Source organism: Cryptomeria japonica, chromosome 10, assembly GCF_030272615.1.
Source record: "Cryptomeria japonica chromosome 10, Sugi_1.0, whole genome shotgun sequence".
Taxonomy (NCBI): Eukaryota; Viridiplantae; Streptophyta; class Pinopsida; order Cupressales; family Cupressaceae; genus Cryptomeria; species Cryptomeria japonica.
In genome coordinates this window covers 165775480-165919658 of record NC_081414.1, presented here as the reverse complement: position 1 = coordinate 165919658, position 144179 = coordinate 165775480, and the positions used below count along the sequence as shown (strand labels likewise).

The following is a 144179-nucleotide window of genomic DNA, read 5'->3' as shown; positions in this document are numbered from 1 at the left end:
AGGTTTATGAGTTTTTGGTAAAATGAAGGTTTGGCATCTTTAGGGCTCAAAAACTCATCTAAAGCTTCATCTAATTCATCTTGGCTATACTCATAATAATCATCATAAGCATGAACATTTTGCAAATAAAAATCTGACATTTTGAAATAAAGGTTGCATAAAATTTAAACACACAATGCAAAGAAACACACTCTCTTTTTTTTTCTTTTCTTTTTAATGAAAATGAAATGAAAACACACTAAATCTAGATCTAGATCTAACAAATGCAATGCAAGAGGAAGAAATGATAGATTTCACGTCGGGTTCACCAAAATGTGTAGGGGAAAAAGCGAGACTAGGTTAACATGCCCTAATCCTACCTTTTGACACACATTACGGAATACGAAAGAGCCTAGAGGTATCACACAATTGGCTACTTCTTTTTGTGAAAGAGAGAGCCACGGGCTACCTATTAGGATTTCTATTCCTTTGTTGAAATTGAAATATAAAATGATACAAGTTCAAGTCCTAATCCCAAAATGCATGTACGAACTAATAACAAGATTGCAAAATTGAGATTAAACAATGAACAGCTGTAAATACAAGGATGAAATAAGAATGCAGATGCGTACCCGGAGTTAAAATCTGATTGAAAATGTTCGGGATGAGGGCGCGGGCACCACTATCCTGATACTGTGTCAGAAATTGCACTTGAAATTGCTGTCTTGCACTCTGGAAACTGTCGAAAATGCTGTCTGTCAGGAGGACCAGGGTGCCCAGCGCCTATGTCCCAGGGACCAGGGTGCCCAGCGCCCCTGTCCTGGTAGGACCAGGGCACCCCATGCCCCTGTCCAGGTCTTTTGCTCTGCAATTTGGTGTGGAGTGTTGTCTCAACCTGCTTTTCCCGGATCTGTAACCTGCGGCGTCATCCGAGTCCCGAAACCTGCACTTATATCTGAAAAGGGGGTGGGCAGCTATATAGGGTTTTGCCTTAGTCAAACCCCCACTTCGGTGATTTCCACCTCCACGAATAGCCAAGTTGTATTGTAAAATGTATTGTGTGTGCAGACCTTGTATGTGTGCAAGATCTTAAAATGCAAGCAAGCAAACTAGAGCAACCTAGAAAGTAAACCCTAATTGCTTGTAAATGACGATGTAATTTCTCTAAATCAAGATACAAAGTGATCTAAATCCTGAATAAATCATATATTGAAGCTTATGCAAAGACATGAAAACAACATGAAATCATACCCAACCCCCAAGGGAGGGGTACAAGCCAATCTTCAGTCGGTAATCTCCTATTGTTCTTCAATGTCTTCCAAGCCCTAAATGGATGAATGAAATTGATAAATGCTTGATAGAGGGATGTTGAATGTTGTTGAAGTCTTCAAAGATCTGCTCTTTCACTGCATATGAGGTTCCTGAAAACAAAAATCGGATCCCTTCAAATGAAGAAAGAGAGCTCTTATGTATGAAACCCTAGGTCGTAATTTCGTCTTTTGGCCGACCTAGAGATTGAATTTCCCACCAATTTCTTGGGGTTAAGCTTTTTTTTATGATTGGATTGTGCTCCTAAAATTTTGGGAAAAATGTCCAGGACCATGTGCACTCCGGGCGCCACGGTCCTGACAACTTTTCACCAAATTTTCAGGGTCGTCGGATATGATGATTTTAGAGAGAATCTCGAAGTTACAGGTGATTTCAAGATGTTTTGACCCCCGAAACCAAGCCCCCAAGTTCAAAATAGGACTTAATTAGGGTTTTTGATTGAATGATGTATTGGAGGAATAAAATGAAAAGGGCACACTTTAACGAAAGGGCCCAACTTTATGATGTGGAGAATGGTGAAATAGGACCTTAGACCTAATTAATTTGATTAATTAAGTGCTAAAGGAGAAATGCAATGCAAATGTAAAATGCACCAAGGCGAGTGCTAAACTAGGTGTGAAATTGTACCACCCTAGCAAGTGCGTACAATTTACGACGCTACACTGAGGTGGAGGATTTTGTCCTGCAAATCGAACCACGAGTTGTGCATTTTGGATAGTCCAAGCATCCACAACCCCATCGTTAATGATATTCTTGTTTTTGTTCCAGAAGCTTGGTTTATCACTATTGAAGCGTGGGCGAGGACCATCCTTTGGTTCATTAAAGATTTTGATGAGTCCTTTCTTGATGAGTGCCCATTCACATTTCAAACCCTTGGTGATCATATCATTAAAAGAGTCTGTGTCTTTGACATCCAGGTGAAATTCCATTTCTTCGTTTAAGTTGGAAATGAATATTTCCACTAGTTCTTGTTCAGGTAACTGAAGAGAACGTCTACTAGACATTTGACGCTATTGTTGCAGGAATACTGAGAATATTTCATCTGGTTTTTGTTTAGTGTTGCATAGATCAGCCATGGTGATGTCACGTTCAATGTTATGAGAGTAATGAGCTAGGAACTTCTGGATGAGTTCCTCAAATGTTCTAATGCCACCTGATAGCCGGGAAAACCATGATGTGGTTGTTCCTCCCAAGCTTTGGGGAAAAAGGCGCATTAGGTAGGTGTCTTTATATGCCACTTCAAGGCAAGCAGAATGAAATTCTCTGACATTATCACGGGGATCTCCCTTTCCTCTATATTTTTTGAATTTGGGTGTTTCGAATCCTCGTGGAAAGGGTGGCATATAAAGATTCGGATCAAAAGGATAGGGACAGATCTCATTGAGTGAGAATTGGTTAGTTTTGACACCACTATGAAGTTGTTGGGCGAGATTCTCTACTTGTTGCCACAACATCTCCATTTCATTTGGAGGAGGAGGTGGTGGGTTACCTCGAGGAATGTTATATCTGATGGGATCTCTACCTCTTTCCTCTTCATGGTGACTTTGTCTTTCTGATGCTTGTCTTAATTGGGCCAGATCAAAGTCAGAGGGGAGTTTTGCTCCTTCTTGAGCGAGCTTTAAAAAGTGAGCATCCGCATTGCTCCTGAGTATTTCGTCAAAAAGTCTGTTAAAGAGAGGGTTATGCTGAGCCCTTTCTATTGTTGCAGGGGTAGGAGTACTTGGATTTTCGTCATTCGCATTTCCTCCAAGTGCTTCTTGAAATTCATTGAGATTTTCCTCTTCTTCTTCTTCCATTTCTATTTCTCGTTGCCTTGACTGTGATCGGGTTTGGGCCATTTTGTTTACAAGCTTTTGTTGAAGTTGTGTGAAAATGATGATGATTTTTTGATGAAATGAGAGATTGATGGTTGGTGAATTGTGTTGCATGTGGATCTCTCACACTTTTAAGGTAGATGTAACCGAAATTATTTATTTGAATTGCTTGTTTGTTTGATAAGTTTTGATGTGATAAGGTGTAGAGAAATCTTAGATGTGTTACAGATTTAACTACCTAGTAATGAGAGGATTCACTCATGAACTAGTTTTAACCTGCGTAGATGTGTCTCTTAGGATGAGCTTATCCTAGATGTAGAAACAATCTAAAAAGTGATGTGATGTGTTTGATTCAAGCAATATCTAAAAGAGAACTTTGGGACAAGAACCTCTTAATGTTTTGAGAGTTGGAATGAATTGATGATGAAGTGATGATGGATGAATAAGATGATGGATGAAAAATGTTTTCAACTTCAATAAAAGCTTTGTGTTATAAATGGGACAAACTCTACCTCTTCCCTTTCGGGTGTTGGTGGTATTTCTCGAGCTGTGTTGTATGTGATACAGATGTTTGGGAAGAAGTTGGGATTAATCTTACCTCCTTGGTTTTTGTGATAACTCAGAGCTCTATATTGCATAAAAACTCTGCGGTTCAATGATTCTGAATCAAATTCATTTGTTTTGCCTTGAAGGTAGAGACGCATGTGATGCAAAAAGACTCTATGTGAGACAAAGATTTGTCTATTTATATAGAAGAACTTCCTCCTTTTGATCAAAGCCTTTGAGCTTAGTGGTCTTCTTTTCAAGTTGATATTTTGATGACGCTTCTTCTTTCGCAAGATGTGAAGAATGGTCATAAAATTTTAACTCTTTTGTTGTTTGCACTTCTTTTTTGATGTGTTTGGTTGGATGAATACTTTATTTTTGGAAGTGATTTTCTTTCGATGTTTCTTTGACAAGAAAACAAAGCAAGCACACAAACACAAGAATGTTGCCCCCAAAGGCACAAATGAGTATGGGTCTAGATCAACCCAATCCTTGGACTTGTATATGACCCTTCCTTTAGATGTATTTTTAAGGTGTATTTCCAAAGCCTGAAGTCGGCTCAATTTGCACTTGGTCTTTAAAATGAACACACTTCAAACACTTTTTATCCCTAAGGTCAAATGGCCAGTTGTGATAAATTTAGCCCACATCTTGATATTTCTTCGACTTTGGTACTACATACCTTATGAATCTCATCGTGGTAGGTAAGGATGTGATATACTAAGTTTTGCATGAGCATAACAAATAGATGATCCCTATGATGGGGGAGTCACCACTTTTATCAAGCCACAAGTGACTTTTCAAAAAGCTATGTTTCATCTCAAGGAAATATGTATGGTGAGTATCTTGGGAGCAAAACCATCTATGCTCTTGCACTAAATTATATCACAAATATCCTCAATCAATAGAACGGGTGGGCTACTACTTAAAGTTGTTTAGTCATGTTCGATGTTTTTGGACATAAGTTCATTCTGTAGTGACTCACTTAAGAGCCTTGTAACTGGTGGTGGGGCCCATTTGTCCTTTTGGCCAGTTACACTGTAGGAAAAACTATACCCAAGGCTACAGCTTTCGCTCTCACCTGATTTCTATAGCGGCTCGAAGGATTTACCGCTCGAGGTCATTCCCAAGAGTATTGATCCCTTGGCAGGCCTCTCTTAAAAAGATAAAATTTGAGTGTTACTCACACTTTTCTCTTGCACCTAGGACCACGAAAGCCAAGGGAGAGGATAGTGTGTGTTAGAGGTAGGACCACTCGACAGACTTTTTGCACAAGTGTGCCAAGCATGAAAGACACTTGTTCTTTTTAGCCCATCATCGCAATGTGATCTAACTATTTGGAGATGTTGCTCCAATAGCCATGGTGTTCTTTTTAACTTCAAAAGCAATGTGTTTTGTAATCTAGAAATTGGAAATCCTGGTCAACTTAATGAAAAACATGTTTGCTTGAAGTAAAATTTCCTTGCAAAAATCAAAACAAATGGATTGTGTATTTTATGTGCACCAAAATTTGAAGTGTGGATTGTAAATATTTTTAGTTTGATGCAAGGAAATCAAATTTGTTTGTTGATTTTAAGAACCAAAAGACAAGTAATCCTAACTAGAAAGCAATGAAATTTTGTTTTTTCAAGTTTTAAAAGCACCAAAAGACGAGTGATCCTAACTAGAAAGCAATGAAATTTTGTTTGTTTAAGCTTTAATGCAGCAAAGGAAAATTTGTGATTTTTAATGGTGAGTTTTAACCTACACAAACAACAAATTGTTAGTAAAATCTATGTCCAAGGGGGGGCTTCCACAAGCCTAAAATTTTCACTTTTTTGGTTACAAGGTGAGTTTTACGACATTCTGTTACAATAGAGCTAGTCTGTGTTTGAACAGAGGCACTCTTTAACACAAAAGCGTTGAAAGAATGGGAAAGACAGAGAGGCAAAAGCACTGAAATATTGTCAATAGCGCCAAAAGAACGACAAACGCGCCAAAACAGGTCCAAAAGCGCTGAAATTTGGACAATAGCGCTATTGTAAGAACAATAGCGCTAAAAACATAAGTGTCGATAGCGCTAAAACATGTTCAATAGCGCCAAAGCACAACCTGTGTGACACTTTCAACATTCAGACATGTTAGTTTGCTAAAAAAAAATGATATTTTTGGTGTTTCGATTCACGTCGGGTTCACCAAATGATGCCCTGCAAAATGGACAAGATTAGCAAATGACAAACAACACAAGAAACTAGAAAAATTGTTAGTGTTAGTCAATCAAAAACTAATCTAAACAAGCATATCAAGAGAGACACTAAAAACATGAAAGCATATTTAACTAACGAAGCAAATATGATGAGGCATCTCCAAATACCTCCTAACATGCTCTTAGCTCCTTCTCCCTTGTTCCTCTCCTCTCCAAGTTCCAAAATAGTGTAGCTCTCAGTAGCTTTTTGCACTATGGATGCTTATGGAGGATTGAGATTGAAATATTGCTCTAAATGGGCATAAAGAAGCTAATATTAAGCTATTGATACTAAAATTGATTTATTTTAACCAAAATGACAATACATGAGTTTGCTATGCTAAATGCTCTCTTAAAATGCCTATAGGTTAAATGCATACAAGTTTTCAGGACCTGGATTATGAAGAAATGGGCTCTATTTATAGAAAAAATGGAGCAATGGATGGTTGAGATTGAGAAATCTCAACAAGGGTCAAGATTGAATGATTTCAAATCCATGTGAGGGCTTTCAACCCAATCCCAGGATGACAAGTGTCAATGTGAGATAGGTTGAGAGGAGAGGGAATAAGCATTAAATGCTTGACATGACTTTGGGAGTTAAAGTCAATGTTAATTGAATGAATAAACTCTTTATTCAAAGAATAAAGCTTTTATCCAATGGATAAACTCTTGTGCAAATGTGAAATGGATGAATATGGTCAAAACAATAAATGTTTGAGGAGACAAGTTTGAAATAACCATAAATGGTTATGTAAGAGCCATAAATGGTCATGTAAGAGCCATTAGTGGTCTTGGAAGACTTTGGGGGTTAATTTGTTGAACACACAAAGCATTAAATGCTTTTCAAAGATTTTGGAGTCTTTGAGAAGTGACTCCATTTTGCTTACGAATGTGACAATAATTAAGGAATGGATTAGGCTAATTAGGAAGGGGTTAGAAGAATCTAGAAGGGGATTAGATTTGCAAGTGGATTTGGTGGGTGAGGGAAAATAGGATTTTATTAAAATAAAAATTCATTTATTTCAATAAATATGTGCAAGTTGCATTTGTAGGAAAATGCAAGTGGGGGGGGGCTAATGATTTAAATAAATGTTTTATTTAATTTATTTAAAAGAGGAATAGGGGATTTAATTAAATAAATAGATTTTATTTATTTAATTGATTTGAATTTGATTTAATGAATTAATTAAAATAAATTCAATAATTTATTTAATTAATAGAAGAATGTTTGAAGATGAATTAATTAAATATTAATTTAATTAACTGATGGCTAGTGGATTTTTAATCAAACAAATATCGAATATTTATTTAATTAAGTTGGACAGATTTGTGTGACTACAACCTCTATCATTGATTTGAGCAACACTCAAAAGATTGTGTTTCAATCTTTCAACCTAGTAGACATCATATGCATTGCTCTTACCGTTTAGAGATGGATCCCTTTCCTTTCACCATGTAGGGTGAGTCATTCCCGAATCTCAAAACACTTCCATCAAACTCCTTCAAAGTAAGAAACTTACTTCGGTCACCGATCATGTGGTGTGAACAACCACTGTCAATAATTCAGTCATCAAAACTATCCATGTGGGAGATTAAAACCTTCTGATCTGATATCTCTTCTTTAATAGCAACAAAGACAATATCCTCATTTACATCTTCCTCAGATTCTTCATCTGTAATTCCTCCATCTACTGCAATAAGACTATTTATTTTACCTTTACCTTTACACTTCATATGCTTCTCACATTTTTCCTCATTATCTCCATTTAGATAGTTACCAACAATATGTCCAATCCAGTTACATGCAAAACACTTCAACGGTAATTTACCTCTATACTTATCAGTACCTCTGGGTAATCGCTTGGCCAACAATGCTTCAAGCTCAATCAGACCATCTTTATCATCTACCTCTCTACTGGATCTAGATTTATGACTGTAGCTCACTTCTTTTCTTTTCCTTACCGGTGGGGTTGAGAATTAGGCTCTAAATCCATATTTTGATCTTTTAATACTTCCATCATAACCATTTAATTCAAAAGCAGTCAATTTACTAATGATAGAGTCAAGAGTTACCTTTGATTTATCAATAGATTTGAGTTCCTGAATGGCTGCCACATGGATAGCATAGACCGGTATAAGGGTTCTCAACACCTTAATAACCACAGTGGTATCCTCCACTGTACCTCTAGCACTCTTGATTTCACTGACTATCTCTTTGATTCTCTGACCATACTATTGAATGTTTTCACCTTCAATCATTCACATATCATCAAATTTTCCTCTCAAACTCTCTTCCTTGGCAATCTTAACATGCTCATCACTGCTATAGATCTCTTCTAGTTTCTTCCATACTTCATATGCAGTCTCCAATCCATGAAAAACAACATATTTTGAATCAGACAAGGAACTGATGATGGCCTCCAATGCTTCATTATTCTCCTATTTCTCCTTCTTTTGATCATCTGTCAAAATCCCACTAGGAAAGTTATATTTAGTAACAACATGTTCCCAATAATGGCTTCCTAAACTCTTGATATAGATTCTGATCCTATCACTCCAGATTATGTAGTTTTCTCTATTGAACTTCAGACCTTCTTTCTTCATCATGATCTCCTAGATCTTTTCCTCAAGCTATTAGGCTTAAAAATAAGAGGACCTGGACAACTCTGATACCAATTGATAATATGATGAAATAATAATGATCTAGTAAACTACTAAGAGGGGGGGTGAATCAGTAGTTAGGAAATATACTAAACTTTCACCAAACTTAAATTCAAACTCAGAAACAACTTGCAAAACTTAACCAGTTTAGTCTTTGTATCTAAAATTGCAACTGCACTGTCAAGCTTTACCGGTTGACCAAAATATCAATGATATAGTGTAACAAATTTGAAACTCAAATACCATTTAACCAAAACATCAAACAACTTTACTAACATTAGTAATATCTCTTTTCACATCACTTCCAGTCATCTAAACATGTCTAAGTGGAATTATCAATCATTCATATTAAGCATATCAAAAACATACTCACAAAATTATTCACCACTTGACACAATGATTTTTCACATGGAAACCCAAATGGGAAAAAACACGGTGGGGATGAATACCCACAAGTATTTTCAACTCTTTTGAAGTTCTCTATGTTAGGAGCCAAGCCTTGTTAGAAGCTTTACAAAACTGTCATGTTTGAACAAATCTGGTTAAGGACCACCTGGTTAAGGGATTGACTACAATACCCTGTTAAAGGCAATAACTTGCTAGAGGTAACCTTGATGGAGGATTTGAAATCCAAGCTAATGGATCACCTAGTTAGAGTATTTGAACAAGACGCCTTTTAAATCTTACCTGGTTAGGGGATTTAAAATTGTTGTAATGGTTAGAGAACAATGGGGTCTTTGTTGATTTGGTAATAGCACAGCTCTGATTAATCAGATCCTTTTATGCTCCTATCTGCCTTCACAACATTCTGTAGATACACCTTCTGGTTCAGCAATAACAACTCACACTTAACCAATTTTTCCAACACAATTTACAAACAACTCATCGACCTTAAATACAAATACAATAGGTCGGTAATACAACACAAAACCTAAGATCTCATAGTGATTACAAACATATCAATTCAATATTGATCGTTAGATTACATAGCAATTAGCTACACATGATTCAAGATACCTTTGACCGCTCCTACATCACTCCTTGATCACCGCACATTGGATCCTATAACTCATCACGCATTTGTCATGCCATACTAAGAAATTTATCATTCCCAAGATAAAAAGTTATCTCTACGTGCCAAATCTACTTTGAAACTCATCATGTGCATCATGCATACATGGAAACTTCATCCCCGCTCATCATTCGATCATAGATCAACACAACCAATTCTCCAAGCTCCATCGGATAGGGTTATTCATATCAACGGGTTAGGGTTACTACTTAATCACTTTGCTTCAATAGCAATACCGATTTCCATCACTGCTACACTACTGGTTGCTTTACTGCATCACTACCGGTTACAATACAACTTCATTACCAGTTGCAATTGACATCAATGACAACACTATACTTCATCAATGCAATCTTCATGCAATGCCAATAGGGAATTGATTTAGAAGAAGTTTGGATAAATGAGACACAAGGCTCCTTCAAGGATTAGGATCAATCTTGATTGTGTGAATTTCATTGTGATATATGAATTTGATTGTGTGATGAAGAGTAGAAGGGACTACTTTCATAACATGAACCCATGGTATACCTAGAAGAAGGTTATAATTAAGATGGTTGGGTATGACATGAATAGGAGTAGGTAAAGTCATGGGTCCTACTTTGATAGGTAATATGACTATACCAAGCAACTCTCTAGGAATATTAACAAAGCCACAAACATAAAGAGGGTTAGGTTGAATAGAAGAATGATCCCAATTTATCTTGTCTAATAAGTCAACACAACAAATGTTAAGTGTTGGCCCATTATCAATTAATTAGGTACCTCTTATGTTGTGTTAAAAAATACATGGAGTATTCGTAAGGGGATCATCTCTATTTCTAACCTCTATAGAAGGCAATTCATCTTGTGAGAATGTGATATCATTTGGTTTATAAGAAGGATGAGGAAGCACTTTATGAAAGGCTTCTTGGATCAACCTATGGTATGAAGGGGAAGTTTGAATCATGTCCCAAAGGGAGATCTTTGCTAAGATATCATGGAGTTTCTCAACAAGATCGTTATCAATGTGTTTCTTAGGGTGAGAGGAGGAAGAAAGAGAAGTGAGAAGAACATTGGGTTCTTTCTTTTTTACACAAGCATTAAATGTTTGATATATTTCAAAACTATATTTTTATTCTAATTGTCTTTCCATATTACTTCTTTCACATATGTATTTTGCAAATTTTAGGATATTATGAGGTTCCTTGGGTTTATGCTTCTCATAACTAGAAACATGAATGGTATTGACTTGATTAATCTCTTTGTTCTCTAAGGATACGTCTCTAGAAGGGAGAGCATTAAGTAAATAGCTAACGATTTCATCCTCTTGCACCAAATTATCCTCATAGGGGAGTTACATTATAGGATAAACATCATTCTTCAAAAATTCATCTTTAGGGGGGAGATCTTTGAAATAAGTGCTCATAACCTCTTCTTGCACCAATGTGCCCTCATTGGTAGAACCAAATTTGGGAGAGGGTAAATCAATGTATATAGAACACAAGATGTCACTGAGAGGTGGGGGGGGAATCAATGGTTTCCAAACTTAACCCTTTTAATCCTAAATGTGTGTACCAATTAGCAGATCTAACACAAAGAGAATATATCGATGAGATAAGGACAAGACCAAAATGCAAGCACACACAAAGGGCACATCACATAATACCAGATATACAAGGAAAACCCAACATGGGAAAAACCTTGGTGAGAAATGTTGTTGGAGTCTACTGCTCCAATCCAACCTCACAATAAACATTATATTACAAAGTTTAAGGCACCAACCCAAGGAACACCAACCCCTTATTTAGGGCACCAACCTAAGGAGCACCAACCCTTGTACTGAGAACTAACTTGGTGATTACAATGACTATAAACAATACAATAGTAATATCCTGGTTACAAATGAGTTTTGTAACCTTTGCAATCTCTCTTTTGGTTCAACTCTACTATATTCTCTGCTCAACTAGTTCTTTGCTCTTCTTTCCTCTTTGTTGCAACCTTACCAGTTCATATCTTCTCAATCTTGTTGCTTCTATTCTATGTCAGTTTTGTGCACTATGTTGGTTATGTTCACTCTGCTAGTTCTTATTCCTCCACTGCTCAGTCTCTGCCTCACCTGACCTCCCCTGATTCTCACTTTACACTGCTTCACACTATGTTGCCTCCTTACCGATTGGAACACTATTGGTTCACTTGACTGCTACAATATTTAGCAGCTTATCGGTTACTTTGGCCTCACTGATTTAACCCTATGTTAAACCTTAATACTGGTGATGCCTCTTCAACACTCAATCACTATGATCTTCTATAGATTACACTCAAACTAAATCACTGGCACACTCTTTTTCTCCTCTATCTGACTTACAACATCATATTCTATGATCTCTAGTCTACATATTTATACTTGATCTTTCCCACCAAGATGGACATTCAAACTTGGCATGCTAGGGTTCCTTCCACTGACTGTGGACAACATCAAATCATATCTGATCTGCATGGGGATTGATAACCTACAAGCAATCAGACATCACCACCAATCTCACTACTTCCAATACACATTTTCTATATTTAGCAAACATGACAAACTGATCATTGACCTACATTTGTCAATTACATTAAATGAACTCTCAGTTGCCTTCACCAGATTTGATTCGCACTTGGACACTCTATATCGATCATGATGCCAATGAATCAGATCTCTATCCTTTGATCTATCTTGATCCACAAACTTTTGTTCTCCACCCGTGATTTATGCAATCAACATTAATGTCAACCAATCACCAACTACCTCATCGACAATACACAATCCATTTGTAACTTCACATTTGACACCTGGAGTCCATGTGTCATCATCGTTGACATCCACCTCTACTCAGGCCACTATGTTGGTTTACGCTCAAACACCAACCAACACGTTCTACCAATATTCACCTACCGATTCAACTTCCATGCTGATTATACATTAACCGGTCAACCTTCATGCCATGTAGTCCTATGTTCTATCGGTGGGAGCACAACTACCTTATCACCAAACATACCAACCCACCGCATGTATCCATAGTGGGTTTCCATGCATATCTTCATCAGGTGAGAGCCTTTCACCTTTACCTCTTTGGTCACTTACTGGTTGACATAACACATCAAGAATCTCCAATGCAGATCTTCTAGTGTACCAATATATGTGTTTACTAGTTGACATTGCTCCTGACTGCACACCGATGACACCTATAGAATCACCATGTCAACAAACTTCAATTGTGTACAACTATGGCAACATCAATCTCCATTTGTATCCCGATAGCACATTCTTGCCTTCCGATGTAACTCCATGTTTGCAGATGCAAGACCTTTCCTTCTCCTTCATTGGTCATACATCATCTTGATCGGTTTGCCAAAGTGACAAACTCATCGCAATGGATTCTTCCTATTCTGTCTCAGCAGCTCATCATACTTTCCCTTGTCGAACCAATGCATATCTCTGATTTCATGCACTTGAGGCATATTCCATGCATGTTGAGAGATAAGCTCAGTATGACCACTTACCGGTGGGAGTAGATGGACCAATGCACTAAACCTGACTTTACAAACATTGAGCAAACATATCTTCAATCAGACACATAACTTGGTAGACATCCCCTTTGTCTACCTTACTAACTTGCAGCAGCCCAAACTTTGTCGGTCATATCATCTTCATTTGGTGGGAGTCTTGTTGTATGGCATCCAATTACATACCGGTTGTCTGCACATTCTTTATGGATCATCTTTGATTTCTTACCGGTCGCATGCTTACCGATCGACAACAACACACTGCCAACTCATCACTCACCGGTTGGCATTACCATAATGCCAACTATCTCCACTGCCTTTTCACCAATCAACATCCCAACTTATGTCTCCAACACTAACTTGTGTACTGGTGACATAAATGACACTATTAACAGTTGACATCAATGACAACACAATGCCAACAATGTCAATCAACACTTCTTCTCTAGGAGAAATACCATTTATGGAAGGTAAAGTGACATCAATAAAAGTGTTTATGATATCATCCTCTTGGTCTCATATATTCTTATGGAAGAGACAAATTTTAGGAGAAAGATCAACATCAATTTTTAAAACTTCATCCTTAAGAGGAAGAGTTGTAAAATGAGTGTTAATAGTCTTTTCTTGCACCAAAATATCCTCATGAACATGAGAATATTTTGGAGAGGAATTATCAAAAATCATTAGAGTGTCATCTCTAAGAGGTAAATCTTGATAAAGAGGATTGTCAACCACATCAACTTCTATTATCACAAAAGCTTCTTCATAAATAGGATTGATAGAAGGTAAAGGTTCATAAAGTGGATTGACATGCATGATAATATCCTTGTGAGCATTTGTAGATTTAGAGGATGATGTAGAGGGAAGAATGAAGTCATCAAGAGTTTCATCCATCATCTCAAGCTCATCACTACTAAATGGCTTACACATTATGTAGATTAACCTTTGGCAAAAGGATCATTTGGAAGACTTAGGATAAAGGAAACCATCAAGAGCCTCGTCAATTTCTTCTCTACTATATATTTCTTCAAAAGAATAGTCATTATAAGCAAATGAATTGTCAAAGACACGATAATCTTGCAAAGAGTAATTTGACATTTTGAAAAGAAATGCTAAATATTGCAATGAAATTAACTAAATCATGCAAACACACAAAATGTATAAAACAAGATTTTTCTGTATTTTTTTAAAAAAAATTCTTTTAAACAAAACTATGAAATGAATGCCTCTAAATCTAAAAACACACTTGAAAAATTATGCAACCCATTGTAAGTTAATTTTATAATTATAAATTAGGGTTTTTTGTGAAATTAACCTCTAATTTCTTTAAAATTTAATTGGAAATTGAATTTGTAAATGAAAATTTAAATTTGAAATTTGAAAGCACCCAGATCTAAAATAATTAATCCAAATTTTAGCTACCCACAAGCTCAATTTTAAAATTAAAAATTACGGTTTTTTGTGAAATTAACCTCTAAATTTTTAAAATTGAACTTCAAATGAAAATTTGAATTTGACATTTGAAAACACCCAAATCTAAAATAATTAATCCAAATTTTAGCAAACCACAAGCTCGATTTTAAATTTAAAAATTAGGGGTTTTGTGAAATTAACCTCTAAAATTTTAAAATTTAATTGGAAATTGAAATTGTAAATGAAATTTTGAATTTAAAATTTGAAAACAGCCAAATCTAAAATAATTAATCTACATTTTAGCAACCCACTAGCTCAATTTTAAATTTAAAAATTAGGGGTTTTGTGAAATTGTAGCTAGGAATTCGGAAATCATCAAAGCATATCAAAACTAATCTAGCTCAATCACGAAAGCTTAAATGCAATGATCTATCCTAAACACACTCAATAAAGACATGAAAATAAAACATTCAAAACTAAAGACTAAGCAAACCAAATGTAGATCTGAATGCTTCCTTCATGCGCCTCCATTGTCCTTCTTTCTTCTTCAAATAGCCTTTGTTTATGGATCTCACCTTCAAGTGCATACACATGAGATGAAAGCAAGTAGACAAGATTGTGGCGCAAGAGTACTCGAAGCGTGATTGATTTGACAAAGTGATTAGAAATTCGATAACCTGATTGATTCGACAAAGTGCTTCATTCGATAATGTGATTAGTTGGGATTGAAGAAATTCATCCAATTTATAGACAAATTGGAGAAAAGATCAAATTAGCATGAAATGGATATTAGAAGCAATTGATTTCAAAAATGGCACAATTGAGTGGAAAGAAGAAGGTTATGACACCTTCTATGTCATGAATTATGACATATTGCCAATGCAAAGGTCAGAGAACTAGAACCTTATGACATCTTGCTATGTCAAAAGTATGATGCATGAGAAATTCATGCTTCCACCGAAGCACAAAAATAGGGAGAAACTAGAGAGAAACTAATTAGGTGGAAATTGAAATTAGGAAATTAGAAAATAGGTGGAAATTAAGAATTAGAAATGATGACAAATAGGAAATTAGGAAATTAGAAAATTAGAAATGATGGAAAATTAGAAAATTAGGTAAATTAATTAATAATTTGTCATTTATTAATTAATTCACAAAAAGAGGAATAATTAGCCAATTAAATGAACATTTAATTACGATGAGAAGACTTAGGATAAATAAATAATTTATTAATCCTAGAGGGAGAAATGACAAATTAGGTTAAATGAATAAATCATAAAACCTTAGAAGATGAATTAACAATGCAAGAATGACAATTAGGTCTTGACAAAAGATAATTAATGTTGATTCGATTTGATCATGATTTTGAATTGATAAATGATTTGATTGACAAATGCGCCAATTGATGAGGAACAATGACTAATTGATCCAAATTGACATGATTGAGAAGATGACGACGATCGATGATAAATTGATCGCAAGATGACAAAATTGACAAGAGGATAAGGATCGATGACAAAATAGATTGCAAAACGACAAGATTGAAAATAACCACGATCAATGACAAAATCGATCGCAAGATGACAAAATTGAAAAGAGGATAAAACCCTAATTAGGATTGGCGATGTCCAAAATGATGACAAATGAGTACGTACATTGATGCGACAAGATAAGTTTGACCAAAATCACGACTGAAGATTGTTGTCGACAAGACCAAATTCAAGAGCGAGACAACTGAAGAATGTAGAAGAAGGAATCGATGCTTGCAAATGATAAAAACCAAGTGCACAACATAGAAGAAATGTTAATGCGATGCAAAAACCTAAAATGAGGCAATGCGCAAATGTTAAAGTATGACTCCGCAAGCGTTGATCATTTTTAGACGTCTACATTTTGCCCCTCTTTGAGACAATGTGATTTTAAGCATTGTTTCAAAGAACAATACTGAAAATGCCCCAGACAACTGACAATGACATATGCATGCCCCCTCGAGGAATTAGCCCGAAACATGCAGAAAAGAGGCCAATTGATCGACAAAAATGATAGAATCGAACGGACTGAGAATCGAAGATCGGATGCACGAAGGACAAGCAATTTAAGGTGCACAAGACCGTGACCAACATAAGATGGAGAGGATGCACGTCCATCTATGCACTAGCAAAGATCTATAAATGAGACCAAGAGGGTGAAAAGAGCTCATTTGCACTAGCCAAAGAGGAGGATTTGTTGCTTTGAACAAGGACACCTGCAAAGAGATGGCGAACATTCCAATGGCAGATCACCTTGGAGAATGTGTACGTACTTACAGATGACCAGACGACGCAGGAGCAGTGGTATGTATCTCAAAAACCCATATTTTCAATTTCATGAATTTTGACCACTTGCGGGACATTGCGGGGCCCACAGGGAATGCAGAAACTAACTTCTGCTCTTGTGTAGGGAGAATCCTACACTTGTGTGAGGTCTTCTGTGCTTGTGTAGGGGTACACAGGTGCAATTTATGTGACACAGGCGTAGGAGTTAAGACACAAGCGCAGTTGTGCATTTGTGACTCAATTTTGGTTCGAAACAGCATGCAAATGATCCGAAAAGGGGGGGTAAGGGTAGGATAGGGCAAAATAGATAGAGAACACCCTGATTTGGCCATGAAATAAAGAAATGCAGCCCATAGGAACAAACTCTAATATTGACAAAATTTGTGCCCCAATTGTGATGTAGAGTCGACAGTATCCATTGATCACGTGAGAGAACCAACCAGACTATTTCATGCTACGACATAGACTCAGGAGCACGGACAGAGATATCCTAGCAGGACTTGGGATATATTACATCACATTCATGCCCGAGATTTGGGAAAACACAGGATTGCTTACCGCATTGGCAGAGCGATGGCATTCGGAGACCTCCTCATTCCATCTGGCGACTAGAGAGGCTATTGTGACATTAGAGGATGTATGGCGCATCCTCTGCATTCCGATACATGGGGAGATGGTAGAGTATGACCCAGTGATAGGGAGAGACGCATTGTGCATACTATTCAAGTGCGACATAGTTGATTTGGATATCGTCGAGAGGGAGATCAGGTGGGAGAGCATGGCATCAGAGTATGATCGGCGATATGTGGTGATAGCAGTGGTGATAGCATGTCTACTAGCAGGAGATAGATGAGGACATGGATTCCTTATTGGATGGGGAAGAGTGCTAGAGCGGATGGCGACAGAGGGGACGGTGTACGCATGGGGACCATGTGTGCTTGCTATGCTATATTTTCAGCTGCATCAGATAGCATATCAGGGAGTTCAGACTCTGAGCTGTGGAGTCACATTGCTACAGGTATGGGCATTTGAGCACATAGCCATATGTCGACCGATTACAAAGAGACAGGTAGTACCACACCAACCATATGTGTATTGCTATGGGGGAGCACTGAGACAGGGTCCATTTGGATACATATTGTATTGGCGACATGAGCTAAACAGACTGAGAGAGTTCACATGGAGGCCATATCTTGATTGCCCTGGATGGTCAGATGATCATGATGAGCTACCGTATTGTAGACAGGAGAGGTACCTGATTGGGCCACCAATGAATCGCCAGAGAGTGATTGAGATGTACCTGCCAGAGAGAGTCAAACGATAGTTTGGAGAGAGGCAGGATGTACCTAGGAGGACTGCACAGTTTGCCCGATCTCACAGAGAGACGAGTTAGTGGGGGAGTATGATTCAGCCACACATAGCATATGCTGACTTTGCACAGCTACAGTAGAGATAGTGGGATTGGAGGTCAGATGTGGTGGACGTCGGGATGATAGAGGAGTATGAGCGATGGTTTGCATGATGACGGCCAGTGCCATTGACTGATCTTGATATTCCAGTACTGAGGAGACAGGAGGACTTCCCACTCGCAAGAGAGGAGGAGGGAGATGATGAGGATGAGGAGGATGAGGGTGGCGATGAGGAGGATGGGGATGACGAGGATAGAGATGACGAGCCAGATTCAGGCGATCAGGAGGCATTGCAAGATATACCCATAGAGCCGAAGACAGCTAGCATAGAGGAGATGGAGATGTGCAGGGCTACCATAGCGAGTCAGCAGGATAACATTGCGACATTGGAGAGACAGTAGGATCAGTTCAGAGCGGAGATAGCCAGACTCACAGTGGCTCGAGATACAACCATAGCGCAGGCACAGCGAGAAGAACAGAGAGTCACTGAGTATATTGGGTCGATTAGGGATGCCAGTGCATGTGAGATGGCATAGATGCTGGTAGAGACCGGAGAGGAGATATGCCATTGGAGGACACTATATGAGAGTGCAGTTCCACCAGAGCAGAGAGAAACTTCATATCGGGCACAATCGAGGACAGAGAGCAGGGCATGCTCTCGGAGGTCATTGAGCAGCATGGGGGTGAGAGGACCTGTGAGACCACCACAGCCAGGACCTAGGACAGGAGGGACATCATCCATGAGACATGGCAGGGATGTGGAGGATAGAGGGAGCACCCAGTGACAGAGGTACATACTCCTTTATGACAGACAAATGACATATGTAGTTTGATATTATGTAGTCAGCCTGCGGGCTATACTTAGGACAGACAGTCTAGTTTTGTACTCTGATATTATCGTGATATGCATCGATATGATGGGATGCAATGTGTTATGATTTGTAGTTATTTTTCTATGTATGGATGACTTATGCACTGTTGATGAACATGTATGGATATAATTTTATGTATTTTTGATGCATTTATAATATGAAATGGATAAAATGCTTGATATGATGCTCGATGTAATGCAAATGCACTAACCAATGAATGTAGGATGCAGCATATGGAGATCAGAGCACTAGACCGAACTAACTAAATTGACGGAAGAAATGTTAGTAAGAAGAAATGAGACAGAGGACAATTAGAGATGAAGAAAATCTTGCTTTCAGTAATGCACTTTGTAGGTGAGAACCTTTATTTTTATGTAGCAAAATGGATGCATAGCATCATGGCATTGAAGGCCAGAGCTAAAATGCAACCCGTTTTGCAAACAGATAGACACATCGCAGACAAACAACAATCACAACAAAAAAAAGAAATAAAGAGACCATGAACCATCCCGATCACTCTAAATCACTCAATGACATCATCAAGCAACATAGGAACTTGATCGAAGATAAATCAATAAATGATAAGACTCACGAATTCCAACAAATCAAACAAACATCTTGATCTTCATTGTCAAAAGTTGAAAGTGTTGATAGGATGATCATGTTGTCTGGTTTCAGGGAATGCGGTACCTCGTCTAAGATAGGACACAGTCTGGTTTCGAGTATACCACACCCTGTATAAGACCCATGATAGCATGCCAAGGACGAGTGATATCGATTTTGATGTTCGATTGATAAGACAATTTTGATCAGTTTGAATGCTTGGTTTGATTGAAAAGTTCATCTGTTAATGTGTGATTTCAGGAAAGCACAGTGTTGGATTGCGAGTGTCATTGGAGGAATGCTCAGCGATTTGTCGATGCTCAAAGGGGATTTATTTTTGTATTTGCTTTGCTTTTCGAGTGTTTACAATTTTTTTTGTTCATTTTTTTAGGACTTTATTTGACTTTTTAGGGATTTTTTCTTTTCAGGACATTTTTCAATTTTTTTGGATTATTTCAGGACATTTTTCAATTTTTGTTTGGATTATTTCAGGACATTTTTCAATTTTTATGATTTTTTTCAGGACATTTTTCAATTTTTATGATTTTGCCCCCAATGTCTTGCAAGGCAAGGAATATGACAGGTGAATAAATAGACTTTCTGAAATGATGGTGGATAGAGGGAAGACAAAGGCCTTTTATTATGGAGACAATACAGATGCAATTTTCAAGGGCTATTGCGTGATGGGACAAGAGACTGGATATGACAATGTAAAGCAGGAACATGGCACGAGGGACATGTCAAGAGGTTTTTTTTAACCATGTTTAAATTTTGCATCCTTATGTCAGATCAAGATCAAGGAATGAAAAAGAGTGTATGAATAGTGATAGGATATGGATAGGATAAGCAAGACCAAGAATAGATAAGGGACATGGACTGAAGGTCGGGATAGGATACGGGATAGTGGCAGAAAGTCACAATATGCCAGGGAACATGGATGAAAGGTTATAATAAGCAAATGGATAAAGACCAACATCTATGATAGACTGAAAGCTGCAAACAAGATGCATGATGCTCATGAAGATCCTCAGCCTTGTCAAGATCAAATGTGGAAAGGGAAACTGGACATGAGGGACAATAGGATATGAAGGGTAATGACAGGGGTTCGATAGGATAATGGAACAATGAAGGACAAAAGGATATGAAGGAGGAAACCTGCCCCCAAGTGTGGTGTGCAAGAAGTTCATAAATTACGCATGACACCTGTTTGACAGGTTTTCATCACGGTACTTGCCCAAGGTGCCTGTTTGCCAGGTTTTCACCAGTGGACGAATTATTTTTCTTTATTTTCTTTTATTTTATTTTCTTTTTTTCTTTTTTCATTTTTTTTCATTTTTTTTTTTTTTGTATTTTGACTTTTTCAATAGAAGATGGACACATGATAGGGGATGGAAGAAGGACTCAAGCATCTTTTTTTTGTTTTTTTTTGGATAGTAGCCTTGAAAAAAAAAAATGGACCATGACCTTTAAAAGTATGCTCAAAGACGTTGGTAGGATAAGGACATAGAAAATGAGATAAAATTAAGGCAAGGAGTTATGCAAAGGATGGGATCAAAGCGATCGAAGGATGGAAAATATGCATTGGATAATGGATAGGGTATTGGAAGAATTGGGCTTCAGTGGATGGAAATGTTGGCAAGATCAACATTGGCACACACCTTGATGGGTGATGGACTGACGGAGAAAGAGTGGGTTTTGGATATGGAGATTTTGACGAAGGAACGACTTTAGATTTTGGGACATAAGGGCCCAAAATGGATGAAGAAGGTGGTGGAGAAATAGACTTGGAAGGTTTGGATGGAGGAACAACAATTTTAGATGCCAATCTGGGTTGTTCTATTTGTGCTTCAAGGAGCTTCTTGGGGATCCACATGGTTTTTGATTTTTCATGCTTTTGTGGTTCCTTGGAGTGCATTGCTTGCACAAGGGATTTAGGAACCCATATATATTTTGACTTTTGTTTTTTAGCAATGGGCCTTTGTGGCCTTTTGGATATTTCTTTTTCTTTATAGATCATATTGTTCTTTGTTTTGACATGTCGATTATATTGGACATGTTGATCCTTGAATACATGTGGATTGCTAGACTTATGATGCTTATACTTGGCATCCAAATTGCTTGGAGGGGGAAAGGAATGCATGGATGGATATGAATGAAATGGACTTCTTTTGGATGGATGAAATTTACTCAAGGATGTGTGCCTTTTCTGACCTTGCATAGAGGGTGAAGGGATATAAGGACCTAAGATGGATGGAAAGTGTGATGGGGAAGGGATATGTTTGGATTGCGATGGAGGGATACCAACGTCTTGAGAGTGAGTTGTGTAGACATGACCCTTAATATCTTCTTTGATATTGAGGAGTTCTTTCTTGTGAAGGTCTACTCCTTTGCCTTTATGAATATCTTGACTTGTAGGATACTCTTTTCTTTGGGAAGAAGACGCAAGTCCATTATGAGGTGGATATGATATGAGAGAAATAATTAGATCTTGAAGTGGATCAGATTGCACCAAAGTGGAAGAACCCATTATGCATGTCGAGGGTTCATGAACATCTTGCACTGACACGTCAGAATCATGAAGGGGATTAGGATCATGAGGGGGACTAGGATTGTGTAGTGGACATGGTTCAATGACAGGCTCTTCAAGAGATGGAATGGGAGAAATAATGGGATCATCAAAAGAAATGCGATCTTGGAGTGTATATGGAGCATTAAGACAAGGAGATGGAGGAACAAAAGGATCTTGTGGAGGATCTGAAGGAATAATTTGATCTTGACAAGGAGGAAGATCATTGGAATCCTCTTCAAAGGTGCTTTGCTCTTGACTTTTAATGGGATCATCAGAAAAGATGGAAGGGATATCTGGAATGTCAATGGGATTTGAAAGGACATCGTGTACTTGGATAGAATGGATAGGAATAATGGAATCATTGCGAGTGTCTGGGGAAATGGGATCCTAGTCAACAATTGGATGGGATGATAAGGTCTTAGGATCTTGATCTTGATTTGTTTTAACACGCATTTCTTTATGCTCTAAATTATCCTCTTGATAGGTTGGACTTTGGATATGCATGGAGGATTCTGACAATGAATCAATGTTTTGGCATGAAGGAAATGCACTTTGAACATTTGTGATGGGTTTTGGCAAGGAATCAATGCTTGAACATGAGGAAGAGGGACTTCGAATAGGGTCCTCTAAAACAAGTAATGGCAATAAAATGCATGGTGGCATTGGGTCTTGTATTTTTGAAACATGACAAGGATGTACATCATGTACTAGATTATCGTGGCAATCAATTATGGATAGCTCTTGGATAATTGCATCCTTGGGTGTATTGTATGACGAGGACAATATGGAAGGTTCTTGTGAAACTTCTAAAGGTGTAGGGATAGATGCCACTGGAGAGTCAATTTGTTTGTGAGGGGATGAGGCATTGCTAGACATAAGTGTATTATTTTGATCTTCCTCAATAAACTCACTTGGTAGTTTCCTTAAGATCATTGCAATAAAGCCACCTTTCTTTCGAGGTTTTGACATAGTTGTATCTGGAATTTGAACTTGTTTGGCAAGGAGTTGGTTCTGATCTAATGTCATGTTTTGATATTGGACTTGGTTCAATTGTTCTGACATGTTTGAAACTTGGGTTGGTGTGTGCTGCAACCTTTATTTTTGAATTTGTGATTGTGGTTGTTGACATTGATATTCCACCATTGGTTGAACCATTTGTGGACATTGTATAGTTAGTTGGACATATTGTTGAAATTGGACCATTGGTTGTATTGGTTGTATATGTTGAACCATTGGTTGTGTCTATTGGAAATGTTTAGATTGTTGAACAATTGGTTAAAAATCTGATTGATAGTAAACACCTTCTTGTTCTTGTTGTGGAGGCACATAATGTTGAAATTGATGTTGTCTCTTTTCTTGAAATTGTTTCATCATCTCTATTTGGGAGAGGAGAGCTGGTATGTCTAATCGTTCAAGAAGAGATCTTACATCAATTGGCTCAATCTTTGGATTTCGACCTGGAAATTTTTGAAACATTTTGGACATTTGTGATCTATTCTTCTCAATGTTTTTCACTCTTTCTTCCAATATCACCTTTTCTTGAGCTAGTTTCTCCTCTAGTTTTTGTATTTGGAGACTTGTTTCATCATAAAGAGTTTGATTGATATTGCCTTGTTGTTGGGATGGATATAATTGTGATTGCCTTGGATTAAAATTCAATTGCATTGTCGGTTGATACGTCAAACTTTGTTGCATCATTGGTGCTTGAAACCTTGTTTCAATAGACATGTCACTATGCAATGCAATATTTTTGGAATTTTTCAAGGATAATGTATGATATGCAATTAAATGCAAACTAAATAAATGAAGATGCAAATCTATGGCAAGAATGCAACCTATGTTTTTGTTGTTTTTCAAGATTTTGACAAACTCATGAATACAATTCTAAAAATGAGACCCTTAGGAAATTGAAATGATGTCTAGACCTCAAAGGACAAAAGGACCAAGTGACAAAAGGACAAAATGATAATGTCTCCCCTATATGCTTGGATACTAAGCTAGGTTTGACCAAATGACATTGATGACAAAAAGACAAAAGTTTGACAAGGTCTAGACTTCCTAACAATAACTTAGGGTTTATCAAAGATTTGCATTACTCAAGTATGACAAACCCAAGTTTTGACACTATATGCAAAGGGACAATTACTATGCAAATGACCCTAATATGATATGATAATTACCTAAGCTTAATGAAGAGACCTAGGGTATGCAAATGTAACCTAATGTTATGAGGACAAGGATGCAAATGCAAATGTATGACAATGTCAACCTAAGACGAAACCTAAGGTTGAATTATGAAATGATATTACTCTTATGCAAGAGGACACATGCAAATGGATGACCATTATTGATATGAAAAGGAGTATGACCTAGGTGAAACCTAACCTTGGTAGTTGACAATGAATTTGCAAAATGCAAACCTAGGATGAACCTAAATCTAAGTGACATGAATGTTGAGACAAGATTTTGAAAAATGTTTGACAACCATGTTTGGAGGTGTTTTTTTTTTTGAATTTTGCTGGATGAAATGTTCTTGTGTTTAACCTTGTTTTGAATCAATTTGTCTTGCTTTTGAAATGAGATGCAATTCAACTTTTGACAAGCAAAGAAGATAAGATATTTCAACTTAGACTCAAGACAATCATGCTCATTCACACATTTCTTATGGTAGGCAGGGACAATAGGTACTTGAGAGGTAGACTCGTTATGAGATTCAAGGAGAATACATAGATGCTTGACCCCATGGGCTCCCCTCCACGGCACTCACTTCTCAGGGCAGCCAAGCATCAGTCCCCATGGAAATCTCCCCATGGCGAACTTAGTATCTCTTCCAAGTATCTGAACTTGTCCTTCTCAAGCAACTAGAAGGGTTTTTGGCCTCTAAACAAGGTGTTTAGTAAGGATTTTTGTTAAGTGTTACTCCTTGATGTCACGCAAGCGTGATTGAGACATTAAGCCCATCAAGATACCAAACAAATGTAGTCGCGCAAGAATGATTGAGACTGTGAGGTCCTACTTAGATGTTGATATGAGAAAGAGTCCAAGGGTCATCACTTCCCAAGTAACTAAAATTCCCATGTAACCCTTCCTTCAAAGCTTTCGCTCATTAGGTATTTGTTTATAGTGAGTTAGAATGCCAAGGTATTCTAGCCGTACTCACTTTGGGTCGTTCCCTTCTCACGATTGTCACTTGCTTGCAAAAGCAAATGGTCGGGAAGGCAGGTCCTCTAAAGGTGACACACAATCAAAAACATGAGCATGGTATTGAAGATCTGGATTTCTGATCACCCTAAGAAGGATGAGAGCATACTCTCCTACTCCAATGTCAAACTCAACAATCAAAGCAAAAATACATTCATTCCAACCTATTTAGAAATCATACTAGGTGCCTATAACATTAATTGCAAACACAAAGTTTAGTTGTAATCCAAGGCAACCTGCAAAAACCCAAGTCAGGAGTTTGATATGCTTATTCTTTGGCTATCAATTCTGCATAAAACATGTTAGTAGTTTCATTTGTTGTCTTTGCCATGTGTAATGCCAAGGTGCTACACAGAGAATTAGTACCAAAAACCAAAAAAGCAGAAACAGTATGCAAAACAAACCAATTTTTAAGCAAAACACTGCCTTTTTACCTCTGTTTCTCGACTTTACACAAGCGCAAAACTCATGACACAGGCGCAAAATGTCTTTAACACAGGTGCAAAATGCATGACACAAGCGCAGGTTGTCTTACACAGGCGCAGAAGTTCCCAGAAAACCCTGCATTACCCTGTTTCTTGGGTTTTTGACCTGCACATCAACTCAAAAGCACTCAAAAGCATGGTTAAATGGTTAGTCCACGTCGGGTTCACCAATTAATGTAGCTAGGAATTCAGAAATCGTCAAAGAATATCAAAACTAATCTAGCTCAATCACAAAAGCTTAAATGCAATGATCTATCCTAAACACACTCAATAAAGACATGAAAATAAAACATTCAAAACTAAAGACTAAGCAAACCAAATGTAGATCTGAATGCTTCCTTCATGTGCCTCCATTGTCCTTCTTTCTTCTTCAAATAGCCTTTGTTTATGGATCTCACCTTCAAGTGCATACACATGAGATGAAAGCAAGTAGACAAGATTGTGGCGCAAGAGTACTCGAAGCGTGATTGATTTGACAAAGTGATTAGAAATTCGATAACCTGATTGATTCGACAAAGTGCTTCATTCGATAATGTGATTAGTTGGGATTGAAGAAATTCATCCAATTTATAAACAAATTGGAGAAAAGATCAAATTAGCATGAAATGGATATTAGAAGCAATTGATTTCAAAAATGGCACAATTGAGTGGAAAGAAGAAGGTTATGACACCTTCTATGTCATGAATTATGACATTTTGCCAATGCAAAGGTTAGAGAACTAGAACCTTATGACATCTTGCTATGTCAAAAGTATGACGCATGAGAAATTCATGCTTCCACCGAAGCACAAAAATAGGGAGAAACTAGAGAGAAACTAATTAGGTGGAAATTGAAATTAGGAAATTAGAAAATAGGTGGAAATTAAGAATTAGAAATGATGACAAATAGGAAATTAGGAAATTAGAAAATTAGAAATGATGGAAAATTAGAAAATTAGGTAAATTAATTAATAATTTGTCATTTATTAATTAATTCACAAAAAGAGGAATAATTAGCCAATTAAATGAACATTTAATTGCGATGAGAAGACTTAGGATAAATAAATAATTTATTAATCCTAGAGGGAGAAATGACAAATTAGGTTAAATGAATAAATCATAAAACCTTAGAAGATGAATTAACAATGCAAGAACGACAATTAGGTCTTGACAAAAGATAATTAATGTTGATTCGATTTGATCATGATTTTGAATTGATAAATGATTTGATTGACAAATGCACCAATTAACGAGGAACAATGACTAATTGATCCAAATTGACATGATTGAGAAGATGATGACAATCGATGATAAATTGATCGCAAGATGACAAAATTGACAAGAGGATAAGGATCAATGACAAAATAGATTGCAAAACGACAAGATTGAAAATAACCACGATCGATGACAAAATCGATCGCAAGATGACAAAATTGAAAAGAGGATAAAACCCTAATTAGGATTGACGATGTCCAAAATGATGACAAATGAGTATGCACATTGATGTGATAGGATAAGTTTGACCAAAATCACGACTGAAGATTGTTGTCGACAAGACCAAATTCAAGAGCGAGACAATTGAAGAATGCATAAGAAGGACTCGATGCTCGCAAATGATAAAAACCAAGTGCGCAACATAGAAGAAATGTTAATGCGATGCAAAAACCTAAAATGAGGCAATGCACAAATGTTAAAGTATGACTCCGCAAGCGTTGACCATTTTTAGACGTCTACAGAAATTATCGTCCAAATTTTTAAAATTTAATGGGAAATTGAACTTGTAATTGAAAATTTAAATTTTAAATGCCTATTGAATTCATATTTGAAAACATAAATCAGAAATTAAGGAGCAAGATGTTGGGTTCACCAAAATGTAAAGAGTGAAAAATTAGGGTTTCCACCACAAGATGTAGTAAAACCACTAATTTTTACTTGGGGACCTTTATATTCAAAAGAGGGATTGAATCCAATAAATTTAGTCATAAACCAACAAGGATAAGGACTAAAAATATTGATTGGATTCAAGGTGTGCATTTTCTTACCCTCTTTTGTAATTTGAATGGTTGAAATTAGGGTAAAGTGTTGAAAATGAAGAAAAAAACATAGAAACAACAAGGTACACATGCAGGACTGAGACACATACTTGGATCTAAGAAATATATTTAGGTTTGGATCTGATCCTCGAAGGAGCTCCTAAAATGTCAGGACCATGGCAAAATTCACCATGGTCCTTTGAAATTTCCGCACACCGAAGGGGGATTTGATTTGTCATTGTAAATAAAGCTTATCCTGAAGATCACATATCCGTACATGTTTCTTACACACAAAAAGAAGGGGAAATAGGTTGGGAATAGGGGTTTCCCTAAGTCAAAACTCCTTTTAGGAATTAACCTTGATTGAAATATTGCAAATAGTGAAATAAATAATGGAAGGATATACCTCAAATCTACAATGACTAATAATGATGCTTTTCTTCTTAAATGTAATCACATATGTTGTATGAAATGACATAAACATGACAAAACCTTAATTACACGCACATGCTTCAATATGAATGATGTAATGTTTCTCCACAATTGATGAATAAAGAATATGTAGCCTTGAAGATCTCTAGAAATGCTTGATGATGGATGCTTCAATTCTTGAATGATAGATTGCTTGAATGGATGCCTTATGATTATCCTATTATCCTCATGTATATTGAAATGAGAGGGGAAAGCCTCCTTATATACTTGCTTATTCAAAAACATGTTAATTTTTTGACATAGGTCGACACAGGGCTAGGTTTCCCACTTAAATTTGGAAATGCTCAAGGGGTTCAAAAGGGGGGCCAAATAGGGAGGACCAAGGTGTGGCGCCATAGTCCTAATGAGGACCAAGGTGCCACACCCTGTTCCTAGCCCATTTTAGGATCGAAACTAAAGGACCATGTGGTGTATGAAGTGAAAATAAGGCCATATTTGCATGATGTAAGCATAATTAGGTCTTAATTAAGAATTAGGTGACAAACACTAAGGTGAGGGCCCAAAATGTGGACTAAATTATAAGGGAGTACAATTTAGGATGCTACAGTGTCAATGCTTTAATGGTTGTGCCCAATTGGAGATGTGTGCCAAAGTGTTTTTGGTCTTGCCTATCTATTGCCTTGGTCTAAAATTACTTCGATTCAGCCATAGAAGTGTTTTGGGTAGACCTCCTTGGGGGTGCACATTTCATGCCTACATGTTTCATCTTGGTTGACATGGAGAAGAGTGTGTTGATACCTGTAGAGGATATAAATGAAAGATCACATTGTTATCAAGGTAGTGTGAGTGTGTGATCTGGCAAAGAAGTTCTTAATGCACATCAAAGGTAATTTCATTTGAATATGCCTAGAAGTTTGCTAGAAGCAGTGAGCTTAAAGTATCTAATATTGTTAGGTTGAATTTGTGTCGTGGAAGCTTATCAACTATTCATACTATTATGAGGTTGTAGCATCCTTTTGTATGTGTTGTCATTTTAAGGAGTAGTGAACTTCCTTTGGTGTAGCCATACAATTGTGATTTAGGGAGTTACAACTTCCTTTGGGTTGTATCCTATAAAACCTAATGTAATCTTGTTTTAATTTTTGAGGTTAGATTTGGATAGTAGCTCCAAGCAGCTTGATCACTGTGGTTTTTCCCTTGTCAGGTTTTCCAAGTAAATATGGTGTCTACTTGTGCAAGTGTAATATTCCATTTTATATTCTCTATGATGTATACTGATTCATCCCCCCTCTCATTATTTTGGTGTATTTAACAGTTCTAGCCTTTCCAATTTTAGCCTACAATCATCTCCTTAGACAATAACTTATCTATGGTACCACTATGTACGATGACTGTATAAGTTGCCTCCGAATTACATAATGTTTAAAATTTTGTGTTCCTTGTTTGCCTCGCCAATAGGAACAATAACTAGGTAAAATCTCAACCCAAAGATTGGTCATTCATTTTGTGTAGCTATTGTCTCCATGACTGAAGTTCATTTACTTGTCAACCCAAGGACGTATTACTTGAAATGGGTTTGCATTGTATATGCACTAAGTTCTTGTGATAGTCATTTTGCACTATTGCAACAACTAAATCTTTTCGAAATAAACAAGTGAAAACATAACAACTGAATGGATACAGGAAATCTTAACATTAATAACAAATTTTAATTAGATAATTGTTAACTAAGTTCAGAGCTGACAAACAAGAATTACTTTGTCTGCAGGACCAATCACAAGATCTGGTTCAAATGGCTGTAGAAACAATCAATCGCTAGAACATCTACTGCAGCAAAGGAAAAACTTAATCTAACAAATGCACAGGAATACTCACCAAGTGGGCCCCCTTGGATGAGTGTATCCAGATTTCAAAGATGATTTTATATACTCGGAATAACATATCTTTTATTCATTATTTTCAAAAGTCGATACAACACATGAAATGAAAAAAATGCTTTTAGTTCTAGAAAACGTTGTCTAGCCTTTGAGAAGAGGTGCAGGTTTTTATTTAAAAGAAAACTATAACAAACTTCCTACAATTTAGATCACGCCAATGAAATGAGGTAGAAAACATTTATGACTACTAAGAGAAGAAGTTAATCCACATAAAACGTGGAACTCAGCTAAACCACATCCAAGAATATAGCATGGCAATATTACTAGATTGATGTTTGTTGAAGACAAACATAAATGAATCTAGTATCACCTTGCTCTTCCTTTACCGATTCTTACGCACACCATCTTCTCAGCCGTTTTGAATGTTTAACCGCCCTTGAATGTCTCCAACTGCTTTTATGACGTGATTCTACATCTGACTAAAAATAATCGCTTTTGTAACAACTTATTCATGCATTTAAAAGTTAGAACATACAATATATCTATTTTCATTAATCATAACACTTATATATCCACACATGATATTACCTATAATAATTTGCATGGCAACATGAATAATAGGTCAAAACAATACATGGTTTAATGGGTTTAGTTATCATCCATAATGCACATAGTCAAACTTTAATAAATCACACGACTCAAACATTATCCCAATATTCAACTTAAAACATGATAAAAGCTTGCCATTTATAGGAATAAAAGAGCTATTATTTCAGCTCATCATTCCTCTATATTAGTTTCTTCTTATAATCATGTTTCAACAAAGCACTTCTTACAACAAAGAAATTGCCATTTTTTTCCCCATCTTCTATATTGTACAATCTCTTGGTCTCCATATTAGCATGTGCAACTCTTTCTCTTTATTATAGCCCCATGTTAAGGCTTCTTAAACCTTGGGGACATTCAAATTATTAATATCATCTACATATAAAACATGTTCCCTTGAAGGGTTTCTCATTGATCATCTCTACTATTGCTTCCTTTACTTCTCTAATATCAATTATTGTTATCATCATGATATAAATTTCTATCATCTTTATCTTTGAAATAAGAATTTTTGCTCCCTTCTTCCTTGTGGTAGGTGTTATCACTCTTAGGATCCTTCACATATTATTTGTTTTCGTGGTGTGGCCTATATTCCTAGTACCTCCTTAAATCTTCCTCTTTGTAAATTTTTATTTGTTTCCAAACCTTTTAGGTTAATTTTCTTTTTGTAGTCAAGGTCATTCAATATGATTCCTCTATTATGCAAATGTTTAACATACTTAAAAATATTCTTTAGTTGATTCTCTCATGCCATTCACGTATCTTGTCACTTTCTCTACTCCTTGATCATGGTGTCCTTAATGGAATGTTAACCTATGCTACTCCTCACTATAGTCATTTATAATCATACATCTTTTCTTTATATTGTGTTTCTTTTGGTAGGTCTAGTTGGTAATTTGTAGGAATTGACTTGCACTATAGTTTCTTTTCCATCATTTCCTATCTCCAAATACCAATTTTACCTTTCCTATTCATTTATAACTATAATTTCTTCCATCAAATGATAATTTGATCCTTCAAATAAGTCTTTACAAATATTACTCTATTTATATTATCAATATCTTCATACTCAAAGTGTTCTTCTAAATTTATTATCCTTCCTATTAATTATCTAGAATTTAGAATACAATAATAATTAGGAACATGTACTCTAACTTCAAGTACCAATATTTAGTATAACCTCTAACATTCTTTCTTCCTTGTCATTCTCTTTTCCTTCACTCTAGTCAATAAGGGTGACTGCTTTCTCTTCATTGGTTTGATGACTTTTAAGGTTAATACTTCTTCTTTGGTTCTCCTAAAATTTATCCATTCAAATATTTATATCCTTCACTATCTCAAGCATATCATCCATCCTCCTAATGACACTAACAATACCATGTCCTCTCTGTGAAAACATTTTGGGTTTGGTGTAAAATGTATTACGTTAGTAGTCGTCCATAATTTCACTCTTGCAAATCATGTCACTATTGACAATCTATTTACAGGCTTCATGTGGGTTCAATAATCTGTTTACAACCAACATCTTCCTACTAGAGACATATTATTTAATTCTAGTAAAGTATAAAAAAATTATACATATATTTTAGTGTGCATTGCCTCAAATATAATGGTCAATACACAACACACCTCTTAGTATGCTTTGATTAAAAATATGACATCATGACTTATGAATATATTCTAGGCCAACGCATGCTCTCCTTCTTTCTATCAAACTCATTCCATAAAATTGCATGAATCAACTTGATTTTGACATAAATTGATGCAATCATGGCCAAATGATCTTATGAAGGATTATCCAACCCTATAACCAAACATATATAAGTTCACAAAAAACTCAGTGGAATGAAAAATAATGGATCTTTATTTCCTTATAGTCACAACTTCATAATCTACTACAATGGTCTTCTAACATACCAAGCCCTAATTATTTAGTTACAATATGCATATTATGTAACTTAAAGGATCTTGCAATATAATGCTATGTAAAACTTTATCACACTTTTCTTAATTGCTATTTGATTTTCTTTGAGAGTGTATACATACCTACTTTTAGTCTTATGATTGATCTCAATTGGGCACAATATGACACACAACCAATACTACATGAAATATGTAGTTGGTTGGTTATATAATTGAATCTCCCAAATTAGATGTGATGATAACAGATCTTCATGTGATGCACACCATAACCACTCTTAGTTCTAATGTACCTTGGTAATTGATTCTTTAAGTTGGCATAAAATTTGAATATACATCACAAGTCATGGATAATTAATTGGGTATAAGCCTATCGCGCATACTAAAGTTCAATGATAAATTAACACCCATGTGATGATTAAAGAATTTCAAATCTAGTGAAGATGATATTGCTAAATCATATCGAGACACGTCTCCTAAAGAAATTGGTAGGATGTGCAAATGCAATGAAAAATAGTAGAGTTTTCAATAATTGATTGGTGATTCAAATGTAATAAAAAATTGCAAATAAAACAAATAAGTAAAATAAAATATTCTTAGTTGATGCAAGATTGTGAATATTATACTATTGGATGCTCTCACATTAACTATGAATCGTTTTTTAAAATAAAGAAAATTATTATATATAACAGCTTTAGAATTTGTCCCAAAATAGATCCTCCACAATATAACTAACTAAAAGTACTAGTCTAGAAGCTTCTTATAATACTTTTTATGTAGCAAATCCTTCAAAGAAATTTGAAATTGATGATTTACCGTGTCTTGAATCCACCAAGAATTAAAACCCTTAGGCATCATATATGAAAATATTTTTGTAATGATTAATAGTCATTGGAATTACCACGAAAGAGTTCTATACAATTATAATTTTCTCTAAGCCATTGTAAATGCAAATAATTAAAAAATAAACCTTAAGAAAGTGCTAAAATCTTGTTTTCAACCTTAACATGTTTGTTGAATAAGCTAAAACCTATTGACTATTATTGCCACACTTTTAAACTATTAGAAAATATGGAATCTACGTGCCTTCTGTGAGAATTTGCTATAGCTCTGATACCATGTGAGAATTTGTCTATAGCAACCCAAGATCTAAAGGCCAATGAAAAGCACAAGAATAAGAGAGAAATAATATGTGACAAGAATAAATTGTATACCTATCAACATGCAAAATACCCAACTAACCGAGTTGTTGGATTCCATACAATGTAAATGAGTTTGCTTATAAAGGCAAGGTATGAGAGCACACAATCATGACATGTGGCTCAATGAGATACACGGGTAGGTAGGGGTAGGTGGGAGAAATAATAAAATATTCCATAAGAGGTGGATCACCCACTGAAGGTGGAATGTGATAACAAGATAACACCACAAAAGGTGGAATTTCTTCTATAACCATCTTCCTTAGATACACAATTCCCCAAGTGTCTCATATGCAAACTACAATGAATGCATTATCCTAAGTCAACTTAAGTAAAGTGTAATTATGAGACATAATTTACACCAATACCCCCCCTTAAGTTCAACTTAGGGGAATTTACACTCAAGCTAACAATGAAAGATGGGTCCCAGCTACTAGGCCATGTACAAATACAATGCACAATCTCTCACAAACAAAGAAAGAGAGAAAAATCCAATGGGAAAAAACTCCACCCCGAAAGAGAGATAAAAGAACATAATGCTCTCAATGATGAATGAGAAGAACAAAACTTCATGTGAGGAAAAAGTCCCCCCATAAGGGAGAAGAGGAAAGACCGTGAAGCCCCACCCTCAATGTAGAATATCCTACAAAGATGGTCCTATGATGTTGATCAGAAGTCCTCTCCATTAGGAAGAAATAGAGCCAATGTTGCACCAAGAATGTCAAAGTGTGACAAAACCAGGTACCAATGTCGATGAAGAATGACTAATAAATCACTCACTACAACAAAATGAAGATCGGACATGGAGACAACCTGTTTTGAGTATCAACTGGATACTTGTCAATGATAGATTGGTACAATCAAAGTCTCACAGGACCCATGCACACATGTGTACAATCCAAGTCTCAATTAAAGCCATGCACCAAGTCTCACAATATATTCCCTAATCTATGCAGTACAAGAGGATTACATCAAATATGGCATCAATGACAAAGTACAAAGAGGCGTGGCACTTTATATATTAGTGCATTGCAACATGGCTCATGTAAGAGAATACAACACGACGATGCAAATCTGGAAACATGAAGATGATGCCACAAAAAAGATGCCTTGTAGAAAATTGTAGATGAAGATGCCTCCGATTGGGATGATGCCATGAAATATGTAGGAGCAAATTGAACCCTCACTTTGGCTGCTAGTTGGAGAACATTGCAACACAGGTATGTAGGTGGACAAAAATAAATTGTTCCCAATTTTGCTTATTTAATGATTTTTTTTTTAAAGATTTTAAAAATCTTATTAAAAATTAATAAAGAAAAATATTGTTTTTTCCTAAAAAAAAAAATATCGTTTTTTATTTTTGAATTTTTTTTAATTAAAAAAATGTAAAAAAAATACATCCATATTTTTTTTTCAAAAAATTTATTAAAAATTCTAATAAAGAAAAATATTTATTTATTTATTTTAAACATGAAAATTTAAGTTTTTATTAAAAAAAAAAATCATTAAAAAAATGATTTTCAAAGAAAATTATGAAAAAACTTTTAATTTTCACAGTCAAAGACCATGGTAGGATGCGTGCGACCTCAGATTTGACCCAACAACCTCCAATATTAACCTGTAATAGAAAGCTCCAAAATACAAAACCCAAAATTGCATCAAATTTCTCTCAAATGACTATCCATGGCACCCTATAGGCTTTGATACCATGTGAAAATTTGCTATAGCTCCGATACCATGTGAGAATTTGTCTATAGCAACCCAAGATATAGAGACCAATGAAAAACACAAGAATAAGAGAGAAATAATATGTGACAAGAATAAACTATATTCCTATCAAGATTCAAAATGCCCAACTAATTGAGTTGTTGGATTCCATACAATGTAAATGAGCTTGCTTATAAACGCTGGGTATGAGAACACACAAACATGACATGTGGCTCAATGAGATACAATGATAGGTAAGGGTAGGTGGGAGAAATGATAAAATATTGCACAAGAGGTGGATCACCCACTGAAGATAGAATGTGATAACAAGATAACACCACAAAAGGTGGAATTTCTCCTACATGCAACTTCCCTAGATTTGCACACTTCCCTAAGTGTCTCATATGCAAACTATAATGAATGCATTATCCTAAGTCAACTTAAGTAAAGTGTAATTATGAGACGTAATTTACACCAACACCTTCAAATACCTCACAACCTCTTGCTTGCACCTTGATGCTTTTAAAACAAAGTTGTAGAGAGGTACTAGATATGCACTTAGTGAGGTCTTGCCACGACAAAGAAAGTAGTGTGCATGGGAATACTACCTTGACAACGAAGAGATAAATACATGCTTTGAAAAACTTGACCACTCTTTTTAGGAAAAACGTGGACTTGTATGTATTTTTGGAGCCTTATCCCTCACTTTTACTCAAAATCAAAAGGTAACTTAGGACCTTCAATCATTTATACTCTACTAAAATTTGACAAAAGCACTCATTTGGAGGTGGCTTGTCAAGCAAAATCATGTGCTTGGAGGTCCATTGTCATTTAATTTTTTGTTATAACTGGAAAATTGTGTGTTTATGGTGAGCATTACTTTTCCATTCAATAATTAAAATTTATTCCTATTTACAAACACACATGAAGTGCATGCATGACATCACTCAACCATGATAAGACCCCCAACATTGTACACTTTAGACATAAATTTGACAATCTACCCTTCTATCAAATAAATTTCTCATGATGATTATCTATTTAAACTTACCATTCAAATACTAATACATTGTTATATACATAATTATATACATAATTATATATATATATATATATGTATATATGAAAATAATTTTATAAAAAAATAGAAAATCTATATAAAATATTATCATTTATATAATACAATCTTCATTAAAAATTAAATATATTTCATTAAAAAATACCTAAGTACAACCATACACCCATCAAATTTATGTATGGGCATTCGCCATATACCCAATATCATATGCATATAAAAATTATTATTGATTTGGCCCCACAAAGTTTAAAAAAAAATCTATATGGAAAAGTTTCAAAGATCACATTTTAAGAAATGTATGTAAATCACAAACATGCATTACGAGGGCCTTGGGACCTTTAAATCTATGGCAATAAACAAACATTTGACCTTTTGGATGAACGAATGGATGTAATATTTTAATAACGTTCACAAGGCCAAAGCAACATATGCGATCCATTAATAGCACACAACCCAAAAAGATAGAGCACCAAGACCTTAAATAGTATGAAACCTCTTCTCTTGATTTGTGCTTTTGTGGTGAATTTTGATCAATAGGTTTGTTGTTTTTTTAAGTTTTGTTTCTTCAAACAAAGTGTTTAAATTGTCCGTTTTCAAAATGTCTTCATTAATGTTATAGATTTCATTGTATGCTGGGCATTCGGTGACCAAGTGTCACCTTGTCTCTACTATTTACTCTTGTGTTGCAAAATAGGCATATTCCCTTTTCCCACTCTTCTTTAGGTATCATCCATCTACCTATTTCACACCTCAGTGATGTGAGTTGGTTCTTAATTGAGCCATCAACATTTTTTCTTTCCATTTAATATTCAGTCCTATGTAAGACTTTTCATCGTGGTCTCATGTGGGGTTGAATCCTTTGATATAAAAGGCTTTTTTAACATCCATTTTGTTTTGTCCATAAGCTACTCTTAAATTTTTCCTTCACAATTTTTTTTATTTCTTCATTAGTGTCTAAGCATTCCTGTATACTCACTTCCCATTTTCTCATCCATTTGTCATTTTGTTTCATCCATGTGTTCTTCCTTCTATTTAGTCTTTCCTCCATAATCATCTCAAGCCAACAATGTTTATTCATATTTTGAGCCTTCTTTAGATAACTTGCTAAATAAACCATCACTATAGCTTGCAAAAGATCTAGGTGCAAGTTTCTAGCAATATAATTTCATATGGGACAATAAATTTTAATTTTGAGATTGCTTATGATTAGATGTTTTTGAATTCTTTCAAATACCTCATTTCCAATCCGACATACTACTGGGGTGACTAGCAAACCAAAAAACATTCTCTTGGTTTTCCAATCCCATAGCTCTGCATTTCTACACCTATTTTGTGTCTTTTTTTTTTTTTTTTTTTCTCAAAGAGCAGATCATCACTTTGGTCTTGCTCAAGGAAGCCTTAAAAAAGAAAATTATTTTGTATCTTTTTTTTCTTCTCAAAGAGAAGATCATCACTTTGGTCTTGCTAATGTTCACTTGCATCCCTACTTCCCGACAAAAGGTTTCAAGCGTCTTCAAATGTTCCCTCAAACCATTTGTTGTTTTAATAATTAAGATGATGCCATCCGAATATAGAAGTAACTTTATTACATAATTAGCCAACTGGACCCCTTTTTTGCTAGTGTTGTTTAACCATTCTTCTAACTTATCATTATATAGCCCAAACAATGTTGGGGAAAGCGAGCAACCTTGTTTGACACCAATATATTGCCAAAACATTCTAACATTCCATTAGAGGTTTTGATTTTAACCTTGACTTGCTCACATAGCCTATGTACTGCAACTCTAAGCCCATTTGTAACTCCCAATTTCTCCATTCTATTCCATAATTTGTCACGTGGTACCGAATCAAAGACTTTTCTAAAGTATACAAAACAACAAAAAGTCTCACCCCCTTAGATATTCCACCTAAGAGTAACACCATGATCCATAGTGAAATGTTTTGGTCTAAAGCCAACCTATGCTTTGACTCTTTTTTCTTTTATTTATGCCCAACTACTAATCCTTCTTTCAATCCTAAGGGTATCACAATGATCAACAATGAAATGTTTTGATCTAAAACGAGCTTGTCCTTTTGCTCTTTTCCTTTTATAATCCTTCTTTCAATCCTAAAGGTATTACAATGATCAACAATGAAACTTTTTGATCTAAAACGAGCTTGTCCTTTTGCTCTTTTCCTTTTATTTTGACCATAATATTGTGATAATTTGATAGATTGTTTATGGCCTCCCATAAGCCGCTTTGAAACCCAAATGTGTCAAAAACTCAAATTAACGTGTCAAAAACATAAATTATAGAAGACTGCAATAACCCTCAGTGTTTGAGCAGGCTAACTGCAAAATTGCTGTCAATTAATGTAAACTTTTGTTGTAAAATAAACCGCGCTTTTTTCTATAAACGCAAACGGTAATTTATAAAAATGTGGATACAGTCCTTTTGACAGAGTACTGATTGTGAGAGACATGAAAAATTCACATACGTTTCCATTGATAAATCATCAAGCAATTCACAGCATTGTAAACCGTCAGGTAAAAAAATTTTCAAAATTTTATTTAGTTTTTATCTATCTTTACTTAAAGTTTACACGTAACTAGATTTGAGTTTTAAATCTGAGATTATTTTCTGTAGATGACCTAGATTCAGCAGCATTTAGAAGATTCTAATGAATATTTAACACACATTTGAGTTAAAGATCTTTTGAAAGTTGGTTAAATTTATGACCTCAAGTCACATTTAATTATTTTAGCTCTCGAGTTATATCTAAACTCGATAAATATTTGGAAGCCTCTGGCGATGCCATGCATCTAAATTACTCCAAGCTATATCTGCTATAATATTTTTGAGGTTTATATAATTTTTAAAGACATTTTTTTGTTTAGCTTTACAATTGACAGTCTCAAGGCAAATATGTTTATATTTCATTTTGTCAAACAATTGGAAACCTAGGGTTATTGATAGAATTTTTGAGGTTTATATGACTTTTTACGAACATTCAAAAACTTAGCTTTACAGAGTAGGTTAGCTTGACAGCCTCAAGGTACATTTATTCATTTATCTTGAGTAAGACCTACCTTTATTAAATAATCCGAAAGCTGTGTAGTGTTTCTGGCTAATATAAATTTTAACTGACATTTTTCAATTTAGCTTTACACAATAGGTTAAAATGACGGCCTCAGAGGACACATTATATATATTTTTTTTAATCTTGTGTGATATTCAAATTTAAATATTTTTAAGTTTTGATAAGCAGGTTTCTGGAATCAGATTGATCAAAAAACTCGCACACAATCTGATTCTAGAAACCTGCTTACCAAGATTTTTTTTTTTTTGATAGGTAATGGTCTGAAGCCGATAAGGTGTAATGCCCTACCCACTTTGTAGGATTTGAACTTGTGACCTCTATTTCAAGAGTACAAGTTATCCACCACTAGACCAACTCAAGTTGTACCTTACCAAGATTACTATGGATTGTGGAAATCTTATTTTATTAATATTTTTAAGTTTTTATATTTTATATTGAGTGAATATCATTTTGTTAAGCAATTGGAAACCTAGGGTTGTTTATAGAATCTTGAGGTTTAAATGGTTTTTACCAACATTTTTAAGCCCAGCATTACAGAATAGGCTAGATTGACGGCCTCAAGGTACATTTATGTATTTATATATTTACTTTGAGTAAGATTTATTCTTGTTAAATAATCCGAAGGCTATGTAGTGTTTCCAAGCTAATATAAATTTTTACCTACACTTTTCAATTTAGCTTTACTCAGCAGGTTAAACTGGCGGCCTCAAAGCACATGCATTATTTCTTTTTATCTTGAGTGATTTTCAAATTTTAATATTTTAAGTGTTTGCTATGTATAATAGACATTTTTCAGAATAGCTTTGCATGATAGGTTAAACTAATGACTTAAAGCCTTAGCTATATTTTGCATTTCTGGGGTTTGTATGAATTTTCCAGAGGCATTTTTCAGTTTAGCTTCATAGGAAGCATTTTAGATTGACTGTCATGCCCCCAAACTACATTCAACCAGAAAACTATAGTCATATAAATAATGCTGGGTGATTATCTTCTTAGAGGCCGATCCAAGGGCAAAGGAGATTATAATTAAAGAATAAAACAGTAATTATAAATAAAGAATAAAACAGTAATTACTCAAAAGTTAGATCTCAATTTCTCCCACCCGTCATTGTATCAAGTTTCTTATTGATAAGAGATGTCAATTAGTAGTGGGGGTCTCAGAGTGGAGATCCTAGCGGGGCTGAGGGCCCATGACCAAGCCCAAATTAAAGCCTTCCAAACCACACAAATCTTCATGATGCATGCCATTTTCACAGTTATATTTTGAGGACAAAATTAGGTATTTGGCACCTTTTTTATTTGTAAAAATAAAATATGTTTTAAAGAGATGATTTTTTTTTTCTTAGGCGGCCCTTGGATACCCTTGGGTTCACGTTGGAATTGGTACCTAGACTAGTTTGGTATAAGATCAGGCCCGGGTGGAGGGGGAGGGGTCATAGCAACATAGGTTTGGCTTTATGCAATGTTCCATTGAGTTTGGGGACGTGGAGATGGGGGGACGCATCTCGGGGACGGGGGGTTCTTGAGGCCTAGGTTTGGGAAGGGTGGGAAGACGGCAGGGGAGCGGTGCTGATATAATACATATTGTACTTGAAAAATTAGTTTTAAAAAGATAAAGATGTATAACATAATAATTGTTACACTGTATAAGCCTAAGGAATAGGTAAAGTTTAGTTTAAAAATTTAAACACATTGCAATGATTGCATTACACTAGTAATAATAAATTATAAATATAGACTTTGGAACGAGAATTCTCAAAATTTCTGTTTTCTTAATTATGATTCATCAAAATTACAATCAATTGATCAAGTTATCAAGATTCAATAGTGTTCAGAGTTCAAACTTCAAAAACAAAATATTAAATAGTAAATACTAGAAGTATAGACTCTAGAAGTAGAGTCTAATCATCTCTAAGCTCCTCGTCAAACTCCTCAATGTCCTCATCACTTGAACTGTTGGACCCCACATGCTCAAGCTCATCTATACCAATACCAACCAGCCCTATTTGTGAAGCATCATCATCAATGTGTGTTGGCTCTACATCCCATCTGGCTATTAGACTCTCCTTGTATGTAGATGTTTTGCGGTCAATGAGACGCAATGCACTATGTACCGCCACAAGCTTCTTTACCCTCCTAGAAGTAAGTCTATTCTTAACCAAGTGGATGAAGCTGTAAGTAGACTAGTTCTTGTTAGCAATAGAAGAACTAGAAACCCAAGACATCAAACAAATGGTTAGAGTAATTGTCAAAGATCTAGGCCCATGCATAGTCCACCACAACTTGGGTCCTCTCGTGACATAATCTCTAGATCTATCTTGGCTGCCTTTGAATATCCCCAAAGAGTGGCAAATTTGTCCACTCAATATGAATTTGGCTAGCATTTGTAGGAACATACGTTTTGTTGATTGCCTTCATGAGTCTTTCCTTCACGTCAGCGTCCTCTATAGGCGTAATTCTGTTGCGCCTTTGCACATACCATTTTGGGTTCAATGCATAGGCAACCATGTGTAAGGGAGCGTTGAGCTTCTCCCATCTATGATGAATGATTGGCTGAATATGCTCTGTGCAAAATTGCAATCTAGGGTTCTTCTCTTGCACAATAACCTTTATTTGACCAAGCATAGAATCAATGCACTCATACACCTTTCCAAGGGAAGGTGCATTAGAATTCCCAAATCTAATAACTATGAAGATTGGAGCAATGATGGAGCCAATAAGACATCTTTCTTCATCACCTCCTTCACCCTCAACCCTTGATGTGTCTTCGACTTAGGTCATCTGTTCCATTCTGCTATCATAACCATTAGTTGCGATGCCTCTTGCAACTCAAGCATCCTCTCCAAGAGAATAAAATATGATGTATACCGAGTCTCTATAGGTTTTAGGCATTCCTTATTGGAGAAGGTCCTGAAGAGTGCATGTGAAGTGTGATGGTTGTAGATAAACATTTGCACATCTCTAGCATCAGGAACAATTGTTTTGATCCAACTGATTTTACCTATGTCCTTGAGTGCATTAATTATGGTATGCACACAACAAGGAGTTCACCAAATATGTATATAGGCTGCCTTAATCAAATTCCTTGCTGCTCTGCACACATGGGCTGCATCTGTGACTACCTGTTGTGACCATTTCACACATCGCCCCATTGCAAATGGGGACCCCCTCTTTTTGCTTGTTTTTCGCTCGTTTTCGCTTTCGTTTTTAGGGTTTTGTTAGTTAGTTAGTTGTCTGGATTTAGGGCCAAGCCTTAAGGTTTTAAATTTTGCCTTTTCAAGCCAAAATCCAGTCGTTTTTTGAGAGCTTTTGAGCTTCCTTTTCTGGAATGCAAATTTTGAATGCAATAAATTCGCCAAAATGGTCTAATTCTCAATTGGAATGTTAATGCAGAGCTTAAATTTGTCTAAGTGTTGACCGTCAATGTGAATTTCTGTCCGATTGAATATTTTGACCAAATTTTGACTTTTTTGAATTTTGATCCTGGGCATTGGAATTGATTTGTTTTCGCCTCGTGAAGTGTTAAAATGTGAAAAATCTTGTTATTTTGGCCTGTAGGAGCAAAATCGCTCCTGTCCCTCAGTGAAGGACGGGAGCTCATTTTCAAATACCTCATCGTCCTTGCAGAGTCTAGACAAATTTCAAGTTGGACATGATGGAGAACGGCGAGATCTTTCCGTTGAATATAAATTGAAGATTTTTATGAGCACAGAAATGCCTCCAGGAGGAAAATCGCTCCTGTCCCTCAGTGAAGGACCGGAGCTACAATTCAAATTTCGCCTTGTCCTTGCAAGATTTCGAGAGCTTAATGATTTGAGGACGTCCAAGGGAGGATGCTTTGCCAAATGAATATAATTTGATATGCAAAAACGAAGGAAAATGACCTATATTGACTAAATCGCTCCTGTCCCTCTCCAAGGGACCAGGGCGAGGTACCTTGTAGCTCTCGTCCCTCTCCCAGGGACCAGAGCGATTTCCTTCATTATGCAAAATCCAGACAAAGGTCAAGGCAAGTTTACGTTCAAAAACAAGGGAAAACATGAGATGAATGCGTTGAATATAAATTGAAGATTTTTGGGACGTCCATAACAGTGTTAAATGCCTAGTTCGCTCCTGTCCCTCAGGAAGGGACCAGAGCGATTTTTGATATAATTGCTTTTCTTGCAAAGTTACAAATGATGTCAAGGCATGGACGAATAGAGTGAAGAAGGACGAGTCCGTTGAATATAAACTTGGAACCTGGCAAAGTGAGATAGTGGCCACAAGGGAAGGATCGCTCCTGTCCCTCTCCAAGGGACCAGGGCAATACAATGATGATAATACTCCCTACGCAAGTTCAAGGTCGTTCCTCCAAAGTTCAAGGTCGACACAAGTCAAGAGAAGGTGGCGAGGGACATTTCAAGGCATCTTCATCATGCGCAAACACTCAAGGGACGTTAAAATGAAGAAATTGACACCATATAACATAGATCGCTCCTGTCCCTCAGGAAGGGACCAGGGCGATGTTAGATGTATTGATCATTTTGAGCAAGATTTACGTAAGGACAAGATTTCGCAAGGTCTTAGAGGGTCCACGGAAAGGTAGAAAGGTGATGCATGAAGATTTCAAACATTAAATAATCACCAAAATGGACCTAGGGACCATATCGCTCCTGTCCCTCTCCAAGGGACCAGGGCAATTTGCTTTGGATTCCTTGTTTTGCTTCAAGATCAAGCTAAGTCAAGACGTCTTAAGATAGCATATGGTCCAAGGCATCGTTTGAAGATAATTTGCAAGAGTGTTGAACGTCCAAACATCGCCAAATAATGTAAAAGCCTCACGTCGCTCCTGTCCTTTGGACAAGGACCAAGGCGATACTATCAAAAACACTCACGTTCCTTCAAGATCAAAGCGAAGCGAGGTTAGGAAGTGCGAAGGACGACGTTTGAAGGACATCGCAAAGGAGATCAAAGTGTAAAGTTGCCAAGGTCAAGGAGAAAACGTGGATCGCTCCTGTCCCTCTCCAAGGGACAAGGGCGATGGTCCCTTTAATACATCCAAACACATAATGAAGACAAATGGAATAAGCGCGAAAGGAATGAGCATAGATGTTATTCGCCTTACAATGGAAGTTCGAAGGTCAAAGATACAAGATGAACGTGAAGACATGGAGATCGCTCCTGTCCCTCTCCAAGGGACAAGGGCGATGTTAGGCAAAACACATGATATTCTTTGAAAATCACGTTAAGACAAGGACGCACAAGGTTTTAAATGGCATTTGGAAGATGATACAAGGAAAAGATCGTACCAAAATGGAGAATTTCAAGCAAAAACCTTAGGATCGCTCCTGTCCCTCTCCAAGGGACCAGGGCGATAATGGTCATGAGATGCACTTGCTCGCACAAGAAAGAAATTCAAATTCGAAGGACCACCAGATGATCGATCTGGAACGTGGAAATGAAGGAGTTGAACGTTGAAAATGCAAGAATCAAGACCAAAATCATGGATCGCTCCTGTCCCTCTCCAAGGGACCAGAGCGATGAGGTACGTCCCTTTATTTTCATATTTTTGGCGCCAAATTAAACAATTCAAATTTCCTTAAATGCTAAATCGATTTAAAATTTGAAAATCTTATTTATTTAGCATTTAATATGGCGTTAAACATTTATTAATTATTTTGCCTTTATTAGAATCGAAATTTGCAAATTAAAAAACGCAAGGCATTAATAATTAATTATTTAATTAATAAAAAATCGATTTGAGCGCTCAATTAGGCAAGTCGGCCTTGTCATTTCATTGCAAATCATTTAAAAAATGGTTTTATTTTTATCAAGTTGGCCTAAGGGGTGAAGGATGAACGCGCTATATAAGGGGGGTAAAAACTATCATTTCTACATCATTTTTACCTTTCTTCATGCGAATCAAGGGGAAGCGAATATAGTGCGAAGTGTGTTCAAAGGTGGTGCGAGTTTCATTCATCCAAGGGTGGTGCGAATTTGAAGACCACACCAAGCGCGAACTTGAGGGTACATTGAGGCGAATTTGCTAAGGACTTGGAGACCACACCAAGGCGAATTTGAAGATCCATTTGAGACCACGTCCAAGGCGATAATTGAAGATCACGTTCTCTCCGGAGGTGGCGAAGTCAATTTTGAGGAGATCATATTGAAGATTATTTTATAACTCAATTTTGCCTAGGCAAATTTTGTTTTTGCATTCTAGAGTTAGCTCTCTATCGAGGTATGGCGATTTAATTGTTATTGCTTTATTCATTCATCGTCATATTTCAATTTTTTTTTGAATTTTTGATTCTTGAATTTCTCTTGGCTCAATCGTCGTATTTTAGGAAATGATGACTCTAGAGACTTATCATGAGGTTTCCTAAAATTTATCTCTCTTATTTACGTTATTTATTGCAAAATCTATTTCTTATAATGAAATGTTGTGTAGGTATGGCAACCCCAAAGGCGGGAGCATCCACTAGTCGCTCGGCTCTCATGAAAGAAGATCAGAAGACCGAAGAAGTGGAGACCAAGATCGTGTCTAAATGGAGCAACATTGGAGATACAAACTTGGGGAACTTTAGCACAAAGAAGTTCCGGGAGGTCCCTTACATCGGCAAGCCATCACCTGTTGCCCGGAGAATAATAGAGAGTGGCATCATTAAGGCGGCCGGTTTTCCTCCAGCCATTCAGTGCCACGAGTTGATGATCGAGTGTGCCCGTCACTACAATCCCCAGTCCAGGACAATTGTGTCCAATGAGGGAAGCACTTTGGCGTACCTTTCAGAGGAAGCCATAAGTGAAGCCTTCCATCTTCCAGAGCACAGGGACATGATATACAAGAGCATTGAAGGAGCCAGATCAGTGTACGATGATGATCCAGATGCTTGCCTAAGCATAATTAACAAGAACTGGCTACTTAAGAGTCGTCCCCGTCTGAGCAAAGTACCGAACACACCACACAGGATTGATTTCCAGGAGGAGTACAGAGATTTGATTACCATGCTCAACAGAGTTACAGGAGCACCTCATGCCTTCTATTTTGAGAAATGGATGTTTTACTTCATCCAGGTGATTGTTCAAGGAAAGGGTACAATACATTGGGCTAGGATAATTAGCCATTGCTTAGACGTACAGTTGAGAAGACTCAGGGCTACTAAGTCCTTCCACATGAGTTCATACGTCATCTATGCCTTAATCAGGAGCGTTGAGTACGCAGGACTACCTCACAGAGGAGTGATTGGAAGAGGACCCGGCGAGGTCAGAGTTTGTGAATCCTATACCTACTTGCATCATCCACCAGGGAAGAACTACAAGTTAATCAATGATACTTTCACGATGAACATCACAAGGACGTTGCAAGGAGGGATTCACAACAGATTATCTCAGGATGCCCAGGAATTCATCAAGAGGTACGGTGCTTGGTTCATTCAGTTTCCCAAGTTCACTTACATTAGAGTGTATGGATGTCCTTTACCTCCATACATGTTGCCGAGGTACCCGACAGACAGAATTGTGTTACTTGAAGTAACAAGGCAGTTGGCAGCATATGTGAAGGCATTCAGACACAGACATCAGAATGGAGTTCAGGTACCTATTATTTTGGGTAATTCAGTTGAGGTATGTCCTAATGTCTTAGCCATGGATGACGCAGAGAAGGAGTTAGCCTTGTATCCTTTTTCATCTTTTGCTTGGAGGAATAGTTTTGATCCACATGGACATTTAGAGGAGACGGTCGGTAGAAGATTTAGACATGAGTACCAAATTGAAGATTTTATGATGAATCTCCTAGACGATCTCGAAGTGAAACGAAAAATGCATTCTAGATTGCCTTTGGATTTCATCAGGAAATGTAAGATTTACAGAGTGGCCGACCAAGCTCAGGACAACGGCAGGCACATCCAATCTTCATATGATAGAGAAAGCAAAACAATAAGTTTGAATTGGAATGAGCCCGAGGCCGTGGATTTAGATGATTTGATGGCACCAGTCTTGTCTTGTACTCGCAGATGGGTAGACGTTCAGCATCAGAAGTTAAGAGAACAGGGCATAGCTATGTCTTTTACTTTGGAAGAAAAACCAGCTGAAGGGGGAGCCAGTGTTAGTGAAGGCAATCCTAATCCTAGGAATTCAGGTGAAGGTAACCTTCGATGTGCCAGTGAGGGCAATCTCCATTCGAGAGGTTCAAAAAGAAAGGAAAGATCGGAAAAGAAAGAGTCTTCCAAGAAAAAGCAAGGTGCTAACAAAGATCAAACACCAGGTACTTCTTCCAGACCAGAGGATAGAACAGTTCGAGTGGAAGAGTCCATGGAATCAATGGTACAAAATGATATACAGGAGGAAGGACAGGCACAACATGTTTCATCCGATGGATCTCTCCAAGACTATGATTTAGATAATGATAATGAAGTAACATCTCCTCCCAGACAAGAAGAAATAGTACATAAAGAAATTCAAGTTCAAGAGACAAGATCAAATATCCCAGATTGGTTGAAGGAAAGATTGACTAAGGTGATCGTAATTGAGGACGAGGACAGTGCAATTGATTTAGAGAGCCTCGTGGGACGTTCACATATGACAACAGAGAAGAAGAAGGCTACAAAGATGTCCAAGATGATTCGAGATGAGACTGGATCTAGAAAACTGCAGATAGCTACACCGGCAGCAGACAAATATGAGGGTGAGATCCTAGCAGAAGACTATCATATACAGACTATTGAGTTAGGACCATCCACAGCAGAGCAGACTTTAGATGATGCCACCGACACATTTGAGGCATTGAAGGACAAGTTTAGAGAAGAAGTAGAAAAGAATAGAAAGCTTGAGAAAGAGGTCGGTGCATGGAGGACATATTTCAGTCACATCAATGAACCTTTGGGACGTCAGGATCCAGTTAGATCACCATTGCAGGCATTGCCCCTTCAATCAATCAATGAAGCAGAAAGATTCAGGAACCTGGTCCAGCGTACATGTAGTTGGATGGATAGATCTCACACGGTGGCCATTGAGTTTGTTACAAGGATGTCGAAGATCACCCATCAGGCTATCCAAGTTCTTGAGATTATTCACAGATTGATGGCAACAGTAGCTGCATTTGCCCATACCAAGGACGTTGTCATCCCTGTCTTGAAAGTTATAAGACACACATCCAGAAGAATTTTAGCACAAGAGAGGATCTTAGAAGGTGATTCTCACAGTTTGTTTCAGTGGTCAACCTTACTCCATATAAAGAGTGTTCTCTTCGAGGACATCAGTGTTAGATGTGGTCAAGTTGAGGAGGTGATCAATCCGATCCAGGACAGAGTATTTGAGGTACTTCGTACCATTCTTGGCAGAAGGATCGAGGTCGAGACGGATGTGGATTTACAAGAATTTGAGGATAGAATCAAGATCATCTTTCGCAAGGACGCAGATGTTACAGATGAGCAGTATGATCAGATGTATGCCACCATGCTCCTGATTGATAGAACAAAGGAACTTGAACCTACTTGGGACACGGCTCTTCTAGATGCATTTGATCAGGTTATCCACTTAGAAGAGAGTATCAAGAATCTTCCCGAGATTCCAAGCACAGAAATCGAAGGAATCGTGACAAAATTCATTGCATATGCTAAGAAAGAGAATTGGAAAGGGAATAAGATTCTAGATGAAAGGTTGTTACAGATGACATGACATCTTATTTCTCATTGGTTGATACCTCCTAGATTTTTGTGCCAAATTTAATATTTGGCTATGTATTTAATATTGTTCAGTAAAAGGAGGTCATTTGTAACAAACCCTAATTAGGGTTTAGGTGTCATGATCTTGTCCATTGATTTACTTTCAATCTGGACCTTTCATTGTAACTGGGGATGCTATTTATACCCCCTATTTTTCATTTCATTTGATAATAGTTAATAGTGAATAAGTGTGAGAGATAATAGTTGATGTAATAGAGAGATTAGAGTTAGAAGCAATTTTTATTTTGTAGCAAGATTGAGTCTTGAAGAGAGAAATTCAAGCAATTGTTGTATATGATGACTTGGAAATCAATAAAATATTGAAGTTATGGTGTTTTGTTGCAAATTTCTTAAGTTATCTTCATGGTTGTTGGATGTACTTGAATCACGTTCAATCAAAGTAGTTTGTTAATTTGAAAGACTAAGTGTGAGTTTTGATATTTGGTAGGATTCGCAATCCAAACCACTAGCTTCTTGCTGATTGTAGGAACGCCTTGCGTGGTCGACTGGAAAACATTTTGAGTCCTTAACCTTCAAGCATTTTCGTATCTAGGATATGTACCTTCGTAGTAGTGTCCTTGGTCTTTGATGCATTGAACACCATTATTACCTTAGAAGATCGCACTAATTTCAATTGAGTTGTTATCTTATTGCAAAATTGAAGTTGGTTGAGTCTTGCCAAATCTCATTCATGCTAAGTCGTTCATAGGGCTAGGCTAGATTAGACTTCCTTAAACCCTGTCCTTTTGCCATTTTTTTGAAAGTTCCTTTTAGATTAGTAAAATCTTCGAGCCTTTGGAATCCGTAAGACGCCTTGGAGGAAACAGCAAATCACATCATACCACTAAAAAGCTTGTCCACACGTGGAGACCCCACTAAAAGAACCTTGGAGTCCGTCTAACTGATCCTTTTTGCAGATCTTCAGCAGTTAGAGACTATTTTCTCAAGAGAGGATAAGATACCTATTGGTATTTTATTCTGTGTATGACTGTGTACAAAATACATGTCAACACTACCTGCACCACATTTTGTGGCCCACCCTCCTCTATAGCATCCTTGAGGATTTGGATCTGAAAATGTTTAAATTAGCCTCACTCCCAACAAAACTTGTTTCAGTTTGACTATTAGCCTGACCCCCCACTCCTATGCTAGGTTCATAGATGATTCATTTTCACTATGAATTTCTACTTCAACCTCCTCATCCTCACTCATGCTGTAAGAGCTCATTGTGATAATGATGCTGCAAGAAACAATGTTGAAAAAAAACTCAGAAAAACTATACGCTGCTGTTTTAAACAATTTTGAAGTAAAAACTAAAAAATGAAGTTTTGAACAATGAATTTGAGCTGATTTTTTAAGCAAATAGTAATGAAAATGATGATTTCTAAGTTATCTAAATTTCTGACAGCTGCATTGTGCAATGAACAATTTGATTCTTGAATGATCTTCATCAATGAACAAAAATATGTTTTGAAAGAATGGCAAATGTCCATCTTTAATCTTGCTGTCCCGACTCCTCTTCCTCTTGTAAGAATGAAGAATCTTCCAACTTCCAAGCTTGCTGATGCAATCTCCACTTCTAGTTACAGTCCAACTATTGCAACCTGAGTTTCAAGTTCAAGCTGAGTTTCAAGTCTGTGTGTCTGCAAATGAGACCTAATGTCTCTTTATGAGTTTTCGATGAGTTAGGGTTACAATGGATTCGGTGAAATCACCTTTTGTTTTAAAAACAAAACTACTTTTTGGCTTCGATGCTGTGGGAAACTTCTTCGCATCCCCTAAGCTATCGAGGGATGTCCCAACATCCCGCATGGCATCCCTTGTAATGAAACATCTAGGAGACATGCGAATCTTAAGGAGACATTTTTGACGTTCATCATGCGCCCCGTTGTGCCAGGGATGCCCCTGTCTTGGAAACGGCATGATTTTCTAGGGGGATGCGTCCCCGTGGAATATTGGCTTTATGGTAAGCATAGTATGTTAAATTAACTATATTTCACCTTGACAAATATTTTCTTTTTTTTAATATATTGAAGTTTCAGTTAAGTATGTTAAATTGATAGCATTGGCGCTCCTGTATTTTCATTTTAAATGAAATTTAAAATTAATAAATATTTAAAATACCTAACCAACTATATTGTTTTTGAGGTTTACATGATTTAACCAAATACTCGTCGTTTAGCTTTACAAAAAGTAGGTTAAATGGATGGCCTCAAGATATGCATTTATTTATTTTACTATGCTAAATAATTTGAAGTGAAAGTGTGGCATTGCTTCGAGGCATATGTGGATTTATTTTCATGCTGGAGCGAAATTTAAATTCGAGTAGTGTGTGTAAAACAGCCACTTATTTTATATTTGGGATTTACATGGATTTTTATGGACAATTTTATGTTTACCTTTATAAAAAGTAGATTAAATTGTTGAAATTAAGGTACATGAATTATTCATTGCAAGTTTATTTAGATTTCTAAATAGTTTGAAGCCTTAGTTAAATCCATGATTTGAAGGTTTGCATAGATTTTTAATGGAGAATTTTGTGTAGTTTTATTGAAAGTAGATTATTTTTATGATTTCTAGGTATGCAAATTTCATCTAAACGTATATGTTTAAATTTCTTAAATTCATCCTCACCTAATTATAGCATTTTGAAAATTCACATGAATTTTTACTAACGATTTTTTAGTTTTCCAGAAAGTAGATTAATTTGACAACTTGTCAGCCTCAAGGCACACATTTTTTTTACTTTTATTGAATTATTAATTTGATAAATACTGAGAGTTAGAAGGTTAGCCAGATATAGAATATCTGAGGTCTACACAATTTTTTAGGCAATTCTTAGTTTACCTTTCCATAATGTTGATTAAATTGATGACCTATGTTACCCCAAGTTTTCAGGTTGAGAACAAGAGGGAGGCCATTTTATAGGGGATGGCAGGGGACATGTTGATGTGTTTTTATGCACGTCTAACACTTAATAAAATATCAAAAGTATTCTATCCTCTCTTGATCAAAATCTTCCTAGATGCTAAATTGAATCAACCAAGATGACTCCAAGGTTTCTTTAGTTAGGTCTTGATATGTAGATAGCTCAATTGGTTGATGTGATTGCTGGTAATCCAAAGGGACTTATGTTGAATACTTGAATGTAGAACATTTGGATGTTGCTGTAACTTAGATTCTAACTATTTGCTTGGAAAAAAAAATGGCAAAAGACAATGTTTGAGGAGTCTAATCTAATCCTAAGAATGCAAGAGACAATGAACAATCGAGTGAAATTCAACTAAGCTTTGCTTTGCCATCAAAGAACAACTCCACAAAGTTAGTACGATCTTCTAAGGAGAGTAAAATGATGTTCAAATCACCACCAACGGCATAGACAACATCAAGACGATGCATATCAATGAGGCAAGTGGCAATTGAAGTTAAGCTCATTTAAGGATTCTAGTTGACCACACAAGGCAAACTTACAATCAGCAAATTGCTAGTGGTATGGATAAACGAATTTTACCATCAATCATTCACAATTCCTTGTATTCATCTAATCAACATGGAAACAAATGAGAAGTAGAAATTATGCAACTTGTTGAAACAATAGATTTCACCATATCTTCAATGAAAAGAGTACTTCCATTTACAAGTCTTAGCAACAATTTCTTCTTCTCCTACTCTATTCTAACTTCTAACTTCTAATCTATCTATTTTTCTACTGTTGTTAACTTGCTAATAATTTTTACAAATGAGAAGATTTAAGCCTTTTATAGATAGCTCTTTACAATGAGCGGCTCAGATTGATTCACAATCAATGGCCGAGATTTCAAGATGAAAACCTTAATTAGAGTTTGTTACAACAACATCCTTTGGCCAATGAGAAAATTACATTTAGGTTCAATATTGAATGTGAACCAATAGAATATGAGGTTACGTATCTTGAAGTTTGTGTCTCCATGGATGAGTCATGTACATTGCATCTGGACGTGCTGATGTAGAACCTTTTGATTGGTTAGTGATGACAAGGATGCCACCTCAGTTTGCTTGATAGACTTGATACCTCATCACAAGCAAGTGTTGATTCCTCTAGCAATATCTCTTGATACTCAACATCTCAAAGCTTGGTCAAATTGCATTGTCCTCTAACTTTGATTAACTCTTCTGAAACTATCTTCTTGTCTTGATCACTTCGCCTTGGAGCTTCCGTCTGGCTATATTGGCAATGATTCTTGGATTTCCGAAGGAAATTCAAGATTGTGAAAATTTCTCTTTTATCACATGCATTTCTATGCTCACTCTTGTGAATATTGTGCTTCATTCTTCATCCCTTTAAACTCCTCTATGTTGATCCTTCGTGATGTTGACTTTCATTCCGTGAGGATGATCTTATCCTTAATGCTGATGATCTCCACTCTTGCCTTATAATGCCTTTCCTTTGATGTTTCCTTTGAATGACGAAGTCTTCCTTCCATGTTTTTGATGCATGCTGGATTTGCCTCCATCCCTCATGCTGATGATATTGATGCTGATGTAGCCAGTTGATTACCTGCAACAACAAGCATGCTAACATCAAACACTTATGGTATATGCATTCCCAAGTTTTCTAACCTTATATATCCTTCTAATGATGTTCTAATTTCTGTCCGTGTGTCTGATTTGTGATGATCAATCTAAGGTTTTGCTTTCTCAGGTCTGATTAAGGTCTGATTTTATTAAAAATGATCAAAATTTAATTTGTCTCAGACCTGCACCAAATCTTTCCACCAGGTTGAATACTAAAATTTGCTCTAAGTTTGACGATCTCAACCTTGTGTTAATCTGCTATCACTGTTAGTGACTGATGCAAAATAAATTTGCTGCCTTGCTGAAGATGAATTCGCTTTGCCTTGAAAATTTAAAATCAAACCTCATCTTTACTTGTATTGACAAACCTCTTCCTTAGGATGGGTGCCAATGATTCCCTCATCCTTATCGTGGATTTGAGTGAGCAAAGGAAATGAAATTTTGTGGATTTTGGTGAGCAAAGGAAGGATTTCATGGATCCAAGAGGGCAAAGGAAGAATTTCGGGGTTTGGAGAGAGCAAAGGAAGAATTTAGGGGATTTTGTTGAGCAAAGGAAGAATTTTGTGGATCCAAGAGGGCAAAGGAAGAATTTCGGGGTTTGGAGAGAGCAAAGGAAGAATTTCAGGGATTTTGGTGAGCAAAGGAAGGATTTCGTGGATCCAAGAGGGAAAAGGAAATCGATTTTGAATCGTTAGCTCAACCTTACTCTCATCGAGATTCCTTCTTACTGTTAATCCAAACCAAACCTTATGCTGATCCTTATGTTTATGAGCAAAGGAAGAGATCCAGCGAGATCGTGGATTTTGGGGTCAAAGGAAATGATCCTAAGCTAGATCATGGATCCAAGAGGGCAAAGGAAGTAACCTTTTCAAACCTCCTTGCCTACCATGCTCAGATTGACACCTCATCTCATACCTTTTTGTTGATGGTGTTTTTACGCACTATGCAATACAAAATAAAATACTTAGTATTCTATCCTCTATTGAATAAAGACTCACAAATGCTAAGCTACGTCATCAAGTGGTACGACTCCAAGGTTCTCTAATGTCAGGTCTTGACGTGCTCTTGGATAGACTCAGTTGTATATAATGTGATATTGTTGGTTTCACAAGGTGGACTTAGCGGAATGCTTGAATGCTCGAATGATGCTGTAATGTGGGATTTCACTTGATTTGAAAAAAAAGAAAAACACAAAAAGGATAAGGGTTGAGAGGGATCTAATCTAACTCTAGGAATGTAAGAGCAATGGACAATCTTTGGTGGAATCCAACTAAGTCTTGCTTCAACATGCAATGGACATCTCCACAAGGCTAGTGCAATCTCCTAAGGATAGTTTTATGATTTTGAAATCATCACCACAAGCATAGACACCATCAAGTTGACGCATATCAATGAAGGAGCGATAATTGAAGTTAAGCTTGGCTAATGTGGATTTAGTTGACTACGTGTTGATGTGTATTTTGTACACTATCAAACACAGAATAAAATACCTAAAGGTACCTTATCCTCTCTTGAATAAAGTCTCCGAATGCTGAAGATATCGCGAAAAGGATCAATCAGGATGACTTCAAGGTTCTTGTATGTAGGATCTCTACGTGTGGATAAGCTCTCTGTGGTATGATGTGATTTGCTGGAATCACAAGGGGACTTACATTTGATGACCGAACTTCTGATTTGCTTTGAATATTGCTGGAACACAGGCTCTTACTAGCTTTGATTTGAAAAAAAGGAAAAAAGACGAGGGCGAGGAGAGGATCTAATCCTAATACTAAGAATGTAGGAGCAATGAATGATCTTTGATGAAATTCTAACTAGGTCTTGTTTTGACATCGCAGGACCATCTCCACAAGTCTAGTGCGATCTTCGAAGGAAAGCTTTATGATGTTCAAATCATCACTGCAGGCATAGACACCATCAGGTTGATGCATATCAATGAAGAAGCGACAACTGAAGTTAAGCTTAAGCTGAATGATTCCAGTTGACTACACAAGGCAAGTCTGCAATCAACAAACTGCTAGTAGTATGGATATGCGAATTCCACCATCAATCAAGCACATTTCTTCCACTCATCTAATAACATGAAATCAAATATGAGAAGTATAAAGACCATGCAAATTGTCGAATCGACCCATAAATTTCACCATTTCTTCAATGAAGTTACAAGTCTTTTACAACAACATCTTGGCAACAATCTTTGCCTTCTCTCTTTACTCTACTCTAAATGCTTCACTTTTCACCATGAAATGTCTTGGCTAAGGAAGATATCATCTTGTTACATGCCATGAATAAGAGTTCGAGTCCAAACAAGGTCTAAAAATGTGTATATGAATAAAATCCCTCTGGTCCTTCAGAGAGGGACAGGAGCGCTTTTACCCTTCTAGACAAGAACTCCATCATTTCATCGTCTTTAATCAAGTCTGGATGCTCTATCACGTTCATTTTGTCCTCCATCATGCCTTTGATGCTTCAATTTGTCTAAACAAGGTCAGGAATGACTCCACTAAGCCTTTTGGCTTTGGACCCTTGGTGAGGGACAGGAGCGATTCGCCTTGGACCCTTGGAGAGGGACAGGAGCGCTTTTCGCTCTGGATCCTCAGTGAAGGACAGGAGTGGAATTTGACTTTTTGAACTCTCTATCTTTCTTCTTTCTTCTACTTTCCTTCTATCTTTCTTCTTTCTTATACTTTAAGTTATATTCCATATATACTTTCAGGATGTTTAAGAGTGGTTTCGGACCTCCAGGAGTTATATTGCAAAATCTAGTTTTTTGAGGTTTTTCAGTTTCCAGACTTAGTCAAATTTCAGGATCAGGACATTTAGACTTAGCCAAAATTTCAGGATTAGGACATCACTCAAGCCGGACTTGCTTATCCATGTGATCCCCTGGGCGACACTCAAAATGCAAAGGCTAACTAACAAAACCCTAAAAGACCAAAAAACAAACCCTAAAAAGCAAAAAAAGCAAGGGTCCCCATTTGCAATGGGGCGATGTGTGAAAACGTCACAACACTACGCAAGGCACTTTACCATCAACAAGTTGTTAGTTGTATGGATGTACAAATTTCACCATTGATCATACACAAAGTCTTCCATTTGTCTAAACAACATGAAAATCAAATTGAGAAGTAAAGACCATGCAAATTGTTGAATCAACACAAAAATTCACTATGTCTTCAATGAATTTTACATGCCTTTTGTAACAATGTCTTGGCAACAATTTTTACCTTCTTTTCCTACTCTAATTGTTGACTTATTGATCGACTCTCTATTAATTCTTCCCTATTCGCTATTCACTACTGCTATTATCTTTACAAATGAAGAAGTGAGGCCTTATATAGTGCTCTCATTACATTCAGTGGCTTTGATCAATTTGAGATCAATGGCCAAGATTGAAAGATAGAACCCTAAGTAGGGTTTTTTGAACCCATTACAAAGTATTTAATGCTTGATTGATGATAAATTTACAATCGATGGGACACATGTCCTTCCTAGAAAATTCAACCAATAGATAGCAACAGTAGGTGCATCAAACTCTGTGCCCATGTGAGAGTTATCTTCTTTTGATAGATGAGTCAGGTGCATTGAATCTGGATGCCTTATTCTGAAATGGCATGATTGGATAAATGATGATTGGGTGCCACCTCAGCTTGCTTGATTTTGGTAACTCATCACAAGTTGTGACTGTAGATGAATGAGGCATATCTCTTGATACTCAACATTATCAAGCACTTGATGTGTTGATGAATTTGCTGAAATTGATCTTCTAACTTTGATTAACTCTTCTGAAACTATCTCTTGTCTTGATCACTGGCATTCTGGAGCTTTCATCTGGCTATACTAGCAATGTTTCTTGGATTTCTGAAGGATTCGGAAATTCAAGATTGTGAAAATTTCATCCTTGAATGCTTGATGTTGATTGCTATCAGCTGCATTGTATGAGCTTGAGACTTGACGAGATGCAATGTCTTCCTCGGTCCTTGTCTCTGCTTAGGTGATGATCTTCTTGTTGTATATGAGCTGATAATTCTTCACCTTGAAGCTGATCCTTATCACATGTTGCCATTGGAGTGTGCTAATGTATCATCATGCTGATCATGTTCTTTGCATTCACTGCCATCCTTAACCTTGTATGGACAATCAAGAGGTGTGATGGTTTAGCCTTGAAAGGTGGTACATCATCATCTTCGTTCATCGCATCCATTGAATGACTTGCATTGTTCAAGGCGTAGCTCCTCTCTCATAATTGAACTTGATCATAGAACAAGGTGTGCGAGAGCAATCCACGATGTGTGCATGAGCAATGCATAAGGGGGGCGAGAGCAATGCAAGATGCGTGCATGAGCAATGCATAAGGGGGGCGAGAGCAATGCATGAAAGGTGCGAGAGCTACGCACAATAGGTGCGAAAGCTACGCATGAAAAGTGCGAAGGTAATGCATGAAAGGTGCGAGAGCTATGCATGATAGCTGCGAAAGCTACGGACAATAGGTGCAAGAGCAATGCACGATAGGTGTGAGAGCTACGCATGATAGGTGCGAGAGCTATTCACAGTGTAGCTCATTCCCATGCCTTAGCCAAATTTTTTGATTTTTCAATTTTGCTGTCCTTTGACCAAGGATCCCTGACTTCTCTTCTTGCCTTAGTCTTCATCAGAATCGTGTTTGCCTGCAAGTGAATTTGCTGTTTGACAGAGAGATCAATTTGCTGTGAATGATGATCAAACTTGATGCTTCAAATAACATTGCCTTAATCTCAATCAAAGCCACCTTCAATCAAAGGGAGAATTCGTTGTGTAAGAGATCAGTTCCCGGTAGATAGTGATTGAAAGTCCACACTGACCTTTGCTGATAAAGATTACTGCTTTGCGTGTTGATGCTAACAGTGAATTCGCTGTCTTCTTGAAGATGAATTTGCCTTGTCTTAAATCATCTTCAAATGATGAAGCTCTTCTTTTATATCTTATGATTGCCTGCATCCAGCTACTTTAGTCTCTTAATCAGCCACCTGCAACACAAACAGAGATACAATCAAACCTAGTCGACATACTGATTTTCCATTTTCAACTTTCTAATCAGATATAAATGCTAGAACAGTGTGAAATGATGTTCTAAGCACTGTTCCTATGTCTAACTTTATCATTTCAGTTCTGATTTTCATTACCACAGGTCTGATTTTCTTAGAAAATGATTAAATTAACCTGTCTCAGACCTGCAAATTACTTTCAAAACAGACTGGTAACCTTAATTAGATTACTCCTTTGATGAAATTATCCCTTTATATTGATGCACTTTTGATGTCAATTGCTGATGCTTCCAAGGTTATTGATCCGAATTTGATAATTTTGCTTCCAGATGTGGTTAATTCATGTTACAAGCGCGGTTGCCATTGTATCAAAAGATCAACCTGTTAATGCTCAGTACAACCACTAGACTTATAGAATCCATAGGAGGCGGTTAAGCCATGTCACAAACCCAAGTGCCACGCTGCATAGCACAAGGAGACGAAGGGAACACACCTTGCAACAAGGAGACATGGACCAGCTAGGACTCGAACCTAGGACCTTCCATACGCTGCTGGAGTGCTCTACCACTGAGCTACCGGCCCCTCTTGGACCAGTCCATCGTCGGTCTGGGTGTGGCTTATTTCCAACACCAACACCTTCCCTTAAGCCACACCTCTCGTGTGCTTGAGGCTCCTAGCCTGGACCTGGCTTTGATACCATGTTGAGACATGGACCAACTAGGACTCGAACCTAGGACCTTCCATACACTGCTGGAGTGCTCTACCACTGAGCTACTGGCCCCTCTTGGACCAGTCCATCGTCGGTTCGGGTGTGGCTTATTTCCAACACCAACAAAAAGACTTGGGTTGAAGTAAAGTTAGATAATGGAATCACCCTTTCTTGCATGCATAAGGTACCTAAATGGAGTTAGCTATGGAAGAGTATAAATTGAAGGATGACTTTTATGTAATTGACATGGACATGGAAGTGGTCCTAGGATTCCAATGGCTGCATTCAATTGACAAATATGAGACGAGCCACCGTAAGATGGAGATCTCCTTCCAACACAATGGAAAAAGGGTAGTATTGTATGGGTTAACCAGCAAAAGAACCATGGAAATATCAGCCAAAAGGATAGAAAGGATTTTTTAGAAAAAGCAAGTAGCATAAGCGGCAAAATGCCTCATCACCAATACAATTGCCACTAAGGAAGGGGGAGCTGCCAATAAATAGATTCAACCTATTTTAGACAAGCATAGCAAGGTGTTCAAGGATACACCCCTGGGTTTGCCTCCTAATAGAGGATTTCAACACATTATTGAACTTGAGGAGGGGCAAAACCAATGATGATTACTCCACATTGCCATCTGAAGGTATGTAAAGAGGAAATTGAGAAGGCCATCAAGGAATTGCTGAAAATGGGGCATATAAGATCTAGTTCCAGCCCATTTGCTTCTTCTGTGGTGTTGGTCAAGAAGAAAGACAAATCTTATGAGAATGTGTATTGATTATTGAGTTCTCAATAAGAGGACCATCAAGAACCATTATCCAATACCTTGATTGATGAGTTACATGGAGCTAAGTATTTTCCAAAATCAATTTACGCTCGGGTTACCATCAAATCAAGGTTCGAGAGGAAGATGTACACAAGACAACATTTCATTGTCATTATGGGCACTATGAATTCTTGGTGATGCCTTTTGGGTTAACTAATGCTCCAGCAACCTTCCATTCATGTATGAATAAGGTATTTATCCTTCAATTGAGGAAGTTTGTTTTGGTTTTCTTTGATGACATCTTGGTGTTTAGTAAAACTTGGGAGGAACACTTAAAACATTTGGATGAGGTGTTGAGTATTTTAGAATAGTAGTCTTTTTATGCTAAAGCATCCAAGTGTGAGTTTGAGTTGCAAGAAATCTTATACTTGGGCTTCAAAATCAGCAAACATGGAGTAAGTGTTGATGAAGAGAAAATCAAGGCCATTTAAGAGTGGGCAAGACCAAGTAATCTAACATAGTTAAGGGGGTTTGTTGGGTTATGCAGCTACTATAGGAGGTTTGTAAGTGGGTTTTACCAGCTTGCTGCACCGTTGACAAATCTAACCAAGAAAGGAGCATTTGTATGGACTCCATCCGCTCAACAAGCTTTTGATAAGCTCAAAGAGGTCATGAGTTCATATCCAGTCCTAGCTATTCCAGATTTTTCACTACTTTTTGTTGTGGAATGTGATGCATCCGATATAGGAGTTCTTTTGATGCAAAATAAACATCCTATAACATTTGAGAGTAGAAAGCTTAAGGAGGTTGAGTGTAAGTTTTCAATTTATGACAAAGAAATGTTGGCCATTATGCATGCCTTAACTAAATTCAGGCAATGCCTGGTTTGTAACAAGTTTTTGGTCAAGACCGATCATAATAGTCTGAAGTATCTTCCTAACCTAAGATATTTAAATGACAGGCAGCAAAAATGGGTGAGCAAAATTTTGGCCTTTGATTTTGACATTGAGTATATCAAAGGAAATAATAATGTAGTGGCTGATGCATTATCTAGAAAAGCTGATTTATTCTCTATTACTGAGATATCTGCTGATTGGAGGACAATGATTACAGCTGAATATGTCAAGGATCCATTTGCTAATGATATTTTGTATGGTAAACTGCAAGATGACAGGTTTAGGACAGTAAATGAGTTGATTCTCTATGAAGGAAGAGTATATATTACACCAAAATCTAAAATGAAGGATAATGTTTTGAAGGCTTGCCACGACACTCCATTAGCCAGACACCCTAGGTTTTACAAAACATATAAACAGGTGAGGGAGCATTTTACATGGAAAGGACTGAAGAATTATGTAATGCAACATGTAAGGTAAAGATTGTTTGTATGTAGTGGTTGATAGGCTTATAAAGTATGCTCATTTTTACACTATATCTTCAGAGTTTAAAGCACCTCAAGTGGCCGAAGTATTCTTGAAGGAGATTTTTAGGCTCCATGGGTTGCGTAAGAAAATTGTAAGTGACAGGGATAGTAGATTTCTCTGTTTGTTTTGGCAGGAATTATTTCGTTTGACAGGGACAAAATTGACACCCAGCACTAGCTATCATCCACAAACAGATGGGCAAACAAAGATTGTCAATAAATGGATAGAAGGTTATCTAAGGAACTATGTAACTGGTCAGCAGACAACTTGAGTTAGATGGTTACATTTGGGGAAATATTGTTACAATAAAACCTACAATATGTCTATTTGGATGTCTCCTTTCAAAGCACTATATGGCTATGATGCAACTTCTTTTGTGAACCTGATTTTCACTAACAGTAGAGTCCCTAGTGCTAAGGACATAGTGGAACAATGCAAAGATATTTTGGAAGCACTCAAGGAGAACTTGTATGAAGCCCAAAATCAGCTAAAGATGTATGCTGATAGACATCGGATTGAAAGGACATTCGAAGTGGGAGATATGGTGTATTTAAGGTTGCAGCCCTATAGACAGTCATCTCTTAAAGGTAGTGGGGCTGAAAAATTGAAACCTCTTCTTTATGGACCTTATTGAGTAATCAGAAAGGTGGGGCAGGTTGCATACGAGTTGGAGTTACTGTCAAACAACAAGATCCACAATACTTTTCATGTCTCTTGTCTGAAGAAGGCTCTTGGGCAACAAATTTCACCTTCCATGGAGCTACCACTGCTTTATTATGAGGGAAAATTGATTCTTGAACCTAAGGTTGTACTAAATGTAAGGGAGAAGAAATTATGTAATAAGGTTGTTCCAGAATATCTGATTAAGTGGAAGGGGCTGCTAACATAGGATGCCACGTGGGAAGGAATTGAGATCGTCAACCACCCTAACTTGCAATCGCTTGAGGTCAAGCAATTAGAGGACGGGAGGATTGTGACGAACCCAGAGAAATAAGGCCAGTGGGCCTACTTGGCAGTGTTGTTTAACACCCTTTTTATTTTGTGATTTTTAATTAGTATTTTAAATAAGTTAAATTTTTAATAAATAACTTTATTCTTAAATTTTACACTGGCGAGATCTGTGGCCGACTCTTTAATTTTGTTTCTAGCCGACTTCTGGTCGGTTACTCCTAAAATGACACAACTAGCTATTTATTTGGAGAAGGTTGTTTGTAGAAGCATGCTGAATTAAATCAAATTTTGCCTCTGTGCATGTATTGGTCTTGTACGATACTCCAAGCCAGTGGCAGGTTAGGATGTAGCCCCTAATCGTATTTTGCTTTGCTCAAGCATTATAGTTTATTGATTCCCCTAATTCATTGTTGAACTTCTTTGAATGTTTAGTGGTTGTAACAGAACGGGTTGGTGAGAAGGTCCATAATTACTCAGGACAGATTGCGTAAGAAGCAGATTTACTTGTGAATCAATATAAGCGGACTTAAGAGGAGAGTGCAAGTGTTTTCAATCACAACACTTAGAGATCTCTAAGCACCGCTTCTAGGCACCCAAAATCATTGTAGCCAGGCATTTTTAGAGGAGGTGGACTCACAGGAGATGACCGTATTACATCTCTGGAGCTGATCATAGTCTACCATTGTTTCCAATCTTGTCTCTGGTAGCAAAGACAATCTGTATAATAGGCGCTCACAGGGTGTGAGGATTTTGGTGACAGGATGCCTTATTTAGCAGTGTGTCTTTGACACTTGTAAATAAGGGATTTCAATTTAACAAGCTTACTCAGCCTACTTGTCTAGAATCAAACGGTAATTCTTTCTTTGTCAACTTTAATATTAGAGTTGGGTCTTGTACATGATGATGAAACAGACCCATCTTTGTAAGAAGGGACTTGCGATATCAAACTGTGACTGCATTTGTATCAGACAATCTAAGTAAAGGTGCATTTTGAAAGTATTTATGATGTTTTGATGAAACTGGTGTTATTTGCTATTATCAATATATCTGATAAACAGACTTGATCCAGAAAGCTATTTGCAATCTCTTTACATCTGTAAAGTGTTTTGAGCATTCGGGAGTCTGGTATCTTTCATTAATCTATTTTGAAAGGTTGCATTTCATTTCAGAATCAATACTTTATTTGTTTCATCTTCTAGAAAATGGAGCTCTCCTGCAATCAGGACCTAAGAAGAGGGAAGAATTTGCCAACCTTGGCTCTAAAACTAGGCTCTAGATGACTATGATAGAAAGATGACAGCAAAAAGAAGAGAAAGATGACTGTGATAGAAAGTGCTGCACATGAGATAAGGTGAAAGATTATAGAGAATATGGTGGATTTAAAGATTTTCAGACCTAGAAAGAATGTTTTGCCCAAGAATCATATCATAATCATATCATAAATGGTTGAACTTAAAAATCTATTCTTCTAATATTATAAATTTTATCTTTTACTTTCAGGTTTTTACCATAAGTAACAAGCACTATTCTGCTTCAAATGATAGTGTGGTAATGAGCAATAAGCTGGTAAAATGAAGCCTGTTTGTATTAAAAAAAAATCCTGAAAAGTGGTTGGGCTGTAGGGGACAGCTAGCCATCCTCAGGATGGTGGGGGACATCTAGATGTTCCCTGGCTGTCTTGGGGACATGGCTAGCATTTCCGATTTTTTGCTGCCCATACTGGGGATATTTCTGTTTTTTTGCAAATTTTGGGGAAGGCATAGGGATGTTTCCAACCCATCCCTGCATCTCCAAGTCATTTCCTGCTGGGGACACCCCTAATCTGGCTGGGGATGCATCCCCAAGTTACATAGTAAATGATGACCTCAAGGTACATGCATTTATCATCTTGAGAATTAGTTGGATTTGTCAAATGATTTGAAGTCTCTGCCTAATGTAGCACTTGGAAGGTTTGCATGAAATTCCACATGAATCTTAAGTTTTTGGTTGAACTTTCCAAAAAGTCAATTAAATGGGGTACCTCAGATACATGCATTTTTCAGCTATATTGATGTTTAAATTTGTTTGAGTGATTTTAAAATTTGAAGCGTTAACCATTCTATGACCTGATTATTATGTTAAGGAAAATTATGCTGCACTACTACCAGAGAAGAATACAGAGTCATTGACCTTTGAGGAAAGGCTTTCATCAATGAATTATTTTCCAGAACTACCTGTGGGAGGAAAATGCACAAGACACAGAGCGTTCAAGATTGATCTCAGGTTTTACTTGTATTTACTTTAAGTCTGTTAATTATGCTGTCAAATTTATCTATTATATCTATTTTTTGTAGGCAAATTGAGGGTTTTTTGAGGGTCCTTACCCATGAAATAACACAAATATTTTAGTTACGAAGACCCGGAGTCACTGGAAACCAAAGAAGCCATAAAAAATGGCTATCTACGTTCCAAGCAATATTCCTGAAACTGTAGATCACAACTACCCAGAAACTGTCCCCACAAAGGACAAAAATACAACTCCTTGCAAAATGAAAAACCATACATTTGAAAGATTCTGTACGCAGATGGAAAAAGCAAACATGATAAAGTCACTACAGTAAGAGAAGGCTAGTTATGCTGCTGCATCTGGAACACCACTGCTGCTAGCCACCTCGCCACCATTGTGCTTGGCCTTAGTGTTACAAGTCACTTGGACCCCCAAATCTTGAAAACCCCTCTTCATGGCACATGTAACACCACCTTTGGAGAGAGCTGGCATGTCGAAGAGGATTGACACCTCCAAGTGGCTGCCTCTCAAAATTACATGTAAGCAATCAATGTTCAACACTAAATCCTTAGAATAGAGGCTATCTATTTTTTGATGGTAAATGATCTAAATATCTTTACATAAAAGCAGCCACCTCTTCAGTTAGACCATGAACATGGCCTTCATTTGCGCCCATGAATCATTCTTCTCATCTTTTGCGACATGCTCCCTACCTGGCAGAATACTGCTTATAATCCATTCCTTAACTTTTGTATCAGGAACCTTGGGCTCTTGCTTGGCTAAAAACTTCCAAAATAGAAGCTCCGGTCCTAAGCCTGCTGGATTTTTCCAGTTTGCCTGAAGCTAGACTCAAACTAACACATTTAATGGTATCAAGTATCAACATCTGGAATAACAAAGGTCTTAAGCAGGTGGTGATCCAAAACAGTCCGTTTGTATGGCGAGTCTCAAGAGGAGAAAACACGTTCCATTCTGAAAAAATTACCTACACACTAGATGGAAATCCAACTTCATTTGCAACTCTTTGCAAGAAAGAAAGAGGCATGACAATCCTCCTTATCCAGCCAATCACATGCTCCAAACCAATTATGTACCATCCACATCAATTGCCCACTTAAGACCCCTAAACAACACTTCCACCTTTGCTTCATTGTTAGACCTGGAACCCATAAGGAAAGACCTGCCTGTAACGAACTGCCTTGAGAAAGCACATCACAACCCTTGCATCAACCAATCCAGAATTACCACTAGCTGTACCATCAAATTTCATTTGCACTTTATCTTTTGGAGGAGCTTACAAGAAGCATCTAAATGCTTAACTTGGCTATCAATTAACCCACTAATGGGGGAACTTACTATATATCTCATTAATGTGTATATTAGTTTTATTAGTGAATCAATCCAACGTTTTGCTATTTGAATTAGTTTATTGTAAATTGTGTAGCCAACATCTTATTGGAGTCAATTATACCATTGAGAACTAAAGGTGGAGTTTAGAATTTGCTCAACTCAAAGCTTATATGATTCAATTTTAAGATAAATGTGGAATATTGTTTGTGTTGATATTAAACAAAATTGAGTCCAAAGAGCTATATACCAATTCAATAAACTATGATATTTTCTTGAAGTTGCTGTTATCAAGTTTAATAAAATCATCTGGTCTTATTTTCCAACGGGATGTGTCTGCACCACTTATTTTCCCTTTCAAGTATTATCTTTATTGTTAATTGGGTACTTCTAGGTGCTTCCCTTTTTTGGTGTCTTGTGCTTCTATGCTTAGGCTTGCCATCATCATTAATAAATCAAACTTAAACAAAATAAAGTAAATATAGATATTTTGGATTAAAATGGAGATGTTTTTTCAAAATACGTACATGTTTTAGGAAAAAGCAAAAAAAATGTTCAAGCTTATTTGATTGAATACTTGAAAAGAAAGGATTCTTTAACCGAATGTTATGAGAAACAAGTTTTTTGTATTTTCACATTTGCTTTGGTGCATTTGTGTAGTGTCCCTTTTTTGCCCCTAGTCAGTTGACTTCCAATTCTGCTCTCAAAATCAGACACGAGAGGACTGAATGAACTTCAGTCATGAGGTATTTATTCATTGGACTGACTGAAACTATTGAATAATGAATTATGGTATTGTTTCTTTCAGTTGAAGTCTCAAATGATGCTTGGCAAGATAACAACTGTGTTTGAAATGTATTTAAATCAGATCAGATTAGGGGGAGCCTGTATGTCTCACCAAAATCAGGGGTACTTGAGGGTTTCAATCCTCAAGCCAAGATGTAGTATCAATAAACAAAACTGTTCATCACATAATGGTTTCAAAATGAGCCCTTAGGGGTGTTTTATAACAACATCTAAAAAGATGAATCAATCTCCACCCTTGATAGTCCACCTCTTAGTTCAAGGCTCCAAAATAAAAACCTAAAATGTGCAGTAATAAGAACTCCTAAAGCTGGGCACCCACCTTGGCTTTTGTCACATGTTTTAATTAAGTCACTAAGTGCATAAAAAAGGGGACAACTTAAGTCCCTTAGCCAGACATCACTTAAAATTGCCTAAAAAGACATGCCCAACTTAAAATAACTTAAGTTCACTTAAGTTGCATCAAAAGACGTCCACTCAACTTAAAATTAGAAATTAGAACAAGCCTAGGACTCCATATTTTACCCAATGATGCTCTACGTCCTCTTCCTCTTTGGTAATCCAAGGAAAGGACAGCCAAACTGTTGTTAAGCATCTTGATTTAAGATGGGGACATTACAGTCCTCCCCACCCAAAGAAGGCTTGTCCTCAAGCATTTGAAGACTAGTATGCTTAAGAATCTCCTCTCCTTGCCATGTTGCATCCTCTAAGGGCAAGTTTTTCCATTTGATAAGATATTCATAAATTACCTTATTCCTCAATCTTTTCTCCCTTGTAAAATTGTTTCTGGAATAATTATCAATTTACCCTCTTCATCCATGGGAGGTAATTCCATAGGTGTGACATGCTGTCCAAGTGCCTTCATGAGTCATGACACATGGAATACATTGTAAATCTTGCTGGTAGTTGGCAGCTCCAGCTCATACGCCACCTCACCAATTCTCTTAGTCGCCTTGAAAGGCGCATAAAATCTGGGTTGAAGATTTCCCGGCCCACTTATCTTCAATGAGGTGTTGGGGGGGTTTGTTGAGACATGGACCAGCTAGGACTTGAACCTAGGACCTTCCATACGTTGCTGGAGTGCTCTACCACTGAGCTACTGGCCCCTCTTGGACCAGTCCATCGTTGGTCCGGGTGTGGCTTATTTCCAACACCAATACCCCCCCTTAAGCCACACCTCTCATATGCTTGGGGTTCCTAGCCTGGACCTGGCTCTGATACCATGTTGAGACATGGACCAGCTAGGACTCAAACCTAGGACCTTCCATACGCTGCTAGAGTGCTCTGCCACTGTGCTATTGACCCCTCTTGGACCAGTCCATCGTCAGTCCGGGTGTGGCTTATTTCCAACACCAACAGGGTTGAATTAATATAACAACAATCTTTTACCAATTTAAACTTTTTCAAATTCAATCACAAGTATATAACTTATCTCATAAACATATTCATTGCATCCAAACATTCATATGTGATTTAACTAAAATGAACACAAGTAGAACACAAGATATATACGTGGAAACCCTTACGGGAGAAAACCCTGACAAAATAATGTTTTTATATTTTTTCTTTTACAATGTTTGTAGGCACCAACCTTCTAGAGGCATCAACCCCTTCGTTTGTGAGCACCAATGCACTGGAAGCACCAACTCCCAAATCTGATTTTGTGAGCACCAATCCACTGGAAGCACCAACTCCCAAATCTGAATTTTGTGAGCACCAACCCACTAGAAGCACCGACTCCCACTTCAGAATTTGTGAGCACCAACCCACTTCACATAAATCTGATTTTCTACCTTTACAATGTTGCTATACCAACGGATGATGGACAATTTGGTCTTCTCAAAATTGCATAGATTCCTTCCTCACATGTATATACTCTTCATAAATCTGCAACTATTCCTTTCACAGTAGTATCTCCTCTTAGTCACAAATCTGCATATCTTTCCATCCATCAATCTGCACTTACTTCTCTTTATAATTCTCCCATAGATTCTTGTAGATCAGCATAAAATCTGCTTGCAAATCTTTTAAAGATCTGCTTAAATTTACTTCATATGTCTGAACAAATCTGCCTCATATAAATTCAATCAATTCTGATTTATACAAATGTTTGGTGTACATACTTGATGTTTCTTCACACACATTACTCTCATGATAGATCTCTTTTATATATTCGTTACTACTCACTTGCTCCGTCTGAAGGAATAATTTTTAATTATATGCACAACATCTTATACCACAATTTTTTTCAACTTCTATATATATATAACTTCTCATCTTCTTCGAGTCATTTCGTTTCATCAAGTAGACATAACTCTTCACACAAGTCATATCTCTTCATATTAATAATCGTATTTCTTATTACTAATAGAACACACCATTCATAAAGTCGACCACAACACTTTATTAGTCAGCGTATCCTTATTAAATATGAATTGACTTGTATAAACTAATTGCAACATTTAATATTAATCATCGAATTTTGTACACTACAAACTACATGTCTTTTTTGTTACTTGCTGCTTCATTAATTAATTTGGTCATCTCTAAAGTTTTATATTACCATTATCAGATCGGCTACCTTTAACTCTATTGCTTCCTTCAAAATCGATAGTTGGATATGTCTTAGCAACTGATTTTATTATTTCTTGTCTTCAGCAATGTACTGCTACTGAGTGGTGTGATTGATATTATGATTTTTTTCAAACAAAAAACTTTTACCAACAAATGGTAATTACTTGACTGGTAGGCTGCAAACTTCCACGATCTTCTTTCTGACATGTATGCTGTTAAGTCTTTTTGTGTCAAATATGAATCCGTTGTTGTGTTTTTAATAATCATTACCTTTGTGTTTTATAATATGAATGATAGCTGAATAACCATCGCTGCATATTTTCTGGTTCAATCGTTGTTCTCTTTAATATTGACAACTCATATTCTCTATCACTTGTTAATTCTCATTCCCATCCGATGTGGCAACCTTCATGATCTCTGGAATTGCTTTCAAATCTACAATATATCATTTTGAACTTCACTGAGATTGTTCGCTGTAATAATCTTTGTCCAGGAAACATGGTCGCTGTATATTATCATTAGTCGCTGCTTTTAATTATCTTATTTCAACGACTCTGTTCTTCCGACATGCATATGAATTGTTGTTCTTGTCTTTGTTTGGAATCGCTGCACAATAATTACCAATGAAATCACGTAGATTACTGTCAGAGTATAATCGCTGTCTTCAAAATTGGAATCGCCATCAACAGAGGCTTATGCTGCGATAACAATGAGTGATACTTCTAATTAAATTGACCTCCAAGTTTTTCTTCCACTAGATTAATGAATCACCATCCATTTCAAACACACTGAATTACCAAAAGATTTGCACTAGTCTGTGACCGAACATGAAGTCTTCAAATCCCACACATAGGCAAAGCATGTCAAAAATGATCTTTTGGAACTCCATTGTCTTGGCAGATTATAACCTCGATTACCACTATGCCCATAATTTTCCAAGGTATCCAATTCCTACCTTTGGTTAAGAAAAAAAAAATTCAGAAAAATTGGCTAAGTGTTGATACCTTAGAGAATAAAATTTCAAAATTTGGTTAAGTGTCAAGGAAAATTCCCTAAACAAGAAACTTCAAAAATCTGCTTAAGGAAGAGCAAGGCAAGTATGGAAAGAGACTATCAAAGTCCGCCCTCTAGGAGAAAGACTAAAGCAAACACAAATTGGTTGATGCACTTCAAAGTCTGCCATGTCTAAGGTAAGTCCAAGTCCGCCCTTGGTCTAGCACTCCGCCCAAGGGGATGAAGGATAAAAAGCAAAACAAAGAAAAGTTTGGATGGCAAAGCCTTTGCCAAGTCCGCCAAGGCAATGTGTCCAAGCTTCTTCCAAGTCCGCCAAGGTTAGAATGTCAAAGACAGTGCAAAGTCCGACAAGAGGAACTCATCCAATGATGCACGAAGTTCGATCTGCCTAAGAAAAGAATGTCCAAGGCTGCTCCAAGTTCGCCCATGGCAAAGACTAAGCCAAGTCCACGTAGACATGGTGGAATAAAGCAAGATCAAGTTGGCTAAGGCATGAACTTCGCTAGGCATGAAGAGAAGAAAAAAAAAACACTTGGCAAAGAAACTTCAAAAGTCTATCAGGTAGAAGAGCAAACACAAGATGGCATAAAGCAAGTTTAGTGGAATCAAACTAGGCAAGGTCTCACAAACAGGTATTGACACAAGCTTAGTGCAATCGTCTAAGGTATACTCAAGGATTTTTAGACTATCACCATCAAACGTTGACACCATCCAAGTTGATGCTTGTCAAGGGATGCATAATAGTTGAAGTTAAGCTTACTCAAATTTCCAGTTGACCACACAAGGCAGACTTACCAGCGGCAAGAGGCTAGTGATATGGATTAAGGATTCCACACAAATATATTCAACAAATCTTTCACTCAATCTAATAAACATGAAAACAAAATCTAATCTAAAATTCTAATCTAACTTGGAGGAATTGAGAACCATGAATGCAAAGACAACATTTGAAGAGCAAAATCACCAACAATTGAACAATGATTTAGATTCAAATAGATGTAGCATATACCAACAATTCTACAAAAACTCTCTTACAAATGAGAGACAAGGAGGTATATATAGAGGCTCTTACAAAATGGATGGCCAAGATTGATTCAAGATCAACGACCAAGATCATGTAAGAACCCAACTTGGCTCTCCTCTGCTGACTGTTTCTTTTGAATGCAGTAGATTTGAATTTGTTTTGGTTTTTGAATGTTTATGGATTTTTTTTTGTTTTTTTGGTAATAATGAGCAATGATACAATACTGAAATAAACTCCTATGCTTAAATAATACTGAAACAATAATATTACTACTGGAATTAATTTACGAGACTATCAAGGGAATGTTTGTTCTGTTTTATGACCAATATGCCTGAAAAACAAATTCAGTACAATGTAAGATAAAAACCTGATTTTTGCTGTCCCAGTAGATGAAAAAATCTGCAAACTGCAAATTTTAATTTTAAATTTTTTTACTGTTCACGCGGTACTGTAGCAGTCCGTACGGCGGCACTGTTCATGCGGCACTGTAGCAATCCGTACTGTACTTGTTAATCACCAAATTTTTTTCAATAAATCTGCAATAATTTCTCATGAATTTATTCTTCAATTCTGCGCAATTAGATGCAAATAAGACCTCTGAATGAAGTCTTCCTGAAACCAAATATCACTGAATATTTCATCAGCTCAGATGGTGAACATTGAAGCAACTACGTCCTCCAATGGTGGCTGAAAACCCTAGTCTCCAGAGCAAAACCCTTTCAATTTCACAAATGCCAAAATAAAAATAGCAATCCTCCCCTTCTTTCCAAACTCAACGCTATATATCCTTTTTGCAAATCGTACCCTAATCCTCTTAATTACAATTTTGCTTGTAGTTTCATTTAATTTCACTTTGGGTGTCAAAACGATTTTAATCATTAAATGGGCATTTAATTTTAATATTTCAATAGTCTGGCTCAGATAATTTAATTAAAAACATGGCCCCGTCTAATGATGAGTTGACCCTCAAGTTAAGTGATTATAATATAAAGTCACTTTATAACTTTATTATTAAATCACTTAATAATAAATGCTAAGTTATTCAAACTTGTCTAACTCCATGAATATTTTGAATTTAGCTATGCCGTCTGAAACTGGAGCTCACCAGTTGACCACCCATCTGATCGTGATGTCTGCTAAAAATAGCAGGGGTCCATCTCCAACTGCTAAAAATAGCTTGGCCAAGCCAAACTCAAAGCAAAACTCATCATAAACAAACTCTGGCAACCCAGAAGTGTACTCTGCTCTGTCCCCGGAAGATCTCCACGCCAAGGTGACCCTCTATCCAATCCTACTAGCCTACGAGGGTCTTTGATAGGCTAATCACAAGCTAGAGTGATGTCTCTAGCTAGAAGGGGACATCACAAATCATGCCAACAAAACCCTAGCATTGCCCTAATTAGGGTTTACATAAAAAATGGTGCCACCAACATATGGCCCAATAAAAAGATACCTAGTCATCAAATAGGGGATCTTCTAGTAAATTCCTCCCTACATCTCTCTCTCTCTCTCCTAGCAAACTCCAAGAATCTAGTCAATACAGAATCTAAGTCCATGGAAATGCTAGGCAAGGTATCTTGCTGCAAATCAATCACGTCCAATGAATCCGAGCAAGCGTCCAAAGTGTTCTCCCAATCTGGCATGAGCTTCTGTGAACTATGAACATGAATCATCAAAGAGACCAAATCATCTATTTGACTCTTCTTCAAAGAGTCCAACTGATAGAAATACATAAGTTTCATCTTGTTTATTAATTTGGCTAAGTGTAAACCACTAGCATCACTAACATCAACACCCAATAACTCCTCAATTGAGGCAAGGATCTTCATTTGAATGTCTTGAATCAATCCTTCCATCTTTGTACAACTCAACTGGGAACTCTCATAAGTGGATTTCTTCACGGCCAATGAACAATACCAACTATGGAAATCGTATCTGTCTCCACTGTACACAATGCTTTCGCTGATCAACGTGGACTTAGGAATCTTCTTCAAAGCTCTGAGGCGTGGAATAGTCTTCTCCTTAGGCTGGAATTCTTCCCAAACTCCCTCCAAATACTGGATTCTAAACATAAGCCCTATTGTCCTTTCATATGCTTGGACAAATTGAGTAAGGAAATCATATGCCTATTTTCTTGCACTCTCAATCCACTTTTCCACCTCCAAGAGTGTATCTCTCACTGCCTCATAGTGTGAATGTAGTCCATGATCAAACGCAATAGGGGAAATAAGGGTGGGATTCTCACGCCTTATCCCTACAATATACTCTCTAAGTTTGATATTCTCTTCTCTGTACTTCTCCTTCTCTTCAATTTATCTATCTAACCTTGCACTAATCGCCTTAAGGTTATCACCAACCTCCTGAAAGTCTTGCTCTCTTGATGTACGGCCAAGGGCACCTGAAGTAATATGGAAATCCATAGGAGTAGCAATGCTCGCTGTCACACCTCCAATAGGAACAATCACTTGCGCAATCCACATTCCTGCTCATCTCTAGCTATGTGTGACAAATTTCAGCTCGCTTGGGTTCTTTCTCCTTATTGCTCTTAGCTAGGTAGTCATCAAAGTTATCAATAGGCTGTACCTCTATCATTTTCTTACTTTTCTCCATGCTTTTCATCAGCCAATCAGGAATAGTGGCCACCTCCATACCATCATCGAGACACATATCTCGATCAAGTCCTCTCAATGCCGAGATAACATCATCATCATCATGATCATCATCATCATCATCATCAGGATTACTCTTGGTCAAATCATATATCTCATTTCCCAAACTAACCTCCAAAAGGACAGTAGGGGATCTCGGCTAATCATCATTCTCATTTGGTGGAGCAGATGTTGCTGTGGCATGTAACTCTTGAATATTTTCTGGTAATATCACTGTGTTGGAACATTGCTGGGTCTCCTTGTTTTGTTTTGTTATTTCAATTTCCCTAATTGATGAGACACTGAGAGGTGGTGAAGGGATGATAGGTGAAGGAATGATAGTCTTTTGTTTCTTCTTCTTCACTTCCTCAATCTTCTTCCCTCTGGCCTTGACTCCTGGCGTGTTTTTCCTTCTCTTGGGAGCTTAACTCTCTTCATCTGCATAAATCCCGACATCACTGATAGTCCTCTGATCATCTTCAGAAGTAGACTCTTTCGACTTGATCTTTTCATAAGTGAAGGAAACACCCATACCAACTAACTTATTCATCGGAATATCTACCCATTTACGGGAGAAACTCAAGACCTCTCATCAATACATTCAAATCAATCCTCTTCTGATTCTGACCAATTAGGCAATAAGATTGCCTTCTTCATTTCATTCTCATATTGTGGATGTGTATGATCCCTGTCATCTAACACCTGATCAGGATTGAGGAAAAGTCCACACTTCCTCATGAAATCCATTGACATTCTGGACCACATACGTCTCTTCATTGCCTGCTCGTCCATCAAGTTGGCCCAATAATCTTCTATGTCTACCTTGTGGATGAACTTCTCTCCCTTGATCCTCCCATCTTTCTTATCTGGATCAAATCTTGCTCTTTTCTTGAAGGTTTGCAAATCGATAGAATGCAAGCTCCTCACTCGCAGTGCTGGCAGCTAAGGGAGACTGGAAAACCTCAACGTCTTCACAACTGAAATAGGGAATGCCATGCCTGTCGTATGCTTATCTCTCTGAATGGAATCAAACTCTAGAAGCTGTCTCACCACTTCCAACAAGATCATTCTGCTAGATGGATACCTAGGAATCCTGTAGGCTTCAGATTGAAACCCATGAATCCTAAGGTATGTGAAAGTGGGAAACTGAATATACCACGATCCATATTTTTCTATTAGCTCTGTTGCCTCCTTGGACAATCTTCTGTGGATTCCGCCTTGCAGCATCTGCATGATGTACATTGTGAATACATCATTCACTCTCTTATAGTCTTCAATTCTATACATGTTCAGCTGGGGATAGCGCTCATGACTCTTGAATTATCCTTGCTCATTCCCGACTTCACCTCTGCATATCAATCCTTTGTTTGAAACAAACCGTGCAAGTAGGTATACCAAGTAGGAAGTCATGGTGAATGACTTGGACCGCTCTACATGCCTCAACTGAAAGTCAGATTGTCACTTATGATTCTAGACCAATTTATCAATGCCCCTCTAAGACAATCCTGGATGAAGTAGATCATCCATCCATCGAATATTGCACCCTGCAGCGTCCCGATCACTCTGTTAAGCAGGAATACTAAGTCACTATATTCCTCTTTGAAGTTTGTGCACACGAGTGTCTTGGGAGCCTAGGCTTGATCATCCACTCTTTGTTTATTATACTCTTACACGCATCCATCTTCTTCGTGTACCACTCTTCATATTCATCCTTAGTTGCATTCTTCGTATCTGCTCCTTGTGGAATTCCAAACACCTCAACAATCGCATCCTCAACAATGTAGCCAATGACAACACCCTTAGGAGTCTTGATCATTCGTGCGCGAGGATCATAACATCGTGCACACTCCAAGATAAGTTCACTACACTGTATGTACTGTGGAAATCCAGCAGCTTGAAAAATACCACTTTTCATAATGTTTACATACATTGGGGAAGGAATTTGATTTCCGACTCCAAACATCCGCTGTCGCATCAGATTCAGGCTCAGGAAATGCATGTTTGCATCCGTAATCTCCTTCCATCTAGATGACATCTTAGACTTTGGATAGAATCCAGTCTCCAGTATCTTCTGCTGTTCTATTCTTTCCTTAAATCCGGACTTCGACATAGCACTTGTACGAAGCTTGAAGTTAGAACTTAGGAAAAATATAATATTCTTAATAGAATTCCTCACTTCCTAATGATTTAGGCTAATTAGAATATGAAGTCAGGAAAATAGTCTGCACTCTAGGTAGATCTTAACAATTTAAATGCAAAAATGTGACAAGACTAGGGTATGAAAACCCTCATGAAATCAACACCTCCTTAAACTTGGAAATTTCGTGCAAATCACAGTGCAAAGAAGTATAGCGGATTAAAAGTGACGAGGGAAAGGTGTGAAAGGTTGTGTTTTCACAAAATTTATGTTTGAAGACACCTTCCGCAGTCAACAATGGAGGCAACAAAACCTGAAGCAACCTGCAACTAAATAAATTAACTTCTCAAAACATGTTGCAATCATTAAAAAATATGCACAAACTTGATAAAAAATCAGTCTTGATGATGAAAATAATCAATCTTGGGAGCATAGGTATGGCTGGTAAAAGATAAGTTTTTGAGGACAAGCACCCAATAACATAGTTGTAGACCTGAGACAGCCCTCCAATGGTCTGAAAATGATCCCAAAATGCCTCCAAAATTTCTCCAAATGTAAATCGTTGTAGTTGCAGCTGTCTGGGCAATAAAATATAAGTCTGAAAAATGAATGTACAGCCAACAATGGAGGTCACCTCTGCTGCAATACTGGCGTCAAAATTCAGATCTGCAGCAATGGCAGCAAGTAGGGAGCAATGGCGGCATCAAACATCCACAAAATCCACCAAAACACTTGCCAAAATAAAAATCGTATTTTCCAGCTATGGCGCCACTTCACACAAGTCTGAAAAATGTCATCAATGCACACTCCAATCTGCCAACAATTGTTCGAAAACAGCAGATAAACCAGGCGATATCAAGGAAAAATGTTCAAAGCTTGAAACCTCAACACAAATCGCCCTTCACCAAAATCGCAATTTTTAAAAAATGGCGAACTTCACCAAAAATCGTGGCATTGGGGGGGGGGGGGGGTCTTCAATGCCAGCAAATCAGTCTGATAACAGCAGGTAGAATGGCGGACTTCACCCAAGGAAAAATTGCCAAAACTCAAAATCACCAAAGTTTGGAGGAAAATCGCCACTTAGGAAAAAATCGCTATCTCCCAAAATCGAAAATCTGAAGTCAATGGAGTCAATAAGCTTCAATGGCAGCAATGGAGTGAATCACCAAGCTGGAAAAAATGGAGGAAAATATAGAAGTCTTCAATCGAACACACTTCACTTGAACACTTGCTCCAAAATCGCCAACTATGGAGAAAATCACCCTTGCATGGAATCCACCTGGCAAAACTTAATAATAGAATAATGCTGGACTTCTCCCTTTAAACTTACTTTCATCACCAATTTTCACCACACAAGCAATGTGGGATAAAACACTTGCTCTTATACTTGCTTGGGTGAAACTAACTTGCTTCTAGAAGGTTGAAAACATTAAATGCTTATTGCAAATCATTCATTAATTGTTTTCATCTTTTAAATAATCATTGCCTTTTATTAAAAACAATTAAAAATGAGGCTCATTTATTAAAATATTTCAATTTAAATAAAAACTGGGTGAAATGGGGAAAATCAATCCTAGTAAGGATTAAAAAATCCTCACAAAATCTCTTTAAAAATCGTCAAATATACCCTTAGGGGAAAATCGATCCCAGTTTGGATGAAAATCCAAACTTAAAATTATCAAATGTGCACAAAAATGGGCTAGGGGAATATCGATATTGAGTGTGGAATGAAAAATTCCACTTAAAATCAAGTCATTGCACAAAAATACCTCTGGTGGAAAAACGACCTCAGTCTGGATGAAAATCCGGACTCAAAATCATGAAAAGTACTCTCAGTGGAAAATCGATGAGTCTGGATAAATATTCGGACAAAAATCCTCAGAAACTTGTCACAAAGACCTGGTGGAAAATTGACCCAGGTGTGGAATGAATGCAAACGTCATCCGCAACCTTATCCATACCTCCCTAGTGGAAAAACGTGGGTAGTCAGGATAAATCCTTACACTTAGTCAAATTTTAATGCTTCCAGGGGAAACCGACCCTAGTATGGATTCACAGTGGTGGAAAAATGAGGCAAGTATGGATTTCAAGGGAAATCCATGTCCAGTTTGGATTCTGAGAGGGGAAAACCATGGGTAGTCAGGAATATGAGGGGAAAAGCACCTCTAGTATGGAATTTTGACCTTTAAACCCTTAAAATATGGATTTTACTTCAAAAAATGATGATTTTTCCACTCAAAATCATTCTGAAACTTCAAAACTCAACTGGACTTAGGCAAATTCGTCAGAAATTGGAGCGAAAACAAGGAAATCTATCGAGACAAAGTGTGAAATCAACTTGAATAATTCTCTAGGAGCGAGAAAACAACTCCAAAAGGTCTGAAAACACCTTAGCACTTAAAATCACCAACGAGGATATTTAAAAAAAAACGTTAACACTCCAAAAAGGGTCAACACTTAGACAAAACTAGGATCATTAAAATCTCAATTTATGTGCTTGATTCTATAACTTCAAAAACCATAAACGACACCTGGCATGATCAAAACTCCGAGACTCGGGCATGAGAAACACAAAATTGCTCACTAAGCAGCCAAAACCCTAACCTAACAACGTAGAAAGCAGGAAAAGAGGTGTTCCCCATTAGCAATGGGGTGATGTGTGAAAAGGTCACAACAGGACCCACTACATTTTTGGTCCACTTGGTCTTTTGGTTGTGGTTTTTGGGTCGTTTAATAGAAATTGGTTCAATCCCCCCAGGCCCCCATGCGTTTTGGCAAATTTTGATGAAGTCTGCAAGTGTTTTGAGTAAATTTGGCTAAGTTTGGAGCTTGTTTTGTCTATATTAGGGTTTTTACCCTTCATACTTAGATTTGAGGTCAGTGGCTTAGGGTTTTGAGAAATCTAAATGTAGCAATGAAGTAAGAACCCATCAAGGAAGCTACTAGTGAAATTTGATCAAATTCTAAGAACTTACTATTTTTTAGTAAGTCTATTTTAGCAAGTTAGTGTATTAGCCTAATTTTGCGTTTAAACAAACTTATTATTTTTAGCAGTGTTTATTTTTAGTAAGTGTCCTTATGCCCCGGTTTGCTCTAATTTGATGTTTGGAAGAACTTACTATTTTTAGTAAATCTATTTTTGGCAAGTCTATCTTTGGCGGTTGGTAGGACACTGATGACAAGGCATTCCTGAAAATCAAAGTTCTAAATCCGGAAAGTTGAAAAAGTAGGCAATTGATTAGAAATTTGGCTAAGTCTGGAATTGTTTCCTGAAATGGCAAAGGCATGAAAATTTACTCTTAAGGCATGAAAAGTTTTCCTTCACTGAAAAATCCTCTTCAATCCCAAAATGGCACTCAGGACTAGGAGGTGGGCGTACTTCACAAGGCATGGAGGATTTTCCAAAATCCCCAAATTCCTCCACCACCTAGCAAATGTGCTCAAGGAGGGTAGTTGGGCGCTAAATCCAACTCAAGGAGGAAATTTCCTCTTGGAGGAAATTCCTCCATCATCACGTAAATGTGCCCAAGCTAGGGGGTAGAGTGCAAATAGCATGCCAAGGAGGAATTTTTTCCTTCAGCCAAATTCCTCCACCTCTAGTTAAATGCGGTCCTGGACAGATGTAGGGTGCCAAAACCATGTAAGGGAGGAATTTTGAAAGGTAAATTCCTCCACTTCTCCCCAAAGGCGCTTAGGAGGAAAAGTTCAAAATTCAAAATTCCTTCCCTCCACTCAGAATGCACTCAAGTCAGTAGATGGGCTCTAAAAGCATGACAAGGAGGAATCTTCCTCCCCAAACACAATTGCTTCTCCACTTTAGATTTGTGCCCAAAGTCAAAGAGAAGGCATATAAATCAATACGTGGAGGAATATTTTCAATTCCTCAAAATTCTTCCTCCATGGCAAATATGCGCTCTAGGCATGAGGAGGGCGCCAAAACATGGTTAAGGAGGATTTTTCCTCAGCAAAAATTCCTTCCTCAAGGTAGAATTGCGCCCAGGTTGACAGAATTTCGAGACAAGAAAATTGACAAGTGTTGAGGATTTCTCTCTCCAAGACTTTGGACAATACAAAATTCCTTGGACATGGAAAAAACGATCAGTGATCAGAAAAATCTCCCTTCAAGACAAGGTATACATGAACATCAGGAAAATTTCCTTTAGGACAAAATCTCTCTAGAAATTATTTTCTCTCTCCAAGGTTTCTAGACGTTCAGGATTCCTTTAGAAGTGGAAAAGATTGTTAAAATTCTCACTAGGCAGGAAAATCTTCAAAGATATCTCTTGTACGCCCAGAATGGAAAGATTTTTGTAAGAGATGAGTTGGCGACATGCAAAGAGAATATTTTGTATTTATGACATGTTATAGGAGTTTCCATTTTTTGAACTCAAGATGATGGCGGGGTCCACTTGCATGGCGAGTTGTCCAAGGAAACATGACGCATGATTGAAGAGAATTAGTGCAACTGCTAATTTTATCCCCTCGCCAACTTAGCAACTTAGTGGATTACTTCTATTTAAACAACGATTTGGAGTTCATTCTTCACAATGATTTTTAGAGAAATTAGAAGCTATAGAGAAGTGAAGAAAGCCAACTTGAAGTTTCTATTATTTTCCAGAAGTTCTCGTTTTTGAGGTTTTTTATTTATTCCAATTTTGGAATTATTAGCATGGAATTTCTTCCTTGGTGGATTTATAGAATTCCTTTGTCACAAATTTACTATTAATTATTTTATTTTGCAGGAATGGCGAAATCCAGCAAGGCAACAAATACCTCCTGGCTGGCACAAATAAAAAACGAGCAAAGAGTATTTCTCCCAGCGTCAAGGATCATTTCAAAGTGGAGAAAAGTCAACGACACTAATCTGGGAACTTTCAGGCTGGGAGAATTCATAAAAAGAGTATATGGAACAGCTGGGCATGCACCGTCAACCATTGGCACAAAGATTGTCAAAAGTGGGATTGTTGCAGTTGCCGGCTTCCCTTTTGCCATCTAGTGCCTAGAGCTGATTATGGAATGTGCAAAGTATTACAATGTTGTAAGAAGGGCGATTTTGACAAGCTCCTGGCCAACCTCACACTTGAAGCAATTGGGGAGACTTTTGGAATTTCGGCATACGAGTCCATGACATACAAGAGCAAGAAAATAGCAAGAGCAAGGAAATAGCAACGTTGATTTATGATGCTGGCTTTGAGAGATGTGCTGGAATAATCTTTAAGGTTTGGATGTAGAAGCCAAAGCCTCATATTTCAAAGTTACCCAGGTAGATCACCAACATGGATTTCAAATAGGAATATGCCGATCTTGTGCTAATGATGAGCAAAGTCATGGGATGTCCGCATGCCTTCATGTTTGAATTTTGGATGTTTTACTTCATTGGCGAAAGGGTGATAGATTGGGCAAAGCTAATCAACAACAACTTGCACGAGAAGCTAAAGAAATTAAGGCAATCTTATTCTTTTTATATGAGATCGTATGTTGTTTATCTGCTGGCAAGAATGGGCAAGTTCAATGGATTGCCAGGAAAAGGACCCATGGGATGCGGATCAAGACAGTTGAAAGTTCATGAGTGCTATCCACAATTGCACTTGTATAATACTACTTTCAAGGAAACAAGTGACACCCTCACTATGTATATCATCAGATCGTTGCAAGGGGAACTTCACACAAGATTGTCACAGGAAGCAAGAAGGTTAGTAAAGAAGTATGGAGCCTGGTGCATCCAATTTTCGGAATTCACTTATATCCAGGTCCAATGATTCTCTGCCCAACCATTCAAACTGCCAAGATATCCAACGGACAAGATGGTGTTATTGGAGGTCACTGGACAGTTGACTGCGTATGATAAAATTCAAAAAAAAAAAGAAGAATGTAGGGCTTGAATTCCCAATTGTCATGGGAGACTGAGGAAATGTATTCGTCATTAGCAGCAGCGAAAAAGTTAGTGGATGAATTATTATTCTATCACCTTGCATCTCATATCGGAAGGACATTCTTTGATCCATATGATAAAATCAGGATGGTTGTTGGTGTAAGGCATAAGCATAAATTTCAGTTGGAGGATTATTGGGCCAACACCAAAGATGACTTTGAAGTCAGAAGGAAGATGTTTTCTAGGTTGCCAACTCAAGTTCATAAGAATATGTGAGGTTATACGAGTGCTAGATCAAGTTGAAGAAGATGAAAATATTGTTTAGTCGGAGTATTGTTAATCTTAGAGGATTCGGTTAATACTGAGAGGAGGGGGGGGGGTGAATTAGTATTAACAACAAATTCAAATCTAACTCAACCTTATAAAACTTTCACCAAATCAAACAATAACCAACAACAAAACCATTTACCAATACCGGTATCTGTTGATAATCATCTGCTAATCTAATTTATCAAGTCTGCACATTAAGTGTTCACTAACCATGCATTAACTGAAAATAAAACATAACAACACATAAAAACAATCACCATATGAACACCATCTTTTTCACGTGGAAACCCAAATAGGGAAAAACCACAGTGGGAATTGGTACCCACAAAAATTGTGCACTCTTTCGGAATGTGCCCTGTTAGGAGCCTAGCCCGGTTAGGAGCTTACAAAGATGCCCTATTAGGAGCAAACCCTGTTAGGAGTCACCCGGTTAAAGGATTTAGATAATGAGCCTTGTTAGGAGCTTTGACCTGTTAGGATCAACCTCGCTAGAGGATTTAACACTCAGATGTTGAGCTACCCGGTTAAGGGATTTTGATTGTTGCAACTATTAGGGAACAACAGTGAATGATCTGGGTATAGCACTTAACTGCTTGCTTGATCAGATCCAATTCTGCTCCAAATCTGCTACACTCTAGCAGATCTCTCACAGTCTGGTTCGGCTTCACACTCTTCTCAAAACCACTGACACAACAAACATCAACAGTACCGAACTAAATAACCTTTACAACTTAGTTAGTCACAAAACCCTAAGACTTATAGCATAGATCATCACAGATCTTTACAACTCATTATAGATCATCATATGGATCATTACAATCAATTACAACCGTTGAATGATCACCACACCTCGATCTAATACTCTTTCAAATCCTCAGCTCATTCCGCTAAGCACTTTGCACATTCCCAAGAAATTCGCTCTTTGATTGCGCCAAAACATCATTCAAACACTTCATGTGGTTCCAGCCACGTCATCACCAACATTGAACTTGATGTAGATCACCGCCAAACCAAAAATCATTACCGGTTAAGAAAATTCTTAAATCCTTCTTAAACCCTAGCAAAAATACAACAAGAATCATAAACATGACTTCCGGTAACCCAAACATGATGCGGTTCCGGTCATATACATATTACAACGATACAAACTCACATTCCAAACCACAACACTTTAATCATCACCAATTGCCAGATCTAAACAAAACATTTCCTCATTTACCGGTTAAGGTCCTAATTCCCAGTTTTCTATTTCTTTACCGGTAAGCTCTTTCCGGTAGACCAAAAAAGACCAAGATGACAAAATACAACATAGTAAACATCAGTTGCTATCAATGACAACACAAGTAATTGATCAAAGTCATCCAATCATGCAATCTCAATCTCTTCATCACAATGTCATCACAAACAGTCCTTTACCGGTTCAGTCATCATTCTTCATCAACATTAGTTATGCCAATCATGCCAACAAGTATGAAAAGGAGAAGGATAGGTCTGTTTAGATGCTAAACTGGTCAAAACCAGAAGTTGATGATTTAGATGTCCTAAGTAGGCCAGTTCGAAAGTTCACTAGGCACTGGGTTGAACAACACAACAAAATTGAAGGCAAAGAATACCCACTTGACCTACAATCTGATGGGAGATTCGGAATCCCACGATGAGGCAACATAAGAGTCATTAGGAGCCCAAGCCATGGAATAGGAAATTCCGCAAGAAAGAGTAGAACGTAGGAAGGAGAAAGCATTTCTAGGAATTCACAGGCAAAGAAGAGAAAGGAAGTTCAACAAAAAGATATCCTCAATGCAGTGGAGGCATTGTTTGCAAGAAGGTTGACTGATGAGGAGTTGACAGTGGACTACCTAAAGGACAACTTGCATGAATTCTTCTTCGTGGAATCCTTCTCAAAGGAACATTTGGAAAATGTTTCCTTGTTCTCCCTCAGAATGTGCAAGGCTCAGGTTGTTGTATCAAGATGGGAGGAATTTTTCTCCAAGTGTGAAAAGGACACTTCAATGTTGGAATTCAAATCGTAGTCTGTGCCAAGTGTCTCCATAGGAGAGATGGAAGCCATCGTGACTAGATTCGTCGTATTCACCATTAATGAAAGAGATAATGGTCATCCAATTTTGGACAAGAATCTATTGATTGCACAACAACATGATGGGTCATTTATTGCTGGTGAACGTTTTGACCAAGTGGTGGCTCATTCAATGCATGACGACTGCCATATTAAGAAGTTAGGGGGTCATTAATGTATATTGGATGATTTGAGATGTAATAGCATTTAATGCATCATGGATGCCCTTTTTAGATCAAAAGGGTAATTAATAGGTAGTGGGTGAGATTCCTCATTAATGGTTGTCCCACTACTTGGTGTCATATTTGGGAATCTTTGGTCAAACCCTAATTAGGGTTTTTCATGGTGAATCTTAGCCATTGATTTGAGTGTAATCCAGGACGTCCATTTCATTTTGGAGGCCTATAAAAGGGGTTCACCCCTTGATTTGTAAGGGGGAGAATTGTATGAGACTATTGCTATAAGTTTCTGAGATAATAAGAGTGATATTTTGGCTTTTGGTGTTCACTCTTGTTATTTTAAAACTTGGATGGTTTCATCTTCCCCACTTTGATTAGATTTGCTTCAACTACTTAGATGAATGGAATAGATTGCATTGCTTTATGGTGAAATCACTTGCTCATACCTTTTGCAGATAAATGATTTCTATCCGCAGTGTAAGGTTGGATTGAGCTTTTATTTGTGTGTTCTTAACTTGGATTATCAAATGAGTATTGTTCTCGCTGATGGTGTTCATAGATGATTCGAAATCTTACAAGAACAATCTTTGAAGGTTGCACCCCCTTTGTGTAGTTGTCTGAAAGTGGCGAAGCAAAGTGTGGCCAATTTCGCCTAAGCCTTGCTGTCTATTAAATTCCTAGATTTAGATTAGAATCTTTCTCGACCCTTTCCTATTTTACTTTCCGCACATTTCATTGAAAGTTCCAAAAAATAGCTACCCATTGATAAATCATTTGTATAGTCTCCTTAAGTTTCAAACTTGTTTAAATCTTCTTCACTGTATGCCAGTTCCCTTGGATTACCAGCAACATCAAACCAAACGAGCCTATATCCATCATAAAGTCACAAGTATGCAGTTGGAACCTTGGAATTATTGTATGATCTTCCTGCAATCTTAGCATACATGGGACTTTGATCAAGAGAGGATAGAGTGACCATTGTTAACTTTATTCTGTGTTGGTGTGGTCATAAAACACCCGTCAACACTACCTTTAGAGCTTTAGTTGTAGGCATCACTGAACATCATATTTAACCATCTTAATCTTGATCAATACTTTGGTGGACCTTTGATAAACTACCTTTTCTTGAGTTCATCTATTGGAGGGTTTTCTCACTTAGAATAAACTCTTTAAAATGTTTACGGAGTTGTCATTTTCTTGCTTGGTATTGTAGAAATCTGCAAAAATGAAAAATCTATGTCGTCCCTTAGCAATTAAATACTTTTTTCAAATGCCTTCCTAAATTTGACTAAATTATCCAAAATCTTATTTTGGCTATCCCTCTAGGATTGCCACAGATTTTTTGCACCATTACCCTTGTAACACAAATTTGATATATCTTGTGCTATAATCTTTAAGCTATGTAAGTTCCATCCAAATCTAACTAACCAGATAATTCATGGAATTAATGCATGGTAATGTGGAATTGGATTAGAGAAACGTAAAGAATAAACAACTTAATGAACATCTTTGGAGGTTCTTTTTCTTCAATTCATCAATCATGTTTCATAGGACTCATAAACACTCCATGTGGATTTAAACTTGATGCTAATCGTTTTGTGTAACACAGTTTGACTGTCAAAAGAATTTATGTACAGCACTTTACAAGGTGAGACATGTACCAGCTAGTTCTTGAACCTAGGACCTCTGATCAAACTTGCTGCTTCAGTAAATTGAGCCACCCTCCCTTCACAGGTTTGGAGTTTGTTGGAATGTAAATTGAATCTCTGACTTCCCTCATCAAGCTACAAAGGGCTTGAGTGCACTTGAACCTAGCTCAATTTTTATAAAAATAGCGAGAATTCCTTCAAAACCTAACTAGAACAATGCAACTGTCAATATCTGATGCAAGAAACTGGAACTCGTCAACACTCATGAAGTGGATACAATATAACCAAGGAAAGGCCTAAAATATACTTAATATAATTATTAGTACGATGATGAAATGCTTTTTAACACTTTATTCCTTCTCATTGCAGTTTGGTTGGTTCAACCATGAACCATGTTGCACATAAATATTGCAATGGCATTCAGGCAGCTAGTGATAATAAAAGTAAGTCTCCCCTTTATTTATTGATAAGTTTTGCATTTGAAAGTACCCAATTCCAGTTGTGTTGTTCACAGAGATTTGAACGTTGTCCATTTTTAAGTTTTTAAAGGTCTAAGGGGTTAAGAGAAAGTTTTTTAATTTGAAAAGATTTATGATAAGGTTTTGTTGTTGGGAAAAAATTATAGTGCCAATTTGGCACAGTTTGTAGGCACTGAAAAGCTGATCCAATTTGCTTCTTTCACTTAATTTGTATTAGTATTGTAGAGTTTACGGATAAGACAAAATGCTCTTTACTCCAGGGTAATCACAGGCTTACTACTTTATCTATGAATTGTATTTATTTCCTTTGCCAGCAATTTTGACAATTGTCTTTCTGTATATTGTTTATCATTGCAGAAGTGCTATTGCAAGATACCAGGAAACAAAAATTATCTGAACTGCATTTGAATGAAGAATGTATAGAGTCTAGACAGAGGTATACTACAACAGAGAAGTGACAAGTAAAATTTTATGCGAGTGTTTGATATACTGGGTATTGATCTTTCTCATGTGCATCTGGCTATATTTGACCTTTGGTTTCCAGGGAAATGACTGAGAGTGTGTTCAATGCTAAGTATTTTTCTATGGATGGAAATTTCTTATCCTTGGAAAGTGAAATCCTGGAGGAAGATGAGCTTAGTTATGTGAGCCATGTTGTTGAGAAAACAATCCATGATATGACCTTGGAATCAGAGATAGAGTGTGAGCTGCCAGAAATCAATAAAGGAATGCTGTCACAGGAATCAGTGCTGTTTGACATGTGTTCTCGAGAATTATGCTTAGAAAAGGATTCTCAACTGGATAGCACTAAACTAAATTGTCAAGTTACATCATCTGTTGACAGCCATAATGTTCAGCTCAATTATGCGGATGTGCACATGGTGTTATCTGGAAGCCATTCAATTACAAAGGAGACTAAAAGAAAAGGTATGTTTAGGTTTTATTTTTTATCTTTCTAAATTCCTCATTGTATATCTGATACCAATGCCCAAACCAGATTCCTCAATGTTCATGTGTCTGACAGGCTACAAATGCTCTTTTGATGTGTATTGGAATATATTATATAACATATTTATTCTGTTACCTGTAGATGATGCAGACATCTCCTTCTCATATGAGTTTGAAGCTAAAGACATGCCGATTATGTCTAAGGATCTTGAAAATTTCTCTGAGAAACTAAATAGAACTTCAACCTGTTCTCTAGACCAGAAAGAAGAAATTAATGTGAGTGCAAGAAACATTACAAGATCTTGACTTGAGTTACTTTGTGTGAAAGAATCTGGCATGAGAGATCACTTTCCAAGACTCACTGCATTTTTCACAGACATCTCAGCTTGATTTGAACAATACTTCTCTTGGTACATCCTCTTGTGCAGATGGACTAAAAGATACATATAAACTGCAGGTGCCCCAGAAGGATGTTGTGAGAGCAATACCAGGGATTCATACACCTGATCGTGATAAAAAATTTCTAGCAAATATGGATAGAAAAATAGAGCAGTCACAAGAGAAAAAGACAAAATGTCACAAATTGTCATCATCTCCAATTCTGCAATCCAATATCTCTCCAGCACTTAAGGTTTTAAGAAAGCAAAGAAGTGAATCTCGTATCATTGCATATGATGCTTACAATCCATGCAATGCATCCATTCAACAAGGGACACTGCAAACTTGCAGCCCATTGGCGTCCAAGTCTCAAAAAACAATTGATTCACAGATTGACTTTAAAGAAGTGGAAAATATTAGCGAAAGAGGATTCAGCATTGGTAATACTTCTAGGTCACTCACACACCTGAAGATAAAATGCAAGGTATTCTTTGCACCAATCATCTCGATATCTCATAATCCATTTTTCAGACTAGAATGATATAGATTAGGTAGGGTAAGTCCATTTTTCATCATATATTCTATGCTCCACTGTGCTATATTTCCCTCTTCCAAAATCCAAGATTGATTGTGAATGGGGCAGTCTTCATCCAATATCTATGGTTTTAACAAAACATTTAAATCTGTATGCGTTATCAGAATATGAGAATCTTTGGTTCTTCATGGCTTGTGTTTTTGGATATCGTTTAGTTGATTTCTGAGTAATCGATTATAAAACAAGAAACTTATGCATTGCCAAATTTTGTATTTTATTATACAGTTGTTTGAAGAGAAGCATATACTACAGTGGTATAATGATGATTTAATGTAAGAATTCATGCCACTTGAAACATAGCTATAGTACATCATATGGCACAAAGTTCAAGTTTGTGTTCATGTTCAATGACGGCAAAATTAAAATATAAATACTTAAAAAAATTAATTTAAATATTGTAAATACTAAATATATTCAATTTAATAGATTAATAATTAATAATCTAAATGAAATATTTTAAAATATTAAATTTTAGCATACTAAAAATCAAAACAATATTGAAAATATGCTAAATTTTAGAAAACACAAAATAATAAAAATAAAAAACAAAAAGGAAACCTAAAACAAATATAAAGGAAGTTTATCATGTTCTTTACGTTTTCTCTTGGAAACCTGAATTTCATACCTGTTTGGCCTTACCTTGGATTCTTCTCAGGTTTAGAAGGCCTGAACATTGTCTTGGTTTCAACCTTGAACACTAAGCACTAAAATTACAATCGGCTTCAGCTGGGGTGGGGATTGAAAGGCCATAAAAAAATAAAGTTCGATTCTAAACTACAGAGCCCTCTCTCCTTTTCCACCAAGAAGTCCAAACTTCTTGCTCTGATCTTTGATTCCATTGGGCTTGTTTCTGGATTCCTCCCTTACGCAGGCAGACTACACACAAAAACGGGGTTCCCCTGTGAAGCAGGGGTGTGTGTGCGATATACACAACAGGACTGAAGAGATTGTTGTGAAAGACCCAAAGAACTAAAACCAAAAGATCAAGAAGACCTAAAAAGTAGGGGGTCCCCATTTGCGATGAAGCGATGTGTGAAAACGTCACAGCATCTAACCCCAACTTGAATAAATGTTCTTGAACATTTCAAAGATAAAAAACCCAATCCATACTCGAAATCATTGGAAAATTCCATCCAATCTACCAAATGACTAGAATATTCTTGAAAAGGAAGTAGAATCTCAGATTGGATCAAGTCACTCAATCTCAAATTACCCAAGTGTGTGCAATTGAATTCATTTTGGCTCATAAGACCATGAAAATCCCTAGAATTGGCTATGGCAAGCTAAAGGTATCTATACTTCAAAAGCATCCTGGACATTGCCTTGCTGCCAGTCAAGCGTCCATAGCTCCATGAGGTTGTCTTTGAAATTCTCGGGAATATTGCTCCACTGCAAGCCGGTCATCTATAGCCCTAGTGGAGTTATCCGCATATTTCTAAAGCTAATGCTTTGATGTTTCTTTTCAGTTTTTTCATCTTTTCTTTTCTTTTGATATTGCATTTTCCGTTTCCATCAATTCCTTTGGCTTGTAAGCAATGAAGCTTACTAAGGGTTTGGATATTTCAGTGGTGTGGAAGCAAGATGTAAGGTTTTCACTAGCCATAACTTCTCCCAAGAATTCTAAATGACTCAGAGGAATTGATTAGGCGCGTGAAGTATGACAATGTCAAAATTCTTGTGTCAAGATACAACATTAGTGGAATACAACCAGACTTGAGTAAAGGAAAACATCATCACTCTACTTGCAAACATGGACTCCAAACATTTAGGCCACTCCAAAACCCAAAACCCAAGCAAAGCCACTTGAGCGGACAATCTCAAGGGAAACCAACACCAAAGGCTGAAAACCAAAAACCAAAGACCATAAACCAACACCAAAATGGGAAAGGGGAGAAACAAAAAAAAACAAATGGGAAAGAAAACCAAAAAGCAAAACAAGCCAAAGCAAACAAAGGGAAATCCTAATCTAAACAGGAATTTTTTTTTTGAACGAACAAAACTCACAAGACCTAAATATATACAACTCCTAACATGATCTCAGGATGTGTAGGAGCAACATGGCATTAGTCATGGTTTGAAGCCTTGCAAATTCATCTTTAAACTCGAAGAAGAAATCTTTCACAATACAAATCTCAAATTCAAGCAAAACTTCAGGAAAGATTAGCAATTGTGGCAACTCATCGGGACCATGATTAATCCATAAACAAGTTGTTCTTCCTAAATTTCCATCATCAAATTCATACCTTTCAAGCTCAGGAACAAGGAAAGAGACAACTTGGTGGTCCTTGTGCATAGGCGAGAATTCTTGTGTGTCACCCACTGCTTCATCAGGAGGTCGAAGTTGGTGATGTATCATCCCACTTGCATCTGCATCATGCAACTTAGAATTCCAATCCTCAGTAGGCATACTGTGGCGAAAATCAGACTCAAATGGAAACTTGGAAACATGTAGTATTTCAACCACTAGCTCCTTTTGAATCTTTATTAAAGGGTCTAGCCCCAACCCAAATTGCTCTTTGTACTTTGCTTCCATCTTGGTGACCCATTGATCATCAAATATTAGGGTTTAACTAATAAATTCCCAAATACATGACGCCAAGTAGTGGGGAGTCATAAATGAGGGATCTCACCCACTTTACATTAATTATCCTTTGCTCAAAATGGCACCTATAATGCATTAAATCCACCACTACATCCAAAATTGCCCAACATGCAATAAATGAGCCATCATTTCTTGGAATATGGTAGCCGCCATGCATTAAGTATGCCACTACTCGGTCAAGATGTCCACTAGCAATAAATGCACCATCATGCCACCATCACTCAATAGATTTTCGCCATGCAAATGGACCCTATCGTCTTAGGAACTTTTATAATTTTCCCTGTCGTGCTTCATTAATACGGAATATTCTCTTTGCATGTCGCGAACTCATCCTTTGCAAGAATCTTTCCATTTTGTGCTCACAAAAGACATTTTGGAAGATTTTCCTATCTTGGAAGAATTTTAACAATCTTTTCCACTTCTGAAGGATTCCTGTACGTCTAGAATTCTAGGAGAGAATCTTTGTAGAGAGATTTTTTGTCCTGAAGAAATTTTTTTGTGTTCTAGTTCATACTTAATCCTGTAGGGAGATTTTCCTGATCACTGACCATTTTCCATGTTCAAGGGATTTTGTCTTATCCTGAGTCTTGGAGAGAGAAAATTCTCACACAGCCAATTTTTTTCGTGCCTTGAAATTCTTCATCTTGCATGCAATTCCACCTTGAGGGTTATTTTTTTTGAATTTTGATTTTCACGCCCTCCTTCCAACCTTGGGCACATTTTGAGTTGGAAAAGAAATTTTGGAAATTTGTTCCTTGAGGAAGGAATTTCTTCATGCCTTAGACAAGTTTTACAATTTTTCATCTTCCTTAGGCATATTTGGAAAATCACGAAGGTTCCCCCATACAAAGCTTTCCCCATCCTAATTTTGTCTTTGAACACATTTCAATTAAAGAGGAGGAATTTTTGAAATTTTGGATTTTTCCTCCTTGGCCATGAATTTCACTTCAATTTTGTCTTTGGGCATTCTATCCTTGCCAGGGGCAAATTTCATCTTGGAGGAGGAATTTGGACAATTTTGGAATTTCCTCTTTCACCAACTTCTAGCACTTTATCTCCTTCCATGCACGCATTTCCTTGGATGTGCAGGAATTTTGTTCTAGGAGGAAATTCCTCCCGACCCTCTGTTTGGTGCCCATCCTCATATTTGGGCGGACGTTCCTTATGGAGGAGGAAACTTGGATGTGGAGGAGAATTCCTTCAATACCCCTTTCTAGCACCCATTTTCATCCTAGAGCACCATTCCACCTTGATAGAGGCTTTTTCTCTCAACTTGGAAATTCCTCTTGCTCATCATTTTGGTGCTCTCCTTCAGATTTGGGCGCTATTTCTCAATGATGAAGGAAAAACTGTTTTAGGAAGAAATTCCACCTTGCCTTGGATTTGGCCCCCTATCTTGTCCTTGGGGGGAATTTGGCTATGGAGGAGGAATTTTGCATTTGGAAGAAATTCCTCCATGACCCCCTTTTGGCGCCTTGACCTGGATTTGGGCAGACTTTTCATGTAGTGAAGGATTTTGCCTTGAGTTTGGAAATTCCTCCTTCAGCTTGATTCAGCGTCCTGACCCTTGCTTGGGTGGAATTTTGACCAGGTGCAAGATTTTTGCCTTGAAATTTTCCTTCCCTACCCTTATTTGGCGCCCTTCACTAGACTTGGGCAGAATTTTGCATAAGAGGAGGATTTTCTTGTTTGGGAGGAAATTCCTTCTGAACCCCATTTTGGTGCCCATTCTCTAGTTTGGGCGGAAATTTCATGTAGAGGAATTGCGAAATTTATAACTTTTCCTCCACTTCATCACTTTGGCCCCCATTCATCTTTTGGAACTTACTTCAGCCATGGCGAGGGAATTTGTTGGAATTTAGACATTCTTTCCTAACTTGGGATAGCTTTTTTATCTTTCCAAATTTGGAAGCCATTATTGAATTGAAGTGGAGTTCTCTTGCCTTAGAAGATTTTCATGCTTTTCCACTTCAGGAAAGAACTTTGTACTTAACCATTTTTCTCTTACCAAATCCCTGCTTTTTCAACTTTCCGAATTTAGACATGGATTTTCAGGATTGCTCTGCCTTCAGTGTCGAGACCACTGCTTGTGATGGATCTACCTAAAATAGACTTACTAGAAATAGTAAGTACTTCAAAACATCATATTTGGGCAAACCAAGACATGGTGACACTAAAGATAGAAACTCACTAAAAATAGAAACTTCTAAAAATAGTAAGTTCGGTTTTTGGCAAAATTAGGCCCAATCCGGGATGTAGTGAAACTTACTAAAAAATAGTAAGTCCTCGAAATTCGCTCAAATTTCAATGGTAGCTTCCTTGAAGGACTCTAACTTCATTGCAACATTCAGATTTTTCAAAACCTTAAGGAAAAGACCTCAAAGTCAAATCTAAGTCTGAAGTGCAAAACCCTAAAATAGACAAAACAGGTTCAAGACCTAGCCAAATTCACTCAAACAATTTGCAGACTTGATCAAATTTCATCAACACACTTGCAAATCAAGTGGACCAAATGGATTGTTGCGAAAAGACACAAAGAACCAAAACCAAAAGACCAAGAGGACCTAAAAAGTAGGGGGTCCCCATTTGCAATGGGGCGATGTGTGAAAACGTCACAAGATGGATGTTATGAATTACTTTTACAGAGTACTTATTTTTCTTTATTGGTGGTTTAGATGTACAATTTACTTTAACATTGTACTTATATTGTCTTCAAAATATTGTTGAAATGTAGCTAGGTTGTATCCCTTGATTGGGCCGACCTAGCTTGGTAAATGTTTAATGGCCCTACTTATGTGATTTTATTATTTAGCTTGTGAATTTTAAGGGCAGGCCTTATTTGGGCACTCAACTTGTGTAACTTGTAATTGGGTTTGGCCCTAAATGGGCATTGTAACTTGTAATTCATGCTGGGCCCTAAATGGGTGATATAATTTATAATATGTAAAATGAATGTAACTTGGTGATGTGATAGGGCTGACCCTATAATATGTAACTTGTAATTATTATGGGTCAGACCCTATTTTGGGCGTCAACTTTAGATGCTTTATAAATTTACTGTAAAGGCCGACCTAAGTCAAATAAGATGTAAAAGCTCATATATATTCAAGGCAATGCAAGCATCAATATAACACATTCACACTTAGCGAATTACCTCTGCAAGGTTAGCGAACTTCTATTGTATGTGATCTGCAATTTCCTTCATTGATCAGCATCCGTGATCAACAAATCTGGAGCTGCACTCTAGGGCAGTGAATGCTTATCTGAAGCAGTGAATGCAGCGAATACTTATCTAAGGCAGCGAATGCTATCTAAGGGCAGCGGACACTCCTTAGAGACTGGGACTCCACTTCACAGGCAGTGATCTGCACTTCACCTTTGTGAATCTGGAGAAGAAAATATTCTACATTGTTAGCAAGATAATCTTCATCTGCTAGACAACGAATTGCAGATAAGTCTTATGTTTGTACCCTAGATTGAAGTTCTGTTTCATGTATGCTTCAAGAATTGAATTGAACTTGTAAAACTACTTGCTATTTACAGTTGAGTAAAGTTTAAGGATTCTTGCTGGGTTTTTCACCTCCAAGAGGGAGGTTTTCCCAGGGTATCTTGGTGTTCTTGTGTATGTGTCTTTGTTTATTTCTGAGTCATGTTAATTCTGATCACTAAAATCAACAAATATGACCATTGATACCTTCCATGTTGCTGATGGATTAAGGATGATAAGTTTTTGTGCATTCTTGATTTGTTTTTAACTTTTTATCATCAAGGGGGCATGATATGGGGTTGAATGTGGCACTTTAATGAAAGTCAGTCAAATTGGTTAGAACTAACTTTGAGGTAATTATATACTCATTGCCATAACGGACAAAGATAAATGTCTATACTTCCCTTCTTTGTACTGAAAGATCAACAAATGGACTCACAAAAATGTCTCTTATGGCTTCACCATGCCTCTTGATGCATTACTTCTGATTTCAATGTTAATACAATTTGATAGTTTTAATCTAAGTCACAAAAATTGGCGAATTTCAAGCATGAAGCCCGATTTTTTTCGAATTTCAAACGTTCTCAAAAATACGTTCAAATTCGTACGGCCACAAGGTCATTTTTTTATTAAAGCTAACAATTAAAAAGTGTTTTTTTTAGGGTTTTTAAAAAGCATTTAGGTTTTTTCTTAGATTTTTGGCGGAATTTTTATATATAACCTACTCTCCACCTCTGTAAACACACGACTCCTATGAAGAGGTGATCTTGTGTCTGCTGAGTCGTGGGTATCGACTGTCGGGTATTCACTCCCGTGGCTGAAAAGGCTGGAAATCGTCGCCGGTATTCACTCTCGTGACTGTCGCTGGATTTACAATAGATTGGAGTTCGTGGCGAAGCTGCAAAGGCCTTCTCAAGGGTCGTCGTCGCTACCAAGCCTGTCGTCGTCGCATTGTTGCTTGTTCAGGTAGGTGATTCCAATTTTATGAACTATGAACTATATATTATGATAAATATACTTCATAAATATATAACGCAATAATATAGTTTGCATTGTTTTATATTTTTTTGATATGTTTTATAAACTATTTTATTTTTATTTTTTTAAGATATATTCTTTTGTGTTATATATTTTATTACAGTGATTTTCATTTTATCATATATCACTGGGAATTATATATATTCTATTACAGTGATTTTTTTTGTGCTTTCATATATTTTATTATTATTAGATTATAATAAAATATATAGTAAATAAAATAATACAGTAATACAGTAAATAAAGTAATATAGAATATTATTGTATATTTTATTTACTGTATTCTATATTACTTTATTTACTATATGATTTTATTTACTATATTACTATATTATTTTATTTACTGTATATTTTATTTACCGTATTCTATATTACTTTATTTACTGTATATATTTTTTGTTTTATTGTATTATTTTATTTACTGTAGTCTGTAAGTGTATTCTATTCCAGTATTCTATTTAGTGTATTCTATTCCAAAATTTATTTACTGTATTCAATTCCAGTATTTTATTTATTGTATTCAATTCCAGTATAAAATTTAGTCCATTTTAAAAATTTTAAAAATCATTTTTCTTCTAAATTGTATAGATTGTAATGGATCCAACAAATCAACTTCAGAGGGATGGAAACATGCGACCCGCAATGGTACTTATCTTCATTGTAACTTGTGCCTGAAAGTTTATACCGGAACTTTAACAAGGATAAAGGACCACTTGCTTGGTATTTCAGGGGGTAAAGGTGGAGGTGTTATTGCATGTTCTAATGTGTCCAAAGAAATTAGAGCTATTTTAGAGAAAGAGCAAGCCTCTTCGATTGCAGGAAAGATGCAGGCGGCACAAAAGAAACGGAGAATTGAAGAGGATGTGTCTAGATCCACATCGATTATGTCTTCCTCTTCAAGTCTACCCAAGGCCACAGGGACATCCACAGGGAGTGGAACTTTGAAGAGTCTTTGGAAACCAGTAGAGAAACAACAGGTGGATGATGCACTAGCAGATTTGTTTTACACAAGTGCTATTCCATTCAATGTAGCTAGAAATCCGCATTTTCACAATGCAATTCAAAAAGTTGTAGAGTTTGGCAAAGGGTACACACCTCCCACTTCTGAGGCTTTCAGGACAAGTCTTTTGGAGAGGTCAAAGGAAAGAGTGACTGAGAAACTAGCTGAGGTCAAAGCCTCTTGGAAGGCAACAGGTTGCACCATATTGAGTGATGGATGGTCAGATATATGTCAAAGGCCATTGATCAATGTTTTGGTGGCTTGTCCTGAAGGTGTTGCATTCTTGAAAGTGATTGACACCATGAACCACAAGAAAACTTCTGAATACATATTTCAAATATTAGAGGAAGCCATTCTTGAAGTAGGGGTGAAAAATGTGGTTCAAGTGGTAACTGACAGTACAGCAAATAGTGTGGGAGTTGGAAAACTGATTGTTGAGAAATACCCACAAATATATTGGAGTCCATGTGTAGCACATTGTTTGGATTTGTTGCTTCATGATTTGGCTAAGTTTCCATGGATACATGAAGCAATTCATAGAGGGAGAGCAATTGCAAACTTCATAAGAAATCATCGTCTCACATTGAGTCTTTACAGGCAACATGCATCCAGGGAGTTGTTGAGGCCTTGTGACACAAGATTTTGAAGAGAAAGCAGCTTTGAGATCAGTTGTTTGTTCCAATGAGTGGGAAAATTCAGCACTTTCTGAAAGTGCCAAGGGCAAGAACATAGAGCCAATTGTTTTAAATAGCAGCTTTTAGGAAAGTGGAACAATGAGCCAATTGTTGATGTGCTTCGTATGGCTGATGGTGACAAACCTTGCCTTGGCATGCTTTATGAAAGCATGGATTGTTGTAAGGAAGCTATTCAGAGAGCACTAAATAATGTAGATGCAGAGTACATGGAGATATGGGCAGTAGTTGATACTAGATGGAAAATGATGCACACTCCTTTACATGCAGTAGCTTGCTATTCGGAGCCTAAGCTATTTCATATTGATCGACAAGCTGATTTTGAAATTATGGCAGGGTTTCATGAAGCCATTAGCAAATTTGAACTAGATCCAGCAATTGCATGTCTAATCAGAGACCAAAGTTGGCTATACAAGAGAGCAGAAGGGTTGTTTGGAGTAGCAGGAGCCAAATATGATATGAAACGAGATGCAGTACTCCTAAACTTCAATGCTTTGCCATTAGAATATTGAGGCAAGGAGCAAGTTCATCAGCTTGCGAGAGGAATTGGAGTTGCTTTGACCACATCCATTCCAAGAAGAGGAACAAATTGTTGTCTGGAAAGTTGGGAGATCTTGTCTACGTTCGCAGCAATTTGAAACTGTTCATGAACAAATCAGCAAGCGACTCCACATCTTCTTCACAACAACGCATTCCACAAGACATAGAAGTGCCATTTGTAGATGCGCCTGACTTTCTTGATGAGGAATTGGATAGTGATACAGATGATGATGCTACACCATCTGAGCCAAGTTCTCTTGATGACTTAGAGCTTTCTTGAAGTTCTAAAGTCTTAACTTTTTATTGTAACTTTTTGAAAAGAAAACATCTTTGCAATAGTGATTTCACATGTTTCTTATGGTTTATATTTTATAAATGTGCCATCTTTTTAGACTTCAAATCTATTTAGCAATGTTAAGCTATTTTGATAATTTATTAGAAGTACACATATATTAAAAAAATAAACAAAATTATATAAGGCGAATTTTATCCGATTTTTTTTTTCGAATTTTTCCCTTGTCGAATTTCATGGCTGTCGAATTCGAATTCGAATTCAAACCTTGTGACTTAGGTTTTAATCATTGATGGATAAGAACAAAGTTTGCAAAATCATCTCTTTATTATCAATGTTCCTAGAGTAAAATAGGCACATTAGGTTACAGAGATGCCTGGTCACAGTGGGATAGGAATGAAATGTCTCCTTGTCTTCCCCTTGGTGGCTACACCAAAGTGGACCATCTCCTAGATGACATTGTAGTGTAGGGGATGACCCTAGGGATGTTCATCTTTGGGAATGCATTCGAGGATGTTCTGTAATCCCCGAGATGGCGAGGGGTTGTGCAGACATCGCTTGAATGCCCTTGGGATGTGTTGATGTGTTTTTTATGCACATGCGAACACAGAATAAAATACCTAAAGGTACCTTATCCTCCCTTGAATAAAGTTTCCCGACTGTTGAAGATCTCGCCGAAGGATCAGTCGAGGCAACTCCAAGGTTCTGTTATGTAGGATCTCTACTCGTGGATAAGCACTTTGTGGTATGATGTGATTTTGCTGGAATCACAAGGGGACTTACACTCGATGACCTGAATGTTTGATTTGCTGGAATCACAAGTCCTATTTACTAACTGGAAGACAAACAAATGGCAAAAGCTGCAGGGTTCAGGAAGTCTACTTTACTACCTAGAATGTGAGAAGATGGATGAATGACTAGGCGGAGTCCTACTGGGCTGGGTCTCACCATTAGGCTTGAACAATTCGACACCAACTCAATGCGATCTTCTAAGGGGTGCTTCCAATACGTTCAAATCGTACACCATCAGACACTGATCACCATTCAAGATAATGCATGAACAATAGATGTGTAACGACTTAAGATTAAGCTCATTTTATTCCAGTTGACCATGCAAGGCGCACTTACCATCAGCAAGAGGCTAGTGGTTTGGATTAGATGGATTCCACATAGGTGCATTCAACAATTTTCTTCATTCAATCTAATCATCTACCATCTAGAATTGAAGATTCAACAAGAAACCATGCATATTGCAAGAAACGACACACTTCACCATAACTTCAATGAAAATGGAGTTTATTTACAATCAATGGCAACAATTTCTTGCCTTGTCCTCCTATTCTACTCTAACTGCTATTCTATTTGCTATTAATCATTAGCTATTCTAACCTCTATGAACTAACTATTCACCTTCTAACTATTAATGACTAACTATTAGCCTTTACAAATGAGGAGCCAGGGCTTATATAACGCTCTCAATACAATTCAATGGCTCAGATCAATTTTAGATCAATGGCCGAGATTTTACAATGAAAACCCTAATTAGGGTTTGTTACAACCAACTCAATTCTGACCAATGAAATAATTGCATTATTTGGACACACGTCTTCTCTGGAATATTCGACCAATGCATAACCGGGGTAGGTACATCGAAGTTTTTGCCATCTCTAATGAGTTAGGTACATTGAATCTGGACATGCTGAGGTGGACCAATCCGACTGGAGGAGTGATGACTGGGATGCCACCTTGTCTGACACTTGTAACTTGGTAGATGCTCAATTTGATGATGCTGAGAAGCTAACTTTAATTAACTCTTCTGAAACTATCTGCTTCTTCAACGAACCCTTGCTTTAACCTCCTTTGTCTTTGATGTGCAGGATGGAGGGTGTACCTTTCCTTCAAATGCTGGACTGGAAGAGGTCGTCCCTGATGACGCTGGACCGGAGAAGGCCGTCCTTGTTGATGTTGGACTGGAGAAGGTCGTCCTTGTCTTGGCTTGATCTTCTTTCATCTGCAAAAACAAATCAAAAGATGATTAAGGACATAATAAATTCATTTCAACATAGTATTTTCTTCCTTAAATCATCAACAAGAAGACATCAAAATGAAGTTTGTTCAAGATTCTTTCCGGGGACAGGCCCTATACGAATTTCGCCCTGGACCCTTTGGAAGGGTCAGGAGCGAAATTTGCATTCCTGGCCAACTTAGACCTGTTTTCAACATTACCTCACAACCTGCACTTTGCCTGGCCCAAACGAGGTGAAGAATAGTAGTTTCAAAGGATTTCGCCCTGGACCCTTTGGAAGGGTCAGGAGCGATTTTCTTGTTTAGGCCTCAATTACCCCATTTTTTCACTCCAAAATCTTTCGGAAGGTGAGCATATGCTAGTCTTTTCTCCACCAAAGCCTGGGAATTCATTTCTTGATCGTCATTGTGAGCAATTTAGGCGAACTTGGGAATTTCGCTTTGGACCCTTTGGAAGGGTCAGGAGCGAAATTCAAGTTTCAGGTCTTAATTCCTCATCTCCTTCACTTCAATTCATCTTGCAGGGCGAAGAAACATCATTTCAACCTCAACCACGCCTTAGGACTCAAAGTCTTGACTTGACACCAGGAGGAAATAGGTAGATTGAAGAATTTCGCTCTGGACCCTTTGGAAGGGTCAGGAGCGAAATTCTAATTTTAGTTCAAAGTTTGCATTTTTAATGATCAAAAAATCCTTCCAAGGCATTCCAAATAGCTTCTCTCACCCTAGTCTAGGCCTGACTTTATTCAAAATTTGGGAAAAAGGATGGTTTTAGTGCTTTTCGCTCTGGACCCTTTGGAAGGGTCAGGAGCGAATTTGTCTCTATGCTTGCCTTCCTTCACTCAACTCCATTTCTCTCACTTTCTATACTTGGAATCTCATCCTTGGATCCCTCTCCCAAGCTTGCAATATTTTGTTTGACTTCAAAATGACCAGAAAAGAGAATTTCGCTAGAAATCATGGCCAGGGACAGGACTTATAATGGATTTCGTCCTGGACCCTTTGGAAGGGTCAAGAGCGAATTTTTTCCTCTAGCCCAAAATCATCACTTTGGAGACAACAATCCATTCAAGGGCAATCTCAAGGGCTTCTACCATCTTTGTCTAGGCCTGGCTTGGCACAAATATGAAAGGAATAGATGGATTTTGGAATTTCGCTCTGGACCCTTTGGAAGGGTCAGGAGCGAAATTCTTGTTTTAGGGTTATTTCTCCATCCTTTCAACTTCAAATCACCTCCAAGACTCAGGAAACCTCACCTCACTCCTCTCTAGGCCATAAAAATCAAAATTTTAATCTTGCCTTGCAAAGAAAGTAGGTGAACTTAGGATTTTCGCTCTGGACCCTTTGGAAGGGTTAGGAGCGAAAATCTTAACTTGGCTCAATTCCTTCAACTTCGATGATTTCTAGGAAGTTGAAGTCACTCTCAGGGGCATCTCCTGCTTGATTTTACCTTAGCCCTCACTCATCTAGCACAAATTTGATAGCAAAGAGAGGTTTTGAGAAAATTCGCTATGGACCCTTTGGAAGGGTTAGGAGCGAAAATCTCATTCTTGACCAAAAATCAGCATTCTTTCAACTTGAAACTTCATTGCAAGGTAGAATCTCACCTTTCTTCGCCCTAGGAACAAGGTTTTAAGCCTAAGAAAGGTCATTGTAGGCTTGTAAGGAATTTCGCTCTGGACCCTTTGGAAGGGTCAGGAGCGAAATTTCCTTTCTTGGCTAAAATCCTTCAGTTTCATAGCTACCAAACACTGTTAAAGGCAAGATCATGTTCATTCTCCTTCTCATCATGCCTTGGACATCAAATTTTAGTCAAATAAGGAAGGAAATGCATCTTAGAGAGATTTTCACTCTGGACCCTTTGGAAGGGTCAGGAGCGAAAATCAAGATTTTGGGCTAAATTCTTCATTTCTCCAATTCAAAACAACCTCAAGAGGCAAAGACATGCTATCTCACTTCCGTCCATGCCATAAAAAACAAAGGACTAAACCTCCTTCAATGGAAAAATATGTGTTTTTAGGAATTTCGCTCTGGACCCTTTGGAAGGGTCAGGAGCGAAATTCATCTTTTGGTCCAAAATCCTTTACATTTCAATGCTTTCAAACATTTCCAAAGGCCACAAGATGTCCATCCTTCCCTTCAAGATGCTGTGCAAATCAAAATTTGGTTTAACTTAGGAGGAAATGAGCTTTAAGAGGATTTTCGCTTTGGACCCTTTGGAAGGGTCACGAGCGAAAATCTCATTCTAGGCTAGATTACTCACTTTTCAAACTTCAAACCACTTCAAGAAGCAAACTTAGATCATTTTCCACTTGAGGAAGAAGGTTTCAAGGTCAAACAAGGTAGCAAATGAAGTTCATGATGAATTTCGCTCTGGACCCTTTGGAAGGGTGAGGAGCGAAATTCCCCTTTAGGCCAAAATCTTGCTCTTCAAAATCAACCAATTCCATCTCAAGGCAAGAACATACCAATGCATCCTCAAACATGCCCTAGAAACCAACACTTAGCCAAAATTGGGAAGGAAATGAGAGCTACCAAGATTTTCACTTTGGACCCTTTGGAAGGGTTAGGAGCGAAAATCATTTTTTGGGCTTGATTCTTGACCTTTTCAACTCCAATTCTCTTTGAGAGGCAAACATAGATCCTTCTTCATGCATCTCCATCAAGATCCTGACTTTAGCCAAGGGAAAAATGAGAGTTTTCAAGAATTTTGCTCTGGACCCTCTAGAAGGGTCAGGAGCGAAATTCACATTTTGACCAAAATCCTTCATCTCATCTACCATCAATCACTCCCTAGGGCTAGAACGTATCAAATTGCCCTTACTATGCCTAAGGAAGCTATAGTTCTGGCCTTGACAAGTGAGAATTTGATGTTTAAGGGGATTTTCGCTCTGGACTCTTTGGAAGGGTCAGGAGCAAAAATCCCACTCTTGGCTAGCTTCTCACTTAGGTTCACTTCATTCTCCACCAAACTTGATCAAATCAACTTCCTTCTTTCACTATCAAGATATTCCATCACTCAACTGGGTCCAGGCAAGGTCAAACTAGGTTTTAAGGCCAAAGGAAGGCAAAAAGGGAGGTTTTCGCTCTGGACCCTTTGGAAGGGTCAGGAGCAAAATCCTCATTTGAGGCTAGCTTTCATCATCTTGAGGTCCAAAAATTCCTCTTCAAGGCAAATATGTATCAAAACCTACCAAACCATGCCTTAGAAGTTCCTAACTTGGTCAAGGTATGAAGCAGAATAGAGGAAATATGAATTTTGCTCTGGACCCTTTGGAAGGGTCAGGAGCGAAATTTACATTCTTGGCTCAATTCACCCTCAAACTGGGTTGACTTTGTTCTAGGCTAGATCCTTGATTCATTCCTTCCTTGTCTTAGCCAAATTTGCTCAACCACTCACTGACTTCCTCGAACTCAAATTGGACACCACCAGCAAAACCAAGCTTAAAGAAGACCTGGAAAGAAACCCATCTACTGACTCATCTTAGCTCGAGCAGAGCTTGCTATCCATTGATCCCTCTAGCAACACTCATCATGCAAAGGCTAACAGGCAAAACCCTAAAAGACCTAGAAAACAAACCCCAGAAAGCAACAAAAGCAGGGGTCCGCATTTGCAATGGGGTGATGTGTGAATACATCAGAACAGGATGACAAGGCATTATTCCCATGCCCTAAGAGAAAAATACTTATTTAATTTTTTTTTAAAAACAAGAAACCCTAAACCTAGTCTATAAGGAGGGTCCAACAAAGCCTTTTACCCCACAAAAACTATAAAAATACTTTACCTTCCTCATTTTGAATCACCAATAGTAGGCTGCAAGTGGAATAGGAAGAGGAACTTCTCCACATAGAACTTCATCTAGTCTATCAAGAGGAATAGGAGAATTGAGAAACCTTTTTGCTGTACACGGTGCACTGGATGTCATGGATAGCAAGTTGATTGTACAAGGAGAGTCTAACAACATGGTGGGACGTAGATCCGAAAGAGCTAATGCAATTCAGGAGGATTAGGCTGTACATAGTGGGTTGGTTGGAGTCCAATTGTAGGAGCTAAGATGAGTCTAACAGTTTTAGAAATGAAGAGTATACCATGACATTTGCATCCGACAATGAGTTTGATTAGCTACAGGTCCATTGTGCTTGTAACTTTATCAGATTGTTTACATAGATAATAAACAATAAATAATAAGCATTTTTTTGGATTAATTGATTATTAGATTGTTTACATAAACAGTAAACTGCTTTTTCTTTTACTATTTTTAATATTTATTTGAACTGCTGTTTCCCCACTGTCATCTCCCTGCCGTCCGCAATTTTTGGGAAAATGTTTACTGTCTCTAAAACTCATTGCTCTGTCTTGGAGACTCTGTGCAAAACTAATGTTTATACACTGTTTTTCCTGCAAAATATGAAGCTTTTGGAGCAATATATTTTTTGGTTTTATTGTAGTTATTTGTTTCCCTCTAGGAAGTTACTCGACATATTTCTAATGTGCAAATTCTGCTTGTAAAATTTAAGAGGGAACCTGGCGTTGAGAAAATTACTTCTGCAAACATCAGCCGATAGGTACATTTAGAGGCCATCTAAGTGTGAATAAGGTTGACAAGTTCATTTTGCTGATAGTTCTCTTTAGATGCTCAAGTAAAACATATTTTTACTGAAGATTTTTATGATTGCATCTTTTCTGAGCAGCTAGAAAAATTGAATAGTTAACTGAGAGTTGAGAAAATTGCTTCTGCCAAACATCAAGCAATTGGTACTTAGAGGCCATCTAAGAGTGAATAAGGTTGAAAATGTTCATGTTACTGATAGTTCTCTTCAGAGGTTCAAATAAAAGACGTTTTTAGTGAATATTTTATGATTGCAGGTTTTCTGAGAAGCTACAAAATTTTCAGATAAAAAAATCAGAATTGAACATTGCGTAGATCTTTAATATCTCATGCTATTGCTCATCCAAAATTTGGTTATTGAAAAATCTTATGGATCCATATTTTGAGTTGTTTTTGCTTTCTCAAAATACTTCTCTTTGCATTTCTTTTCCTTAGATATCTTTTCACAATTGCAGAAAATATCAAAAGGAAGAAACAAATTGAACTTAACTGTGGCCAATCATCAGACCCTTGAGAAGAATGAGATCTCAACATGCATAGTCCCAAAAGTGCAAAAAAAGGAACTGTTGAATTGCAAAGATTGGCAGTGCTTACAAGGTAATTCTTCATCCATTGTCTGAATGGTCTGTGAATTTTATAGTCTTTGCTGTTGTTGATAGAAGTTTATTTGAATGTGAAATGAAATGAATGTTTTTAATAACATCCACAAGGCTAAACAGCCTATGGGACCCACGGGTAGCTAGGAAAACAATTGTTATAGCTTGCTTTGCTTCATATTTATGTTACGCCTGTACATTGTTTGGAGGTTTCAATTATGGATTATCTGAATTCTACTTTCTCTTGTAGAGGCTGGTTCATCATGGAAAAGTGGTGTAAGACGTAGTTTGAGGATTAGGTTAAGGCCTCTGAACTTAACTGTGGCCAATCATCATACCCTTGAGAAGAATGAAATCTCAACATGCATAGTCCCAAAAGTGCGAAAAAAGGAACTGTTGAATCACAAAGATTGGCAGTGCTTACAAGGTAATCCTTCATCAATTGTCTGAATGGTTTATGAATTTTATAGTCTTTTCTGTTGTTGATAGAAGTTTATTTGAATATGAAATGAAATGAATGTTTTTAATAATATCTACAAGGCCAAACAGCCTATGGGACCCATGGGTAGCTAGCAAAACAATTGTTACGCCTTGCTTTGCTTCATATTTTTGTTACGACTGTACATTGTTTGGAGGTTTTCAATTTATGGATTATCTGAATTCTACTTTCTCTTGTAGAGGCTGGTTCATCATGTAAAAGTGGTGTTAGACGTAGTTCGAGTGTTAGGTCAAGGCCTCTGAACTTAACTGTGGCCAATCATCAGACCCTTGAGAAGAATGAAATCTCAACATGCATAGTCCCAAAAGTGCGAAAAAAGGAACCGTTGAATTGCAAAGATTGGCATTGTGTACAAGGTAATTCTTCATCCATTGTCTGAATGGTCTATGAATTTTAGTCTTTGCTGTTGTTGATAGAAGTTTATTTGAATATGAAATGAAATGAATGTTTTTAATAACGTCCACAAGGCCAAACAGCCTACACACGGGTAGCTAGCAAAACAATTGTTATGCCTTGCTTTGCTTCATATTTTTGTTATGCCTGTACATTGTTTGGAGGTTTTCAATTTATGGATTATCTGAATTCTACTTTCTCTTGTAGAGGCTGGTTCCTCGTGGAAAAGTGGTGTTAGACGTAGTTCGAGGGTTAGGTCAAGGGCTCTGAACTTAACTGTGGCCAATCATCAGACCCTTGAGAAGAATGAAATCTCAACATGCATAGTCCCAAAAGTGCGAAAAAAGGAACTGTTGAATTGCAAAGATTGGCAGTGCTTACAAGGTAATTCTTCATCCATTGTCTGAATGGTCTACGAATTTTATAGTCTTTGCTGTTGTTGATAGAAGTTTATTTGAATGTGAAATGAAATGAATGTTTTAAATAACGTTAATGAGGCCAAAAAGCCTACGGGACCCGCAGGTAGCTAGCAAAACAATTGTTACGCCTTGCTTTGCTTCATATTTATGTTATGCCTGTACATTGTTTGGAGGTTTTCAATTTATGGATTATCTGAATTCTACTCTCTTGTAGGGGCTGGTTCATCGTGGAAAAGTGGTGTAAGACGTAGTTCGAGGGTTAGGTCAAGGCCTCTAGAGTTTTGGAGAGGAGAGAGGTTCTTATATGGGCGTGTGCTCAATTGTAAGTGTTCTGTGCCAGTGGATTTCAAATTGTGGGTTGTTGATCCAATTAAATAAAGTTTATATTTTATTAGTGCAAAACATTTGTTTATTAAAACTAAATAATAGAAAGAGTGCAGAACATATTTAGAAGGAACTACATTTACAATAGAGGAATTATTATTCAGACAATCATGTATACTCCAGTATTTATTAAATAGGCTGATAACTTGAAAAATTAACTATCTAATGATTGAGAATGATTCTAGATAGAACTGTGGGTGTTTTTTGCATCAACATTTTGGACCACACTCTGTAATCCATCATAGGATGAGGAGAAAATTATAGTAGATTGCAGACTTTGCTCACTAGATAGATGGTGTAGTGGGGAGAGAGAAGAGAATGGAGTGGGAAATGAGATAGTCGGCCATAGGGGTGGTTGGCCCAATATAATATTATTTATTTATTTTTGAATAGCATCAATGAGGGTCAGCCTACGGAGGTGGTAATTAAGAGGGTCGGCCTTCTTTATCTATTGAATTGCCCAGGCTTAACTATATATATATATATATATGGCTAGGGGTCATGACATCGTTTGTTTAGAGATTCTCTTCCCCTTCCCCCTCTCCCTACTTTTGGATGTAGCAACTATGCTTCAAAGGCTTAGAATATCAGGTAGGTGCATGTGCTTGTCTCTGACGCGCTCGACGAGACTCTTTCATTCTCTTCAAGCCATGTGTTACAGACAAGTATCTTTCAGTGGAGCTCCTTTGTTCTCCTGGGTGAATTTAGTGAGCCGTTATGAAATTTTAGCTTACTTGTGCAAGGGAGTACAAATGTTTCCGTGATATCCTTGGAAATGGGTTCTTGGATTCACTATTTATATACTTGTTAAGTCTAAGACCAATATTCCAATAAAGTTAATCAAATCAAAGAAGGAAACGTGAGGGTTAACATGAACTTTCAAATCTGTCCAAGTGGCGAATGTATGAGCTTAAGAGATACTGATGGCATCTTCTCATGATTATTGTGGCTTTGTTATGAGTACGAGGATGAAATCCTTGTTATCTTACTCTAGCTTTATGATAAATCGGATGTATTGAAGGAAAACTAGGTTATTTACTTGAGTTCTGCTCCCCTTTCTGTCTTCACCTTATAGTAATCTTCTAGTGAATTAGAACTTATGCATGATCTAGTAGCAGCCATTCTTGTCATATAGAATGTATGATGTAGGTGAACAAAAACTGGTCTCCCTGTACTGAAAACTTAATACTGTACTTGCATGGCAAGTGGCCTACACTTAAGGTCTAACTGATGCCCATAATTGCTATTCATCTTAACTTTAAGTAATAACAGCTAAGAATGTTCTCTTTTATGGTCCATTGGTGCATTCTTATTTCTGAAACTGGAAAGATATTTGGGAATGCAATTTACCCTTGTTTTAGTGTTTTGATCTTGTAACATTTGTTTAGTATACAGGAATTTTCAATTCCTCATTTTCAAAAAAATCATTTAGAAGAAACTGAGATCGGATAAATTGGCAGGTTTATCAACTGTTATTGGAATCAAATACACATCTCCAGAATCCATAACGACAGGCAAGGACAAAACCACAAAATTCAAAGTTGAGTCATATGTAGATGATAAATATTCTGATGCTGTCAACTTTGCAGCTCTGTATTAATCATTTTATCATAAATTTTCATCACTTAATTCATTTTGCTTTGTATTCTACAAAAGGGTGTTACTTCAAAGAAACATGATCAAAATTGATCTATCTCGTTCCATTTTTTAATTTCTGTTATTTAATTGGATAAACTAGTGACTTGCACTGAAAATTTGATTCGCAGCTGGGTTTGCCTCTGTTTAAGGCATCTGTTTGTATCCCCTTTTAATAGTAGCGTTGCCACAAAATGTTTCAAAGATTAACAGCAAGAAGTTATGATAATTTCTTTTATCTCCTTTTCTTAAATAAGAAAATTAAGGTAAAGGTAGCAGCAGTTGTTTAGGTCACTGCCAGATGAGACATTTTGTTGTATGGAATACCCATGTGAAATTGTAGAAATGAATTGCTTTGAACTATATTTACCTTAATAAATATTGTGCTACCAAAATTTTAAATATTAATGCTGAATAATTTTTCAAAAGCACCTAGGAGTATTGAGATGTAAAGCTGCATATTAGTGAGGCATAATTTCACTCAATTAATACTCAAAAAAGGAAATATTTTGTTATGTTTTTGATTAGATAAGCAGGGATTTTGAAAGGGCTCTGATCCCTTATACAAAGATAAAGATGAAGCAATAAGCTCAGCAGATCAACACTTAAGCAAACAAGAATTAACCTGAAATCAGGGTGGTTTAAAAAATTGGTCCAAAGCTCTTTGATTGAATAAGCTAGTTGAATTGCACCGTAAACTGTAAAAATGATTAGCAGCTGGTCTTGCTTATGTTTTGGTGGGGCTCTGATTCAAAGCATCAGTTCCTAATCTCATTTTCCAGCAGTGCTGCCACGAAAATTCCAAGATCAATACTAGGAAGTTTGTTAGTTTCGTTTTTGTTGAAAGTGGAATCACTCTGAGAGGTGGGGTGAATCAAAGTGAATGAAATTCAGACCCAAATTGAACAAATAAAAAACTGAGCAACTTTGTGACAACTTGCAATCAACGAGTATTAAAAACCAATCCCTAGAGGTTCAAACAAAACTTTATTAAAGCATATGAAGTTGATTATTAAATATTCATTTTGAATAACCTTTGTAATGCTTATAATCATAACAGACTGTTGCAAATGGAAATATAACTTGAGCAGTTTAAGTAATGCAGAAAATAAGCAAGACACGATTTGTGAACAACAAACCATATACGTAACTTTAGGTATCAGAGCATTAACTTTAATGAAACAAATTGAGACAAACATGAACCCATAACACAATAGATTTCATGAGTGGAAAACCTTCTTGGGGTAGAAAAATCACTCGGCAACGAATTTCCTTTTATTAACTCAATGAGCACCAACTCAGTACACTGCATTTAGAAGTATCAGACTTCAAGGAGCACCCACCCCTATATCTCACAATATCTCTATAGCATCTCAAGTTACAAGCACTGAAAAACTTATATCTACACTATTTGTGCATCTACAAATTTGCTAGTGTTTGAACAAGATTTCCAACACAATGATATGCAATAATCTTAGTTACAAGGTATTGTTATAGAAATACAATACATCTCTCTAAGTTATTGTATTAATAAAGGCAGAGAGTTGAACATATACTGTTTTATTTCCAAAGTATACCTCATAATCAAAAGTTTTTATACACTGTTACAAAGAAACCATCATGTTTTCCATTTTTACTGAAATACACCTCTCTGTTTCAACAAAAACTTCACAGTCTGTTGAGAGAACTTCAACATATATAACCTTCGAAAATAGTTATCATACCCTAACCAGGGTTTTATCAACTCATTCTGAAAAACTTCTTTTTTATGTTTTAGAAAGAAGAAAACTGATTATGCAAAAATGATTTCCTCTGTTTTTTAACACTTTTTTAAAAATGACATTTAACCAAAGAATCCTTCATAACTAACAGGGAAACAACTTAACAGAAAATAATCCCTTCGAATAACCCATGCTCTTTTTCAGATATGCAAGAAAAAGCAATAGACGAATGATAGTGCATCTTTTTACATCTTTTACCACAACACATATTCTCTTTTCTTTTTTAAAATAAAAGATTGAGACGATGAAACGATAATACCTGACAAGAAGATGTTAGTTCTGTAGACAAGAATTTGTAAAAATCGGGATGAAATCCCCATATATGTGGCGACAAAGTCCACCATTGGTATCGCCTACGACTGCAGATTAACATATGCAAAACCCACATCAAGAAACGATCAAAATCGATCACTGTAACTACCTTCTCCTTATCCACGATAGCGGCCTGTTAGGGTTTGCAAAATAACATAAACAAAATAACATCTCTTGCTTTACAAGAAAATGCCAAACCCTTGACATATTGGAATACTTTTTAAAATCCATATCAAAGCAACTTTTATTCCATCAAAACATGCCACTTAAACGCCACTCCATGTCAACCAACCAATAGTTACTTACTATGCACCAACTCATCTCAAAGTCATTGGTGGAAAGAGACCCACATCTTATATTGCCGACATCACTATACAAAGTGCTTTTTAAACATGTCAATAATGCAGTTTTTAAGCACTTAATGTTCATAACATAAACCATTAGAACCTAGGCGTTAAGTGAAAAGTATACGCCATGACAATTGGCATTAAACAAAGCCTCATGATGTCACCCTTTTTGTCGTGAAGGACAACTAAGGGGCAACAATTTTCCTTTTCATTAAATTACTCTCAAGTTAAAGGTATCAGTAGGTGTTTAGGTCACCGCCAAACAACACTTTTGGTGTAGGAGATAACGATGCGGGAGCATGGAAGCAAATTGTTCTTAACCATGCTTTATTTAAACATACTATTTTACGAAAAAATTAAAAACTAAGGCATCCAAGAGCATTGAGATGAGAAGTACATATTAGTGCCATAATTTTGAAATAACCTTGTCTTGTTATTACTATTTTTTTTACTTCCATTTTCATTACGCTCTAAGCACTAATCTTTTCTAGCTAAGCAACTTTAGTCATTTATACTTTCTATCAATTTAAACATAAAATTAAGATCATAATCTATATTGCATGAACCAACACAAAATGTTACACGTAATTCATTTTACATGCAAGGAAATGAAGGATTATCATTTGTATCATCCAAGCCATTACACTTACAAGTTATAAGAGCATGTTTAAACGTGACATGGATCACCTCAAGTATATCTGAATAGAACAAGACATGCTAGAACTTTCCAATTCATAATGAGATTCTTGAACAACAATATAATCCATCAAATAAAACATCTACAATACCTACAATACTAAATATTTAGAGAAAGTTTTAATCCCAAAAACTTAAATAATTTGTAACTCATTCAACTTTAATTTGTAACTCATTCATGGTTAATTATTGAGCTTAAAAATTAAGTCTACAATGAATTGGTTTGAAAAGTTGCAAGATCACTTCAACCAAGGAATCCCTACCCACGCCAACCAATTAGGCTTTGTTGGAATATGCCAATATCTCAATATACCTGTATAATCACAGATTAAGATCCACAAAATCTCAACATCTTATCATCTAACTATGTCATGTACACACAATGACTAGCTAGTAATGGGTTGTGAATGCAAACCTATTGCATCATCAAACTTTTACATTGCCTAGTTTAATAACACATCAACCTTTTCATAATATTATGACCAACATGAAAGAAGAAAGCTAGTGCATACATATAATTAACTCTCTTTATTTTCTTGTTCATGGTCAATTATGATGACAACACTACTTGTGGTCATATTTGACAATCACATAGCCACTTAGCACAACACATGCAAATGCAATTTGGTATTCCAATGATGATATTGGTGGCTAACATTTAGTTTTCCCATTTTTTATTGAACCTGTGAGATGGGTAATCTTGATGTCTATTGTTTGTAGGCTATTCAACTCTAGTATTGGCCCATGATGTTTATAATTCACAAGTCTTGAAGATTAAACCAATACAACCTAGGAAGTCCAAATTAGGATATTGGGGTGATACTCATAACTAGAACATGGTCAACAAGGACCAATGCATAAGAGTGGGCAACTTTTCACCCTCTTTTGGCTTTACTAAATTTTAGAGGTCGTTTCCTTGAGTTCACAACAAGGCAATACATAAGAAATGAAACATAAATTGACCAATCAATAAACATATCCAATGTATCACAAACTCTTCAACATGTCACTAAGATAATGTCAAGACTTTGAGTAAGTAGTGTTGGTTCAAAATTTGTGCACTTGGGGAAATATGCGAAATTGTGGCTTCAACCACAATGTGTGAGTAAAGCTCTCCTAATTAAGGGAAGGCTCCCTATATCTATATCTAATTTAAAACTAAACAGGATGAGACATCGATCTTTCTTCTTTCTTCAAGAAAGCCAATATCCTTTTTTCTCCACATAAAAGTGATAGCAAGTTCACTCAAAATATCAATAACAACTTTTTGAAATAAGATGAGAGAAAAAGAAATGAAGTTTCCTGAAATCTCAAAGACTTCTGTCACATCCTTTTGGATGGGACATTAATATCAAGTTCAAACACTTGAATATATGAAGACCTATCTACCATTTTCTATGCTAACAATACCAAGAATAAATTATAGCAACATAAAGTCTGAAATATCTTATTCTCTTTTACACAAAACAATAAAAAACTGGTATAAGCTCAAAAACTCATAACTATTTCTTATCACACAATCTATTTCTAATTTCTTTCAAGAACAAGTGCAAGCACAAAGTCTTACAACTCTTCCTAGAAAAATGTTTCCTCTAATTTATATTGACCTCTAATACTTGCAGCACAAAGACTACAAATAAAATTCGATTAAGCTCTTTAAGAAACACATGCAAGAAAGATAATATGGAACACAAACTCAAGAATGTAGCAGAAAGACTCAAAACCTGAGCAATCTTTTTCTATTCCTTTCAATTCTTCAATTTACACATAAAAGCTCAAAGAATTATTTGCTGCAAATTTGATAGAGTTTTTGCTTTCTTTATAAAAGATAAAAATTACAATAAATCACATCAAGTATTTATAGGAGAGGAGTCTTGAGAAAAAGGTGGGAGGATCGTAACTAACTTGAGAAATTCTCTCAACCAGCAAGACTTATTCAATAACTAACTATGACTTACTCAAAGTCACAAGTCCTATTCTAAATTGACTTGTAACTCGTCTACTTGTAATTACAAAAGCGCAAGTAATGACTTAACTTGCAATTTACAAAATGTTTTTACAAGTAAACATGTCAAAAGAGAAACTACAACTAAGAGATTACAATTCTGAAAAATGCAACTAAGTGTTGAAAAACACTTAGGTTGCACGAAGTGAAGACATGAATCCTTCGAATTTCTGGATGATCATTTGCAGCTCATCAGGATTTGATTCACGAGTATTTTTTGCCACAATCATGGTTTTCATAATAACATCGCTACAATGAAAGATTGTGACATTATTCTTCTCAAAGGAAGACTGAATCTCTTGCAAGAAGACATGATAGGCAACCAAGCCTTAAATAGATGTAATTGAAAATGGTTCACTCTTCCACTCATGATGAATCTTCAACTGTAGATCTGAGAGAACCCTTTCTTCTGATAATAACTCCCCATTGTGATCCATGATATTGCAAGGAGCTTTCTCACAACGAGAAACAATATCCTGAATTACTTCCAATCCCAGTTTCATGGTATCATCAACGTCTTCAGCAAGTGACTTGAGAACAAAGGCTTTGTTCTCCAAGAACTCATAATATTCTAGATACACAACTCTTGAAGGAATAACCTAATGTTTTAGAAAAACACTCAACTTTTGTTGAGGAATCTTGAGCCAAGTAGTTAAGTTATCTTCTACCTTTTCTAAGTTATGTTTGAAAGTATCAAAAACTTGGTTCAATTGTTCTTCAATGGTCTTCAATTTGAGCATCATTTGAAAAACCTCTTTCAAGACCTGTGCACATAAATCATGAGGCTGATCCACCCAAGATTCCAATGCTTGTACCTTTTTAGAAGCTCTCTCAACTCCTTGAATTTATTCTTATGGACCGGAAGAACTTGAAGGATTTCTCCCTTCACTAGCGGATTTTGTAATCCTTTGAACAACTGCAACAAGTTGCCTATTCTCTTCTTTCGTCTTGTCTTTCTTTGCTAGAAGCTCGTCACATCACTGTACTAGTGAAGGTACAGACTGCTGGACATCATGCTTGACAATTTCATGCATTTGCTTACCTAATTCCACCCTTGTGACCCTGTAATCAACAACTTGCATTTCCTCATGTGGCTTGTCTACAAGAGGCCCAACAATCTCATCCACCTTCATCTTGTTACTGTTAACTGTCACCCTTGAGATTGTCTTAGCTCTTTTAGGAAACTTAGGTCTTGATTGCCTAAGCTGCTAATAATCAAAGACATCAAGAGAAATTTATTGCATCTTTCTCTTGGGAGTGAAAGAACTGAGCCATGGAGGTAAATCCATTAGCTCTCCTTTAGTAATAGTTGAAAGTAGATGAGAAACAATTTTTGTTTGAACATTCGTGGTCATCCCAGGGGAAGTATCTGTCTGGATAGTAAACATGGCTTAGTTGATAACCAAAGGACATGAGGATTGTCTCATAAACTCCTCAAAGCCTGAAGTATAGGTATCAATATTAACACACAAGAGTATCCTCGAAAATTTCCAACAAACTCTCTTGTTGATAATCAAGAGGTGGCTCAACTGCTGAAATGGGGATGGCGTCCTGAGGAGACTCATCCACTACTGTAGGAACATCATGAAAAATGGAGGAAGCATCCACATCTATGTCAGGAGGAGATAAAGGTAGCTCCATGGCAATTGCAGAGGGAATCTCATGAGGTGACTCCGAAGCTAGTGACTTAGGAGCATCATTTGAATGTTATTCTTCTTCTGGATCTTCAGGATCAATCACATGAATGTGAAGCTAGGATTTCGCCTTCCCATGAACTGTCGCCTCTTTAGGAGGAATTACCATCGACCGACTAACTCGCAACTTGATTCTTGTGCCCGAAGATGATGCACCTTCCTTGTTACCTATCTGGATTTCAGATTTGTGTCTGAGGGTCCTATAGAATAATCTTCTCTTCCAACCTTGATCTTGATGAGTCTAACACCATTACCTTTAAGCCAAGTGTTGGTGTTAACTAGGATAGGCTGAAATCTCTTAAGAATGGAGGTGCATTATTTATGTGACCACTGAATTAAGGGAAGTGGGGCTTCATCAACTCTCCGTGAAACATATTCTGGATCAAGCACATTTCCATCATCAATTAGGTTTAAATCAATAATCTGCTCAAGGGTGAGCTTGCAATAATCCATCTTACGAACCTCCTTTTCTATACGAAGATCCACCCATATATCCTCTACGCGATGCACATGTATGAAGGACATTTTAATTCTCTCCTTCATACTTTGGTAGTCAAAATTGTTAAAATAATATTAATATCTTCTATAATGGTCATCTTCTATTTTTAGTTGTCTACTCATTTAGCTTTTTAGTTAATTAGCTTTCAAGCTTTATTTAACATTTAGCTTTTCCTTTTTAGTTAATTAGCTTTTAAGCTTTATTTAGTGTTTAGCTTTTTAGTAGTTCACTTTAACCAACTTGTTCTTAATTTAGAATGTCGTCTTTGTAATCTCTTTGTATACACTTGTATATTGTTGAATAGATTATCCGATTATTGAATCATTCATTCAATTTATTTTTCATGGTATCAGAGCGGGTCGATGGGTCGATGGGATTCTTTAAAGTCTAGCGAATTTTTTAATAAAAGTTCATGGCCTTCTTTCTAGAATATTTTCCAATTTTTTAAAATTTTTTTTATACAAAACGATTTGGCTTTTTTTAAGGCTTTTGAGGGTTTCTGGTTCGTGGGCGAATTTCTGTGTGTTGGGCAACAATTCATGTTTTTTTTAAGGTTCTTGAGATTTTCGGGCCTGCAACATGGAGGATTTTTTTTTGCAGATTGAAAATTTTCCTTTTTTGCAATTTTCGACTAGGGTTTTGACCTTTCAGTTCAAGTCAAAATTTTATTTTGGTTGCAAATTCTTGGTGGGTTTTTTGAGACCTCAACTGGGTCATCGTTAGATTTTTCTGGGTGCATCGTTTTTCGTACCTCAATTTTTGAGCCGTCGGATTTGCATTCTGATTTCAGATTCTTGGTGGGTTTTTCAAGAGCTTTTCTGGGTTGGTCTCAGATTTTTGTGGGTGCCTCATTTTCTATGCCTCAAATTTTGTGCCATTGAATTTGCCTTGGAATTTAAAAATAGTCAGCGATTTCTGCTAATTCTGTGAACGTCGAGAATTTTGGTGTCTTCTGGGTGTTTATGCTGTACATCTGACCTAGGGTTTCTGCCCCTACTTTTTTTGCGTTAAAAAAAAGTCGTCTATATTATTTTGTTTTTTTTACCAAAAAAAATCAGAGGCATTTTTTTTTATTTTTTGCAAATTATTATTTTTTTATGATTTTTTTCAAGAAAAATTTCAGGTTTTAAGTTTTCAGAAAATTTTAATTTTTTGGTTTCTTCCAAGCCTCGAAATTTGTGCCTTAGAATTCGTGCTAGAATTCTCCTCGAGGGTTTCAGATTTTTTGTGCAGCTACTTCTATTCTAATTTTTGAATCATATTCTTCTTTCTCATGCTTTCACTAGGTTGACCTCGTTCAACCTCCATTTTTGTGATGGCATCTTTGACCAACATCATGTTGGAACACAGTCAAAAGTTCAACAACTACCACAACACCTGGAAACAGTGCATGTTCATGATATCTGAATATCGTTACTTTTATCAGACTGATTTAGGTCAGACCTCGTCTTATAGGTCCCAGGGTTTTCACAGTTTTTCCTGAAAAATTGTTTGTCGGTTTTTTGATTTTTTTCCACAAAAAATCATGGGAGGGTTTTCACGTTCTTTTCCTCAAAAATTGTTCGCAGGGTTTATAATTTTCCCTTAAAAATTATCTCATCTGTAATCCGCGATATTCGTGTAAGATTTAGTTATCTGGCTTTTACCATTTTTTTTCCACAAAACGATGATTTGTAACTTCAGATTTCTTGGTTTTTCGATTTTCTCCTCAAAATCGTAAATTCTCTTTTCAAGGGTTCCTATTTCAGGGTTTAGAATTTTTTTCCTTAAAAATTATTCTATCATCCGCAAAGCTTGCTTGGGATTTCTAGGTTTTCACGGTTTTTTCTTCAAAAATTGTTCGTTGGTTTTTACGATTTTTTCCTCAAAAATCATCTGTAATACGCGAAGTTCACGTGGGATTTGTGATTTTGGAAGTTCTCTGGTTTTGATCAATTTTTCTCCTAAAAAATCATGCTTTGTTGCAGTCAGTTTGGGTTGCACCTGTTAGGGCGAACATCTGCAACCGTGGTATCTTGCAGTCAGTTTTGGAGTTGGTACTTTTCTGCAAAAGGGTTTGCTGATTTTTTCCTCAAAATCATTGTTTCAGGCTTCAATAATTCTTGTGTGCCAAATCTCTAATTCGCGTGTGAAGGCTACATTCGCTTGGATGGCTTTTGGTACTCTTGGTCATTTACATTTTGTAGATCCTGGAAGGGTCTCCGTAGCAACAGAGTGTTCTTTGCATATGTGATCATAACACTTGTAGTGTTTTTTGTAGGGTATTGAGTACGATGACCATTAGGGAGGGTGTTAAAATAATATTAATATCTTCTATAATGGTCATCTTCTATTTTTAGTGATCATCTTCTATTTTTAGTTGTCTACTCGTTTAGCTTTTTAGTTAATTAGCTTTTAAGCTTTATTTAACATTTAGCTTTTTCTTTTTAGTTAATTAGATTTTAAGCTTTATTTAGCATTTAGCTTTTTAGTAGTTCACTTTAAATGACTTATTCTTAATTTAGAATGTCGTCTTTGTTATCTCTTTATATACGCTTGTATATTGTTGAATAGATTATCCAATTATTGAATCATTCATTCAATTTATTTTTCAAAAATCAACTCTTGACTTAAACCTTTTGAGTTTTATCTCTTGCATTTCCATCTCCATAGCTTTGACTTTGGTGTATGTAACAAGGGAATACCGACAAATCTTCAATGGGTTAATTGTAGAAATCCCCATCCCAACCTTATGCTTGACAGATTGATGTGCATGAACCACCATGATATGTCTCCCCAACTCTATAAGAATAATCTTATCAGTTGAGTATCTAGGGAGCATATATGGCTGCCCGCTATAACATTCAACTCTCATGTAAGTGAAAGTTGGGAATTGAAGGAGCAAGAAACCATATTCATTCACCCTTTCCCATGTCTCATTTGATACTCTTCTATTCTTTAGAGTCTTATCAAACTGACACATGAAATAACCAAAGAATGCATTTGGAACCCTCCTAAAATGTAATCTGCTGGTTCTCAAAGGCATCTGATCATAGTAGTCCCACACATATATAAGCGAGTGATCACCCTTGGTAGAAAGACTAGAGAAATGTCTAAGTGATGCTTCTAAATACACCAAGAGTTCATATAGAATGTCATGGTAGTAGGGACTGCTGCAAGTTGTTCACACAACGTGTCAATAATAATTTCTCCTCATGATATGTGATGGGACTGCCTTATAAACATGATAACTGATACATCCGAGCTTCAAAAACATTAGAATGCTCTAGAACCAACATCTTGTTGAGAAGAGTAATGATGTCTCCAATTTCCCACTTGAAGTCACAACAATATAGCTTAGACCACCTTGTGAAAATGACATGTGGCTCATGGATCCATCTGTTAATGTGACATTTGCAAACCGCTTCCCTATTGATATAATAATCAACTGCACTATCTTCAAAAATCTCCATATACACAGGTGTTGATGGTATGCAGAAAACTTTGTCAGTAGTATTTGCATCAAGATGGATTATTGCCTCCCCATCATCATTTTTGATAGTTCTTGTCTCTTTGTCAAAATGGTGAGCACAAGCAAGAACAAATTCAGGTTCTAGGGCAGCCACCAGAAAAGAAGAAGAATAATGACTGTGGATGTCCAACAATCGCTGCATATTACTATCTTGCGGATCGTCCACCCTTTTGTTGAAATTCACATGTCAACATGCCCTATTTCCTATTCTTGATATGATCCAAAGGAGAAGGAACTTGTGAAGGGGAAACTTTATTCTAGTACTTATCAAATTTATATTTCATCTTCTTTGGAACAAAAGATGATGGCAAATCTGACATTGAAGAATGACTTGGTACGCTGCGATGAAGACTTAAAAGTGTCAAAGGAACATCAAGATCAACTGCAACTAACATCTTTTCTTCTTCAAATGGAAAAAATCCTAACCCTTACACTTCACAACTTTGTGAGAGGAAGATGGGAAATAAATAAGGATGTTTGAAACTTCGCTTTTGACCAATTTCTGATCTTGGAGAATGTTTTAAAGGTATACATGTGGGGAAGAACAAATGTGCAATGGGACTTTTGAAACACAAATGCAAATATATTTGTAAAAAGGAAAATGAAGAAGTGGGCGAAAAATGAGATTTTGACATGTGGGATATGGCGGGAATGGTAGGTACGGATGATGGTAATGAAAATGGACTTTTTTTTGGGAAGATCATATTTATGAAAATGGGAAGAACTTTCAACTTGTAATTAGATTTTAAAAACCCTATTTTGAAAGGATGAGTATTTTCCAACTTAGAAACTTGAAATTTCACCAAAAGATGGTTAAAATTTTCCAACAAAAGGGTTAGATCAATTATTTTCATTTTATTTGCAATTGGGTTTTTAAATCTCGAATGCAAGTAAAGAGGGAAACTGGCGAAAGACAATGCAATTGACAAATTGCTTTGCAAACTTGGAACAAAGGGGGAAAATCTCTCACAAAACCGATTTTAGGCGAGAACTAACAAAACTAAAATATATACAAATTGATCAAGGAAAACCAAACAAACAAGAAATGAAAGGAAAAAAAGAGAAAACAACATATACCTTGATCAATCAAAATGTCCTCCAAGAAGCAAGAAACAATTCTTGAAAGAAGAGATGAAAACTCTTAAATAGATAATAAACCACATTCCAAAACCCTAGCCACGTTTTTGCCAAAATGCCATATTCATCAAAACGCCCATTAATAGCATGAAGAATCGGTCAAGAAAGACATCCAACCTCCATGCCTAGGAAATACAAGCAAAAACGACTTGGAAGAAGTAAGATTCGTGGCACTTAGATGAGGAAAATTGTGGCATTTTTCAAACATGTTTTCGTTATTAAAACACCATAAAACCAGTGATAATGTCTTCCAATTGGTGTGAAGAGAGTTGGAAAATGCATGAAAATAACAAGGAATGCAAAATGCTTTCCTCCTAAGATTTCTCCACAAAAATCGGTGGAAATTGTCAACAAAATCCTTCAACAATGCTGATCGGGCTCTTGGGAAAGATCAACAAGTTTAAAAATGCATGCAATAAAGAAAAATGGGTTTCTCAAACCCTTTTACATGTTTAAAATGTTTAGTTTTCCCCTCATAAGACAAAATCGAGTTTATAAGAGCAAACAACAAGTTTAAATTACTTGTAATAGGGAAATAAAACTCCCTTTACAAGTTTTTAAACAAAAGACTAGTAAAGAAAAAATGAAATTCCATTTACAATTAAAAGTGACTTTATCAAACTTGTAATGGAGGAGAAAAAAACCTACCATAACTTAAAATCACTTAGTGGAACTTTTTAAATGAATTACAAGTTTTATTTAAACTTTATAATTTAAAGTTCACTTGTAATATGTCTAAAAACTTCCTACAATGACTTAAAAAGCCAAAAAGAAACAAGGGGAAAATAAAAAGTAAGATACAAGTTCTATTTTTCATTAAGTGCATTTGTAATTAACTTAAAATTTCCTTACAATACTAAAACAAAAGGGAAATTAAAACTTGCAACTTACAAAAAATTTCCCAGCTGCAGTCAGGGAGAAAAAACTTGAAATTGAAGGAAAAACATAAGAAACGAACTCGAAACGTGATGAAATTTGAAACGTGGTTTGAGGATGGACTAAAGATTAGTCTAGTCCAAGGTTAAGGCTAAATTCTACCTCGGGAAGTGTGTCTTAGAGTAAAATTTTTATTTTTTGACAATTTTTTTATGTAATGGTCCATCATTTTTGAAAACAAAAATGAGTACAACATCTGGCTTTGACTGGGGAATTCTTTCATTCATCCTTCAAGATTGCAAAAAAAGAGAAACCAGATCTCTAAGTGCCTTCCTCTTATCCCTTGGGCCACAGAGTCAATCAATGCGAAAAACAAACAAACAAAAAGATAAAAGACAAAAAGAAAAAGATATAGACACTATTTACAAGAAGTTACCTCGAACTTTCATTAAAAGTAATGTTTCAAATGCTGGCCAAAGAGAGTCGAATTTTCCATGTAAATGTTTCGGTTCCCTTCGCTTATCCCAAAGAAACACACGATCACCAACTTGGAATCCTCTTTGCTTTGTTTTTTGTTGTCAAAAAGAATTTTGACTTGTTGGTGTTGAGCAATCCGATCCACCACTTGTGTTCTTTGTTCTTCCAGTTGAGAAAGATACACGATTCTTTTGTCTAAAGCATTTTCAAAAGTTTCATCTTTAATTTCTTTAACCAATTTAAGAGCAAGAAGTTCCAAAGTGATGGGTATTTCTGCATTGATCCCATAAAGAAACTGAAATGGTGACATGCCAATATCCCTTTTGGGTGTAATTCTGTTTTCCCATAATGCAACATAAACAGTCTTATACCAAGACCTTTGATTCTCTTGCACAACCCTGCAAATGATGGTAATAATCAGATGAATGATTAACAAAATACCATATTCAAAACAAAATTGTGTAATCTCAGATGAGGAAAATGTGGTTGCATTATCAATTACCATCTTGTGTGGAACACTAAATTTGGAAATAATATTCTCCTCGGGAAATTGCATATTATTTCAGAAGTAGCATGATTTACTGGTATTGCCTTCACCCACTTGGTGAAGTAATCTATAGCAGTAAGGACATATGAATGGCCTACACTTGAAGAAGGATTGATAACACCAATGAAATCAATTCCCCATTGTTGGAAAGATTCTTCAACAATCACTGTTCTTAACTGTAATGTTGCAAGTTTCTATTTGCCTACAAACTGCTCGCAATGTACACATTTACACACCCATCTAAAAGCATATTCAATCAGCAAAGGCCAATAGTACTTAGCTCTCAAAATTTTACGAGCAGTCACTGGTGCGGAAAAATGACCACCACAAGCCTTATCATGGAAAGATTCTAACAATTCGACTTGTTGTGCTTTGTCAACACAACGAAGGAAAGTACCATGAATTGCTCTTTTATACAAACCAGTATCCCATAATACAAATTTCGTAGCCTTTAGCTTAATACTTCTCTTTTCCTTGAATGATAAATGTTGCAGACATTCACCATAGGTCAAGAAAAATGCTTTATTATTGTACAATTCATCAGTAGTACTAACAAACAACACTTTGGGAAGATCTTCAGAATCATCCGACTCATGTTCCTCTAGAATACCTTTTGCCATAAGCTAACAAAGTTCTCTACCACAAACAAGCTTAGTAGGTCTAATATCCAAATCGTATTCTTGGATTTTAGCAATTCAATTTCCTTTATTTGTGCCAAAATCTTGTTGCATCAAGATAGACTTGACTATTGTATGAGGAACTAACACAATAGTATGAGAACTCCAAATGTAGAAATGAAAATACTTAACTACTCTTACAACAACGCAAACATTCTTCTCAATGGGGGAGTACTTGAGCTCATGAGATTTCAAAGGACAACTCATGAAAGCAATAAGAGACTCAATCTCCTCTGATTGCTTCTGCATTGGAATAGCTGACATAGTATGCTCGAAAGCATAACTGTACAAGATAAATTTTTTGGTATAGTTAGGACATACCAACACAGGTGCATGGGCAATGGTATCCTTAATTTCATTGAAAGCAGCTTTACCCTCAGAATTCCTATGGAAAATGACTTTTCCTTTCATCATATCCATGATATGACAAGTATTTTCTGCAAAATTAGGAATGAATCTTCGCAAAAACTTTACTTTACCAAAGAAAGAGTGGACAATGGTCTCACTGGATGACATAGGAAGAGTTTGAATAGATTTTACCCTTTCAGGATCAATTTTTATCCCTTCCTTGAAAACAATATGACCCAAAAGTTTTCCTTCGGTTAGCCCAAAAATTGACTTCTTGGGATTAAGAGAAACGTTTTTCTTATGACATATTTCAAGCACATCTTTCAAGTGAAAAAATGATTCTCACGGTCTTTGGAAAAAACAGTAAGATTATCATGATATACTACAATATATCTTCCCAGAGTACCACAGAAAGCCAAGTCCATAGCTCATTGGAAAGTTTCTCCTGCATTGATTAGCCCAAAAGGCATCCTATGGTATGAAAATGTACCCCACGGAGTAGTGAATGTAGTCTTATGTTGATCGGATTCACTAACCTCAATCTGATTATATCTTGAAAACCCATCTAACATAGATAACATTTCAGATTTTGTCACTGTCTGCAAAACTTGATGCATGATCGACAATGGATAGTGTATGCGGGAAAAGTGGGCTGATAAAACTTAATATGTGAAAATATTGTTGAATACTAGTCCACACACACACAAAGGACTTCTTCGTGCAAGCTATGGAGTAACATAGTATTACTCAGCTTCCCAAGGTGGGTCCCATGGTTCTCTATCTCACAATGTCCCTCAAACCAATGTTTTTGCTCTCAGATCACTGAGCAAAATGGTTTAGGGGTGGCAAATGCAAGAACGAGGGATGCTTTGATAGATTTTATAATGAAAGGTATGTTAGGCTATGTATGATTCTAGAAATGCAATAAACTAGATGATAAGATGACGAGATTAGTATGAGTACTATCCTAACATGATATATTAGTCTATGATTGAGTTAAATGATAAAGAAAATATTTAGACTAATTTCTATTCTAAAGAGAGGCTAGATGATGAGCATAAAATGATATATGAGAGCTTAAATGTATTTGAGCATAGGTGTGATACTACAAATTTGAAGGATGATTGTTGAAAATGGAGGAATGAGAGCTCTATTTATAGCAAGAATAGGGCAATGGATGGTCAAGATTGAATGGTTTAATCAAGGGTTGAGTTTGAAAGTTGGGGATCCATGTTTGTAATTGGCACCAATGAAATGGTGACAAGTGTCAACATAGGGTTGGGTTGAGAGAAGGGGTTGGAGGGATTAAATGCCTAAGAAGACCTCATGGTTATCTAGAGGGTAAGGGTCAAGCTTAAGTTAAGATTACCCACTGGATTAAGAGTTAATCCAAGGATAAACCTTTGTGCAAATGATTAAGAGATAATCATGGTCAAAGCATTAAAGCCCTGATGAGACCCCTGGGTTGGGTGAAGGTTGAGTTAAAACAAATTCTTTAACCATGTAAGAGGGTTTGAGTTAACCATTAATGGTTATTGGAGACTTTGGGGGATTAAGTGGTTGAAAGTTGGAAGCCTTTAATGGTTATCAAAGACTTTGAGGAATTAAGTGGTTGAAGGTTGAAAGCCTTCAATGGTTATCAAAGACTTTGAGGTTTTGAGAAGTGACTTCCCTTTGCTTAGGGATGTGACAAAGTTTAGAGGAGGGGTTAGGTTAATTAGAAGCGATTAGAAGATTCTAGAAGGGATTAGAAAGGGGTTTGGGATTTTGCAAGTGGATAGAGGGATAATAGGATTTAATTGAAATAAAGTAATTTAATTCAATTTGGTTGCAATTTGGGGAAATTAAATAAATTATATTTATTCAATTTAGGATAACTATTTAATTAAATTTGAATTTAATTAAAAGTGGATAGGGGGGGTTTAATTGAATAAAATGATTTATTCATTAAATGGGTATAGTGAATTTTATTTAAATAAATTGAGTAATTTACTTAATAAAATAGAAGAATGTGGATAATTTAATTAAATTGGATTTAATCAAATAGAGAAATGAACATAAAATATTCATTTAGGAATATGGTCATTTTTATATGTCTACATTTTGCCCCTCTTTGAAGTGACGTGTGTGCACATGTTATTTCAAAGAAAATGATGTGTTTTTGTGATTTATGATCAAATGCAATTTTTGTGTCGCTCTTATGATTTGCCAATCATGCCCCGGATTTGATTTGATGTGTGATGCCCCAGATTCGATATTTGATGGTGATGCCCCCTCGGAAGATGAATCAATATTTTTGAAATTTTTTGATTTAATTTGATGAGTTGCATATGATGTGTATGATTTTGTGCATGTGAAATATGTGCAAATTGATTCATCTCCCGATAAGTTACAAATGTTATGGTATAGGGGAGACCGCGACCATATTACAGGTCCATTCGGCTAACCCTAATTTTGTTTTCCTCCTATAAAAAGGGAAAAAGGCTTGAATTAGATTCATTGGTGCTTTGTTGACTTTGGAGAAAGAGAATTTGGTCTGCAGAGAAAATGCCTATTCCGTATCATAGACACCGTTTCAAGTGCGTTCGGAGGTACCGGAGACCTGCAACGCATGGACCACTTGTAAGTCAACATTTTTGACCCTCTTTTGACTTTTCATTTTGTCATTTTTAGTCGTTTTTTGATTTTCAAAGTTCGGGTTTAACGGTTTAGTGCGTCTAGGGCATATATTAGCGCATACGAAGTTTAAAGTAGCGCATCTAGTCGAATATTAGGGGTCGCGTCCGAAGTAGATAGGATAGCGCATAGCAAAAATAGGTTAGTGCATGTGTAGAATAGCGCATGGCAACTGTCGAGTAGCGCTTTAGGTCAATAGGTTAGTGCGTAGGGTTAACCTAGCGCATAGGGGTCGCAGGGGTTCACACAGGTAAGGGGGTTTAGCATGTAGGGTTAACCTAGCGCATAGGGTCAAACGGGTAGCGCCTAGGAGGTGTAGATTAGTGCGTATAGTCGGTCTAGCGCATAGGGTAGGTTAGGTGGCACATGGGAGGAAAGATTTAGCGCATAGAGTCAGTCTAGCGCATAGGGTAAATAGATTAGCATGTAGGAAAAATAGCCTAGCGTGTGGGGGAGTTTTAGCGCAGCGGGAGTTTGTTTTAGCGCATCTGGAAAATTTTTGCGAGATGAGCCGATTTGTAAATTTGTTGTGTTTGTCTGTCATGGTTTTATGGATTTGTCCAATATGAGTGTCGATATAACTTGTTTTGATTTGCGATATTCCAAGTGATGTATAGATATCAATGTGTTGTGTTGATCAAAATATGATTTGTTTGCGTATTCTGTTTCAAGTTCAATGTGTGAAGCCTGATGTGTGTTACAAGCTGATATGGGTTGGAAACTTGAGTTGTTTTACAAGCTGATATGGGTGGGAAACTTGAGTTGTTTTACAAGTGTATGTGATTGTGGAGACTTGAGTTGTGTTACAAGTTTTGATATGGTTTTTGATAACTTGAGTTGTTTTACAAGTTGATATGAAATGATAGGATTTTGAACTTTGATATAGATGAGAAAATTGTTTCATGTTGTTGATGTAAGTTTGATTTTGATATCTTTGTTTTGATGTGGAAACTGATATTGGATTTGTTTTGCTTGTTTGACAGGAGCGATTGGGTGTGGTTCAGTCACGGGAGAGATTTTCCAGACCGTGGACATTGATACCACGGTTGTCACAGGCCAATCTCGATATCATCGAGAGATGTGGGTTGACTTCCCTCTTAGATATGCCTCGGTTCACTGTGAACCGGGGGCTATTGATAGCACTTGTGGAGAGTTGGCACAGTGATACGAACACCTTCCATTTTGCCACTGGAGAGATGACAGTCACACCAGAGGACTGTTATCGGATCTTGCACATCCCTGTAGTAGGGGCACTACTACCATATGAGCAGTCAGAGGAGGGTGGGACAAAGGCACTGCGCCGCATTTTCCAGGATGATACAGTCTGCAGCTATGAGATCCCATGGCAGGAGTTTTTGGACCTAGATTATGCACCGCTGCCATCTGTACTAGCAGGGTTCATTGATGGATTCGTTTATCCTGATCGCAGGTCAAAGGGATTCTCGGTGAGATGGGGGCTAGTGTTGGAGGAGATGGTTACACATGGGCGAAGGTTTTCATGGGGGTCAGCTATGCTGGCCCATTTATACAGGGGCCTGCATGAGGTAGTATACCTTGGTTACAACAGTTTGTCAGCTAGCGTGACATTATTACAGGTATGGTGCTGGGAGCATATTCCAGCAGCTAGGCCACTAGCAGACAGGGACAGGCCTGTAGGAGCAGCATATGCCTATAGATACAGGGGTCTAGTTGTTCAACGCAAGTTGGGAAAACTAGAGCACTGGAGGAGGGTACTGGATGATATAGATACGGTCACTTGGCGACCGTACACAGGATGTGAGGTGTGGGTTGAGGATGGGCTGGAGATGCCCTTTGTATTCATGACCAGGTACCTAATCAGAAGGACCCCGTTCGTGATTGAGAGGTTTGTGGTGACCCGAGTTTTGAGGCAGTTCGGGCGCCAGTAGGGTATTCCACAAGGAGCGTGCCTATATGCACGGCGGCGGTAGGATGTAGCAGATTGGGGGCCGACCATTGATAGTGCGGTGGCAGTAGAGGAGTTTGTGGGGTTGGCTAGGCAGATATGGGATTATGCCCCTAAGATTCAGGATGCGGGCATGACGGATGAGTTTGCTCGATTGTTTGTGATGCGGGCGGTGGCCAGGATATCTGATCCTGAGGAGATGAGGCCAACCTTTGATTCGGATGAGGAGGAGGGAGAGGGAGATGATGATGGAGATGATGGGGATGATGGAGGAGGAGGACGAGGGAGAGGAGCCAGAGGGAGGCAGGGAGATAGAGGGAGGAGAGGGGATAGAGGTTTGGATAGAGTAGTGCGACAGGGAAGGATAGATAGGGGGAAAGGTGAATTGGCTATCGGAGTCGGTGGAGAGGGGAGAGTGGGGGAGGTGTTAGCTGCAGTGGGTGGTACAGAGGAGGCTATGCAACTAGCGCAGAGGAGGAGGACGGATGTACTCCCACCTCCAGCACCGAGGACAGGCCGAGTGGGAGGGGTTCCTCCAGTACAGGTACCACTACGGGTTCGGATCCCAGGTCATATGGAGGATTCTCAGATGCGGACCTTGCAAATTACTGTTCAGTAGCTACAGGCATAGATTTTGAACTATCAGTGGCAGATTTCTCAATTGACCACTGAGCGAGATACCGAGATAGAGTGGAGGGGACGAGCGGAGGAGGTGGTGTCGAGTATGCAGAGAGCAACGATGGGTGGTCCGATGAGAGACACCCTGAGAGAGTTGGCGCTGAGAGCTCAAGAGGTGGAGTATTATAGGCGGCACTATGAGGCTGCAGTACCTAGGGATCGCCGAGTACAGAGTTTTGCACAGTCGAGATCTAGTCGATCTTGAGATACTGGGTCGTGATCTGAGAGCCGAGGTGTCACAGGGCCACCGAGACAGGACCCTCCTGGGGATCTAGGGGCGGGTGCATCTGGAGCGAGACCATCTCCGTCAGGGGATAGTCATACTTGAGAGACATGTTCTCTATTGTATTTTTGAGCATTGTATTCTTTGTACTGGACACAATGTTTTGACACATTTTGTACATTGGGATCAGTTTGAGATATATATATATATATATATATATATATATATATATATATATATATATATATATATATATATATATATATATTCGGCACCATTTGCTTTGATCATGTGATGTGTTTATATGGATGCATGTTATGTGGGCTATTTCTTCATGATGATGCAATGCTTACATAGATGATATAATGTATGATGCAGGATGTATGCTTCTATATGCGGTGAGATGTATCTTGAAAATGAGATGTATGATTTGATATGCAACTAAATGTAAAATGATATGTAATTAATGTAAAATGATATGCAATTAATTGTAAAATGATATGCAATTATTTTGAAAATGACATGCAACTAACGGTAAAATGATATGCAACTAATGGTAAAATGATATGCAACAATGTTTTTGGTAGCATCCTCATTCTGTATTTGCCATCCGATATAGCCATTTGTTTTGCTTTCTTTGTAGATATCATCATTGAGCATTGATTTGTTTAGGATATGTTGAAAATTTATACAAGCATAATGGTATAATTGAACCATAATGACCTGAGAAAAATTTACATGATATTTGATTTTGCAAGATCGCACAAGCATCAAGGTATAATTGAACTAGGACGATCGGAGTGCGTATTGCGTAAACAGACAAGATTAGATCATTTGTATGCGTGAAGTGGAATCAGGCCTTCAGTAATATTTGATGTATCACGTCTCGAAGTATGTATTCACACAGTACAAGTGATCGCCTCCTAGACAGAAGACTAAGAAAATATTGGAGTTTCCCCATGATCTCTAGCTGTGAAGCATTTTAGTGAGAAAAGGGAGAAAATCCAATAAGTCAAAAAGTTCAAAATGCAAAAACTAGTTAAGATTTTATGCTATAGTGCAACATCCAGTACTTCAGAAAATCATCCGTTCTTGATACATTTGTGAATTGTGTTGTTTTGGTTTTTGTGATGAAGCGTAGTTTTGTTTGTTGGATGTCATGCTTCTGAGTTTGGCAATAGTTGTGATGTCTTGAATGTTTGTAAGTTTTTGAACAAGTTAATGCCCCTAGCTGAGTGTGCCTCTGGATATGATCATGTATAGTGATTTCCAAGCCATGGTGGAATACGGTAAGAGGATAGACATAGATGGATAACCTAGGATAGTGACTACGTTAAGTATATCTTGAATGAATATATGCTAAGTGTCGGGCGATGGCCGATAGTGTTTTGATGGATAAAATGGCATGGAGATAGATAGAGGAGCCGTTCTTTCACAAGAGCGCCTGTTTACCAGGTTTTCACTATTTGTTTTTATTGTACTTTGGTTTTGCTTTTTCTAGATTTTTTGATTTTTTTGTTTATTTTGGCTTTTTCCGTGCACTAGGCCACTTAAGTGTAGTACCTCTTGAGATGGATGCTGTTAGTTGGTTTGTCGAGCACATCTCCTTCAGAATTTGTTAGCTGATAGGCACCTGATCCATAGACTAATATGATAACATAGGGACCCAACCAGTTAGGTTCAAATTTCCCTTTCTTTTCTTGAGCTTGCTGATTTCTTGGATTTTCTTTGAGGACTAGGTCACCAACCTTGAAGTTGCGGGGAATGACCTTGTGATTGTAGCTCCTGCACATGCATTGTTGATATGCTTTGAGATGAGTATAAGCATGTTGGCATTTTTCATCTAATAGTTCAAGTTCTTGCAGTCGGTATACTTGATACTCTTCATCTAGGATTAAGCCTTTTAAAGAGACTCTGAGAGATGGAATTTCTACCTCCAGGGGTAAAATGGCTTCTGATCCATATACCAATGAGTATGGTGGTGCTCCTGTAGGTGTGCGGATGCTGGTTCTGTATGCCCAAAGTGCTGGATTGAGGTGTACGTGCCAATCTTTGCCTGCATCATTCACTGTTTTCTTGAGGATTTTCAAGATTGTTTTGTTAGATGCTTCTGCTTGACCATTGCCCTGTGGGTAATATAGCGTAGAAAACCGATGTTGGATTTTGAACTTTTCACATAGTTCTTGGACATCTTGATTCTTGAAGGGTCATCCATTATCGGTGACGATTGAACTTGGAATACCATATCTGTAGATCAGATAATTGAGGATAAAAGAGGCAATTTGTTTCCTTATCACTGTGGTCATGGGAACTACTTCTATCCATTTGGTAAAGTATTCTGTGGCTGTTATAATGAACTTATGCCCATTTGAAGATGAAGGATGAATTTTGCCCACTAAGTCCAGTCCCCATTGACAAAAGGGGCAGGATGTTGTAAATGGCTGCAGTTCCTATGCTGGTGCATGTATGAGATTACCATGGATCTGGCATTTAGGACATTTTTTAGTGAAGTGATATGAGTCTTTCTCCATTGTAGGCCAGTAGTATCCCATCCTTAGAAGCTTTTTAGCAAGAGTAGTGCCACTTGAATGTGTGCCACAAATACCTTTGTGAAGCTCGTGTAAAGCAGAATCGAAATCATTACGATCAAGGCAATGAAGAAGAGTACCATTGAGACCTCGACAATACAAAGTATTGGCAGTAAGGGTGTAACGGGCAGCTTGTCAGATAAAGTTATGTTTTTGGTTATGGGATTGGTCAATTGGTAAGATATTGTGTTTGAGGTAGTCGTATATTGGTCTATATAACGGAGAATCTGAACCAGTCAAGGCATAGATAACCTGGGATTCAGAGTGGTCATAGGCGAGGGAGAACAGTTGCTTTACCAAGAACTCGTAACAGCTCTGTTGCTCTGGAATTTGTAGTAATGAAGCGATTGTAGCCATTGCATCGACTGCTTTGTTGTTCAATCTTGGTATTTGTTCGAAGGTGATATGCACAAAATACTGTTTGAAGTCATCCACCATTCATTTATAGGGTAGTAGCTTGTCATCCTTTGTCTGATAGTTGTTGTTGATTTGATGGATAATCAGTTGCGAGTCCCCATAGACCTTTAACTCTGTGATTTTCCATTCTATGGCCATTTTGATGCCTATAACCAATGCCTCATATTCAGCCACATTATTGGTGCATGGAAACATAAACCTATATGATCTTGGTATAGTGTGTCCTTCAGGAGTGATGAATAGAATGCCGGCCCCTGAACCATGTTGTGTATAGGATCCGTCAAAGTATAGGGTCCATTGTTTGGTAGAAAGAGCAAGAACATCTCTGTCTAGAAATTCAACCTCCATGGTTTGTTTTCCTTGTAGCGGTGCTTCAGCCAGCTGGTCTGCAATTTCTTGTCCTTTGATGGCTCATCTTTCTGTGTATTGGATGTCGAATTCACTGAGAATCATGACCCATTTAGCCAATCATCCTGTAAGAGCAGCCTTGCTGAGTAGATATTTGAGAGGATCAATTTTTGCTACTAGCTTAATAGTGTGTGCTAGCATATAATGTCAGAACTTCTGGGATGCAAAGACCACTGTTAGGCAAGCCTTTTCAATGAATGTATAGTTGAGTTCATAGCCATTCAATGTCTGACTGATGTAATATATGGCGTGTTCCTTTCCTTGTTGATCTTCTTGTGCCAATAGTGCCCCCAGTGATATATCTGTTGTGGAGATATATAAGATAAGAGGCTTTCCTACGACTGGTGGTACTAGAATTGGTGGATTCATCAGGTATTATTTGATTTGGTAAAAAGATTCTGCACACTTGGCCTCCCATTTGAACGGTACATTTTTGTGTAGTAAATGGTTAAATGGTAGACTTTTATCTGCTAGTTGAGTGATGAATCGCCTAATTGATTGAAGTCGTCCTTGTAGAGATCTGAGTTGACTGATATTCTGTGGTGGTGGCATGTCCATAATGGCTTGTACCTTTGCTGGATCAACTTTAGTACCTTTAGCTGAGACTATGTAGCCTAGTAACTTGCCTGATGTTACCCTGAAGACACACTTCTTAAGGTTGAGCCTGACTTGGAATTTCTCCAATCGATCAAAGATCTTTGTGAGGATGCTGAGATGTTCTACTCTGGTGAAGGATTTAGCGAGTAAATCATCCACATAGTCTTCCATAAATGTATGCATCATATCATAGAATATTGTGGTCATTGCTCTTTGATAAGTGGCCCCTACATTCTTTAAGCCAAAAGACATAACATTCCAACAGTACGTTCCCCAAGGACAGGTGAACGCGGTTTTATCTTGATCTTCTGGGGCTATTTTGATTTGATTATAGCCTGAGAAACCGTCCATTAGTGAGAGCATTGCATGGCCTACTGTGAGATCGACAATTATGTCGATACTGGGCAGAGGAAAGTCATCCTTTGGACAAGCTTTGTTGACGTCTCTGAAGTCAGTGCATATTCTGATACTACCATCTGGTTTTGATACTGGAATGATGTTGGAAATCCATTCTACATAGTCAATGGGTCGGATGAATCCGACGTCTAATAATTTCTTAAGTTCAGTTTTGACCATGAGTGCCACCTGTGGATTCATCTTTCGTAGCTTTTGCTTGATTGGTTTAACTCCTGAAGAGATGGATAAGTGATGCATGATTAAGTGTGGATCCACTCCGGGCATATCAGCATATGACCAGGCAAAGTTGATTTGCTGTCCTTTAAAGAAGATGATGAATGCCGATCTTTCTTCCTCTGTCAGAGATTCTGCAAGGTGTATGTTTCTGGCTTCTTTTGTGGTACCAATGTTGATTGATTGAGTGGGGTCAATCAAAATGGGTGATCGCTCATGAAAGTGCTCAGGAAGAGTGTCAAGTTTCCCATCATTAGGTGTCTTAAAAAGGTTTTCACCCTCAGATGCATCCTTTATTTTTACTTTTTTGTGATCTAGAGCTGCCATTGACTGGTTTTCAGCGTTAGATCCGTTATTTAGTGTATTTTTGCGACTGAGAGACTTGGCACTCCCTGATTGACAGACATCGTTATTTTGTTCACTGGTAGAGCCTATTTCTGGATTTACAGTGCATAGGTAATGGATAATAGATTCATCATCTAGGAAAATGGGTATATCATGGGCTTTAGGTTCATCCCAGTCGATGAGGTCAGGAAAGACAAGCGGTAAGGAATCGTTGGGTGGATCAAGTTCGACTACTGTAAGTGTGAGGATAGAGTTTTCATCGAGATGGGTCTTGGTTTTAAAGAAGTCCAGGATTTTGTCGAGGTCTTCGATGGTATTATCTTCTACATAGACTTGCTCATAATGTTTCTGTTCGCTTTCCTTGGCATCATATATATTTTGTGGTCCAAATTCAAGAGGTTTATTTTCTGCGTTATGTTCTTTTTGAGAAAGAGATATAGAATCAATATTATTAGGGATATTTGTAGTAGCATTGGAGCAGGTACCCCATTCATATTCATTGGAATCTGTCTCATAGGCATCATCCTAGATTCTATCTGTGCTGTAAACAGGTATGTTATATGGTGAAAACAAATCTTTGATGATGGATACCATTTTGATGGTTTTTGTTGATTCTGTATTAGATCTGTCTTCTACTTGCTGGATTTGTTCATAGACTGTGCTTCCTCGGGGAGGAATAATGGTATCTGGAGATGGCATGATTTGTTCTTGAGACATTGGTGTTTGAATATGAGCTACTGTTGCAGATAGGGCCTTCTTATGACTTAGAAGCTTTCCCTGATGCAACTTCTGATCTTGACGTTCCCATGCCTTGTGGATTGTTTCTGCTGATTCAAAGAGTGCTTCCTGCCAGGATTCTTCTTTGTACTTCTCCTTTACCTTCCATTGAGGTTTTGTAGTTGTGTGTGGTGGCCGTTTCAATAGGAACGTGAGTTTAGAACCCAATCCTGCTTTGTTTCGACTAGGTTGTGAAGGAAGATCTATAGGTTCAGTGACTCCTTCTTTGCGTTTCCCAATAGGTCCTTTACTGCTATATCCCATTTGTTTCATGATTAAGTAGCCTTTTCCATATAGGTGTGTTGGTAGAACAATGTCCAGAGCGGCTGCTCTATTATCTTCTTCCTCATCTTTGTATAACCAGCTAAGAATGTCCTTGTCTTCTGATTCATGTGCTAGAGTACCCAATTGGATGAAGGTACCATCAAATTTAGTGAGGGGTTGAGTGGCCAGATGTGTTGATGTAGTAGGCAAACCATGCGATCTAGGTGATGTTGGCAATTTGGCCGAACATAAAGGCTCCAAAGAGTATTCTCCCATACCCTGGTCTTTGATTTGTATCTTCTGCTTGAAGTCTCCCAATAAGGAGTTGGGCTTTGTTGTTTGTAGATCTGATGTCAAGGATTGCTGCTTTTCTCTATTATGAGGAACCAAACTGTCCTGGGCTGCCCCCATTGCGTTGCAATGTTGAAATGGATTATGATCAGCCGATATGGAGATTTCTTGTCCATCATAAGGAAACTTGACACACTGGTGATACGTAGAAGGTACTGCTTGCATTTCATGTATCCAAGGTCATCCTAACAAGATATTGTAGGTTAGATCTATGTCTAAGACTTGACATATAGTATCCTTTTGTACTGGTCCTACTTGAATACACAATATCAGTGTTCCTTTAGAGGACCTTTCCTCATCATCATATGCCTTTATGGTAATCTTTTTGCAAGGATCAATAAATTCTTCTGAGAAGCCCAATGCACAGATAAGCTTTAAAGTACAAATATTAAGTCCAGCTCCTCCATCTATCAAGACTCTTTTTACTCGGTGTTTGCAAAAAATGACTTCAATATGGAGAGGATTATTATGCGAATGACTCAAGGAAGTATTGTCATGCTCTGAGAAGGTGAGGTTATGAGGTCCTGTCATATGGGCTACCATGGCTTGAAATCTGTCTGTATCCAGATTTTGAGGTACATTGGTTTCCAATAGCGCTTGCTCCAATATGTCTTTGTGCTTTGGCGATAGTTTCAACAATTCTAGTATGGATATCTGAGCTGGAGTCTTGCGTAGTTGGCTAACCAAGTCATATTGGATTTTTGGTGTGGCAATTGTAGGTGCAGTATGTCCTTTCAAGACATATTTTTGAGTTCGGGTTGTTACATTGACAGATTCATGATCATGCCGATTTTGAATGGTGATGACATTGACGTGATGATCGTCTGCTGATATGTGGTTGATGGTGTTGTTGTAGATGTGATTGATATGAGCTCCACATGTATCATCTGAAGTTGATGCTCCATCTCTGTTGTAATTTGGGAGAGGATTTTTGAAGGCTCCGTGATCACCATTTGTTTTGAGACCATCCACCGTTAAGTCACCTCGATCAATCATGTCTTGTACTATGTGTTTCAATCGCATGCACTCATTTGTTCTATGACCCTTGTTGCAATGGAAATCACAATAGTGTGAGTCATTCCACCAAGGTGGTTTGATTTGGGGTTCATAGTTGCTGATTAGAGGCAAAGAAAGAATCTTGTTTGCCAAAAGTTCTTTGAATGTGGATTCTAATGATTGTCCCAGTGGTGTGAAGATACACTTTTGGAAATTGTTCATGTTGTTGTGTGAATTGTTGTTAGGTCCTGAATTCATGTTTTTGCTTTGAGTATCGTTGGTGTTGTTTGTGTTGAGTTGTCCTTGATCAGTGTTTGGTGCATATGTGTTAGCACTGGGAGTAGCATTTTTAGGATTTTTCATATTTTGAGGATTTCCGGATAATGCAAGCACTGGTTGTTTAGATTTGGGATCATATGATTCATTGTTGCCTTCATTTTTGTTTCGAGTCCAAAATCGAGATTTGTCAAGGTTGGTGTTGTTCTGATTATTGTAATTTGATGAGTTTGTTCCTTCCTTGTAGAATTTGAGTGTTCCCTTTTTGACACATGCTTCCTCTACTTGAATGCCATTTTCAATCAATTTAGCGAAAGATGGTATGCATTGAAGTTTTAGTTTGTAACTCATTTCGCCATTCAAGTTATCGATGAAGATTTCCATTTTCTCCTTTTCAGGAATATCTCGAGGATATCGTGATACCATGCATCGCCATTGTTGAAGGAATATCATGAATGTTTCATTGTGCTTTTGTTTGGTATTGCAGACATCTAGCATGGTTATGGCATGTTGAATGTTATAGGAATATTGGGTTATTAATTTGTTAACCAACTCATCAAATGATTTGACAGGTGGTGTAATCTTGGATAACCATTCCATTGTCTGTCCTCCCAAGCTTCTTGGGAATAACCTCATCAGATAGGTGTCATCATGAGCAAATTCAAGACTCATGGTGCAAAATTCTCAAACATGATCCCGAGGATCACTTTTCCCATCATATTTATCAAATTTGGGAACATCTGAGTTTGGAGAAAAGGTACCATGTTCAATCTTCTATCAAATGGATAAGGACAGATTTCATTTATAGAGTACCGCACTGTTGTCCCTTGTTGCATATCTTGCATTTGTCTTTGCAACATTTGCATTTGTTGAGTAAGAGCAACCAAGGGCGCATTATCTTGCCGAGGGAAGAGTTCTTCCCTTGTATTTGTTCTTAGCTGAAAAGGTGTGGTAAACGGTATGTGTTGTTCTGGAGTTTCGAGCTCAGGTATACGCATTTCTAGTATATGTTGTTCTGGAATATGTTGCTCAGGTATGTGAGTTTCTTCTTCTCTTTGTTGTTCTTGTTATGCATATTGTCGAGACCCGGTGTGAAAAATGTTTGTGTCTAAATCTTCGGGTATTTTAACGCCTTTACTTGTGAGCATGAGCAGATACTTTTCTTTGTCATTCTCCACAAGCCTTTCGATGAGTTTTTGGAATGAAGGATTTTCTTGACATTCTTGAAGAAGTGCTTCAGTAATTTCAGGCTCTTCCGAGTGTGGAATTTCAAAAGGATTTGACAATCTGCTATTTATACTTGATTCTGCATGTGGCTCGCCTTGTTGGTTCTTTTGAGAGCGAATAATAGGCATTTTAGTAGAAACTTTCAGTGACGAAGGGGACAAAATCCTCTTCGATGTGTTGCTCGAGGGTGGGTGGTTCTAGTCTAGATGTGTTATAAGTGATGCACTCATCAGGCAAGAATGCTGGATTGATCTTTCCTCCGCGGTTTATGGTTTGATTAAAAACAGACTTTTGACAGTATGCTCTTGTCTTCAAGGGTTCTTTGTCAAATTCGCTAGATTTGTTTTGGATATAACGTTTGACGTGATGAAGGAATACCCGATGAGATTTGAAGAGTTGACGATTGATGTATAAAAACTTATTTCTCTTGATGAATTTGGAAAAACTAAGTTGTTGTTTCTTCAACGTGATGTTACGATAGAGGTTCTTTCTTCTCAGAATAAGGGGATTAGTCATGCATGAGTGATCAATGGTTTCCTTTGATTGGTTTGGATTCAGTTGATTCTTATTTTTAAAAATTTCAAATCTTACTCTATCAAAGTGAAGGTTTTTAGATGCCCCTTCACGACAAAGCATGTCAAATGATATGGATAAAAGTCTCCCAATCTGGAAACTTGATTTGACAATTTGAAAATTTTAAACAAGTGTTTTGAGATAAAAATCTGTAAGATGGTAAAGGATTTTGTTGATATTGATGATGAGATTTCCGGATTATGATAGGAGAGACATCCTCTATTGCGCGATTCATTTAGGATTCTGACAACGTTCATTTTGACACAAATTTAGCTTGAGAAATAGTTTTAATGGTTTGTTTTTGTCACTCTGGTTTGATGAAAAAATGATGTTGATAAAAAATGCTTCTAAAATGTTTTTGAAAATTTCAAAATTTTTCTTGGTTTTGCTCTCTGTTTTTCTGTTTGGGATCACATGCTAGAATAGAGTCTACATGCGCTACTGAAATTACTCTATGCACTAAAATAATAACCACATGCACTAGGCTGCCCCCAAACATGCGCTAAAGTTTTTGGACTGTTAAAATTGTTTTCCTAGCTGTTGAAAAAGCTATGCGCTATCTTGGGTCTGTGACGCACTAACTGTTGGACTTTATGCGCTAATTTTTTTGCTTCCACACGCTAACTGTTGGACTTTATGCGCTAATTTTTTTACTTCCATGCGCTAAGTTGTTGCTTCCACGCGCTAGACTATTTTTCTGATGTGCTAAAGGATTTTACACTGTTTTGACCTATGATAAAAATGCTACTGTTTGAACCTGACATGCTAACTTGAGGTTTGGATGCGTTAACAAAAGTACTCTATGCGCTAAACTACCCTGATTTTCCCTTTGGTTTGGTTTTTGTGAATTTTGAATTTTTGTTGCGAATTTTTCTAGTTTGATGGATGATTTTCTGAAGTAACAAATGTAAGCACGACACAAAAACTACAACGATTTTGCCTAATCTAACAAAAAGTGTATGTTCTGCGAGGATGTGTTCAAATCCCCAATGTTTTAACAGGTTTTTGATATAAGTAACACACTTCAGAAAAACTCTTTAGTCAAGGGTCATAAATAACATCATAGCCCACTAGTCTCGATACTCCGTCAGCTCAAACAGCCGTGTCACCCTCTAGAGGGCGCCCGTTTTTTTGCCTTTTGCTAGAAATTAACTCAAAGTTAATCACTTCACAGCTGAGTAGTTATCTTGGGAGATATATGGTGAGTAATCTTGGGGGCGGATTCTTCCCCACCCTTGCACTATGATGTTATAAATGTCTGGTTACTGATTCGGTTCAAAGCTTCTATTTCTATGGTTCGTAATCAGGCTTCCCATTCAGTCGTCAGTGATAAACTCCCTCAGGAAGCTTCCCAACCTTTAGAACAAAGGCTTTACGTATCTCAAGGATACTAGGGGAAGGCTAATCGCTGTACGCAACCGTTGAAAAGGAATTTCGTCACTTTCCATGTTTGATTATAGTGGGTTGGAATTCTTGGCGTCAAAGCCGTTCCCCACTTAGGTCATTCCCTTCACACCGGCCATAAACGACTTTAAGAGTTGATTCCAACTCCTCGGGAAGGCAGACCTGCTAAAGGATGTAAATGCTTGAAGTACAGAAAGCTGTAAGAGTGGTCTGGATTTTTGATCACCCAGTTAAGGGGAGAGCATATTCCTTCCACTTTCGAAACAAAGCAATCAAGTTGGTTCTTTTTAGCCTTTCAATTCAGTGATTTGATAAAATCTATGTGGAGATGTTGCTCCACAAAAACATTGTGTTTATTTTATCCTTTCAAGGCAATGATTTTCTGATCTATGAATAGGAATTTTGGTCAACAAAGTAAATTCGATGTTTTGGTTAGCCAAATAAAAATCGATAGGGGAAAACTTTTCCTCTTTGTTTTGCGCAAAATAAAAATGAGGTTCTTTTACTTTGTAAAAATAAAGTGAATCCTTTTAGACACCAAAGGATGGTGATATTCTTTTTAATTCCCTTTGCCAAAGTAAAGATTTGTTGGTTATTTTTATAGCTTCCAAAATGAAGTGTTTTTCTCCTATAAAAGCAAGAAGGTTTCTGATAGTAGTTCTTTTTATAGCCCCAAAAGAAGTAAGTGAGTTCAATTTTAAGAATAAAAGATGTTTTAAAATTTTAAACTAACTTAACTAAGTTAGAGAAAATCTTAACCATCTAAAAATTCTAAGATTACGCTCCTTTTTGCAACAAATTTGGTTAGCATCCTGCAAGCAAACTAGAGAAAAAAAATGTTAGATGATTTGGTGGACTTCCACAAGTCTAAAATTTCATTTTTGGTTACAATTATTTTTTGTCTTTGATGCGCTACATAACAGACTGCATGCGCTACAATATATCCTCGATGTGCCAAAATTAATTATCAACGCGCTACACTGTTTACGGGATGCACTACTCTGTGCGTCGAAGGCGCTGCTCTAGTTCTCTTCTGAAAATTAGTGATTTTATGCGCTAATATATTAATTGCACACGCTAGATGATGGACTCCACACACTGAATAGTGGATCGGATGCGCTATGCTGTTTACTGCATGCGCTACTCTGTCCGCTGAAGGCACTACTCTGGTTTTCTTCCGTGCTGAGACCTACAGAAAAATTAGTGATTTGATGCATTTATGTTTTAACTGCACACGCTAGATGATAGTCTCCACGCGTTGAACAGTGAACCGGATGCGCTATGCTATTTCGTGGATGCACTAAACAGTGAACTGAACGCGCTAATTCATTTTTCCCGCGTGCCTGCAAAAGGAGTTAATTTCAAAAACTGATTTGTTATATGGGGTCAGGCCCCACGGCGGGCGCCAGAAATGTATGCGGGAAAAGTGGGCTGATAAAACTTAATATGTGAAAATATTGTTGAATACTAGTCCACACACACACACAGGACTTCTTGGTGCAAGCTATGGAGTAACGTAGTATTACTCAGCTTCCCAAGGTGGGTCTCATGGTTCTCTATCTCACAATGTCCCTCAAACCAATGTTTTTGCTCTCAGATCACTGAGAAAAATGGTTTAGGGATGGCAAATGCAAGAACGAGGGATGCTTTGATAGATTTTATAATGAAAGGTATGTTAGGCTATGTATGATTCTAGAAATGCAATAAACTAGATGATAAGATGATGAGATTAGTATGAGTACTATCCTAACATGATATATTAGTCTATGATTGAGTTAAATGATAAAGCAAATATTTAGACTAATTTCTATTTTAAAGAGAGGCTAGATGATGAGCATAAAATGATATATGAGAGCTTAAATGTATCTGAGCATAGGTGTGATACTACAAATTTGAAGGATGATTGTTGAAAATGGAGGAATGAGAGCTCTATTTATAGCAAGAATAGGGCAATGGATGGTCAAGATTGAATGGTTTAATCAAGGGTTGACTTTGAAAGTTGGGGATCCATGTTTGTAATTGGCACCAATGAAATGGTGACAAGTGTCAACATAGGGTTGGGTTGAGAGAAGGGGTTGGAGGCATTAAATGCCTGAAAAGACCTCATGGTTATCTAGAGGGTAAGGGTCAAGCTTAAGTTAAGATTACCCACTGGATTAAGAGTTAATCCAAGGATAAACCTTTGTGCAAATGATTAAGAGATAATCATGGTCAAAGCATTAAAGGCCTGATGAGACCCCTGGGTTGGGTGAAGGTTGAGCTAAAACAAATTCTTTAACCATGTGTAGCGTCCTAAAATTGTGACACTTGCAATTTCGACTACATTTCGGTCTTCACGATGGCGACGCAACACGGAACCTGAATGGAGACCCCGAAACTTGTCCATGACATCAAAAACTGCATTTTTCAAGCACCCTGGCCTGATCCCTCCTTGCACCCTACTGTCCTGGCAGGTGGGACTAGAGCGCCTAGTGCCTTGGTCCTTTAGGACCAGGGCGCCCAGTGCCCTGGTCCCCCAGGACCATGGCGCCCAGCGCCCTGGTCCCTGGCCCTATTTTGGGCTTGGTCTCCTAGGGGACTTCGGGTCTTTTTGTTTGCAAATTGGAAAATATCATTTCCTGGTCGGCCTAAGGTCGGGAAAATCAGTCTATCAACCCTAATTGGCAAGTATATAAAGTACATTTTCCTCTCTCATTTGGTAGGATGGAAAAAAGGCGAAAGCGATACTCAAACATTCAAACATTCAAGCATTCAAGCATTCCTTCAAGCAATTGATCATTCTAAGTCTCCATTCAAGGCTAAGTGTTGCATTCAAGACAAGGATTCAACCATTGAAGAGGAGATCACATACTACAACATACAACATACAACAAACAACAACATCTATACCTTCGCACATAAGGATACAAACATCCTTACAACAAGGTACTAGTACTTGTTTTACATTACAATCATTTACATTTACAGCATTTCTCATTTCTTGGTTAATTCCAAAACTGGGGTTTGACCTAAGGGCAAACCCCTAATCCCTAACCCCCCAATCGTCTTCACTTTTCTGTATGTAGGTTGCAGGTACGCGGCTGAAATTGAAGATCTGGAATCCTTGTGCAGAGACGAACAGATCCCCCTTCATTTCGCGGATTTTTTGGAGGACCGTGTGCACGCCGGGCACCATTGTCCCGTCAACTTTTGCTCAAATTTGCAGGACAACGCCGTATCGACATTTTACTGCTAATTTCAGGTCCACAGCTTCATCCTATATCCCTATATCAGTTTATAAGCGAATCTTTCTCACTTTTCATGCATTCCTAGCTTGATCATTCTATGCACAT

At 37.2% G+C, this 144179-nt stretch overlaps 1 protein-coding gene across 3 annotated transcripts; it reads left to right on the top strand.

Moving 5' to 3' along the window:
- Nucleotides 1–39111: 39111 nt before the first annotated feature.
- On the top strand, nt 39112–109880 carry LOC131045237 (uncharacterized). 3 transcript variants are annotated; one of them, XM_057978787.2, is made up of 13 exons: nt 39112–39375; nt 65179–65318; nt 87344–87417; nt 87811–87889; nt 87998–88380; nt 88553–88677; nt 88859–89263; nt 106116–106257; nt 106507–106683; nt 106935–107111; nt 107356–107532; nt 107782–107889; nt 109412–109880. In XM_057978787.2, exons 1-13 carry the CDS (start codon nt 39310–39312, stop codon nt 109549–109551), a joined length of 2193 nt encoding a protein of 730 aa, XP_057834770.2. In that variant the 5' UTR covers nt 39112–39309; the 3' UTR covers nt 109552–109880. The 3 variants fall into 3 exon arrangements, with proteins under 3 accessions (XP_057834770.2, XP_057834769.2, XP_057834771.2); XM_057978786.2 differs by having other exon boundaries at nt 39114–39375; nt 88544–88677; XM_057978788.2 differs by lacking the exon at nt 65179–65318 and having other exon boundaries at nt 39115–39375; nt 88544–88677.
- The last annotated feature ends 34299 nt before the right edge of the window (nt 109881–144179 follow it).

Excerpts from the sequence above, each read along its gene's own strand:
- LOC131045237 (XM_057978786.2), top strand. The coding sequence starts at position 39,310 with ATGAAAAATTCACATACGTTTCCATTGATAAATCATCAAGCAATTCAC. Across the intron at positions 89,264-106,115 it reads ACCTGAAGATAAAATGCAAG|AAAATATCAAAAGGAAGAAA; the intron begins GTATTCTTTGCA and ends TCACAATTGCAG. Across the intron at positions 106,258-106,506 it reads AGATTGGCAGTGCTTACAAG|AGGCTGGTTCATCATGGAAA; the intron begins GTAATTCTTCAT and ends TTTCTCTTGTAG.